Raw genomic sequence first — 121,896 nt, forward strand, 5'->3', positions numbered from 1 at the left:
CCCTGGGAGATGTAGCATAAATTCTAATTGGTCTTAATTAATCAAAACCCAAAGTCAGATATAGGGGTTAAAGTTGAAGATCAGAGAATCAGAGCAGTAAGCCACTAGAGAGAACTTTTACCTCTCCCAGTGCTCAGATGGAAGGGGTGATCCCCAGACTGCCTAGACTGCCTAGACTGCCTAGACTGCAGTGTGTCTCCACCAGACCTCAGACTCCACTGAGTTCCTGTCTCTTCTCCTTTTTATTCCTTTTTTAACCCAGCCATATTGCTCCTGTCTCCACCTTCCTAATGCTGAGATTAAAGGTGTGTGACTCCCAAACACTGGGATTAAAGGTGTGAGCCACCACAGTATGGATTTATTTCTGGATCAATCTTGTGTAGCCCAGGGTAGCCTTGAACTCACAGAGATCCATCTGCCTCTGTCTCCCAAATTCTGGGATTAAAGGTGTGTGTCACCACTATCTGGGCTCTCCTGGCTTAGTTTTGCACTCTACTCTTCAGGCAAGCTTTATTTTATTAAAGTACAAATAAACTATCACTACAGGGAGACATTAAATATTCAAACTAGGGACCAGAGAGATGGCTCAGCAGATCAAAACGCATGCCACCTAAGCCTGACAACCTGAGCTTGGTCACCAGAGCCTGTGACAAAAAGAATGCTGTCTCTGATTTCCACATATGCACTATGAAACATGAGTGCCCACATTCACACATACACAGCACACATGTGTACACACAGACAATAATAACAAAATTTTTAAAAAGCGCAACTTGAGCTGGAAATCTAGCTCAGTTGCTTATCTAGCATACGTGAAGCCCTGGATTCTATCCCTATCACCTAAAACTGGGTTTAGTGGCACTGGTCCATGGTGTGGGACAGTTCTATAGTCTGTCAATTATATTTTATATAATTCCTGATTGGCCAGTAGCCAGACAGGAAGTAGAGATGGGGCAATGAGAACAGGAGTATTCTGGGAAGGACACTCTTTCCGCAGTCCTGCCCAGATCACGGAAGAAGCAGGATGTGACCTGCCCTGCTGAAAAAGGTACTGAGCCATGTGGCTAACATAGATAAGAATAATGGGTTAATATAAGCTACAAGAGCTAATAAGAAGCCTGAGCTAATGGGCCAATCAGTTTATAATTAATGCAGACTCTCTGTGTGATTTTCTTTGGGGTTTTCTGGCTATGGGAACTAGGCAGGATGAAAACCCCAACGAACAGGCCCTAATGCTACAGAATGGCACCAACCTATGAATATTTTCCTTTGTTTTTTTTAAAAAAAAAAAGAGGGGGAAGTGGTTGGGAGAACTGTCTGTATTCTGTCAATCATGTTTTAAATAAGCGCTGATTGGCCAGGCAGGAAGTATAGGTGGGTCAACCAGACAGGAGCGGAGGCAGGGTGATGAGAACAGGAGTATTCTGGGAAGAAGAAAGCTCTTTTCTTCAGTCCTGTCTCAACCACCTAAGAAGCAAGATGTGACCTACCCCGATGAAAAAGGTACCAAGCCATGTGGCTAACATATTATAGAATAATGGGCTGGTATACGTTATAAGAGCTAATACAAAACCTGAGCTAATGGGCCAATCCATTTATGATTAATGTAGAATTATATGTGGTTTCTTTGGGGGCTTACCGGCTGTGGGAAGTAGGCAGGACAGAAACCCCTAACCAGCAAGCCCTCATGCTACTGGCCCATTATCCCAGAACTTAGAGGTACAGGCAAGAAGATAAGAAGGTCAGGGTCATTCTTGGGCATGATGCAAGCTTGAAGCTGGCCTGGGCTACGGGAGAACCTGACTCAAAACAAAACAAACAAAAATAAATAAACAAAACCAAGTAAACAAACAAACAAAAAATCCCTCTCATTTTACTAGGCAAGTCTGTTTAGTAACTGACGCCTTGAGACCCAACGCTGACCAGCTCATAGGAATCAGAGCTGAGATTCTGGTCCAAGTCTGCTTCCAAAAACAACAGTGGCCAGGAAATAGTGGACAGATAAAGCAAGACTGCTGGGCTGGGATAGTGGGCAAATTCCTGGGGGAAGGGAGTCTGTGATGCAGCTCTCTGTTCTGTGATTCACATGAGAGAATCAACCAAAAAGGGAAAGATTTTTGTTTATTTGCAGACAAGGTCTCATTATGTACCCCAGAGGGCTTAACACTTGCTGTGTAGACCAGACTGGCCCCAAGCTCATAGAGATCTGCCTGCTTCTGCTTCTGGGTGTTGGGGATTAAATAAAAGGTTTATTTTCGTTGGAACTTAGTTATATCATGACAGAGGTGTAATGAACATGGAAACAGATCCCTCTGAATAAGAAAAAAAGGGGAATCTGTAGTGTAGGCAAAGTAGGAAATCTATAAGGATAAGTATAATATAGAAAGTAGGAAATTAAGTAAGAAAACTGTGTGAAGTAGAAAATTATTAAGGAGAAATATTAAGAGAACATTTTGCCCACTTGGAGGCTGCCACACCCATCTGGCCCTGCCAGAGGGGAAGGTTGCACCCAGTAACCTTGGTAACAAAAGTAATCTTGTCACACGAGAAGGACCCCACCCTTCTGTGTCCAGTTGAAACTGATAGACTAGGACATCTGGCTATCAGAAGGATCAAATAGGAGACAGTTTCGAACCGTGATAAAAAGAGAGGCAGAACACAAGGCCATGTGCTCAACTATGTTCATAGCAGCTTTGTTTGTCATAGCCAGAACCTGGAAACAACCTAACCTCGATCAAAGAATGGATAAGAAAAAATGTGGTACATTTACACAATGGAGTATTACACAGCAGAAAAAATAATGATATCTTGAATTTTGCAGGAAAATGGATAGAACTAGAATACATTATTCTGAGTGAGGTAACCCAGACACAGAAAGACAATTATCATATGTACTCACTCATAGGTGGTTTTTAAACATAAAGCAAAGAAAGCCAGTCTACAAACCACAATTCCAGAAAATTTAGACAACAATGCAGACACTAAGAGAGACTCACTTAGGTCTAATCTACATGGGAAGTAGAAAGTATAAAAAGACAAGATCTCCTGAGTAAATTGGGAGCATGGAGACCTTGGGGGAGGGTTGAAGTGGGGAGAGGAGAGGCAGGGAGGGGAGCAGAGAAAAATGTATAGCTCAATAAATATCAATAAAAATATTAATTAAAACAAAAAGAGAGAGAGAGGTAGAAACAAGGCAGTTATCTCACCATCACGATGGCCCTAACATGCTGTTGAGCCTCGCAGTGATATCCTCCAAATGCCTTGCCTCCTGAGAGCAGACTGACCCCTTATCTCCCGAGAGCAGAACATCGCCAGACCACACAGACTATGTGGTCAAGAGTTGAGCTTTGCAATCAAGCACCCAGTGCGGTCGGGCATCCAGCCTGAAGAAACCCAAAAGTCCTTTTTAGGACTGAAGAACCCTTACAGAGGTTATCAGGTCATACGATACTATTTAATATGTATAAAATGTTCAGAGAAGAGCATAGATGTATTAACGTGTGTGTTTAGTGTGTGAAATGTTAAGAGATATTTTATGGATAATTGGTAAAGATTAGGAAATGTTAATTGATAAGCTGTATTAAGGTTAAGAAGTGTTTTATGGATAGTTGATAAGCCAAATGGAGGTTAGGAATTGGTTTTATGTATTAGGATTAGTAGGATTAATAATTGTGATATTGAATTGTTTGTGTATTGTCTATCACGGTCCTCAGATGCGTACTAAGAGTGTGAACCCCCTTAATGGATTAGATATAGAAGCTACTAGTAAAGAATCGTTATAAAGACAATTCTCTTGCTTGGTCTGGTTACTCATCGCTCTCTGGGGAGAAGGGCACTGAGGCCTCACGGCACTGCTCGCCAAAGAACCTTGAGCTGAGAAAGGTCAGAGTGATTGAAGTGGCTAAGCCCAGCAGCTCGCGACACAGAGGCTTGCAGTGAACAAGCTGATTATAGTGGCCAAGCAACGAACAACAGAAAATAAGGGGAATTGTACAGATGGGTTTTATGTCAACTTGATCCAAGCTAGAGTCATCTGAGAGGAGGGAACCTCAATTGAGAAAATTCCTCTATAAAATCAGGCTATAGGTAAGCCTATAGGGTATTTTCTTAATTAATTATTGATGGGGAGGGGTCCAATCCTCAATGAGGGTATTTTCTTCCCTGGGCTGATGGTCCTGGGTTCTATAAGCAAGCAGGCTGAGCAAAACATGAGGAGCAAGCTAGTAAGTAGCACCCATCTGAGTCAGCTCCTGCCTCTAAGTTCCTGCCCTGTTTATGTTCCTGTCCTCACTGCTTTTGATGATGAACTGTTATACTGAACTATGAGTGAAGAAAACCTTCCTTCCTAAAGTTGTTTTTGGTCATGGTGTTTCATTACAGCAATAGGAACCCTAAGTCAGGGCTAGAGTCTCAATGCGCCCCCCTCAATAACATATCCTCACCACCCTTCTTCCCCAAAGTCCTCCCTTCCTAAAGAATTTTACCGCCTCCAAACTGTGACATGGGCTAAGGACTAAGCCTGTAATACACGGCCGTTTGAGAGATGCTCACCCCAAACCCAGCAGAGCTCTTATCTGGGAAGAAAACATGGACAGGAACGGTGGTGGAATGGAGTGGACGCTGGAGGAAGAGACAGGGACGCAGTGTGTACCAGGGTAAAGACAAGGTGAAGCTTTGACTGGTGGTGGCAGAATTCATATTTTTATTTTTTTGTTTTTTTTTGGTATTTTGAGACAGGGTTTCTCTGTAGCTTTGGAGCCTGTCCTGGAACTAACGCTTGTAGACCAGGCTGGCCTCGAACTCACAGAGATCCACTTGTATCTGCCTCCCGAGTGCTGGGATTAAAGGCGTGTGCCACCACTGCCCGGCTGAATTCATATTTTTATACCAGGCAGGGGAGAGTATCTGATGAAGAATGATGCTGGCAAGCACCAGCCACCAAAAGCAAGAGTCCCTCTTTTAAAGCCCTGAAAATCAACTTGAGAAGCAGTGCGAGTGTATATGCTACATTCTGCAAAGTGTTGAAGCAGCTCAACTCAAAAGACATTTAAGGGCTTTGGGTAACATTTGGGGATTCTTGGGAGATTATGATGCTTCCGTAACTGGTTCTCAAACATAATAAGCCACTGGAAGCGCACAGACACGTGTGCACACACCACTCTGCATGACAATGCCAAGTGCAGACTGGCTGTAGCACCCACTTCACCAACTCTTCATATTTCTTCAACACTTGGCTTTTCAGAAACATTTTCCCCCTGGGAGATGTTTTGTTTTTTTTTTACACTTCCTTGTTTTTACAGATCAAGATGTTAATAGAAATAAACAACTTGAAAAAATTGGATGTGTGTTGTCATATTTAGAAATATGAGGATTTCTTTTTTTTCTCTCTCTTTCTTTCTTTTTGGTTTGTCAAGACAGGGATTCCCAGTAGTTATGAAGCCAGTCCTGGAACTCGCTCTGTAGACCAGGCTGGCCTTGAACTCACAGAGATCCATCGTCCTCTGCCTCCTGAGTGTTTGGATTAAAGGCATGCACCACCACAGCCCAACTGAAATATGAGGATTTCTAAGAAGGAAAATTTCACGTTTTGCCCTTTGTGATATAATGGTGTTTCTGTGGAAGTCTGTGCATGGTAGTACGCTAACAGGGTCTAGAACATAACCAGCTGTCGGTAAAAATGTATTTTAATGGATTAAGTGTGAAATGAGGGCTGGATACATGGCTCAGTGGTGAAGAACATGCACCACTCTTGCAAGAGGACTCAGGTTCAGTTGCTAGCACCCACATCAATCAGTCCTCAACCACCTGTATCTCCAGTACCATCAGAGGGCGTCTGATGCCCTCTTCTGGCTTCCATGGGTATCTACACACATGTGATGTATATGAACTCACAAAGGCACACATACACATACTTCAATAAAAATAATAAACCTTTTCAAAAACATGAAAGGAGACATTGTAACTAAAAACATGCATCTTAGAGTTAGGCACATGATGCTGCCATCATAGTACCATGTTCTGGAATACGGGGGTTACACACTAACTTTCTATGGTTACTGTGAGGCTTAAATGAGAGCATGTGACATAAAGCTCTTGGAATATGATGCTCAGTGTCTTTTGGCTGCCTTGTTCTAGCACAAAGCAGAATGACTCTAATAATAAGTTCCTTACAGACCCAAGAGCTGTCCTGTCTTTGTATTGCTGAGTCTCAAACCCTAGCGCTAATTTCTGTGCAAGCAGGTAGCAGCTCACTCTGTGGAGACTGACGTAATGGTCCTGAATGGTTCTAAACCAGCTTTCAAAAGGTGGGACCACCAACTGCAGAAGATCTTAAAGAGCCTTTCCAGAGGTACTTAGAACTAGTTCCATGATCATTGTAATGACAGTAATTCTTATTTTACACGTATAATAATTTATTTATAATGATTTATTATAAAAATAAGTTATTTATAATAATTATAAAGTTAACTTTATAATGTTAACTCTCTAATACTGGGCTGTGTTTTAATTTTTGGTGCTTGTACTGATGATGTAAAAACAATAGTTGGCAATACTACTGATACTGTAGTATGAATGTTAAGGCTCTGGAAGTTGCCAGGTTGTGATGGTGAAAGCTTTTAATCCTGGCACTCAAGAAGCAGACACAGGCAGGTCTCTGTGAGTTCCAGGCTAGCCTGGTCTATAGATCTAGTTCCAGGACAGCCAGAGCTACCCTGTCTGGGATTAAAGGTGTGGTGTGGATTAAAGGTGTGCCACTACCACCTGGCTCCACCTCTTTTTTTTTTTCTAAAGATTTTTTTATTATGTATATAACATTCAGGCCAGAAGAGGGCACCAGATCTCATTATAGTTGACTGAAAGCCACCAACTAGTTGCTGGGAATTGAACTCAGGACCTCTGGAAGAGCAGCCAGTGCTCTTAACCTCTGAGCCATCTCTCCAGGCCCTAGGTTCCACCTCTTAAAGGGCCCACCACCAACCAACAGTAGAATGCTGGGGACCAAGTCTTTAGCATATGGACTTTTGGGGGACACTGAGATGTAAATGATAGCAGGAATCGGGGTAGGCATTCTTTTTATTCTTCCCTTTCATGTTTTCATGTAAAGAAAAAAGCCCTAATTTCACCCAAGAATGGTGCTGGCGAAGTAATACTTTTATTAAACGTAGAGTTCCTAAGTACTTATATCCTTTGGAACTAGAAAAAAACACATCCTGAGTGAGGTAACCCAGACTCAGAAAGACAAACACAGTATGTATGCACTTATAAGTGGATGTTAGACATGGAGCAAGGATAACCAGCCTACAGCCCACAACCCCAGAGAAGTCAGGAAACAAGGAAGACCCAAGAGAGACATACATGGATCCCCCTGGGAAGGGGAAATATGCAAGATCTCCTGAGTAAAGTGGGAGCTTGAGAGGGGGGTAGAAGGTAAAAGGAGAATGGGGAGGGGAGAAAAGGAAGGGGAGAACATCATCCATCATTAAAAATAGTTTATGTACATGAGGGATTGGGAAGGTCCAGTTGGGGGAAGGACAAAGAGGGACGGCAAACAAAGAGATATCTTGATAGAGGGAGCCATTATGGGGTTAGTGAGAAACCAGGTACTAGGGAACCTCCCAGGAATCCACAAGGATGACCCCAGCTAAGAATCTACTGTAAGCAGATTGATGACTACCTTAATTGTCATCATAGAACCTTCATCCAGCAACTGATAGAGGCAGATGCAGAGATCCACAGGTAAGTACTGGGCCGAGTTCCTGGAGGAACTCCAGGAAGGGAGGAGCCATAATATGAGTGGGGCCAAGACCATGCTGGGGACACCCACAGAAACAGCTGATCCGAGCTAGAGGGAGCTCACTGACTCTGGACTGACTTCATAGGACTGAACTAGGCCCTCTGAATGTGAGTGACAGTTGTGTGACTTGGGCAGTCTGTGGGGCCACCTGTCGTGAAACTAGCCAGTATTTATCCCTAGTGCGTGAACTGGCTTTTTGGAGCCCATTCCCTATGGAGGGATACCTTGCTCAGCCTAGACACAGGGAGGAAGGCCTTGGTCCTGCCTCAAGTGATGTGACAGACTTTGTTGACTCCCCACGGGAGGCCTCACCCTCTCTGAGGAGTAGATGGGGAGTGGGGTGGGGATAGTGGGAGGAGGGGAGGGAGAGGGAACTGAGATTGGTATGTAAAATTAAAAAATTGTTTAATAAAAGTGCTTATCCTTTAGATATTTTGAGTAATGAAATAAGAACTGTACACAAAACATTTCTACTGCATACTAGGGCATGACGGTTGTCTTAAGATCAGACATTTACATCAGTAGAGTCATGAGTTAAGATAGCCATGCTTGTTTTTCAGGAAATACCATTTTTACTTGAACTGAGTGAATGATACATGACAGTATTTAGATTTTGTCAAGAATTAATAAAGTAAGACATCACGTCAAGTAAAACCAGTTGACAATCTCTATTATCAATTATAAAATTTGTAATTTTTCTAGCAGACTTTTGGAAAGTTCATATCCATCTCAGTGAGCTAGAAGTGTCCCAATACTTAAAGACTTTAATAGTGAGTATTGACAGGACCTCACACTGTAGCCCAGGGTGGTGCTGAACTGACTATGTAGCTCAGGCTGGCCTCAAAATTGCAGCATCTTCGTGCTTTAGCCTTCTGAATTGCTGGAGCCACTGTGTGAAATATTATTCTTTTGATTCTGCATCAAATGGCATGTGACAATATTTGAAAGATTTGCATAACTCAATGAACTAACTTTCCACATGACCAAAGTATATGATTACAGAATAAGTCATACATTGCCTAAAGATCCATTCAACAGGATCAATATCAGAACAGAAGAACCAAAAAAATATTCAAAAAGGTTATTAAAATATTCCTCTTTTTTCCCAGGATATACCTTAATGAGAACAGATTTATGGGGGTGTCCTTTTCTTTCTTTCTTTCTTTTTTTTTAAGACAGGGTTTCTCTGTAGCTTTGGAGCCTGTCCTGAAACTAGCTCTTGTAGACCAGGCTGTCCTTGAACTCACAGAAATCCACCTGCCTCTGCCTCTTGAATGCTGAGACTAAAGGCATGCACCACCACCACCCTGCTGAGAACAGATTTTAATTCATACATTTTAATCAAAATAAAACATCACCAGTTGGAGAGATGGCTCAAGGTTTAGGAGCTGGTATTGCTTCCCCAAAGGAGCTTAGTTCAGTTCTCAGCACTCACACTGGGTGGCTTTCAGCTGCCTGTAACTTCAGCTTTCAGGGGTTCCCACACCTTTTTCTGGCCTCCTTGGGCAACTGCACTCACGTGCACATGCCTACAGAGACACAACTTTTCAAAAATCTTAAACTATCACAGTAAGTATCACAAAATGTAGGTACACAGGTCGTTTCCCATTTTTCCCGAGGCGCTATGTAGGGCCGTTCTGTTTTCTGGTTCCACTGCACCAGCTTGAGGGTGTGCATAGAGAGAACTCGCCCTCTCCTGTTATGATAATTTCACCTACAGCCCAAGGGTGTAGCTTAGAGAAAACTCTCCCTCTACTGTTATGGTAATTCCACCTGCAAGCAAGGTTCTCGCCGCAGACAAGGTTCCCGGGTCAGAGAAAGAAAGGTCCCTCTTTTCTCTGTTCAGCTGCTCTCCGACCTTGGGTGCGGCCCCCTGATTTCTCTCTTTCCTTGTTCCTGATGGGGGGCTGGTGTCTTTCTGCCCCACAGTATATATACCCGACTTATGCTTAATAAAACTGCCATTTGCCACTTGCTCCTTGGTAAATGAGCCCGGTCTCTTGTGTGTGTCTGTCTGTTTTAACCCTTTAGGATATTAATCCGTTCTCATGGGCTTGAGTCAGGAAAGCGTGCGCCTGTTTCGAGGTTCGGGTGTTCACAGAAAAGTGCGGAGGCAACAGATGGCGTCCCTGGGTGGGCTTTAAAGAAGGACTGAAGAACCACGTTCTGCCATCTGTGAACCCACCACGAGAACCCCAAAGAGGTGAGGGTCCCCCCATGATCAGGGAACTGGCCAGTTTTGTAGTGTACAATTGTGCACATGTGATAAGGGGGTGAATAGCTTGATGTGTGAAGTATGGGTGCCGAAAGGTCTGATCCAAAGCTAAAGGCCAGTGGGCAAATCAGCCGCTAAATTTCACAAAGAGACTAGGCACCAGGATTAAATGACACTGCACTAGAGACCGCTTATATTTTAAAACTCAGTCCCTGGCTCTCACATGCAGGGAACTTTAATTTTTACCAAAGAGCACAGGCTGGGCGCAGTTAGCTCCCGGCGGGAATCCGTTCCCAAGGCAACAGGGCCAATGTAACTGATGACTAGCTAGTAAATAGCTGAGGGCCCATATAGGTGTGGGCCTCGGGCTGAGAGAGGATTAAAGATATATTTGTAAGTTCTATTAAGAGTTTTTGAGTAACAAAAGAACAGCTTCACAGAGCTTGTCTTTCAGGGAGACTAAAAAGCTCCCATGCATGTTTGAATGCGGGTCACAGGACCATACTGGGCCATTCACTGTGGCTGAGGCTCTGCAAGGTGCACTTAGAAACAGAGAAACAGGCTGCTGGATGGTACAGAGAGGAGTGCAGGCGGCCGCTGGGCCCTGCCTGTGAGTGACGGGGCCATTACAGACAGGCCAAGGAGGGTAAAACGCAGCGGTGTGCCAGTACACTCAGCCGCGGATACAAACTCGTCCGGGAGGCATGGCCACACTGACCAGACGCAAAAAGGCAGTCGCAAAAGGCGACACAAAAGACAGTCGCACGGCTCCCTAGCCCAAGGCGGCCGATGAGCGGCGGGCCACAAAAACCTGGGGCAGGACACAATGCTGGTTATGGCGGTGCCCGAGCAGACAGATAAAGAAAGAGAGTGCTAGGCGGCCGGAAAAAGTGGCGATGCCTGACTGGGGGTGACCATGGCAGCGACTGACTGCAACACAGACGTGGCGGGCGCGCTAGGCGCCTGGCGGACTCCGGTGCCTCCCGGGCGGGGGCTACAGGAGGAAGGCGCAGGGCAACACAGGGCGCGGTGCCCGCCTTTCCGCGGGGTCCGCAGCTTATTGGCGGGCTGTTCCGGCACCTGAGCTGGCTTGGAGGACTTGCCTGGACAACAGAGGCAGCCCACAAAAGGCGGCAATAGCCAGGCCTTGGTGGTACAAAGGATAGTTAAAAATTCACCTGCCAAAACTCAGGTGACAGTTTGCAGCCAGAGCGGAGTGGGTCTGTGTCCCGTCCCCCGCTGTGCAGCGCAGCCTCAGCAGTTTTAAGTTAAAAACTGTAATAGATTCAAAGGTTTTACAGACCCAAAAGAGGTTAGCTAAATCTTGGGATGGTTTGTTGCCTAATTTTCTAAAAATCCAAACTATGCCAGTTTGCATTTCCACCAGTGGTGGAGGAGTTTCTCTTAAGTATAAGTTATGAGCAGTATTTGATCTTAATCATGTTTAAGGGATAAGATAGAGTCAAGAGTTATTTTGATTCACACTTCTCCTATGATTAAAGATGTTATAATTGAGGATTTTTTAAATGTCTTTCAGTCATTTTTAAGTTTGTCTATTGAGAGTTTTCAATTTAGGTTTATTGCATATATTTTAATTTGATTAATTGCTCTTTGGAGGACTATTTATAGAGTCCTTATGTTTTTTTTATGGATTGATGACTGACAAAAGATTTCCAAATCTGTAGCCAGATATGTCGATCCTATTAATTATTTCTCTAATGTTGGCGGGAGGCAATGTGCCCCCATAAAGGTAGCAATTTTTATAATTCTATCCAGTTATGTAAATGCTCATGTACTGGATCAGATAATTATTTCCTGCCCCTGAAAAAGTTCCAGGGGGAACTAATTCTAAAAGATGTTTTGGGGCTGACCATTCAGCCCAGTTCAAGACCTGCTATGATGGTGCAGGCCAATAAAAAATGATGTTTTGAGGCTGGCTAATTCAGCCCAATATTTAGGCCGGTTGCAGTGGCACAGGCCAATAGAATTTGTTCCTTGGAGACAGAGACCTACAGATCTCTATATGTCCAAGGCTTGCTTGGTTGTAGTTTAGATCCTAAACAGCTAAGCACATCGCTCCCAGAGACCGACGAGGGGAGCCAGTTTCAATGGCACACGCAGGCAGGATTTGCCTCAGCTAGCGTCTGACATGGTCCAGGTCATGTACTAATGTACATGGTCCGGGCCGGGTTTTGATTTGGGGAAGAGAAGCGGTTTGTGTGTTTCCACAGGATGCAAAGCACCCCGTCCCTGAGCGATTGGTGCGGACCGTGGATTCCTCTACTCAGAGACCTGAGGACGAGGCGAGATCAAGAGATCCCATGAACACGGCGGCGGAGGCGGCGGCGGAGTTGACAGATTCCTAAAAGATGATTCAGCGCCTGCCTTTGCCCCTTTCCCAGCTTCCTATCTTTGCTCTGCCTTGATCTGCCTGTTTTGCCAAGGCTGCTCTACCCCTGAGGGAACCTGCCGGTCAGACAAAAATACCATGGACATTCAAATTAATTTAAATTCTTGATTGGATGCTGTTGTTGATCTTTACAAACTGGGTGTGGGTTTTGACCTCTGCTGGTCGCTGGATAAGATTTTGCTGCTTTTCTTGGACCCCGAAATACAAATTTGCTAATTGGCTTTAATTTAGTTTGATTAGTCATTCCAGGGGTCCCATTTGCGGTGCTGTAGTCTTACTCAAGGGGCTCTATTCAGAGCAAAACGTTTCAGGCACTGTGCAAGCACAGTCTCTTCCAGGATTGCTCATATGTATGCTAAAACATCTTCACTTGGCCTATGGCTTCAGGTCCGCCACGGCCTGGCCCTAGTAGGCATTCGCCTCGGAATATCTTTCAACATAAATATGGATGGATTCAATGTATGACTAGTAAAGCAATGACGGGTTTATTGCACGGGGCGGGGGGCGGTCTCACCTAAGACAAGGGGTGCATTTGGACCTAAGCACATTCCCGTAGACGGGTTTAAGAGATCTGACCCAACGACCGACATGCCTAAGACAGCTACTAGTCATCATATTTTATATATATTTAAAGGGAGACTTGTAGGTACACAGGTCGTTCCCCATTTTTCCCGAGGCGCTATGCAGGGTCGTTCTGCTTCTTGGTTCCACTGCACCAGCTTGAGGGTGTGCATAGAGAGAACTAGCCCTCTCCTGTTATGATAATTTCACCTACAGCCCAAGGGTGTAGCTTAGAGAAAACTCTCCCTCTACTGTTATGGTAATTCCACCTGCAAGCAAGGTTCCAGGGTCAGAGAAAGAAAGGTTCCTCTTTTCTCTGTTCAGCTGCTTTCTGACCTTGGGTGCGGCCCCCTGATTTTTCTCTTTCCTTGTTCCTGATGGGGGGCTGGTGTCTTTCTGCCCCACAGTATATATACCTGACTTATGCTTAATAAAGCTGCCATTTGCCACTTGCTCCTTGGTAGATGAGCTCGGTCTCTTGTGTGTGTGTGTGTCTGTTTTAACCCTTTAGGATATTAATCCGTTCTCGTGGGCTTGAGTCAGGAAAGCGCGCGCCTGTTTCAAGGTTCGGGTGTTCACAGAAAAGTGCGGAGGCAACAACAAAAGTTATTTTTTGTTAAAGTAGACCTTATAGATATTTGCAAAATGAAAAATGCCGCTTTTCTCATTAGCTTTTGTTTGTTTGTTTGTTTGAAACAGAGTTGCTCTGTGTAACTGCTCTGGCTGTCCTGGAACTCACTTTGTAGATCAGGCTAGCCTTGAATGCAGAGATCCACCTGCCTCTGCCCCCAAGGCCTAGTACCACCATGCCCAGCTTCATTAATTTTTTTAAATTTGGGGATATATTATAATTGTTCATAATATATATTTCTAATGTGTTTATTAGAAGTATTTTAAAGAAATATATTAAAAACTATTCTATATTTCAGTGTCTGATATGGCAAATATAAATATCTAAACCTATGTTAAATAATGTTAACTTTTTATTGCTTTTATTGAGCTATACATTTTTTCCCACTTCCTCCTTCCACCTTCCTCCCTGCCCCCCACACTCCCAAATTACTCAAATTTTGTCTTTTTCTCCTTCCTAGGCGGATCCATGTATGTCTCTCTTAGGGTTCTCTTTGTTGTCTAGGTTCTCTGGAGTTATGTTTTCTCTGTAGGATGGTTTTCCTCTGCTTATGAGTAAGTACATATTATATTTGTCTTTCTGGGTCTGGGTACTTCACTCAGTATGGTTTTTTCCAGTTCTAAATATTTGTTTTTAATTTCTTCAATAGCTTTTAAGAGTGTATAGTGATTCTGAGACCAAACAGTTTAAGAAGCATATTCTGGCTGAGGGGTGATGGCTCACACCTTTAATCCCAGCACTTGGGAGGCAGAGGCAGGCAGATCTCTGCGAGTTCAAGGCCAGCCTGGTCTACAAAGAGTTCCAGGATAGCCAGAATTTGAGGCCAGCCTGGTCTACAAAGCGAGTTCCAGGATAGCCAGAGCAGTTACATAGAGCAACCCTGTCTCAAAAAACAAACACCCAAACAAACAAACAAACAAAAGCATTATTCTGAATAGTTCTCTATACTTAGCCTGACCTTTTTTGGACATTTATAGAAACATACTACTTATGACCAAACTTTTAGTAAGAAATTATTACTTCCATCTTGATGCACACTTGCAAACCTAGCACTCCTGAGATGGAAGCAGAAAGATTCCAACTGCAAAGTCATCCTCAGCTACTTGGTAAGTTTATAGCCAGCAGGGGCTACATGAGACCTTGTTTCAATAAATTAAAAAAGCAGAAGCTAGAAACTAAAATCAATCGTGCAGTAATTCATTTCCATAGCAACAACTAAATGGTGGCCAGCAAGCCACTCTTTTCCAGGTGTGTCTATCTGCATTAAAGAAAAGTGAAAAGGTCAAGATCTCTTCGCTTAGGAAATCCTGTTGTTCTCCATTTGTGCCTCCACACAGATTAGGGAAGAGATTTATCCTTTTGTGCTTCAAATGTGGCAAAGGGGAGTTTCATCAGCGAGAACCTACAAATTTTGCACAAGGTGTGTGTGACAGTACATAATAAAGTCTACTGGAACAGTCCACTGCTCCATGGAACTGCGGCTAAGTGACTATTTTATCTCGAAAAATTTCTGTGTCTCGCCGTGGTGGTGCATGCCTTTAATCCCAGCACTTGGGAGGCAGAGGCAGGTGAATTTCTGTGCGTATGAGGTCAGCCTGGACCGCAGAGTTGAGTTCCAGGATAGGCTCCAAAGCTACACAGAGAAACCCTGTCTCGAAAAACAAACAAAAAACAACAACCAACAAATTTGTTATGTCTTTTCCCCAAAGTCAGACCCTAGGCTCCAAACCTTTTGGATTGATTCTTGCCTTTGGTCTGAAAGTGGATTGGCATACATGGTAATTGGTTAGGCTCTGTATTAAATAAGGTACAAAACCCACGAGAAACGTCTCAACTTCTGGGTGTCCTAAAATTTCCATTTCACCAGAATGTAAAGTGCCAAAGTATGACCTCACTAAAAACTAGGTTGTCATTGAAAAGGAAAAGGAAACAATAAAGACCAGTTCTGGCTTCCGACGGAATTAAAAATAAGAGGCACACTGCCTAACCGGTATGGTCAAAGACCTGACTGGCAGTCACCCTGTGGAGTCATCCTGCATCTATCTCTCCAGGAAGCATGTACTGAATCAACCCACTTTGGCTTTTCTTTTTTTTTTTTTTTTTAGACTAAATCTCCACTTATCTTCCTTAAGACAGGTCATATGTTAAGAAAGAATAATGATTTACTGGGAATCCTGGAGTCTCCCTGGCAGGACCCAAATCTCAGGGCTGAATTTTTCCCATGCAAACTGGAAGGACGACAGCACTTTGTAAAATCCTTGTGAGATTAAAATAATTTACATAGAACAATCAAAACGCTGGACACGGCACAGGGTCGTTATTTACTGAGGAAAGTCTTTGTTTCGTATTCTCCATCTGTGAGCAGTTTTTTTCCGTTATTTCTCCACAAAACCTTTTCTCTCTCGGCTGCTGGTGGAAGCATTTGCTCATATCCCTGAGTCATCAGCGTCAAGATGCTGGGTTTCCCCAAGTCATTCCTCGGCCTCCTGTTTCTCTAGGGCTCCCTCTCCCGACTGCTTAGCTCTAGTAGGGCTCCAGGTCGAAATTCCCGGACTGCATATGGCTCGCTGCTTGGCTACCTGACAGACCTGTCCGCAGCCTCATTGGAGACACAAGACCCAGTCATTTCAGGGACCGGGACTGAGACTCACGCCAGCCCCCGGTGGAAGCAGAGGCGCCGGAAGGATGTGCGCGCCGCAGAGCTCCCTCCGAGGTGAGAGCGTGGGAGTCAGGAGGAGGCCACACCCAGAGGTGAGCGCGCGGGGGGCGTGGCCACACCCGGGCGAGAACGAGGCTGGGGGCGTGGCCGAGTGCCCACCGCGAGGGTGGGAGTCGCGGGGGCGGAGAGCCACACCCGTAGGTGAGCGCGCAGGGACGTGGCCACGGAGCGGGCCCGAGGCCGGGGGTGTGGCTGTGCCGGAGGAACGGCTGCGGCTCTCTCGGGATGCGCCGGGCGTCCCCACGGGCGGCGCGCGCAGCCGCTAGGCGACGCGTGAGGCTACGTCGGGGTTAAGCCGGCGCCACCTGGGCGCGGCTGAGGAGAACCGAGCGGCGGCGAATCCCGCGCGGGCGCGGCGAACAGGTGCCCGCGCGTCAGGCGCCGGCCCAGGGGCGGGGAGAGGGGCGCGGCCGGAAGCGCGGGGCGGGTGCCTCGGCCCGGTGAGCCGAGGGGCCGGGAAGGCAGGAAGGAACGCTCCGGGGCTGCGCGGCGCAAGATGTCGAGCCGCCGCCTCGGCCCCTGCAGCGGCAGCAGCAGCCGCCGCCGCCGCCGCTGCTGCCGCCAAGCCTGGGGACATGGAGCGCGGCTGCAGGGAGCGGCCGACGGCAGCAGCAGCAGCAACCACGAGCGTCGCAGCGACAGCAGAGCGCAGCCCGCCCCGTGAGGCGCTGGCCGGCCGGCGGCGGCGGCGGCGGCAGCAGCAACAGCAACAGCAGCAACAGGGCGGCTGAAAACCGGGCCTCGCGGCGACCCTCTCCGCGACCTCCCCTCCCGCTTCGCGGCCCCGCACTCTCCCCTTCCTCTGCAGCTCTCGCCGACCCCCTCGCCCCCCGTCCTCGTCCCGGGTGCGCGCCGCAGCTGAGCCCCGGGGGCGGGGGCGCGTGCCGCCGGCGCGGGGGAGGGGCGGGTCGCCCGCGCGCGCCGCGCCCAGGGCTCGCGGGGACCCGGGGGGCGCGTGCCGCGGCGCGAGGCGAGGCGAAGCGCGGGGCGGCGCGGCGGGGCCCCTCCCCCCTGCAGCCTGGCGCGCGCCGGCCGGGCCGCACCGCTGCGGGCTCGGCGCGCGCGGGCCATGTCCGCCTTCTGCCTGGGCTTGGCTGGCCGAGCTTCAGCACCCGCCGAGCCGGACAGCGCCTGCTGCATGGAGCTGCCCGCTGGGGCCGGGGACGCAGTCGGGAGTCCCGCAGCCGCGGCCGCCGCCGCCCTCGTCTCTTTCCCCGGGGGGGCCGGGGAACTGGAACTGGCCTTAGAGGAGGAGCTGGTGTTGCTGGCGGCCGGGGAGCGGCCGTCCGATCCCGGGGAGCATCTTCAGGCGGAGCCGGGATCTCCGGCTGAGGGGCACGGGCCGCCGCCGCCGTCTACCCAGGATCCCGAGCTGCTGTCGGTGATCCGACAGAAGGAGAAGGATCTGGTGCTGGCGGCCCGGCTAGGCAAGGCACTGCTTGAGAGGAACCAGGACATGAGCCGACAGTACGAGCAGATGCACAAGGAGCTCACCGACAAGCTGGAGGTGAGGACCTTCCGGCGGCATGGGTGGGAAGCCGGGTACCTTCCTATTCCTGGGCAGTTTGTGAAATCACATGCCCTCCCTCCTTCCATGCTTATCCTAGCTCAAAGAAAATCATCGAGAACAGGAGGCAGGATAGATAGTTTTAATTACCATCAGAGCATTCATGGAACCCACCTGACTTTCGCACCCAGCTCGGATGTAGGTCCATGCACGTTTCCCACTGCTGTGGGCCGTTCTATATATGTACTGTACACAGCGTCTAAAATAGAGCTTACAGTATGACTAATTTATACAGCACTGAGGCGATATCCGCACACAGAAATGAGAACATCGAGAAGCATTTAAAATATGCTTCAGGTGCTCAGAGAGGCAGTTAATCTCTAATCAGAGTCTTAGCCTAAAGCTTTCCAGTTTGGGCATTAAGGCCTCTGCATGCCCTTGTCTTAACTTCCTGGCAGAGAGTTGTGGGAAGCAAGTGCCCCTAAAGGAGCTTTATATAGCTTTCAAATACTTGGGGATTAGGGAATATGGTTCCATTGCAGAAATCAGAGAGGCAGGGCTCGGCATGTGATCACTGGCAGTGAGTGGATTTAGCTTGGGCTTCAGTAGTTATCTGTATTTTATTAGTTTTCTGTGTCCTGACTCTCAGCACCTATGAGCCATGTTACTTTTAACTACTTTTAAATAGACACCTTTTTTCGGGGGGCGGTGAGGGGGGTGTATGGTAAGGGCATTTGCTTCGGTTGCATCCCCAGAACTCACATGGGGAAAAGAACTGACACTAGCAGAAGAACTGACACTAGCAGTTTCTCCTCTGACCAACACACACCCCGACCAATTTTTAGAGTAGTTTTAAAGTGTCAGCAATATTTTTGTTAATGCCATACAACAAAACCTTCTAGAACTATGCTTGCTGAGTTTTTTTTTTTTAGTTTTTATTTTTTGCTCTTAAGCAAAATAGGGTCTTGAATGCAGTTCTGAAGAATGATTTCAGTTCTAAAACAGTAGATTTTCAAAATAAAACAGTGGGGAATCATGTTTGGCAGTGGAAACAAACACCTTTTCTGCCCCTGCATTTACTATGGCTACCCATTTTGTCTTCAGGTAGTTCTTTTCATTCTGTCTGAACATAGCACAGATGTGACTAGGCCACAAATGAACGCTTGTCAGGTTCCATCTCACTGCTCCTGTTTGAGCAGTCAGAATGGGAACTGGGAAACACTCCTGTAATAGGACTGTGTGTGTCTGCGGTCCTGTGACCTATCAGAAGTTAAATCAAAAGAGAAAAGGAAACCAGTGAGTGTCCAGTGTTTCAGCCGGCCTGTGAACTAGGCCTGCCAGTTGATGGGCTCTTGAGATAGGTCTGGGAGGTTGTCTGTGAAAGCTGGGCCTAGACTGCCAGAATGCAACAGAATGCTAACTTAGCGGGCTGAACTGTTTCATGTCTGCTTGAAGGAGAGGTCTGGAAATAAAAGGGTGTCCTTTCTTCCTAGAGCGATTTGGTTATGTGACACTGCAAAGGAGTGCTACCCCAGAGATTTGTACCTGTGATCTGAGTGCCTTCAGTCAGGGCCTTAATTGAAGAAACAGGGAGCTTGAAAAGAGCCTCCTATCAGTTTGATTAGTGATAGATTTCATGGTGTGGAGTTGCACAAACCCTGCTTTCCACGTGGAGCTTTGAGTAAAGGAAAAGGATTTCTAAATTCCACAGCAACAAAAGATTCTGCTGTAAAGGGATAAATAAGTGACCTTCGATATTTTGTAATTGACTCCATGGGCAAGAATAAAATAAAATAGCTTAAATAGCCTAAACTATCATTTAAGGTCTTGTCTCTTCTGCAGTTCTGCTGGTAAATACTAGTGTTAAACTTTTGAAATTCTGGGAGTTGGTTGCACAGTATTTTCATTATACGCCACACTGCTGACTTGTCCATGGTGGAAGTGGGTGAGATAGTAAGTTATATGTCATGTGTACTCTACCACAACTTAAACATAGATAGAAAATTTAAATTTATTTATACTTCTATATATATTTGAAAATTATCTTTTTTTTCTTTAGATAGGGTTACTCATGTTAGTTTTGAAGTCTTGAATTTAAGAGATTCTCCTGCCTCAGTTCCCAACTAATTGGACTGTAGGCGTACACTGTATCTGACTCTTAAGATTTTTTTTTTTTGTGTGTGTGTGTGTGTGTGTGCTCTTGAAAATATATTCAGTAGGGCTGGAGAGATGACTCAGACGTTAAGACTGCTGACTGCTCTTCCAGAGGTCCTGAGTTCAATTCCCAGCAACCACATGGTGGCTCACACTGTTTATAAAGAGACCTGGCATTCTCTTCTGGCATGCATGCAGGCAGAACACTGTATACACAATAAGTATGTATGTATGTATATACATATATATATATATATATATACTCACTAGTTGCTCGTTAACTAATGAATGTGTTTATTTGATGATACTGATGATTGCACCACCTCTGAGCTTATACTTTCTGCCCTTGTTAATTCTTCTAGTGTTACAATTGAGAGTGACTAATTTCATTTATTTGGATCTGTTTCATTTGATACCCGAAAGTGAATTTTCTCTATAGTGTATTCTTTTTAGATTTATTTCTTTTATTTTTATGTGTATGAGTGTTTGCTGGCATGTTTGTATGTGCACCACTTGCAGACCTGGTGCCTGCAAAGGTCGGTTCTCCTGGCATAGGAGTTACACATGGTAGTTGGGAACCAAACCCAGGTCCTTTGCAAGAACAGTAAGTGCTCTTAACCTCAGAGCCATCTCTCCAGCACCCCTCCTCCATTAGTCTATTTTTTGAACAGTTTAGAGTTAATGATGTCTGTTTAGACAAAATACTTCATAAAGTTTATCATAGCAGCTATATTTTTAATTAAACACTTGGGAGTAATAATAATAATCCTTTAAGAAGGGTTTAATATTTTCCAAGAACTGTCAGATATTGACATCAAACACATGCTAACAAATCGGTTTGGAGTTTCGGCACGTGAGGGGAGGATATGGTGGCATGTGTTCTGATTCCAGGTACTATGAAGGATATTGACGTCTGAGTTCACCATGGGCAACGCAGTGGGATCCTTTATCCAAAAATGAAATTATAGTAGTAAGTAGCAGTGTGGTGTCCTCAGAATTGTCACTTTTCTGATTTCTGAGCAGGCAAACCATAGTCAAGATCTTCCCTGCCTACCATTCAGGAGTATATTTCTAGTTTTATATGACGCGTGTAGGATCTTATCTGGTTATTACAAACAGAAAAGCATTTGGTTATGTACAACTGTCTTTTTTTAAGGTGTATTAATGTTCTTTAATGGTTTAAAGATGAATGTAGACATTTTATAGCTTGACTAGAATATATTTTTCACATGCTTAAAAATCTAATTGAAAGGCCTTTTTATTATTTCTTCTGTACCTGTAATTAGCTCTTTTAATTTAAAAACACACATCTAACCAGGTCCTTATTTTTTCTCTTAATATGAATTAAAGTACTAACTTGCGTTTATATACTTTGCTCGCTGAAGACCATTGTACAGATTCTTTTTTTCCCCCATATGGCAGAGAGTAGATTATCCATTTCTACAGAAGTAGTCTCTTCTCTCTGGTATTTTCTCTCCCTATCCAAGCCTGATTCTCTTAGTTTGATATTCTTTTTTAATGAGGGATGGAGGGAAATAGAAGTGAGTTTCTGAGAGTCACTACTAGACTTGGAGAAGGGCTGGGAAATTCTGATGTACGTTCAGTGCTTGCTGCTCAAGAGAACAGAGCTTTTCCCTGGTATTTTTCATAAGCAATGGCAGGGCTTAGGAGGATGGTGTCACTTTATTAAGTATCTATTTTATTTAGACTAGTAACACTAGTTTTTGCATTATAGAAGTTGATTGATTTGTTCTTTTTTCTCTTAACAATTGGTTTTATATTTAGAGAAAAATTGGGACAGTAATACAGTATCCATATACCCCACATCCAGGCTCATCTTGTTACCAACATCTTACACTGATATATGCCATAGTTAATAAAGTACCCTAAGTCTGTATCAGTGTCTTTTTTCTGTTGCAGGATTCCTTATTACATTAGTTTTTCTGTCTCGTAGGCTCCTCTTAGACTTTTCTTGTTTTGGTGGCCTTGATAATTTTGTTAATTTTCAAAGTACCATATAACCCTGGAAAACAAAAAGAAGCACAGGCAGACACAGACCTCTATATTTATTATTATTCTCCGTAGACTTCACTGGTTAATTTTTTATTTTTGTTTTATGTGCTTTGTTGGTTTTTTGTTGACATGTATTTCTGTGAGGGTGTCAGATCCCCTAGAGTTGGAGTTATGGACAGTTGTAAGCTGCCACTGTCGGTGCTGGGAATTGAACTGAAGTCCTCTGGAAGAATAGTCAATGCGCTTAACCTCTGAACCATCTCTCCAGCCCATTTACTGGTTAACTTAATGCTTAAATGAAAATACAATTCTAGGAGAAATTTCCTAAAGTAAACCAAAGACTAAATTCTGTACAAAATTCATCAAGAGTTGGAACACCTGAAATGGGGAGTTTGTTTCCCGTTAAAGAAATATAAGGACAGATTAGATCGATCAACACCACCTGTCTCAGCTCCACCCGACGAGTTAATTGGATTGTTTCGGTTGCTTGGTTGGGCTGTTCACTAGCAGCTGTTGGCTGAATATTTTTAAGTCTCTCTGTTCTTTTAAAACACAAGCCTAATTTATCTGGCCTCTCAGTAACACTGTGGTTACTGAGTTCTTGGTATTGCCTTCTACTCAGCCATTTTCATGTTAGACAAAACTAACAATTATGGTTCTAGGAATGAAGTTAGCTTTTATTTCTGCATTCTATCTTTGTGGAATTTCCAGAGTGACTGAAAAAAAATGCTCAGTTTGGAAAGTTTCATGTTATCAGGATAGAAAAGAGCAAATAGTTTACATGCTGGTCAGAGGTAGAAATTTCTCCCTTGTTACTCCTTTTCCACATTCTCCAAACTGAAAGTATGTATTTTGTAAATATAAAGCTATGTGACTTTTTAGTCTGTATACTTGAGTGACTGTAACCAATTGAATGGTCCCCTTAATGTGGTCAATTTGAAAGTTTTCGTGAACACTGCCTTCGCTAGTGTACTCAATTTTAATTTTGGATTGCTGTTTTTATCTTTGTCAAGTTCTCTTTACTGTTCTCAAACATGATAAATTTTCATTGGGGGGGGAGTAAATTTGGCTTGTAGAAACATTTATAAGTCACTTAGTAAAGAATAAGGTGACAAGATGAAATGGGATAATCTTGTAATTTAGGCCCACTTCAAATTTGACATAATGGGACTGGTTTTCTAACATGGCAGTAAGCTGGCACTTGACGTTTCCAAAAGCAGCATTCCAAAAAAAAAAAAAAATGTTGAAAGGTAAGAACTTCAATTAAGAGTGTCTTTTCCAAGGAAGAATGACCTAGCATTCTGAAGGGAGAGAGTCAAAAATTCATTTTAGGGTGTTGAAAACCTCATTCCAGTCCTGATTGAATCACAAGCTTAGGAAATGGATCAGAGTCATTATTTTTTGTTTCTGAGATAGGATCTCACACTGTAGCTTGGGCTGGGATTACAGGCACGACCTACTACGCACAGTTTAAGTCAGTGTACTTTGAATAGTTATACCAGAACTTTGCTAAGCTCACCAAAGGTTAAGTACTGGTACTTTAGTTAGACTGAAGTAAAGGTTTGGCTAATGGACTTACTACTTTTTAAATAGGAAAACATATTTGCCTCCATATCGCTGTTTATCTCATACAGTGAAAAGGTACACTTTTTTTCTTTCAAGCCAATGGACTCCTTTTTGATCAAATTGTTACTTCACACCATCTTTACTTTTCCTGTATACCATTTGTTACACACAATTTATTTTTATTACTGTCCTCCACTAGCATGAAAACCCATAAAGACAAAGACTGTCTGTTTTGTCTATCACCAATGTCTCTAGGTAAGTTTCTGTGCCTCAACAACCACTCAAGAATGAATGGATGAGCCAAAAATAAACATTAATAATAATGTTACTAATAATGCATGATTTAAAATAGGTCTGGCAGGGCTGCAGAGATGGTTCAGTGGTTAAGAGTCCTGTCTTCTCTTCCTGAGGACCTGGACTTAGTTCCCAGCACCCATATGACAGCTTATAACCGTTTGTAGGTCCAGTTCCAGGGAGCTCGTCACCCTCCTTTCACCTCCAGCACCAGACACACACACATAAAGTAAAACCTGAAACTGAACTTGCCTTAGTACTTTTGAAATATAGTAGTATATTATATATACAGTAGCAAATATCTACTAACTTTGACTTGAAACACTAAGTACATCAAATAACTTAAACACAAATCAGCTCTCCCATTTTCTGTTACTGACCCTGAACTAATCACTTGGCTGCTTTTGACCTAATGTTAAGCATAAAAGATGACTCTAAACTGGACAGCGGTAATTCACACTTTTAATCCCAGCACTCAGGAGACAGAGACAGGCAGATCTCTGAGTTTGAGGCCAGCTTAGTCTACAGAGCCAGTTCCAGGACAGGCCCCAAAGCTACAGAGAAACCCTGTCTCAAGAAAAAGGGAAAAAAAATGGCTCCAAGAGAGACCTCCTTTAAAAAATAACAAGTGTTTTGGTTGTTGGGCTCATTTTTAGTTGTTGAAGTTTAATCAAAAGATGACTTGTTAAATTCCAGATATGAATTTCCCAGTCTAGAGACTCATGCTCAGGGAGAATAAACAAAACATTAAGTGTTCCAGTAGGAATGTCTTCTTTGTGAGACCAACAACCTTGTTCTAGAAGAGAATACTTCTGTAGCTGTGACTTGGACAACATGCCCTGTGTGCTTATTGTCTGGAGAAAAGTATGTAAAGGGAAAAGAAAAAGACTGGAATTTTCACACACCCCCTTTTTTTGGCCCAGCACTTAGAACAAGAGAAACATGAACTGAGAAGACGGTTTGAGAATCGGGAAGGGGAGTGGGAAGGACGAGTGTCAGAGCTGGAGACCGATGTGAAGCAGCTGCAGGACGAGCTGGAACGGCAGCAGGTCCATCTTCGGGAAGCAGACCGAGAAAAAACACGAGCCGTCCAGGAACTGTCAGAACAGAACCAAAGGTTATTGGATCAACTCAGCAGGGTGAGTCACAAGAATTTAATTGTAAAATATTCAAAGTGGGAACCAATTTCCTGTACTGGTAGGATATATATGAAGAAACCATTCTGACCTCCCCTCCACCACCCATGGAACTTGTTGGAGTTGATTTTTTTCTTTCTGCAAGATAGATTTGGGAACTGAACTCTGGCTTTTGAGTATGGAGCCCAGGTGTTGTCAAGTATAACAAAGGAGTCAGGAACCAAGAGCAAGGTCCATGATTAAACCATCTATGAGACTTAGTATCCTGGGCATCTTCTCACCTCTAAAATAAAGGTGCTGCATATGTCTGGTGTTTTTTTTAGCGCTCTAAAGAGCTGTGATCCTTTACCCAGGGAAAGTCCATCACCATTTGTAAAATTGTTAATTCATTAGTTCAATACCTAGAGGTGCTGTCTTTAACTGAATAGCTTGGGAAAATGAACGTCCATTATGAAAGGAGTGTCTAAATTTAAGTTTTGTTTTATCTTTACGTCAAGTAGAAGTTCTTACACATTTATAGATAGGATAGTGTCAATTAAGATCAAGACTAATTGCAAAGAAGATGATTGAGACTTAAATGAGTGGAAATCTAATTTAAACACAGTACATTCCTTTTAAATTTACAGAGTGGTCTATAAGACCTGGGTTTACTATTAACATTCAATTCTTCTTATATGTTAAAAGCAAAACCAGCAGTTTTTTAGAAAAAATGTGGCCTCTTGTCCCATCCCTAATCACTGTTGCTCTTGAGGTCCCTGTGCCTTCTGTGTGGTCGTGGAGAAAGGCTAGAGGCAGCTGTGGTGAGTTCCCAAGGTTTGCACTGAGGTGATAGTTGACAGTATGGATGGTGTTTGGTGATTACATCACAGTTGCTGGCTTTTCTCTGGGATGGTGAAACTTCCCACCTTCTAAAGAAGTGTGAACTAAATGCTATTAGTGGGGGAAGAGGAAAAAGAAAAAGAGATAATAAATGGTGACTTGGAAAGCAGCAGCCCACAGAGAGATTTCAGCACATCTGTGGAAAATGAGGACATGGTTGTGGGCAGAGCCCAGCAGCTTCCCTGATTTCATGGAGAGAATCTCTAACCATTGGATTGGCTGGGAAGCCAGAGTGGCATAGTCCAGAAGTCGCTTCACAGGGCTGCTCCACACCAGCATTCCCGAATCAGTTCTGAAACCCTTTTTAGTAACTGGAAAGGGATCTCTATCCTTGTAAAAATTTTATAGGTTTTTGGGTCTTTCATTCATTATTCATGAAAGATTAACCAGAGAAGTCTGGCCAGATTGCTTTATTCAAAAACATTTAATATTATTCTGAGCAAGTGTTTCGAGTGAAACTTACAGAATGAATGCCACAAAACAAAGCAGTCAAAGGGAAGTTAAATTTCTTGGGCCAAGTTCATGTGCAAGGGCAAATGCAGAACATGATCTGGTGAAAGACAGGCGAGCATGAGGGGGAAGTTAGAAAACAGATGCTGACAAGGGATTGATTTGCTTATTAACTGGGTGGGCGTGTTCATGCCTCAGTTTCCTTAACTTTAAAATGAAGTTAAAAATTGGTGCTGCAGACAAGTACTGTTGAAAGGAAAATGGAAAAATGTGGGTTGTGGCTATAGCTCAGTGGTAGAGTGCTTGCCAAGCTCGCCGGAGAGGCTGTATGTTTGCTTTACTTTATAGCACCGCGATTTTCAGCCCGCAGTTTAGTTCGCAACCTCTTTGGGGCCGAATGGCCCTTTACAGGCGTCACCTGACATCATCAGAAAACTCAGATATTTGCAGTACAGTTCATAACAGTAGCAAAATTACAGTTATAAAATAGCAACAAAAATAATGTTATGTCAGGGGTCTCTACAACATGAGGAACTGTGTATTATAGGGTCTAAGCGTTAGGAAGGCTGAGAACCTCTGCTATAAGGGGAAGGGGAGAAATGCAATGTGTTTGTGTTGACCAGCGTATGGAGGTGCAGATTGTTTCTAAAGTGGCGTCTTTAGAGCTGGCCTGTTGTCTGACTCCACTGTAGAAAACCCTGATGAAGTGCTTCCAGATATTTCTGGGTAGCTCTAGATTCTTGTTATCTTCTCTGGCCTTGAACATAGGCCCTGGTGGTTTTGTGGCTTCCTTGCCCTCTTTCTCCTTGTAAGCAGGACAAGTCCCTGAGGTTTCCATCAGCAGCAAGTTTAGATTGCATTTTATTATTGTTTTATTAACTGGGTACTCGGGAGCCAGAGGAACTAAGTACTTTGAAGGGGATCAGAATTCTCATAGGAAAAACTAGCAGCCAGCAGCAGTAGTAGAAGGCCATGCTTTTTTTTTTTTTTTTGCAATGTATGTAATGAGGTTCATTTGTTTGTTTTCATGAGGCAGGGTTTCTTTGTGTAGCCCTAGCTGTCCTGGAATTCTCTCTATAGATCAGGTTTGCCTGGAACTCAAAGGTCTATCTGCCTGCCTCTGCCTCCCAGTGCTGGGACTAAAGACATGCACCACCATGTCTCTTTATAACAATGTAATATATACTGTCAAAAATAGTCCAATACTTCTATAATACATTTTTTCAAAGTATTTTTACATGTATTCACTTTGACTGGCATGGTCTCCAAAGTTGTTCCTAACAATAAACCAAACAGCTATATTGAGATGTACTTCATGCCCCATAAATGGCATCCTTTAAAGGTGCAATTAGGTAGTTGTTACTGCATTTACTGAGTTATGCAACCATCACTGCTGTCTATTTGGAGAATATTTTACCTTCCCAAAAGAAGTGTTACAGCCATTAGCAGTAACTTTCACTATAAGTTAAAACCCCCATGTCTCAACCCCTGGCAACTTTTGATCTACCTTGATCCCCGTGCTTTTCCTTGTTTTAGACTTTTCGTGGCAGTGAAATCCTACCATACAAAAGTAGCCTTTTGTGTGTGGCTTTTTTTACTCAGTGTTTACAGGTTCATCCATGACTTCACCCCATGTTGTGACTGGGAAATATCCCATTGTTATATGCAGCAGTTTATCTGTTCACTAGCTGATGGGCTTTCCTGTTTCTATTCTTTGGTTGATGTGCATAACCAAACATGAACATTCATAGACACGTTTTGTGTTCCACAGATCTTTTTAGCTGAAATGGAATGCTGTGAGTATATATATCCCATGAGCTTCTGGATCTCATTATGATGAGGAAAGGAAATGGGATTGCTCTCATTTTACACCTCGGAAAGCTTCAGGGAAGAAAGATACGTGACTGGATTAAGTTTCTTTCAATTTAGGACTAACTGGGTTTTCTGTTCCCTCCATTCCAGACTTCTAAGGCAGCAATAAAGATCATAGATTTTGAAGCCAGACAACCATGGGGCCAAACACCAACTCTGGTATTTACTACCTGGTTGAATGTAGGAAAGTGGTTTTTGTTGTTGTTGTTGTTGTTGTATTTTGATTTTTCGAGGCAGAGTTTCTCTGTAGCTCTGGAGCTTCCCTGGAAATAGCTCTTGTAGACCAGACTGGCCTCAAACTCACAGAGATCCGCCTGCTTCTGCCTCCTAAGTGCTGGGATTAAAGGTGTGTGCCACCACCGCCTGGCTGTAGGAAAGTTGTTTTACCTTTAGTGACTTCCTTTATATACTAGAAACAACTATATTATTAACCAGGTCATGTTATAATGAATAAGTAATAAATTCATGTAAGGTTCAAACCGCAGCAAGTATCTGGTGTATAAGCTTGATAAGTGGCAACCATCATGATTGTCATGTTCTCATTATGTAGATTAAATTTCTGCATCTGGTCAGATTTTATGTCTTAATAGTGGAAGAATTAAAAACAGTAAAAAAAAAGATAGACAAGTGAAAAAAATAGTGGAAGAAAATGAAGTCTAAAAGTTAAAGTCATATATTATAAGTTTATAATAATTTTTCATTTTAGTCCATAACTGATCTGGTGAGGGTTGTTTTTCTTGAAACGCAAGGATTTCCGTCTATAACTCAGGCTAGTTTTGATCTTGAGATCTTCCCTCTTCAACCTCTCAAGAGCTGGGATTCTAAGCATGCTCCATCATGATCTGTTTTTTGTTTTTGTTTTTTAAATTAAAAGTGGGGTTGGAACTGGTTGTATTTTATTCAGTGATACCCTGTTTGTACTGGGTATCATTTCATATGCTGAATTTATCTTCTCCAATTTCTAGTCATTTGGATAAAGTGTTCCTCTAAGTTCTCTCCTAGCTCCCAAGAGTCTATCCTTATCTTTAAAAAAAAAATTCAGGATGACATATTTGAGAAAAGTGTGGATTCACCACAACATGAAGAACTGTATTAAACGTTGAGAACTACTGTTTAATAGAACCTGGTAGGTACTCTCATCCTAACTGTCAGCAGCAGAAGGAAGACAGTGGGGATTGTTGGGAATCCTGACACATAATGTCCAGTTTCTAGAGCTTCTTTTCCAGATAGCAACAGCAAAGGCATGGCTTCTGCCCTTTTGATGAGTCCTAACTTACCTTATCTGGACACTGCTGAAGCACCATGGTATGTGCACAAAGCCCACTTACCAGCTGAAAGCCAAAGCAAACAGCCTTATTCCTAATGACAGTGATAACAGTCATAGCAGGCTCCCGTTAAGCCATTTCAGTCTTCAAAAGCAGTTGGAGTAAGATACTGTTTTCAAAACAAATCTCAGTTGTGTTAGTTAGAAACTTCAGTCAGAGGTAAAATAAGGCATTTTTCACATTTTATATCAATAAAACACGGCTCACTCTTTGAAACTCGAGGAACAGACTTGAGCACCTATTGACCAAACAATGGAGAAACCAATTGATTCCTTCTGGAGATGAGATTTAAATTTGCTTAAGGGATTCCGAGCTTTTCCTTCCTCAAAATGCACAGCTCTAGAGTTTGGAGAAACTGATTAGGTCATCATTTGTACATTTGCCTATAATTTTATACATGACACATTAATTACATCATTCCCTTTCTTTTTTCATGTTTACTATTAATCTTATGCTTGGTTCAAGACCCATTTTACTTATGGGCTTACCCAGTACTTCATTCTCTATAGGACTGAATTATATGATGTTCGTGACTCTTTGGATGGAATTATGATGTAGATTTTTCTTTGTCTATTTAAAAACTTAACAAAATATTACAAGGATACAGAAAACTGGAGAGAAAAATATAAATCCAGCATTTATTTTTTTTGTTTTTTTTGTTTTTTTTAATATTTATTCATTTATTATGCATTCAATATCTGCCTACATGTGTGCCTGCAGGCCAGAGAGGGAACCAGATCTCATTACAGATGGTTGTGAGCCACCATATAGTTGCTGGGAATTGAACTCAAGACCTTTGGAAGAGCAGGCAATGCTCTTAACCACTGAGCCATCTCTCCAGCCCTAAATCCAGCATTTAAAAAATTATAACATTTTGAAGTCAATGTGGCACGTTCCTATGATACTTGGAAGAATAAAAGCTTGGAAGGCTGAGGCCAGTCTTGGGTTATATAGCAAAACCTTCTTTCTCACCATCAACCTGCCCAAATCTTAATACTCTGTTCTATTTAGTTGAGATTTACTTATGGATATGTGTTTATATGTTTATTTTGCAGTGCTGGGGATAGAACTCAGGGCCCCTTACATACTGTGCTTATTTTAAATACAAAGAAAACATTTTTATTTGTGTATAAAATTAGTTTTTTTTAAAGTTAAGATTATTTTTACATTTGTAGCTCTCACTACAAATGTAATTTGCTGTCTACATTTTTAGAATTGGCTTTCTCATTCATACTTTTTGTACTTTAACGTACATAGATGTTTATAAATTCATGTTATGTGTACATGTCATTTCATGTCTATATATGCATCCATTAACTGTATAATTTTCTATATTTTAGATATTTGACAAATGGAAATATAATGTAAAACGATTTGCAACTCCTTGTCTGGGTTCAATACTATGTTTTTGGATTTTACACAGGTTAATAAATATAGCCTTAGTTTATCTATATTAACTGTTACTTAGCATTCCCCTATGCAGTGACAGTAAAATATTATGTATTTTATTCGTGAACATTAAACTTCTAGTTTTTCCACTTTTACAAATTTTCTGTGATGAATATTTCTGTGCCTTTTCTTCTTATGCACATATATATTTTAATTTCTTTGTGGAATTAAATTCCTGTAACAAGAATTACTGCATCTGAGTGTATACCCTTCTTCTGCTTTATGTAATATTGCCAAATTCTTGAAAGCTTTGTAACAGATTTGCAATCTTAATCAGCAGTGTGTAAGAGTCAGTGTATATGGGTCTCATCTTTCTTTACCTGACTCTTCATTATTATTAGATTTTAAATATTCTTACTAATCCTTTGTATGTAAAAGGAAATTTTATTGTTTTAATTTCCATTTCATGAATTACTTGTGAGACTGAACATCTTTTATCTGTATGTTTATTTTGAATTATTTGTTTGCTTTCCTCACATACTTTATTGGGAATATAAGAGAGTTTTTATTTGTTTGTTTTAACTCTTTTTGTTTTGTTTTGTTTTTCAGGACAGGGTTTCTCTGTAGTTTGGAGCCTGTCCTGGAACTAGCTCTTGTAAACCAGGCTGGCCTCGAGCTCACAGAGATCCACCTGCCTCTGCTTCCCAAGTGCTGGGATTAAAGGTGTGCGCCACCACTGCCTGGCTGTTTTAACCCTTGATGCTCTTATAGTTTCATTTTATTTACTCAAGGGGTCTTGTGTACCAAAAAAGTTTGTAGGCTTTTTAAAAAGCTTCCTTTATTGTAATTTTGTGTGTGTGGGTGTGTGCATGGGAGTACCGTGCCTGTGGAGAGAGAGGTGATGAATCCCTCTGAAGCTGAAGTGACAGGTTGTGTTAGCTGCCAAGAGTGTGTAGTGGGAATTGAACTCTTGTCCTCTGGAACAGGAGGATATGCCTTTAATTGCTGCCATCTATTCATCCCTAAGTATTTAAAGAAGTCAAATATGTTTGTCATTTCCTAAATAGTTTTTTGTGTTTTGGTTAAGCCTCTAGATTCCCTCACTGTATTCTAATTAGAAAAACATAAATGCTTTTTAATGTTTGAATATTTAATCTACCTGGATTTTTTGTATGGTATGAGATAGAAACTACACATATATTTGTTTGCTTGTTTGTTTTTGAGACAGGCTTTCTCTGTATAACAGTCCCAGCTGTCCTGGAACTTGCTTTGTAGACCAGGCTGGCTTCGAACTCACAGAGATCCACCTGCCTCTGCCTCCCAAGTGCTGGAATTAAAGGCATACGCCACCACCACCCAGTTCCTCATATACTTTTTATATGGGTTATATCATCACTAGTTCCTCCCTGAGTTGTAGTCATATGTAGATTTTCTGATTAAAAAAAAACAAACTATATTGGGCTGGAGAGGTGGCTCAGAGGTTAAGAGCACTGACTGCTCTTCTGGAGGTCCTGAGTTCAATTCCCAGCAATCATATGAAGGCTCACAACCATCTTGAATGAGATCTGATACCCTCTACTGGCCTATAGGATATATGTAGGCAGAATACTGTATACATAATAAATAAATAAATCTTAAAAAAACTATTATTTACTTTTAATCGAAGGGTCAAAATAACTTAAATTTTTCATTTTTTTGCCAATTTAAAACTAAAAACATAAAATGGGGGAGGGTTTTTGAAATTGAGGCAGGATCTTTCTATGTAGATTAGGCTTGTCTTGAACTCACAGACATCCACCTGTTTGTGCCTCCAAATGAGTGTTGATATTAAAGGTGTGTGCCACCACACCCAACTTTTTAAAATTTTAGAAGTTTATAGAAAACTTATTTGTTTGGTAAGGCTGCCATAACGATGTATCATAGACTGACTCACTGGTTCCCAGTTCTGGAGGCTGGAAGTCCACAGTCAAAGTCAGTTCCTTCTCATCAGAGCATCTGTTTCAGTCCTGTCTCCTTGACTGAGAATCCTGAGAATCTGCCTGCCTGCGCCTCCGTGCATTTTGTCTTCTCACTGTTTCTGTTTTCTTTTGTTGCTGTTTTGTTTTTGAGACAGGGTCTCACGGTGTAATTCTAGCTGTCCTGGAACTCACAGAGATCCTCTTCATGCACTAGGTTAAAGGCATTTATCACTATGCCCAGTTTGTCTCTATTTTGAGATCTACTCTCCTTATAAAGACTACCTGTTATATTGGCTTAGGATCCTCCCTAAGGATCTCATTTTAATTTGTTTACATTTATAAAGGGAGCTGGAGAGGTGGCTCAGGGTTAAGAGTTAAGAGCACTTGCTGCTCTTGCACAGGACCCAGGTTTGATTCTTTTTTTTTTTTTTTTTTTTGATTTTCGAGACAGGGTTTCTCTGTAGTTTTCGGTGCCTGTCCTGGAACTAGCTCTTGTAGACCAGGCTGGCCTCGAACTCACAGGGATCCGCCTGCCTCTGCCTCCCGAGTGCTGGGATTAAAGGCGTGCACCACCACTGCCCGGCTTCCAGGTTTGATTCTTAACACCCAGATGGCACCTCACAACTATCTGCAACTCCATTCAAACAAGATATCCATACACATAAAGTAAAATTTAATTTGTTTATATTTGTAAAGACTTACTCTCTAAATAAGTTCACATTCTGAGGAAATGGCATTTGGACTTTAAAAGAGAGCTCAATCCAGCCCATAATAAAAAACATTTTGGTGTACTTTTATTTTGCACAAAACAGCACACTACTGGAATCCTTGCTGGTGTTGTCTGAGGGAGATATTCATGGTAATGCCACTTTGCTGGAAGGTTCCATACTCTTCATAACACATTTGTACACTAAATATTCATACCTCTAAAACTAGACAACTAAGGAACACTGTGGCCAATGGAGAGATACCTGGAATGCTTAATTTTATTCCTTGGGAAAGTTCCAAGTCCACCAGTCTCATTTTTTTCCTCTAAGGATTTACCTACATTCTATTTTTCTGAGTAAAAAGTGGAAGGGTTTTATGTATGTGTATGAGTGGGTCTTCTTTAATTCAGTGTCCAACAGATATTTCTTTGTATTGTTTTCTTTTTTGTTTCTTAGAGGCAATGTTTCTCTGTAATCCTGGTTGTACTGGAACTCGCTGTATAGACCAGGCTGGCCTCGAACTCACAGGGATCCGCCTGCCTCTGCCTCCCAAATGCTGGGATTTAAGGCATGTGCCACTACCGCCTGGTCCAACAGGTATTTCTTGAGCAAGGCTCTAGGAATACAGTGGAAAAACAAACCCTGTGTTCAGTGAAGCCAACAGGAAGAGATACAGATAACTAAAGCAATCAACGGGAAGGGTGAATGGGGGACTGACCAGGGAGGTGCAGCCGCTTTACAGTGAGTGGGCAGTGAAAACTGTTGGCGATCACATGTGAGCCGGCAGCTGTGGAAGAGCTATGGGAATAGTGTTCTGGGTGGTACTGTTAGGTTGTAACTCCTTTGAAAGCTGGGACAGCTCTGTTTTCTTTGCTGTTGTAAGCAAGTATCTGTCAGGATGGGAAGTCAATAAAAGGTTGTTGGTTACTTTTTAATATTTTGAAATAGACGGGGTGGTGGCACCTTCCTTTTAATCCCAGCACTTGGAAGGCAGAGGTAGGTGGATCTCTGAGTTTGAGATCAACCTGATCTCTACAGACTGAGTTACAGGACAGCCAGGACTCACAGATAAACCCTGTCTTGAAAAAAAATTATATAAATAACATGTTTAGAACATATACCTTTCTGAAGACTAACCCCAGTGCATAGACTGTAATATGAACCATTTCATACTCGCACTTAGTATATATGGTTTGAAAACTAGTTACCGAAGGAACCATGGAGCCAATGCTTGGGGACAGGTAAGCTGTAAAAGGTTATGGTGACATGGTTGCTTAAAAAGATAGTTTAGTCTTCATAGGTACTTTAGAAATTGTGGAAAAATTGAACCTGCCATGATGACATGAGTGAGCCTCTGCTGATTTGCAGCCTGTAGGTGCTCTGTTGAACAGCACTGTGCCTCCCTGGTCTGCAGGTCAGTTGTTCAGTTGTTCACCGGGTGAGTGGCTTGCAGCCTTCTCATCTTGCCTGGGGATATGGGAAATGAGAATTCTAGCTTTTCACCAAAGTTGTTCTTGTCCTGTGGGAGACTTGGCCTTTGTTTTGATTTGGATATTGTACTGTATCTTCCTCCTCTCTGGATCATACCCTCTGGACAGAAGAACACCCAGCTGTGTGCTGTCTTCACTGTACAGACCACAGTGGTCTGTGGTTTGGAGAAGGAGGCAGCAGAAATGTCCAGGGGAAGGCTGGCTCGTGACAGCATCTGAGCACAATCTTACTGAGGTTGTGTAGATCCTTCCTGTGCAGCCCTGATGGCTTCTTCCTAAAGTAAAACTCTTGAGAACTCAACTTAAAATAACATTTTATCTTCTCATTTGTTCTGCATTTGTGTTATAATCTTTTTGCTCATTTTTACAGGGCACACCTGTTGTTTTCTTCTCACTGTGTCTTATGGTTTCTATTGCTGTGAGACCATGGCAACTCTTATAAAGGAAAACGTTTAATTGGGGTGACTTACAGTTTCAGAGGGTTAGTCCGTCATCGTCATAGTGGAACTTGTCAGCATGCAGGTAGGCTTGCTCCTGGAGAAGGAGCTGAGAGTTCTATGTCTTGATCCACAGGCAACAGAAAGTGAACTGAGTCCCACACTGGATGTTGCTTGAGCTAGGAGACCTAAATCCCACTCCCACAGTGACACACTCACTTCCTGCAACAAAGCTACAACTTGTAATAGTTCCTTTCTTCTGGGGGCCATTTTCTTTCAAACCACCACACACTGTAACTGTTCAAGTACCTCCAGTTTCTCACACCCAGGACTGGTCATGCACCTGGTTACTCTGGCTGTGAGTGTATCTAACTGTGACAAAGCTTAAAGCTGTATTTGGGGCAGTATACAAAAGGTGCTATCCAAAGGCTACCTGAAGCCAGAAAGAGCTATCACCATTGAATCACTGAGATAGGTGGTTCAAAGCCTTCAGCGGGAAGTTAGGCTTTGCTCCAAAACTAGGAGAAATCAAAGCCTTCATTTTAGACTAGAGGGACTCTGATAGAAAAGATGTGCCAGAGGGATTGTTTAAAGATGGCGATGGAGAGATTAAAATGAAGATCCATTGTAGGCTGTTCAGGTGAAGCCAGTCTGAAATCTGTGTCTGTGAAGTCTCAGCTCCTCGAAGAGTGCTCTTTCAGTAAACTTTGGTGTGTTTAGCTAGGGTGGGGCGGCTTCTTAAGTGAGTATCCTTTTATAGATTGTTGGAAGTTCTAGTTTTACCTCTATCCCTAGTTTCTCAAGTTTTACAATTTTTATTTTAATGTATTTGTTGGGATTAAATCCAAGGTAAATTTTTAGGTTAAAAAAAAAAGGTCCGTGGAAGCAGCTCAGTGGTAAAGCCCTTGTCCTTGCACAAGGGTCTGTGCTCAGTTCACAGCACCACCACCACCACCCTCCCAAAGAAGAAAAATAATTAGATATATCTTAATTGGTTTTTTGAGTGACAGAAATATCTGGTATTTGCTGTTAAAAAAAAAAAGAATAGTAGAGAACATTTGGTGTCTGAAACAGTGAAAAGCTTCCATGATACTAAGAAAAATAAATGACAATGTGATACTAGCTTTTTCCATGTATAGCACTTGCATAATTCTGTTTTTTCCATTACTAGCTTTTTGACTTCTTTCATGTTTTTAATGGTTGTATATAGTAGTCCTTATACTATACATGGAAAGTTAATGTAACCATTTGCTACTGAGTGACATGTATTACAAACACTGCTAAAGTGAATATCTTTGCACTTTCTGAAGCTTGTTTAAGGGTCTCACTGAATAGCTCAGGTAGTCCACAAACTTACGATCCTCCTGTCTCAGTCTACTGACTACCAGGATTATATGCATGTTCTACCATGCCTTGCTTATTATTTTGCTCTTTCTTGATATCTTCTTTTGATGTATGTGTGCATACACACACACATATATGTATGTGTAATTCATGCACACTTGTGTACAGATGTGAGAGCCACTTGTGTGGAGATGTGGATGTTGTCAGGTGCCTTCCCATGTTACTTTCTACCATGTTTTTTGAGACAGAGTCTTTGAACTGGACTTCCTGATTTCAGCTAGACTGTCTAGCCAGTGATTCCCAAGAATACTCCTGGTTTTTCCTCCCCAGTGCTGGGATTTTAGGTGCATGGCACTCCTCCCAGCTTTTTTGTGGATATAGTTTACGTCCTCATGCTTACATGCCAGGTGCTTCTCTGACTGAGCATCTCCTTAGCACTGGGTTTTGCCTAGATGTGGGATGTCTTGGTCAAAGGGCATGGACAGTGAAATTTTTAATAGCTATTACACAGCCCTCCAAGAATGTACGGCTAAACTCCCAAGACCCAAGACCTACCATTCTGCCTGTATAAATTATATAACTAACTGTTTAACACAAAAGAGTAGTTGTCATCACAGAAGTCTGCAAAATAGCTACCTGGAGAGAATGTGTGTGTTTAGGTAAAAGTGATTGTTCAAAAATTCCAGTTTTGCTTTTTGGAGATAAAGTTCTGGAAAGCTAGGAGTATTCTACTTCTTGACCTTGGTAGTACTTACCTGAGTGTTCATATTATAGTTGTTAGACAATAAATGCATGCTTTATAAAATTGTGTTATATTTCACAGTGTAAAGAAATCAGTCATTGAACAAATATAATATATACATTCTGTTTATGAAGCATTAGGAGACATAGGTACTGCAGAGAACAAAGTAAATTATTCATTCTAAAGTAATACAGAATGATGCATACTGTGATATAAGCATTTGGGACACAGAGACCAGCCTGGGCTTTATAGCAAGGCCTATGTCAGACAACAACAAAAGAGTATAGAAAAATATGTAAACAACACAGTCAGGCAGTGATAGCTGTTGTGAATAAAAGCCAAGTAAAAAGAGAAAGTGGTAGCTGTGGGTTGCCAAGAAGAAAATTTGGGAATATGGTTTAGGGCAGGAACAAAGGTAGTAAGAAGAGTCCCATGCAGAGAACAGTGTAAAACCCCAAGAGTGAGTGGGAAGGCAGCAGGTGTGGCTGAACTGAAGACGGCAGGAGATTAAAAGAGGGTTTGTTAGTGCCTGGAATGTGTAGAGCACTGCCAGCATACTCTAGAGTTAGGATTTTATTTTGGGTGCCAGGAAGGCAGTCATGTGACTTAGTGAGGGGAACATGGGATCTAATCTAAGGATTGCTGTAGCTATTGTGGGAGGATCCTAGGACCAGAGGTAAAAGCATGGAGGTCCTTGGAGAAGCAAGCAGCTTTGCAAGTGGAAGGAAGCTTATCAGAGGAGGTGAGAGGGATTATCATAGAGGAGGTGAGAAGGATTAAATGGCATATTTTGCCGATGACATAATAACAGTTATGGAAATTGGGGGGGGGGTGGTTAAAGAATAATCAAAACTGTCACTTCTGTTTTTCCTCAAAGTAGGGAGGAGTGATAGCATCATTAACTTGAGGGGTAGATTTTTGGATTTTATGTTCTGCTGTACTGCCCTTTAACAACATCCTTGTTAGTTTCATGTAAACCAAATGATACATTTACTTGATATAAAATATTAAGTCAATTTCCATAGCTTCTGAACTCTCAGAAACTGGGACTCCTTCCCATTAGTGTGGTGGGTAGTTTTTGTTACCTTGACACAAGCTAGAGTTATCTCCAAATAAGCCTCAATTAAGAAACTGCCTCCATAAGACTAGCCTGTAGGCTGTGGGTGGTGCTGTCCCCAGGCAGGTGCTCCTGAATTGTATAAAACAAATTGAACAAGTCACGGGGAACAAGCCAGGAAGCAGTGTTCCTCCATGGTCTCAGCTTCAGTGCCTGGCTTGAGTTACTGCCCTGACTGCTTCATGATGGATTACAACAGTAAGCTGGAATAAAAACTTCCCTCCCCGAGTTGCTTTTGGTAGTAATGTTTTATCACAGCAGTGGAAAGCAAACTAAGACAGGTAGTGTACACCTACAGTTTCCTCAGAGTACTTAAGCTGTACTCAGAGGGGTCACTGCTTTGCCTACTCTTCCTTTATTGTCCTAACCCCACCCACCCCACCTCTCCCTATTCCTATGAAGCCTAATTACTCGTGTGGGTTGCTGTCTGTGAGATGGGAGGTGTCTAGGAGGAAGTTGATGCAAGCAGGTGCTTTGTCTGTTTCCTGGCAATGGGAGCAGCACTCTTTGGTCGGCCTCTGCTGTCTCACTCCCACAGAGTAAATGCAGTTGGCGCACTAGTCAAAGCGAATCTTTCCTGAAAAGACTTAATTTTTCTCTGAAAAGTAAGTTGATTTGAGGTTAGCAGCTTTGTGTCTGGTACATTCCTGAAACAACTTTTTACCAGGTCCTGTTTCAGGGTTGCAGTCTTTAACATAGTAGCTTTGTAAGAGTCATTCTGTGTTGGGCGATGCATAACTGGCCTTGTTCTTGGAACATTTTACAGTTAACAACAGCTGCTCATCAAAAGTATTGTTGATGGCTGAATGACTTCAGTTCTTCTTGAGGTGGGGCTGAATTATTATTATTTGCTTCTTCTTAGAAGTCTGCTTGAGCCAGGTATGGTGACACACACCTTTAATACCAGCACTTAGAAGACAGATGGGATCTCTGAGTTCAAGGCTAGCCTGTTCTACATAGGGAGTTCCAAGCCAGCAGTCAGGGCTACATAATGAGACCCTGGTGATTGAGTCTTTGTGTGTGTGTGTGTGTGTGTAGGAAAAAGATGTAACAGTATTCAACAAGCTTTCGGTCATCCTCTCTTGTAAGAAGTTAGGAAGACAAATTAGTAGGGCTGGGGTGTAGCAAAGAGATAGAGTGCTTGGCATGCTTGGAGCCCTAGGTTCTAATCTTATGCAACACATACGTTAAATAAATAAATTAACCCACTCAGATAACAGTAACTTAAATTTCTAACGGGACATTCCCATGCAGGGTTGTCTCTGCTCTCGTTACCACCTGTGATGGGAGGCATACACATCATTTCCCATGAGAGCCTGAGGACCACAAGGTTTGACCCTTACTCAAGGCTCCACATTGCTTCCTGGTTAAGAACAGGCTCCCAGTCAAGACAACACTTACTAACAGAAACACCCATATGCTGAAAGAATATGTAATTACCACCCCATGTTTAACTTACTAATTAGAAATAGCACCTGTTTGAAAATTGGCTTTTGTGAATCTTCAAGGATGGGTAGTCAATAAGAAAGGAAACACCTCTTCATGTGTAAATCTACCTCATTGATTTTATTGACATTTTAGGTGATACTTGTTGGTGGATACTGTTTCATATTGCCTTAGCTTCAGAGACACTGGGTTCAGTAAACCCAACAGTCTCAGGTTTGGTTTTAATAATTTCTTTTAAATCAAAGATGTTCTAGAAAAATTAAAAACTGTTGAGAAGGTCACTTCAGCTAAGTAAGAACAGGTTTGTATAGAGCAGCACTTATCTCTGAAGTCAGCGCCAGCATTTCTAGACAGGTGCTATTGCTAATTAGTAAGTTAAACATGGGGTGGTAATTACATATTCTTTCAGCATATGGGTGTTTCTGTTAGTAAGCGTTGTCTTGACTGGGAGCCTGTTCTTAATTATTTACATTGGGAAAGTCATGCCTGATCTGAGTATCCAAGTTGACTTTATTGGATATAGCTGTATATAGCTAACTTTGTTTTTTTTTAAAAAGAGAGTCTAGGTTCTAGCATATGAAACTTAATATTTGGCGGTTGTTTGGCTCAAAAGTCGGATGATTTTTGCAGGAATAGAGTACAGGGTTGCTAGATTTTACCCAATAAACTAGCATTTTATGTCTTTGAAATTGAAATTTGGTTTCCCTCGGTTCCTGTAGAAAATGTAGTGTAGTACATTGGAAAGATGGAAATGGTTAAATGGCCGCCTGGGCTTGGTGTGAGGTGGAGCCTACAACTTTTGGACCTGGCAGTTGGGTTGTAGATGGCAGAAAGGTTTACAGGCAAAGAAAATGGGTGATGTTATCAGCAAACTCTACTATTTTGTTATCTGTGCCACCAGGCCTCTGGTTCCAGTCATAATATATTTGCCACATTGAAAAATAAAATATTTTGGTGAATAAATATAGTCATTAGAAAACCAGGTTTTTCTTTTTTCTTTTTCTTTTTTTGCATTCTGATCCCATCTTTGCCATTTCTCTTCATTAGCATTTGGGGCAACATCATCAATCCAGAGCTCTATTACACAGTTTAGAGCTAAGAGATCATCTAATCTATCTGGACCAGTGGCTTTTCACATAAAGATTTCTAAATCTTTGCAATACGTAACAAAGATATTATGTCCCCTGAAACGAATACCGCACACCCATTTACCATGTGAGACCATGAAGAGCTCAGCTGTGCTGCAGCTGACTGCTCTGCAGAGACACTGACCTGCAGTCTGTCTCACCATCTTTGCTGTGGAGAGTATTTTGCAGGTGGGCTGTGGGAAAACCTGTTGCATCTATAATACTTCATTTTTTAAATTGCATTAAGTATTCAAAATTAAGATTAAATCCACAAGTATTACTACAAAGACTGCCACTATTCTTACTGTTTGATTTCAAACTATTGTGAAAAGCTCTTACTGTTTTATTGCAGTTATAAATTTAAATGTGTTCCAGCTTTCAATTATTTTCTATTAATGCAATATTGCTTTACCTGTTCTGTTTGTTGAAGCATCTTATCAGATTTCCTATATTTTCCCACACAGTGTAGAAAACCATTGCTTAAAATTAGTGGTTCTTGGGATCCACTGATCTCCAGGAATGCTCAGGAAGGGTTGTGAGGAACACCTGAAGGTGCTCTGACTCTGTTCTCCCCATTTCAGTTTCACCCTGAGCATTTTTGTGTTTTATATACTAAGTTCTGTGTAATAGCTTATTTGGGAGAAAAAGATAGTATTTCAGCTGATTATTATAGAAAAAAACATGGTTTGTGGATCGGTAACCGATCACTAGTCAAGGAAACTGAGCCTCAGGGAAGTTAATGACTTGCAGAAGTTGGTGGTTCCAGCCGTTTGCTCTTCCAGTAGGACTCCTATTGACTCTACAATTAAAACAAGCCACCTCTGGGTATAAATAAGACTGATTAAGAAAAAAGACAAGGACTGTATTCATTCTTTGTAGAAGAGTAACTCTAGCTATGCCCTTTCCAATTAATGCCACTGTTGCTGCAACATAAAAATCCTGAGTTTTAGGAGCTTAATTAATCAGGCATTCCTGGTGGGCACTTAATAGGCCATTCAGGTAACAATTCAGTGGTCTAGCCATCTCCTTCCATATCTTGTGAACATGTTTTCCATAGGTGGTTCTCAAATACGTAGCAGAGGGGGAAAGTGTCGAATATTCCTCTGGACCCTACATGGAAATTAGGCACCTTGCTTCTATTGCTTCATTGTTCAGAGCTCAGGAACAGGGGCACGTGCAGTTCCTGTGGAAGCTGAGATGCACAGGCCAGCTTTGTGCCTGGGAGAAGAGGTGGAGAGGCAGACAGCCATCGGTGTCAGCAGAGAGGGTCCTGGACTTTGCTTTTTCTGGGTTTGAGTGACTGACTACTGTATTTCTTAAATCAGTGGTTGTAACAGGATTTTGGAATTTGTTGTTGCTTTGTTGCATTTCTTTTTTTAATACACCATTTTATTCCAAAGAGGGAAACTGTTTTTTACTCCAGTTATATCTCTAATAATGAGAATTAGGTAAGTTCTTTTGAAATTGGTCCATATCCCCCAAAGAATATTTTCCAGATTGCTTTATAAGGTAAGTACATTCATGGTTGGTATCTTAAGTACGGTGACTGTTAGATAAAAACACTGACTTCAGTGGCTTTTCATAATGGAAATTTATTTCTCATTTTGATAAAGTGTTCTGCTTAAGGGGAAAATAACATTGTATTTTAAAGATTTTAGCTTGGGAAAAAAACTGAGTTTCTAGCCTGTATGCCTTGTTCTGATTCTGAGTGAATCCTTACCCTGTGTCTCAGAAAGAGTTATTAATAAAACAAAGTTGAGCTGAATGGCTCCTTTACTTGTGAATCTCTTGTCTATGTGTGTGATCTCTGAGAAAGAAACTTCTTGGAGAGAACTCTCACAGGATGTGGTACATTGTGAATCTGGGGGCTTTGTAATGTTTCCTTCTTTGCATGTAGAAAATATTCCTTCTCTGGAACATGACTTTTTTACTCACCCAAATTTATTGCCTCTGTGTGTTGAGAAATAGAGCTTGAAATGATTGTTAGGTAGCCTGAACAAAATTTATTTTCCATTCTGATCACAACACATAGGTACTTTCCATGCATACCGTTAATAGTGCCAGGAGTGAGATGTTTACGTGCTTTTCCTATTTAAAATTAGACATCATAGAACAAGGGTTATATGAGGTTGAAATTCTCTGGCTTTCTACAAATAAGTCAGATTTTCCACATTGCCCTTGTATGATTAGTTACATTCTTGGCTGCATTTTCAGAACTGGAAAAAGAATTCCCCCTACACACCTCTAGTCATCAGTTGCTAGGTTACAGCTTTTCACATTGTCCCAGTCTGCTGATGTTGCTATGGATACCAGTTATTCCTCTTTCTATGACACTGTTCTGATAAGGCTTACAGTGCAACATGTGTAATTGTGATGTCAGAGATGTTGTAGCATAAGTCCTTCCTTTTATATTAACATTGGGTTCTGTGTTGTAATATTATATGAATTTAAGATATGAGATATTGGCTGAACATTTGACATGATCCATCATTTAAGACCTAAATTACATTGTACAGAAACAAAACTAGCATCATAATATGAATGAGACCTCCAACTCCTGATCCACACAAACCAGCTTCCCACTTCCTGTTCTAGGGCTGAACACAAGTGATAACCATTATTCATGGCATTACCTGAGAGACGAGGGCATTTGGAGTACTTTCTGTAGACTTATTTGGTATGTTTTTTACATGTATATGTGTTTGCCTGTGTGAGTTTGTGTACCATGTATGTGCATATGTGCATAACCCAGAGACCAAAAGAGTATGTCAGAATACCTAGAACTGGAGTTGTAGGCAGTTGTGAACTGTCTTAGTGGTGTCAGGAACTGAACCCGGGCCCTCTACAAGAGTAGCAATCGCTCTTAACCTCTGAGCCGTCTTTCTAGCCCCTTCATTCAGATTCTTTGTTTTTGAGGGGTTGTTGTTTTGTTTTGTTTTGTTGTTTGTTTTTTTTTTTTTGAGACAGGGTTTCTTTGTAGCTTTGGAACCTGTCCTGGAACATGCTCTGTATACTAGGCTGACCTTGAACTCACAGAGATGCACCTGCCTCTGCCTCCCAAGTGCTGGGATTAAAGACGTGTGCCACTAACACCCAGCTTCATTCAGATTTTTTTATTGAAACAGTCAAGCCTGTCTTCAGAATCTTACTTTTCATTCAGTAACATGTGGTTATGTTTGTTTTCAAGCAAGGTTTTGGGCACTTCAAGGTAGAGACTATGTCTTTAACTGAAGGGTTGTTAGGTGATTTGGGGATTTTTGTTTGAGCTTATGGTTAAGAGAAGGGATCTAATTGTGTAGCCCTGGCTGGCCTGAAACTCATTGTGTAGACTAGGCTGGGCTCAAACTCAGAGATCCACCTGCCTGTGCCTCCAAGAGCTAGTTTTATAGGTGTTGAGCTATCAATTCTTTGAGCAATTTTTATTCCTAGTGGTGTTTACTGCCACACATAAACCTAGCAGGCATAAATTAAGCAAAAAGCATACAATTTACTCTGAAGACTGAAAGAATTGCTATTTTGACTTTAAGATTTCAAGGTGGTGGGACTGACAAGATGGCTCAGCAGGTAAAGGTGCATGCCACCAAACCTTTTGACCCAAGTTCTGATCTCAGGAATCTCGTGGTAAAACAGAGAGAACTTTTGCTGATTATCTTCTAACTTCACACTTGTGTTATAGCATAGCACCCCTCCCCCGGTGTTTTTTAAAAGTTGAGAGGAAAGCTTTATATCAAGATAGAATCCTTAGGAGTTAGAGTCAATAAAGGACAAGGTTAATACATGCTATCTAGTGTGACCCTTTTTGATCTCACAGTTAAAGAAACAACTAAGGTGTCAAAGAATATGACTCATCTAAGGTCAGAGCCTGTGCAGCTGTGGCTATTGCAAGTATTATTTAAAGAAAAAAAACCAACTTGTGGAAAGCCATGACTAACCATCATTGCAGTGAAGATGATTCTGGTTGATAAGCCAGTGGTGGTTTATTTTGCAGTCTGTTTACATAAAGACTGACAGGCAGGCTTATGTCATTGAAGAGAAACTGCACTGTTGAACAGGAGGAGTCCTTTGGAAAACATTAAGACTTGTCACCTCAGCATTTACCATCTATTTATGTATTTGACTTATTCCTCAAGACCAAACTGAAATTGAGCATAGCATAAAATGGGAGCCAGCTAACATCCTGTCCCCAAAGTAGTAAGATTTTAGTTGAGAATATATTCTTTTCATGGGATGTTACTTTCTTAAAGAGTGAGGAATTTATTTACCAAATAGAATCTTTTTTGTTTGAAACACACAGACACACACACATACACACACACTTTCAACTGTAAATGGGAGAGAAAAAAAATCCCTCAAAGTCAGGGAAAAGGAGGAAGCAGAAGCCCTGGAGAAGAAAGACAAGAATGCTGATTCCAGGTGAACCTCCCATCTGTCAGAACCAGAGAATTTAAGGGTCTGCCCTTTTCCCTTCTCTCCATCCTAAAGCTTTGCCCCTTTGCCTTGACCTACTATGGAAAGCCTTTTCTTTGGCCCTCTCAGCAGATCATAGTGCCTGGAGGATGGTCTCCTTTGCATAACCAGGAAAGTCCTGTGCCATCCGGACTTTGCATTCATTTCTAACTCTTTTACAATGTGTTTGTGCCTGTATTTTAACCAAATTAGCCTATTTCCTGTGAAAGCCCCGTGCTTTCCCATTTGGCAATGTCACCTCCCATTGCCACTTGTAATTTCCCCAGGTTCTTAAGACCAACCACAGTTGCCACTATCATGAAGCCTTTGGGTTTTTGTTTGTTTTATTTTTGAGACAGGGTTTTTGATAATCTTGCCTGACTTAGAACTCACTATGTAGACCAGGTTGGCCTTGAACTCAAGAGTCTTCCTGCTTCAGCCCTCCATGTCCTAGGATTACATGGATGCTGTATTTCTTACTCCACTTAATTTTTACTTCTAGTGGCCACTAAGGGTACTCTAGTACCTTTCTTTTGTTTATACATTCTATCTAGTATGGTTAATTCACTCCTTGATGTGATGTGGTCAGGATGTGGTCTCAGGGCACTTCCTATAGAGGGATGAACATCTTTTCTGAAAGTTTAGTGTGTATAAAACTACAGTTGAAGCTAAGCATGTATTCTGTAGTTCAGTGTTTCAAGTATGTTGCACATGTGATTATTTACTAGAAGGTTTACATACCATAGAATTAAGATTTTGCTTCCTTTTATATATATTAATTACTGCTAAATTCCTTTCCCAGTGACTAGATCATTGGTTCATAGTACACTGTGAGTACTCATAGTGATGTGGGATTCCCCTCTGTATGCTGTGAATACCACTGGTTAATAAAGAAACTGGCTTGGCCTGATAGGGTAGAACTTAGGTAGGCAGGGAAAACTAAGCTGAATGCTGGGAGAAAGGCCGCAGAGTAGGAGAAGCCATGTAGCCCCGCCAGACGGAACTTTATCTGGTAAGCCACAGCCACGTGGCGATACACAGATTAACAGAAATGGGTTAAATTAATATGTAAGAGTTAGCCAATAAGAAGCTAGAGCTAATGGGCCAAGCAGTGATTTAAATAATATAGTTTCTGTATAATTATTTAGGGAGTCTGGGCAGCCGGGAAACAAGCAAGTGGACCTCTGTACAACTCATAGCAATTTGGTATCCCAAAGGATACATGGTTTATAAATTGAACACAACTGGAAATACATACCAGTTATCTGGAGTTAGTGGAATGTGACTGTGATTCCAGACTTGAGGGGCAGAAGGGTCACTACAAGTTCCTGGCCAGCCAGGACTGAATAATGACCGTCTGTTTCAACATAAAACCAGAGACCCAAAGTAGTAAGGCCGTGAGCTTGGAAATGGAGCCCAGGCCTTGTGTATGCAAGCATTGTGTCGCTGAGTAAATCTTCACCCCATTTTGTCTGCTTATGTGCTGTTTATAAGACAGAGACCCACTTCATAAAATCTTGTGAAGATTAAATGAGACTATGTCAAATGTAGGTCATGTGATAGCTACTCAGCAGCAGCTGCTGTAAGTAGCAGTGTAATAAGAAGCACATGGGCTGAGTAGCCAGAGGCATGTGTTCCAACTCACCTGAGTCTATGAAGACTATAGATCGTTGCAGTCATCTGTGTCAATGCTTAATTCTTACAGACCAGATTGTTGTTTGTATCTCCTATTGCTTTATTTTTGGAGGTAAGGGCAAGATAGGAAGCTTGTCCTTCCAGCCCCTGTCTTATCAAAGACATTTGGTTACTGTGACCTGTGTGCTGAAGTTGATTCTCTCATCCCTGGTTGCTCAGCAGCATCTCCTGAGTAGCTGTTTGAGACAAATGGTGATGCCTGGGTCTCACCGGGAGAGGCAAGAGGTCTTAGAGAAGACCCAAGCACCAGGATTTTTTAAATCAGTTGATTAATAAGTGTATCCATGGATGAGTGTTACTATTCTAATGTGAACCCAGAATTGAAAACAGCTGTTCTTGCCTAATTTAGTATCAGCAGCTGATACTAAAGTATCTTTGCTCCTTCATCAGTTTCTGGTTAACTGCTACCACATCTCTAGACCCTCTCAGACAAACCTCTGTAGCTCAGTCATTGTCTGGGAAGGAGGGCATGTGGAAAGAAAGGAAAACCCTTGAACCTTGTTGAAGTTAGGGCACATTCCATCCATCACTCTTTAGGAAGCATTCCATTCTGGCATCGGGAAATGGTGCAGCGCACTAGACGAATCCTGGTTTATCTTGGCCCTTTTGATTACTATCTTAGGTTTGGAGAGTTTGAATTGCCTGCTTTCCTCATCTGAGGAAACTGGAATCATAAAACAAAAGCCAGGTACTTGTACGCCTGTCAGAGGTTTAGAACTGCACACTGTAACTGCAGACCTTGTAACTGCAGACGGTGAATGTAGCTCTGCTTCTCTAACATGCTGTGGGAGAGCTTCAGGACTGGAGTTAAGCACTGTATTGTAGACTCCTTTGTGCCTGCAGTGCCAGTAATAGTGCCATGGACTCAGGTTGTAAAATGTAATGATTTATGGAAAAGCAAAAAACCCAGGATAGCCAAAATAATCCTGTACAATAAAAGAACTTCTGGAGGCATCACAATCCCTAACTTCAAACTCTACTATGGAGCCACAGTACTGAAAACAGCCTGGTACTGGCATTAAGAACAGACAGGAGGACCAATGGAACCGAATAGAAGACCTGGATATCAATCCACACATTTTTAACACCTGATTTTTGACAAAGAAGCAAAAAATATCAAATGGGGAAAAAAGCATATTTAACAAGTGCTGGCATAACTGGATATCAACATGTAGAAAAATGAAAATAGACCCATATTTATCACCATGCGCAAAACTCAAGTCCAGATGGATCAAAGACCTCAACATAAAGCCAACCACACTGAACCTTATAGAAGAGAAAGTGGGAAATATACTTGAACGCATTGGCGCAGGAGACTACTTCCTAAATATAACCCTAGTAGCACAGACACTGAAATAATAAATGGGACCTCCAGAAACTGAAAAGCTTCTGTAAAGCAAAGGAAATGGTCAACAAGATAAACCGACAGCCTACAGAATGGGAAAAGATCTTCACTAACCCCACATCAGACAGATCTTCAAAATATACAAAGAACTCAAGAAATTGGTCACCAAAAGAACACATAATCCAATAAAAAAAATTTTTTAGTACAGTAAAAAAAAAATATAGTACAGACCTAAACAGAGAACTCTCAACAGAGGAATCTAAAATGGCTGAAAGACACTTTTAAGGAAATGTTCAACATCCTTAGTCATCAGAGAAATGCAAATCAAAACAACTCTGAGATTCCATCTCACACTTGTAAGGATGACCAAGATCAAATACACTGATGACAACTTATGCTGGAGAGGATGTGAGGTAAAGGGAACACTCCTCCATTGCTGGTGGGAGTGCAAACTGGTACAGCCACTTTGGATATCAGTATGGCGATTTCTCAGAAAATTAGGAAACAACCTACCTCAAGACCCAGCAATACCACTTTTGGGTAAATGCCCAACGGATGCTCAATTGTGCCACAAGGACATGTGCTCAACTATGTTCATAGCAGCATTATTTGTCATAGCCAGAACCTGGAAACAACCTAAATGCCCCTTGATCGAAGAATGGATAAGGAAAACGTGGTAATTTACACAATGGAGTACTACACAGCAGAAAAAAATTACAACAGCTTGAATTTTGCAGAAAAATGGATGGAGCTAGAAAACATTATTTTGAGTGAGATGTAACCCAGACACAGAAAGACAATTATCACATATATTCACTCATAGGTGGTTTTTAAACATAAAGCAAAGAAAACCAGCCTACAAACCACAATCCCAGAGAACTTAGACAACAATGAGGACATGTCTATACTAATCAGCAACTAGGATACTACCAGCAGCTGTCCAGGTTGCAGCAAGCTGCAGCCTGAGGAAATTCTGTTCCCTCAGGCACTGACTCTTTCAAAACTACAAAGGGAACGTATCTAAATCTCTGTCCCTCTAAAGAACTCAAGATAAAAAGGCTGAGGTAGAATCCTGCTCCCCAGAGAGGCTGCTCACATCTTCATGTCTCCCAAGAAGTTCTTGTGCAGCTCTTTGCTCCTCCGTAAAAGCCCTTTCCACCCAGCTCCTCCATAGCTTCAAGTTGCTGTCAGCTAGTTGCTGACACAGCCTCCTGACTGCAGGTGAATTTTATTTAATCAAACACATCTTTGCATCATTAAACAAATGTTCCAGAGCATAAATAAAAGTAATACATCTTAAAATATTCTGCAACAGGTATGTCCCTTGTATCCACAGTCTCTCCAGGACTTTTATCATGAAGAGGTGTTGGATTTTGTCAAAGGCCCTTTCTGCATCTAATGAGATATTATGTATGTTTTCTTTTCTTTCAGTGTGTTCATATGGTGGATTACATTGATTTTTTTTCAAGACAGGGTTTCTCTGTAGCTTTGGATCCTGTCCTGGAATTAACTCTCATGGCCTCGAACTCACAGAGATCCACCTGCCTCTGCCTCCCGAGTGCTGGGATTAAAGGTGTGCGCCGGCACTGCCCAGCATCAGATCACTTTTAAATAACGTTGAATTTAACCATGTTTACCTTGAGGCAGTAGCATTTTGCCTTGACAATACTTAGTAAGAATTATAACTGAGTTATTTTATATTAATATTTTATACCTTATAACCAGAACTTTTTTTATATTATATTTCTTTGGAGACATTTTATCGAAGACCAAGGCTAACATTTCTTACCACCACCGTCCCTAATCAGTAGGCCTGTTTACTTTGCAATTACAATGTCAGACAGAAGATCCAGATACAGAAAGAACTAGATATGTTCTCAATGGGTATTTTTTAGATAAAAGTTTTTAGTGAGGTGTAGTAGTAGCTATTAATCTCATTCTCCTTACCATGCTGTAATGTCTCAGGATTCATCAGAAAGTGGTCTGTTTTGGAGGCTAGCTGAATAGTGGCTTAACTTTTCTCATAAAACCTAATCCTTGGGGCTGGAGAGATGGCTCAGTGGTAAAGAGCACTGACTGCTCTTCCAGAGGTCCTGAGTTCAATTCCCAGCAACCACATGGTGACTCACAACCATCTGTAATGAGATCTGGCGCCCTCCTCTGGAGTGCGGGCATACATGGAGGCAGAATGTTGTATACATAATAAATAAATAAATCTTTAAAAAAAAACAACCTAATCCTTGAGGTCATGACTGCTAGTTTTAGTCAAGGATTCAAATTGGACTGTGACATATTTTTTTGGGACTACAGACTTCATTAGAAATACCACAATGGGGCTAAAGAGATGGCTCAGCAGTTAAGAACACTGACTATTTTTCCAGAGGACCTGGGTTTGATTCCCAGTATACATATGCCAGCTCACAGCTTTCTGTTACTTTAGTTCCAGAGAACTTTAGCTCCTTCTTCTGGCCTTCTTGGGTACCAGATACACAGACATACACACAGGCAAGACATCCATATACATGTAAAGTAAAAAAGAAATGAAAAAAGGAAAGAAAAGGAGTACCATCTTGATCCAATCACTCCAGATTTCATTTTCACTAATAAGAAAATATCTTCAGTACTATATTTTATTCACTCCTTTTATTTCTCTGTTTTGTTGGTATTTGCAAATGGTCTAGGTATAGTGGCTGGTGTTGGCCTATAATCTCAGAATTTGGGAGGCGAAGAAAGACAGAAGGTTGAAAGCTTGAGACCAAGCTAGACTACAAAGCAAGGGCCTGCTTCAGAAAACCAAACCCTACTCTACCTCAACAAATAAAGCCACCCAAAGGCTAAACCACTTATCCAAGAATTGGTCTGCTAGTCTTCCAAACAAAACAAGAGGAATACTGAATATTAACAAGAAAACATTATTTTCTGAAATAGGCAGCAGTGGCTCAGGACTGACAATAGCTACTTAAGAAGTTTGTAGTTCTGTAATTACAGATATGCAGGGACCTGAGTTGAAGGGTAGATTGGGGGAAAAGGATGACTGAGCCTGTTGAGATTAAGTTCATGAAGAAGTCTGTCTTATGGTTTCTGTTGCTGTGAAGAGACACTGTGACCACAAAAAACTCGTATAAAGGAAAACATTTAATTAGGTGGTTTACAGTTTCAGAGACTCAGTTCATTATAATCATGGTGTGACATGGTGGTGTACAGTCAGACATGGTGCTGGGGAAGGAGCTGAGGCCTACATCTTGATCCTCAGGCAATAAGAAGTAACTGACACTGGGTGTAGCTTGAGCACAAGAGACCTCAAATCCCACCCACACAGTGACACACATTCTTCAACAAGGCCGCAGGTGCAAGGCTTCCTTTAAGGGCCATTTCCTTTCAAACCACCGCAAAGCTCTACTAAGGAGGAAGGCATGGTGAGCAGAGGTAGGTTCTGAGCTGAGCATGTGGGACCGTGGCTTAAGAACCAAAGCTCTGCCTGGTGGTGGTGGTACACACCTTTAATCCTAGCACTAGGGAGGCAGAAGCAGGCAGATCTCTGAGTTTGAAGCCAGCCTCATTTACAGAGTTCAGGACAGCCAAGGCTACACCAAAAAAAAAAAAAAAAAAAAAAAAAAAACTGTTTTGAAAAACCAAAAAAATCCAGGCACTGGTGGCACATGCTTTTAATCCCAGCACTTGAAAGGTAGAGGCAGGCAGATCTCTGTGAGTTCAAAGCCAGCCTGATCTACAAAGCAAGTTCCAGGACAGCCAGTGCTGTTCCACAGAGAAAGTCTGTCTTGGAGGGAGGAAAAAAAAAAAAAGAACTGAAGTGCTCTGTTTTGTTTTGAGATAGGATTTCTCTATGTAGTTCTTGCTCTCCTGAGACTTGCTTTGTAGACCAGGGTGAGCTTGAACTCACAGAGTTCTACTTTCCTCTATCTCCAAAGCACTGGTATCAAAGGCATGCACCATCATATCTGGCAGAACCAAAATTCTTAATGCTGTGGTTTTGGGACTTGCATCCTTCTCTGAAGTGTACAAGGACACTTGTGTTGAGATCCCCACCACAAGTTGTTTGTGCCTATAATCCCTGAGCTTAGGTGTTGGAGCCAGGAAAATGGGTTCAAGGGTGTGGTGTTTTGAATGAGAATGACCCCCATAGGCTCAGTATTTGAGCACTTGGTCTACAGTTGGTAGAACTGCTTGGGAAGGGTTGGAAAGTGTGGCCTTGGTAAAGGAGGTGTGTCACTGAGGTAGGCTGTGACTTTTCAAAAGACTTACTCCTTTCAGTATGCTTCTCTCTGTCTCATGGTTGTGGATCAAGAGGTGAGCCTTCAGTTGTCTCTTCCCTCCACCATCATGAGCTCTGACCTTCTGAAACCAAAAGCCAAATTAAATGCTTTCTTTAATAAGTTGCCTTGATTGTGGTATTCTATCACAGCAATAAAAAAGTTACTAAGACAGACGTCATCCATGGCTAAGTAACAAGTTGGAGAATAGCTTAGGCCACATGAGACCCTGTCTCAAAACAAAACAAAAATGTAAAAAGATCACCATGGGTACACACAGAATTTTCCCCAGGACATTTTTCTCTTGTGTGGTTTGAATTACATAGCTGTAAGTTTGCCTAAGGGTTAATCCATATTTTAACTTCAGTAAGTTAGACAAAGCTCCTTTGGTTTTATTCTGTAGAACACAGACTGTGATTCTGATGATTAAAACTAAGTGTTCTTTTTCATTTTTAACTTGGTTTCCATCAGTGGGTTATACATTAAAAGATCTTTGTAGAATGTCTGAGTGTTTATTGCATCACTTTTTCAAAGAGTTCTCTTTATTAACATCAGTCCAAAGAAAATGTCTTAAAATAAAAGAGGTTCTGTGGTTGAATGAATGGAGGAAACGTTTAATGTTCTGCCTCTTTCTTGGAGATTTTCAGTACATATTATTAGTTTACAAAGAGCTTTTATAAGCCAGTGTTTTCTTTATTATCCAAGAGTTTTTTTCTGTTGCCAATACCCACTAATCTGAACTAGTATTTTTTTCTAAGCTGTATGGAAAAAATAATTGAAAACCGAAAATTAAGTTAGTATGTATACATTATAAAATGATTACCACCTCAAATTAAATAACTTATTTATCACCACATTAAGCTACCATTTGTGTTGTGAGTATGAGGGAAGAACATTTAAAATCTACCCTTAGAAAATTTCAAATAAACAATACTGTATTATTAGCTGTATTTCTTAAACAGCAGCAACAGAACACACTCCTGGAATACTAGCTAAATCCCAAGTGGGCTGAACTAAAGGCAAGTAGGGGGAGTATAGGCTGATTAATGTTAGTACATGAGAGGAAAGTTAAAACCCTTCATAAAGGAATGAGATAAACCCTAGAAAGGGGCTGATGATGGTCTGCTGTTTGCTGAAGGGACAGGTGGATTTTGGAATGTGGAACAGGCTTCCATCACTCATTGCCAACAGGAGGAGAATTGCTCACAGGAGTCTTGTGCTCAAAGATTTACAAAGCCTTTGTTTCTATGAACAGGACTCAGGTAGAAAAGTAAATATTGCTCTCTTTTTCCAAAAGAGGAACCTCTTGCCCCAAATCTCATGGCATGACTCATATGTTGTAAAGCCAGTGTATCTGGGACTTGGGCTTCAGCCTCCAAGGCCAGGATTCATGCCCACATTACATTTATATTGAGGGCTTATTTTTTTAGAAGTAGATACTTCTCTTACTTTCTTCTTAAGAAGTGCATTTCACTTCTCCTAATTTTTTTTATCTTTACTGTGTCCCAGAGTAAGTAAACATTTAGCATTGTCTAAGTGTAACATTGTCTAGACTCCTTTTGGTCTGAGAATTTCACAGTCTTTGGACTTGAGTATATTTGAAATCTGCCCCCCCCCATTTTTAAAGACTGGGTTTCTCTGTAGCTTTGGAGCCTAGCTCTTGTAAACTGGGCTGACCTTGAACTCTCAGAGATCAACCTACCTCTTCAAATTTCTCTTTTAAAACACATTTCCAGGCCTGAATTTAGAACCTCTGTGCTTAACCTTTTTTGGCTTTGGTTTTCACAGATTCAACAAATATTTGTTAAGGACAGGCTTCCAACTACAGGTAAGATGACAGAAAGAACCAACCAGACAAATCCAGAAACTGAAACTGTCTGCAGGAAAACTGACCCAGGTGTTGTCAACATGTCATTGGCACAAAAAGGGACTGAACTCAATCAATACCTAAAAAAAAAAATGGACATACCACAGGATGAGGGGTAGGAAGCTGATACATAAACCCAGCTAGAAAGGATTTATCATATTTTGTCCTAACATTTTATTTTCTAAATGTTTAAATAAATCTGCTGTGGTGTTAAATAATCCCAGTACTTAGAAGGCTAAGGCCAGAGAATCAGTAGTTTGAGATCTGGGCTAGAGACTGTCTCAACAAGAAAAAAAGAAAATAAATAAATAAATAAAAAATAACAGAATTCTTCAGTGAACACCATATAGACACTTCTTGTATTTTAAAGCTAGCCTGTCATTTATACTATACATATAGCCATTCAAATAGTCATCCTCAATGCCATCATATTTTTTATACACTTATGTAAATTGATGACTTCACTAGTAAATACTTAAAGGTAGGCTTTTTATTAGGATCAAGTGTATTTCATTGGAGTTCAGCATTTGTTTATAGTTTCCTTTTGTTTGTATATGTCACTTGGTGTTCCAGCCACATAATAGATGCTCATTAAATGCCCACTGGATATGAGGGAAGAGACAAGGACATATGCATTTATGAAAGTGGTAAAAGTCAGTGTTGTTTGAAATTATTTGATACTTGCTGTCTTGGCAGTCTCAAAATAAAATTCCTGTCATAGCTTCCCTTCCGGTAGAATATTGCATTATCAGAGGGGAAGCATTCCATTCTGAGAAGCCAGGAAGACAGTCTTAGGAAAAGAGGCCAGCGTCAGCCTGTCTGACTGTTGTTCCCAGTGGTGATGGATTGAATTATTCTGTGACGACAGAAAAAGGAGCATCTGGCTGAGACTAAAAGGGAGATGTGTTTTTGTGTCGTCCAGGCTGGCCTTGATCTTCCTGCTTCAGCCTCCTGAGTATGTGATTACAGATGTGATATAGCAGGCTCAGGTAAATGAGGAGAAATTTACCTGAGGCTCAGGGCTTGAGGAGGAATTAAAGTAAATTTTGGGGGTTTTGGCTCAGGTATGTCATGCTGTTGTCATCACAGCCCTGTCACTTTCAGACTGATGGATGAGATGATGAATCAGCAGTTCTGCCTGACCGGACCTGCTCATTTCCCAAGGTCACCTCAGTTCTGCTCCTACAGGAAGGCTTCCCTGGCCGGTCTAGCACACAATGTGATTGTTTCGTGTTCTGAGCTCATTATCTACTTAGCTCCAATGATACAATGTCTTGAGACATTTTGCTTTCTTCCTTTTTTAGCTAACCTTTTATTATTTTATTATAAAAAGCTATAAAAGAAATGCAACTCAGGTAATTTAAAAGTAAGTAATATCATGTTTCTGACTTCTAGATGAAGACAATCACCAAAAAAGAAGTAGTGCCATATAAATATATCTTTACTTTTTTTTTTTAAGCCCAAAACCATATACAATATTAGAGTCTTTGAAGAAGAAACTTGCCGTGTATTCCGGGCTAGCCTGGAACTCAGACTCAAGATTTCCCTATTTCAGACTTTTGCGTGCTGGGGTTGTATCACCAAGCCTGGCCTTAAAATTACATAAACTGTAATAATGTATTTTAAAAGCAGGTATTTACACCTTTCCAGTTTAGTAATTTTTTATATAGAAATTCAAAACTCATTCATCTTTTTTCCACATGACCTCAAAAGATGCCTTTTCTAATTTGCTTACAAATCAGCTTCCTGTCCTTAACTCTGCATTGTGTCTGGTCCCTCCGGTTTTAATCAAGTTCATTCTTTCTCTGTTCTAAAATTAAGTTGAAAAAACTGGGCCAGTTTTCCTGTAGACAGCTCCAACTTTTGCATTTGCCTGGCTGTTTCCTCATAGTGAGCTCAAGCTCATTCTTCTATTTCCTGGTTCTTCCTGTTAACTAGAGATTGTATATAAAATTTTAATGGATTTGGGCTAAATATTTCTGGCTAAAAGATGTGTACTTCTAATGCACAAAGTATCAGATGACAAGTAGCTGGCTTTCCACCTCAGACTTAGATTAGCCCCTGCACTATGATGCCATGACACCGTCCATTATGTTTGTTTTTCCTGTTGGACAAAATTGGTAATTGATAAAGTGTTCAGGCATCAGTTTTTGGAAGGTTCTCCTAAAAATAGAATATCACCAACCACATTTTTACATGTTAACTGTTTCACGTGGTTTCAGTCTATAGATCGTGTGCTGCAGTGTTAGAAAATGAAGCCCATAATTGTTGTAGGCTAGTGGGAATTATGCTTTATCTGTAAGGATGAAACTGGGAAAATCACAACATCGTAGGTGAGATCTGCCGTCAGGAGAAAGGACAAACTAAAAATTATCTTTTAATGAAGAACAGATCTATGAGCCTGCATGTACAATCAAGGTTATTTGAGAGTAACTCAGGAAGGCAAGACTGGACATATTTTTAACTCAAATTATGATACTAAAATTAACTGAACACAAAGGGGTTTTTGAGTCTGTCTGGTACTGGCTCTCCTTTCACAAGTGGAACACTGGCTTGAACAGAGACACCTGGCTAGCTGATTTCTGACAAGGGCAAGACACGCTACTTCCTGACCCTGTTTGGGAGGTAAGATTTTCCAGACACTCCCTTATTAGAATTTGGCTTCACTCACCAATTCCTCTCAAAGGGATGTAGGCTCAGCAAACTTTTTATTATTTATTATTTTTTAGCTCCCCTTTACAAAAGGTCAGGGATTAGCCTGTGCTTTTAACTAAACCCTCTGCTTGAGGTTTCACAACAGAAAAGTCAAGGCTCTCATCTAGAGCTCGAGGCCTTCAGAGCTCTTAGCCAGTTCTTTCCCTACCTCTGCAGAGCTCACACCCTTGCCTCCAGAGGCTGCTCCTGAGGCACAGGCAGTTCACAACACAGCTGTTGGTTTCCTCGGCCAGCAAGAGCAGGGTTCTGTGCCATTTCCAGCACCTCAATTTCATCTAGCAGTGTTTGTTTAGATTACTGTCTTGTCTTCCCAACTGTGTCGGCACTGTGTGAGTCCCAGAGTTCTTACCATAACTGTGCTATGCACAGGATATGTGCTCTCAGCTGGGTTGTCTCTGTTGTTACTGCTGCCTGATTATAGAGTAACAGCAGAAAAAGTGTTGCATGCCTCCCATGTACCCTGTACTATTCTTTATGCTACCTCTTTTGATCCCCATGTCAGCCCTGTGTGATAGGAAGTCACCTCCTATTTCTTTATAGTGAAATGTATGAGTCTCACAGATTCTAAATGTATTGGGGTGGGGTTAACCTGAAGGTCAGAAAAGCAAAGCAGCCAGCCACTCACTGGTTCTTACATCTCCCTCAGTCAGAAATGGTAATTCAGTCTGAGATGCCTCTAGGTATCTCAGACTGAGACTGTTTATTATGTTCATCTTTCTGGATCTGGATTTTACCTCATTCAGGATGGTTTTTTCTAGTTCCATCTATTTGTGTGCAAATTTCAAGATATCATTGTTTTTTTACCATTGAGTAATATTCCATTGTGTAAATATACTACATTTTCTTTATCCATTCTTCGATTGAGGGACATCTAGGTTTTTTCCAGGTTCTGGCTATTACAAATAAAGCTGTCATGAACATAGCTGAACAAATGTCCTTGTGGTATGATTGAGCATCCTTTGGGTATATTCCCAAAAAGTGGTATTGCTGGGTCTTGAGGTAGGTTAATTCTCAATTTTCTGAGAAACTGCCATACTGATTTCTATAGTGGCTGTACAAGTTTGCACTCCCACCAGCAATGGGGAATGTTCCCCTTACCCCATATCCTCTCCAGCATAAGCTGTTATCGGTGTTTTTGGTCTGGGCCATTCTGACAGGTGTAAAACGGAAACTCAAGAGTTGTTTTGATTTCATTTCCCTGATAGCTAAGGATGTTGAACATTTCCTTAAGTTTCTTTCAACCATATAAGATGCTTTCATTGAAAATTCTATGTTTAGATCTGTACCCCACTTTTAAATTGGATTATTTGGTATTTTGATGTCCAGTTTCTTGAATTCTGTATATATTTTGGAGATCAGTCCTCTGTCTGATATGGGGTTGGTGAAGATCTTTTCCTATTCAGCAGGTTGCCCTTTTGTCTTATTGACTATGTCCTTTGCTTTACAGGGGCTTCTCAGTTTTAAAACACTTATTTATTGTTGTTTTTAGTGTCTGTGTTAATAGTGTTATATTTAGGAAGTAGTCAACTGTTCCCATGCATTCAAGGCTTCTTGCCACTTTCTCTTCTATGAAATTCAGTGTGGCTAGATTTGTGTTGAGTGAGGTCTTTGATCCATTTGGACTTGAGTTTTGTGCATGGGAATAGATATGTTTCCATTTATATTCTTCTACATGCAGATATCCAGTTATTGCCAGCATCATTTGTTGAAGATGCTTTCTTTTTTCCATTGTGTAATTTTAACTTCTTTGTCAAATATCAGGTGTTCATAGGTGTGTGGATTAATATCTGAGTCTTCGATTCAATTCCATTGGTCAGTGTCTCTGTTTTTATTCCAATACAAAGCTGTTTTCATTACTGTAGCTTTATAATAGAGCCTGATTCAGGGATGGTGATGCCTCTGGAAGTTCCTTTATTATACAGAATTGTTTTGGCTATCCTGGGGTTTTTGTTTTTCCATATGAATTTGAGTTCTTTCGTGGTCTGTGAAGATTGAGATTTTGATGGGGATTGCATTGAATCTAGATTGCTTTTGGTAAGATTGCCATTTTTACTATGTTGATTCTACCTATCCAAGAGCATGGGAGATCTATTTTCTCGTATCTTCCTCAATTTCTTTCTTCAAAGACTTAAAGTTCTTGTCATAAGGGTCTTTCACTTCTGCTAAATGTATATTATTCAAGGTCACCATACAGTCTCTGAGCTGAACTTTCACATCAAAGATGGCTAACCCTGAAACCCTCCCCTTCATCTTGACTAGATAACTTACTGTAAACAAAACTCTGAGGAATATCTTTGCACTAAAATCTTTTTAATGAAACCTTGTTAAAACTGTGTAATCTGAGCTGTCTGGAGAGACAGCTCAGTGGTTAAGAGCACTAAGTGCTCTTCCAGAGGATCCAAGTTCAATTCCCAATGCCTACATGGCATTTCACAACTGTCTGTAACTCCAGTTCTTGGGGATCCGACATCCTCATTCAGACAGACATGCAGGAAAAAAAACAACAATGTACATGAAATAAAAAGAAAAGTTAAAAAAACTGTAATATAGAGATAGACATAAAACATGGACAAACATTGTAACAAAATCACACAGTACAAATTATTTTGTGGTTTCTTTCTCTTAACTTCTTGTTTTTAATAATTTACCTTAATTTACTTCACATTAATACATAAAATGTATTTGCTTTGGTTTTATTACATTCCAGTGTGTGCACTTTGACATTTTCTTGAATATACTGGTTGCAGTGGTATGATCTGGCTATTAGATAACATGCTATAGTGTAAACAAGTCTTCCCGTGCATTGCACACATTTCTGTAGGGTGGACCTTAGGGGTTTGCTAAGTATATAAGTCATTGGCTAGGTATATAAACTATTCTCTGATTATTTCCTGAGGATCAATTCCTAGCAGTAAAATTAATGGATCAGATAAATGTAACTATGTAAGGTAACTTTGAACTTCTTTAACAAGAGAGTCTTTACTCAACTTTAAAACAAGGTCTCTGTAACCCAGTCTAGCTTGGAACTCACCTTGTAGCCAAAGCTGATTTTAAATTTTGTTCTTCCTGCTTAACCTCCTGAGTGCTGGGGTCATAGGTATGTTCCATCACACTTGGTTTCTATTAAATTAGAAACAGTGTAAAGCAGTTGGCAGAAGCAAGCTGTAGATTAGTATGTTGTTTCTTTGCATTGGGAAACCTTGGCTTTATATTTTTCTGTAAATGTATTTCGTGTTGCTTAAAACCTATTCTTTTAGGTATATATAATAATGATGGCTAACTGCCTAGGCAGAATGTTTGGAGAATCTCATTACCTCTATCATATAAAATGCACTGTTATATTCATTGCTTGAGGAGTTGATTTCCTCAATTTGAACAATGTTTCCATTGAATGCTCTAACTTATGTGTCACTGTTTTCTGTATCAGGTATGATCCGCAGTGTCTGAATTATGTGTTTCTCATTGTGCTCTGAATGAGGGCTGCATCTTACTCAGGCCCTGGCACACCATTGTCTTGCTGTTCAGTACTCTATGTTGGGTACTGTTGGTGCTGCATTTGTTCTTGAATGGTTGCCTTTGCTTGTGTGTTTACACTCTACTCTAGTATGTTAGACTTATTGCTTAATGCTTGCTTTGATTTGTAGGATGTGTTTTAACATAGGAGATGGCAGTTTATTTGGAAGTGATTCTTGAGGGTGTATAGTATTTACTCTGGCATTTAAATGAACCCTGATCTGGAGCCTCCAAATTTTAATTTCTGTCTTTTTAAGATTTCTTGAGAATATTCGGGCTTATAAACTATGGTTCATTAATATTCTCTGTCATGGCATCTGAGGAAGACAGAGAAATTGACTGGCAGAAAGAAAGCAGAGATAAGATTTAATAGAAGTGTTTTTAGCAGCGAGACAGCACTTAATACCTGAAAGCATTTGAAGACATTAACTGACTGACTTGCCTGCCAACATCTTCGTATTAAATGGGTTTTCATTTTGTATTTTAATAACTGAGAAAATGGGGGCTGGAGAGGTGACTCAGAGGTTAAGAGCATTGACTGCTCTTCCAGAGGTCCTGAGTTCAATTCCCAGCAACCACATGGTGGCTCACCTGGTGTGGAGGCAGAACACTGTATGTGTAATAAATAAATTAATCTTTAAAAAGCTGAAAAAATGAAATGTGCATTTACTCTCTTAATTATTCCTGAGAAGTTGAAGTTCATGTGGAAACAACTTAATTTAAAATCATGAAGAATTCTTTGTAGCCTATTTTACACAATATATTTCTACTTTGAAAAAAAAGTTTCTGCATCTTAACTGTGTGGTTTATTTGTTTGTTTTTTCATTCTTTTTTATTTATTTATTTATTTATTTTTTTAGAGTTTCTCTGTGTAACTGCTCTTACTGCCCTGGAACTTTTTCTGTAGACCAGGCTGGTCTCAAACTCACAGAGATGTGCCTGCCTTGGCCTCCCAAGTGCCTAGACAAAGGTGTGAGCCACCACACCTGGAAACTGTGCTTTAATAGACTCATCCTTAGGCCTTTCACTTTCCTCAGAAAACAGTTGAATGAACATCAAAGCTATTGGTTTTATTTCCACAAAACAAATCCATGAGGACGTGTCCAGAAGGGTGGTCTGCAGTGGGCAGTTCATTTGGCCCTAGTTTTGAAGACTTGAGATAACAGTGGCTGATTGCTTTGTGTTGTTGTGCTTCGTGTGTGTTGCTCTTGTTTGCCCACAGAACCAGCAACAGAGTTAGGAGTAGATTCTGGTGACAGGAGATCCCTGTCTGTGCTTATATCCCGTCAACACATGCTCACTGTGTTCTGGTGCTGAGAGACCACGTGAGCCATGACTACTCCTTTCTCCCCAGCTAGAGAAAGCAGTAGTGGCCATTTTGATGTTACCTTCACCACTATTTTTATAGATAAGTGTTATTTTATTACCTTATCAATAATAATAAATGACTTGGAAAATATCTCAGAGTTGACCATGACTAGCATTTTTTATTTCAACAATCTGCTTTTTCTGCCTGCTTAACAATGTTTGTTTTTTATTATTGGCTTTCTTTAAATCATTTTTTGGCAACTGACTCGTGAGCCTTCTGAATACTGGAGGTTCATAGAATAATTGGAGATCCTTTTTTTCTTTTGCAAAGTTTATAAATTAATGCTGTTTGAAGGGGGATGCCCCTTTACCATTACCATGGGAAAATTACTTAAACCCCTTTCAAGATCATCTAAATAGAAAGACAATTAATTTAACAAGTATTTCAGAAACATTATGGTACCCGGTGTACTTAATAAGTAATAATTCAACTTGGATCTAGAGAGCCATGTAAAAAGCTATCAGTAGGTACTTAATTATATTCAGACCTGGGGGTGGAACAGTGCTCATACACATCTGTGCAGGTGGGAGCTAGATTCAGTTACCAGCACCCTGTTTTGTGGTTTTTGAGACAGGACTTCCCACTGACCTGGAATTTGCCGAGTTGCCGAGCTGTCAAGCCTCCAGGTGTACACCCATCTCCCCCTCTCCAGTACTGGAGTTACAGAGATGTGTTAAGCACATATTTTAGGTTTATTTTATATGTGTGAGTGTTTAGTGTGTGTGACTGTACATCATGTGTGTACAGTGCCCTTTAAAGGTTGACGAAGGTGTGTGAGTCCCCTGAAACCGGAGTTGAAAACAGCCACGAGCCATTGTATGGGTGCTGGGAATCAAACCTGATTCCTTTGGAAGAGCAAAAAGTGCTCTTAACCACTGAGCATCTCTACACATACGCACACCTTTTTAATGTGGGTTCTGAGATTCTAACTCAAGTCTACCTACTTGCAAGGCAAGCTCTTTACTGATTGTGCTATCTCCCCAGCCCTGAAGAACATTTTTTAAAATGTGAATTGAGCGGTGGAACCAAGAATTTCTCCTAAGGCTTTCTGAAAGATATTTTGGTGGGTGTGGTGGTACACCTGCCTTATCTTTTAGCTCTCAGGAGGCAGAGGCTTGTGGATCTCTGTATTGAAGGGCAGCCAACATGGTAAGTTTCAGGACAGCAAGGCCTACATACAGAGACTTCTCATGAAAGAAGAAGCAGCAGCAGCTTGCATTTAAGTTGCCAAACAGTAGGTAGCACACAGGTGGCTAGAATCTGATTGAGAGTGAGGAGTCTTTCTGCTCTACACCCTCCACTGGGTGTTGAGACAAGCTCAGCAGATTTTTTATTTCTGCATACTGTCTGTGTTGTCTCCCAGTGACTTCCCAGTAAATAGTTCTGTAGCCAGTGTTAAAAGCCTACCGGCTAATCCTTGCTACATTACTACTGTTGCCATGACAACTGTCAGATAATCCATAGTCTGTGTAAGGCAAGATGTGAGAAGTAGTTTCATTGATGAATACCCGGTATTACTGGTAGAATGCTACACTGGGGATTTTAGCAGGTTGCTTGGCTGCTGTATCCAAAATTTAAACTTTTTCCACATTGCATGTTTGAAAATTTTAGGAGAAAAGACTTCTTAAAATAAAAAAAAGTCTCTCCATGGGTTTTCCCATGTAAGAAAATAACACTGTTTGAATTCTGATTATTTTATATAAAATGGATATAACAAATATGACAAAAGCTTCAGATCTAATTTGTAAAGAGTTTTGTGATGGTTTATAACTAGGAGCGTAAGTTAAAGGGGGGATTTTACTTAAGTAATGGGAAGGATTTGATGATAAAATATTTAATATTTAAAAACATTTATGCAGCATGGAGATTTTATTCTTTGTTTTTCCCTGTTGTAGACAATTTTAAGTTGAAAGTAAGTTCATACACAGTTGTTTTCTCTGTGTACAATAAATGTGCTTTCTCTGGGCCTGTCACAGTTCTGAGGCCTGGGATTGTGGCATGCAAAGCAAAGGCCCTGACTTTTGGGACTTGGTCAAGGGCAGACAGAGACATCAATTCAATTAAAAATTGTATGTAAGGTGTGGTAAGTAATAGCATGAATTTAGTACATTCTGTTACAAAATATCTTAGGCCAATTAATAAGGGACAGAAGTTTACTTGGATCATAGTCCTGGAACTGGGAAGTCCAAGAACACAGTGTCAGCATCTGCTCAGCATCTACAAGGGTCTTGGCAATCTTGTAACATGGAGGTTATCACAGGGCAGTTGTGTGAGCTCTGGTCTCTCTCTTTCTCTCATAATGACTGGACAAGACACCAATCTATGAGTACAACAGAATATCGTTAGGAATCATTTCTGTGTGTGTGTGTGTGTGTGTGTGTGTGTGTGTGTGTATTCTCTCTTTTAGTTGGTCATGTTTGATTCTAACCCTAGGTCTCTAAACTATCCAGTCTCTGGTCCTGGCTTCCAAGCAGTGTCAGACATTTAACTCTCTTGGGCCTCGAGTTAAAGCAGACATTGGTTGGCCATTCCAAGTTCTGCACCACCATTGACTCATTACATCTTGCAGGCAAGGCAGGTTGTAGGTCAAAGGTTTTGAGGCTGGATTGATGTCCAGGTTCCTCTTTCAGTAGCGTACAGAGTACCTTCCTACAAGAAATGACCAGTTCTGACTCCATAGCCTTCATTACTAGGAGTCCTCACTAGGGTCATCTTTATCCATTCCAGGAAGTTTCTGCATCACCCCCAAATGGCCCCCAATTCCAGTTATCTCTCCCTGTACTCTTTCCCTCCATCCCTGTCCTCCTGATTGCTCTTGCTCCCATCCCAGCCCGCCCTCAGTCCACCTGCAAATTCTAGTTCCCCTTCCCAAGGAGATCCATGTGTCCCCACTAGAGCCCTCCTCTTGACCTAACTTCTCAGAATCTATAAATTGTATCTTGATGATCATTTACTTAACAGCTAATACCTCCTTAGAAATGCATACATACCATGTTTGTCTTTCTGGGCCTGGGTTACCTCACTCAGGATACTATTTTTCTAGTTGCATCCATTTGCCTACAACTTTAATGATGTCATTGTTTTTAACAACCGAGTAATACTTCATTGTATAAATGCACCAAATTTTCTTTATCCTTTTTTTGTTTGAGGGACGTCTAGGTTGTTGCCAGTTTCTGGCTATTATAAGTAAAGCCACGATGAATATAGTTGAGCAAGTATCATAAGATGGAGCATCCTTTGGGTATGTGTCCAAGAGTGGTATAGCTGGGTCTTGAGGTAGATCAATTCCCAATTTTCTGAGAAACTGCCATATTTATTTCCATAGTGACTGTACCAGTTTGCACTCCCACCAGCAGTGGAGGAGTGTTCCCCTTGCTCCACATCCTTTCCAGTGCAAGATGTCACTTGTGTTTAGTCGTTTTGATTCCCTGATGGCTAAGAATGTTGAACATCTCTCTAAGTGTTTCTCAGCCATTTGAAATTCCTCTGTTGAGAATTCTGTTTTAGGTCTGTAACACATTTTTAATTGGATTATTTGGTGTTTTGATACCTAGTTTCTTGAGTTCTTTATCTATTTTGGATATTAGCCTTCTGTCAGATGTGGAGTTGGTGAAAATCTTTTCCCTTTCTGTAGGCTTCTGTTTTGTCCTATTGACCGTGTCCTCTACCTTACAGAAGCTTTTTAGTTTTATGAGGTCCCATTTATTAATTTCGTTCTTAGTGCCCGCACTATTGGTGTTCTGTTCAGAAAGTCATCTCCTGTGCCAGTGTGTTCTTGGTTGCTGCTCACTTTCTCTTCTCTCAGTTCAGTGTGGTTGGTTTTATGTTGAGGTCTTTGAACCACTTGGACTTGAGCTTTGCTCAGGGTGATAAATATGGATCTGTTTGCATTCTGCATGCTGACATCAAGTTAGACCATCACCTTTTGTTCAAAGAAGAGATAAGGCCAGTACTCCTCAAATTATTCTACAAAATAGAAACAGAAGGAACTTTGCCCAATTCATTTTATGAGGCCACAGTTAACTCTGACAGCCAAACCACATAAAGACTCAACAAAGGAAGAATTATAGACCAGCTGGATGGTGGTGGCACATGTCTTTAATCGCAATGCTTGGAAGGCAGAGGCAGGCAGATTCCTGTGAGTTCGAGGCCAGCGTGCTCTACAGAGTGAGTTCCAGGGAGCTAGAGCTGCTACCCAGAGAAACCCTGTCTCAAAAAATAAACAAAAAATTACAGGTCAGTCTCTCTCATGAACATGATGTAAAAATGCTCAATAAAATACTTGTTAGCCAAATTCAAGAACATATCAGAAATATCACCCACCATGATCAAGTAGGCTTCATTTCAGAAATGCAGAGATGGTTCAACATACAAAAATCAATGTACACATATTGAACACACTGAAAGAAAAGAAAACACACATGATTATCTCATTAGATGCAGAAGGGGCCTTTGACAAAATCCAACATCTCCTCATGATAAAAGTCCTGGAGAGACTGTGGATACAAGGGACATACCTAAACATAATAAAGGCAGTTTATAGCTTATATGTAGCCAACATCAATTTAAATGGAGAGAAATGCAAAGACGTTATTAAAATCAATAACAAAACAAAGTTGTCATCTCTCTCCATATCTATTCAATATAGTACTTGAAGTTTTTACTAGAGCAATAAGACATCTGAAGAAGATCAAAGGGATGCAGATTGGAAAGGAAGAAGTCAAAACTATCGCTATTTGCAAGTGACATGAAAATAAACATAAGTGATCCTAAAAAGTCCACCAGGGAACGACTACAGCTGATAAACACTTTAAGTGAAAGTAACTGGATACAAGATTAACAACAACAAAAATCAGTAGCCCTCCTATATACAAATGAGAAATGGACTGAGAAAGAAATCAGGGAAACAACACCTTTCACAGTAGCCTCAAATTATATAAAATATCTTGGGGTAACTCTAACCAAACAAGTGAAAGCCTTGTATGATAAAAACTTCCAAGTCTTGGAGAAAAACTGAAGATAGCAGAAGATGGAAAGATCTTCCATGCTCATGGATTGGTAGGATTAATAGTAAATATGGTCATTCTTCCTAAAGCAAGCTACAGATTCAGTGCAACCGCCATCAAAATTCCAACACAGTTCTTTGCAGACCTTCAGAGGACAATGCTCAATTTCATATGGCAAAATAGAAAGGCCAGGGTGTTAGCCTGAGCAACACAAGAACTGCTGGAGGTATCACCATCCCTGATTTCAAATTGTAGTTCGGGGCTATAGTAATGAAAACCTCATTGTATTGGCTTAAAAACAGACACATTGATCAATAGAATTGAATTGAAGACCCAGACATAAATCCTTACACCTGTGGACACCTGATTTTTTTTTTTACAAAGAAACCAAAAATACAAAAAAAAAAAAAAAAAGAAACCAAAAATACCCTCTAGAAAAAAGGTCTCTTTCTCTTATATTTTGGTTGTGAGCCTAACCTTTAATGGCTGAGCCATCTCTCCAGCCCTCTCTTTCTCATTATAGAGCCACTAATCCCATTTTAGGGCCTCCACTCTCATTTTCTCATCTAATCCTATTTACTTTTCAAAGGCCATTTGGTGATTTATTTTTCAACATATAAATTGGGAGAGGGAACACATTTAAACCATGATAGCAAACCAAGGAAGCCTTTCTGGTAAGATGGCATTTCAGGAGAGTCCTAAGTGAGGAATGGGCCTTGTTGGTATTAGAGGAAGAGTATTCCGGGCAGGATGGTGGCAGATGTAGGGTTCTTGGTAGAAAGGCCACAGAGCTGAGGACAGCAACAGATAGAATGTATCATACAAAAATAGATCAAAGGAAAGTGGAGTGGGGAGGCATTGAGATAGCTCAGCAGATAAAGATGGTTGCTGCTGAGCCTGATGACCTGAGCTTATCCCCAGGACCCACGTGGTAGAAGGAGAAATTTGACTCCCTACACACTGTTCTCTGACCTCCACATACGCACAGAGGCGTGTGTGTGCGTGCATAAATACACATGTACAGAGAGATAAGTAAAGTGTAATCATTATTTTAGAAAATGAGTTTGGAGTAGGAAAGTAGTCGTATAATATAAGGACCTGAAAAGAGGGCTCACAGGTTAAGAGTATTTATTGCTCTTCTAGAAGGCCAGAGTTTGGGTCCCAGAACCCACGTCATCCAGCTCACAACTACCTGTAATTACAGCTCCCAGGATCCAGTGCTGCCGTCTAGGTCCTGAGGGCACACACATAAATAGAAATGAAATATTTTAAGGAATATGTTGTATCTGTTCTGAAATCAAAGCTTCTAGACATCTTGAAACGATGACATGGCCTGACTTGAACATTGAAAGGTGCTCTATGACCAAGGAGAATATGAAGTGAGGGTGACTTCAGGGAGACCAGTCAGGTGGCTGGAGCCAGGGTGTGAGAGTGGGGCAGGAGGGTCATAGGATGCTAGATAGTTATCCTACTCAGTAAATCCAGTCTTTACATGCCGGGCGCTGTTTTAACAACATTATAAATACCAGCTTGTCCCCCTTTTTTTTTTCTTTGAGACAGGGTTTCTCTGTGTTGCAGAACTCTGACTATCCCGGAACTCACTCTATAGACCAGGCTGGTCTCAAACTCAGAGATCCACCTGTCTTCCCCTCCCCCCAGTGCTGAGATTAAAGGCATGCGCCACCGCTGGTCCCTGCCTGTCATTCTTTAACATCAACATGCATCTGAGATAAATGTCAGAGGTTAAATTCATAGGATTGATAAATGGTTTGGATATAAGAAGAGGGAACCAAGACTAATTCTGTGTGGGATCAGTTTAAACCTTGAAAGAATGAAGTGACCTTATGCCAGGAAGGAAGCTGGAAGAGCAGCAGACCTGGGGGCAGGCTCCAGAGTCAGGAGCTGCTGTGCTACGTAGGCAGTCTGGATAGAGGAACCTGGCTCAAGGGACAGGCAAGGCTGAGATAAGTTGCAAAAGCTGTCTCAAAGCATTCAGCAAGAAATACCAATCTGATGTTTTTTCTTATCATGTGACCAGAGGTCAGTATGAGGACAGTCTTTCCCCTAGATCAGGGTCCTGTGTAGCATTAGCTTCGCCCTTAGCCTCAGTTTCTTTATAAAACAGGATAAACTCTGCTTCTTCCATGGCATCCATGGATAAAATGAAAGAACAAATTTTAAATAGAGCAGTACTTAGGCATGGAAAATACCTCACAGAGTTTTGTTTACACAGGTTCAGTTTGTTGCATTCAACTGAGACTGACAGAACATGATCTATACTCCTAGTGTGAACAAATTCTGAATTTACAGCCTACTTGCACACTCTTGTGCTTGCCTAATAACAAGTTCCAAAAAAAAGATTTTAGTCTGTACACGGTGGCTGGTGCATGTTGTCTCAGCTACTCAGGAGGCTGAAGCAGGAGTACAACTGAGCTACAGGATTTTGAGGCAAGCTTGGACAATATAGCAAGATCCTGATGCAAAATGGGGAGGAGTCTTGGGAGTGTTTTCAGTGGTGCAGCATGCTCGAGACCCTAGGTTCTATTCCCAGCATGGTGGTCTTCCCCCTCCCCTGAGTTCAACTTCCGTCGTCTATGAAGTTGTAATGACTTTATAAAAGAAAGGATTTTATTTGTAGGTTTCTTTAGAGGACGCAGGGAAAGAAGTTGTGGGTTCTGAGTATTAAACATGCAGAAGCAGCATGAGGGTACTGAGAGAAACACAAGCAGAGAATCCATAGATTAGTCGTGGGTAGTTTACACCAAAACTTGAGGAAAATCTGCTCGAGTCTCGGTGCTGACCTCTAAGGAGCAATAGTACCCTGTACCATGACAGGCCTTTTGAATCAGAGGGAATTAGTTCATTAACACCCTGGAGATACTGCTAGGACCTTGTTAAAGGGGCATTTCTGGAACTTAGATTAATCCTATTTCTATTTTCTGCAGTCATAGCTGGACTAACTCATTTAAAGTATTGAAATTTTATCTCAAACAACCTGGTTTTTTAGAGAAGCAAAATGAATTACAGACATAGTCCTTGCATTTATACTGTTCATTAAAAAATACCAAGAATATTTTTATTTCTTAGCCATTTGTTTAGGTCTAGTTAGGTCCCCCTGTAGCCATGTGACCACAGGAAAAAAATTTAAACACTTGTATTTTCCTTTTTAGTATTAGGCATGACCATCATTTTCTTGGAACATCCTGATTGTGTCCCTGTGACATCATTTGTCTTCCAGTGAGGACCTCCTGTGTGTGTGCCCCAACCTGTTCCTGTCACTGCCCTATTTGAGGTTGTTCCATAGATGTCATTTGTTGTTTACCTTCTCCACCTTCCTGTTTATTTTGAAAAGTTTCACAGGCTTCATACCATTTTCTTTTGAAAGCATGAACAGGTCATGATCTAGAAAAGCCATCATATTTTCAACTTGAGAGACCAAATTGTACTCTGGGGACTGTTCCTTCCATTACCCCCCTGACATTTTGGGGCTACTCTATTCTGATTGTACCAGGACTGGTAAATGAAGAGCCAGCCTAGATTCCCTGCAGCATGTAGGACTGTAATTCTCTCCATAAATCCCTTTGCCACATTGCCTTAAACTCTTTAGGCTCTGTAAGATTTGCTTTTGTTTCATTTAATCTGTTAGATTTGTCTGCATTTTATAAAGATGAAGATTAAAAAGCAATAATAGCAATAGCAGTACCTAACATTAATTTACTTTATCTGCACAACCTTAATGAGGTACTTCTTCAGCCTCTGATCAGGCAGATTTTTATGAAGTTACACAGATTGTATCATTTATTATATAAATGCTTAGAACACTTAAAAATCTTTTCTGTTTAAAAAGATTTACTTATTTTATGTGTATGAATGTTCTGCCTGTGTGCATGTATGTTGGTGTGGGAGAATTGTCTGTATTCTGTCAATCGTATTTTAATAAAATGCTGATTGGCCAGACAGGCAGTATAGACAGGAAAGCCAGACAGGAAGTAGGGGTGGAGAAAAGAGACCGGGAGTATTCTGGGAAGCAGGAAGCTCTCTGCATTCCTGCTCAGACCACCGAAGAGGCAGCATGTGAAGCTGACAGCTGGAAAAGGTACCAAGCCATATGGCTAACATATATAAGGATAATGGGATAACATAAGTTATAAGAGCTAATAAGTAGCGTGACCTAATGGGCCAATCAGCTTTATAACTTATAGAGATCTCTGTGTGATTGATTTTCTCTGGGACTTGCCGGCTGTGGGGTACTAGGCAGGAACAGATACCCCTACAAGCCGGCCCTCATGTTACAGTATGTAGTGCCCCACATATATGCTTGGTGCTTGTGGAGGTCAGGAGAAGGCATCAGATCCCCTGGGAATGGAGATACACATGGTCGTAAGCCACTGTGTGGTGCTAGGCCCTGAACTTCCTCTGCTAGAGCCACAAGTGCTCTTAACCACTGAGCCAGTTCTCCAGCCCCTTCTCTCTAAATTCTATTTTTTAAAATAAGCTAGCAATAGAGATCTGACACCGAATGATGGTCTTCTTTCAGAAATGATAGCTTATTAACGTTAGTCCTTCCTTCTTCCTCAGTGACCGCTTGTACTGCTGCAGTTGCTGGTCTGATGCGGAGAGGTCGTGTTAGTGGTGGAGACTCAAACACAGTCACAGCAGAGCCACTGCTGTGCTCAAATCAGACAAAATTAGAGCAGTCTTCTCTCTTTCTAAATGTCAGAGTGGCTTTTTACACATGCTGCTCTGACAGGACCACAGTCTGCGTCAGGCCTTCTCTGTGAATTCACAGGCTAGTGGCAGTGGGCTTTATTCTAGAGCATGCATTCTTAGCAGTCCTGAAAATCATCTAGGATATGGCTGGGTTTTTTGTTTTTGTTTTTGTTTTGTCAAAACGAAGAAGAAAAGAAAAGAAAAAGAACCAGGAGTGAGAGCCAAGAGTTTACTGGCCTGCCCCTCATACACTCAGATTATATCCTGATAGGTTCATCTTTTGTCACCATGCCTCAGAGCCACACCTGCAAATTAGTGGCTTAGACCAGATCCTCTCCAAGGTTTCAACTTTTTCAAATTATATGTGTTCCTTATAAAAAATACCAGTATTTCAGATTTTTACATAATAGCTGTCATAGACTACATACTTAATCTGTGTCAGACATCTTGTAGTTTTTGTATATTTTCTTTTATGTGTGTATAATTTATGGGCATTGGTGTTCTGCCTGCATATATGCCTTTGTGAAGGTGCCTCTATTGATAACGTGGTTTTTGGCTTGAAGTACTTTTTGTTATTACTACATTTTTCTAATGTATGTTCACCAAGAATATTGGTCTGTAACTCTTTTTTTTCCATTGCATCTTTACCTCACTTTTCAATTCTGACTTCGTAGAAAGAGTTTGGGGGTGCTCCTTCTGTTTCTGTTTATTTGCATACTGTGAAGATTGGCTATAGATCTCTGAAAGTCTGATAGAAATCTGCTGTCGGTCCATCTGGACCTGGGCTTGTTTGACTCTCCTATCGTGGGTCTATATAGATTGCTGCTCTCCTCTTGGTTTAACTTTAGTGGTTTGGATGAACTTAGTAATTGCTCTATTTCTTTTAGATTTTCCAATTTAATGGAGTATATGATTTGTTTTTGTTTTTGAGAGAGTCTCATTGTGTATCCCTGACTGGTCTGGAAGTCTGGAGACCAAGCTGGTCTCAGACTCAGAGATCTGCCTGCTGAGTTCTGGGATTAAAGGAGTGTACCACCATGCCCAACTGGGTTATACCTCTTATAGCTTCATTCTTCAACACAGGCAAATGATCAATCTTTGGCTGTGAGGTAACTGTGGTGTTGTGGCCCAAGAAGTTAGGCAGTGCTACTTGCCTGGTCTACAGAATGAGGCCAGTGATTCCTGCCTCTATAGTCTCTTTGAGATTCAGATGAGAAATACAGGTTAAAAGTTTTTGAAAGTCTTACATCTGAATCATATATTTGAAAAAAACATTAGTATATCTAAATGGCTAAAGAGCTCAGACTCCTGAGTCAAGCTTTTCTGGTAAGATGAGACATTTTTTTTCTAGGAAGATGACTTGGAGGGGGTTAGTCTCCAGGAGCAGTTCTCAGACCAGCTGGGCTGGGTTTGTGCATCGCTTTGGCTTTGTTTTGTGAGTTGTGTCAAGGAGGTAATGTCAGGAATCATCTAAGTTACCCAGGGCTTTATAAATCTAAATGTATGAGAGAAGAAGAGAGGGGAAAAAAGGGAAGACATGTCCTCTCTCTCATGCAGAACCTGAATTTAAATGTGTGTAGACATGGCACGAAAGGAGAGGGGAACTGCTTGGGGAAGGGAGGCCAGGGGAGTGGGAGAGCACAAGGGAAGGAAATGGGGTGTGAATATGATCAAAGTACAGTGATAAACACATGAAAATGTGAGAAAGAGCCAGTATTTTATATTCTTAATAACAGTTGTTTTTAAATCTGAATGTTTTAAATGCCAGGTTTAATGAATTTACAAGCAGTCAAACTGTAGTATGTGAGAGAGTTTTAATGATGGGCCTTTATTCCATTGTAAGAAGTTTCAGGAGTGCTAAATGAAACCTCTTAGCATTAAAAACATGACTTGCTCATGTGGGTAGTGGAGATAGGAAAAGCTATTTCAGAGTGTAGGAGAGCAGGATCATAGTCCTGATCTGAGGATGAGCCCAAAATTCATTTCCTGATGCTGCCACTTACTGCGTTCTGGGACAGGCTCCTTTGCCTTCTTCCATGTATTCTTCTTTAGGAAACTGGAAGCACTCACTGACATAGTACATTGGAAGTATTGTCACAGCTCTCGTGTAGAGAAGGATGGCAGATGTTACTGTTGTGATTTCTAGGCTAGAGTGACGGCTACATGTTTTATGGTGATTGAGAAATCTAAAACAAGCTAGGGTGACTAAAATTAAATTATAAAGGAAAAGATGTTTGCTTTGGCTTTATACCTTTTTGTGTTTGCGATTTATTATTAATAGGTAAAAATACAGAGCCAGGCAATATGACACACCTGTAATCCCAGCATTCAAGAAGCTGAGGCAGGATTATAAAATAGAGGTTAGCCTGGGCTATATAACCTGATCCTGTCCCCAAAACAATAATAATAATTTTACAAAGAAAAATATATTAAGATTTCTTGAAGTTTGCCAGGGGGTGGTGGTACATGACTTTAATCCCAGCACTCAGGAGGCAAAGGCAGAGGCAGGTGGATCTTTGTGAGTTCAAGACCAGCCTGATCAAAGATTTCTTGAAGTTTTAGCTAGATCAATAAGACAAAGGAGATGTAGGGGATATAAATAGGAAAGGAAGAAGTTAAAATATCACTATTTGCAGATGGTATGATAGTGTACACAAGCAACCCAAAAAATTCTACCAGAGAACTCCTATGGCTGGTAAACACCTTCAGCAAAGTGGCTGGACACGAGATCAATTCAAAAAATCAGTAACCCTCCAATACAAACAATAAATGGGCAGAGAAATAACACTCTTCACAATAACCTCAAATAATATAAAATATCTTGGGTAACTCTAACCAAGCAAGTGATATTTCATGTATTTGAATAAAGAAATTGGAGAAGGTATCAGTAAATAGAAAAAAAAAGAGATTCAGTAGATTTAACATAGTAAAAATGGAAATCTTACCAAAAACAATCTACAGATATATAGATTACAGATATGTAATCCATATCAAAATTCCAACACAACTCTTTACAGACCTTGAAAGAACAGTACTCAACTTCATGTGGAAAAACAAAAAACCCAAGAGGGCTCAAAAATCCTGAACAATGAAAGAACTTCAGGAGGTGTTACCATCTCTGCCTTGAAGCTCGACTCGGGGCTACAGTAATGAAAACAACATAGTATTGGCACAAAAACAGGTGAATCGTGGAATTGAATCAAAGACCTGAATATTAATCCACACACCTATGGACACCCAATTTTTGACAAAGAAGCCAAAGTTACACAATGGAAAAAAGAAAACATCTTTAAGTGATGCTGGTCTAACTTAGATGAATGCAAATAGATCCATATCTATTGCCCTGCACAAAACTCAAGTTCAGGTGGATCAAAGACTTCAAAGTAAAACCAAATACACTGAACCCAACAGAAGAAAAAGTGGGAAATAGCCTTGAAAACATTGGCATAGAAGACAATTCCTTGAATAGAACACCAGCAGCACAGGCACTAAGACAGACAATAAATGAAATCTCACTGGGCAGTGGTGGTACACACCTTTAATCTCAACACTTGGGAGGCAGAGGCAGCTGGATTTCTGTGAGTTTGAGGCCAGCCTGGTCTACAGAGTGAGTTCCAAGAGAGACTCCAAAGCTACACAGAGAAACCCTGTCTCAACCACCCCTCCCTTCAAAAAAATCAAATAAATAAATAAGATGGGGTCTCATGAAATTGAAAAGCTACAGTAAGGCAAAGAATACCATCAGTAGGGAAAAACCAGCAGCTTACAGAATGGGACAATATCTTGACACATCAGACACATCAGACAGAGAGCTAATTTCCAAAATATAAGAACTCAAGAAACTAGTATCAAAAAAAAACCTATTAAAAAATGAAGTGCAGGGGGCTGGAGAGATGGCTCAGTGGTTAAGAGCACTGACTGCTCTTCCAGAGGTCATGAGTTCAATTCCCAGCAACCACATGGTGGCTCACAGCCATCTGTAATGAGATCTGGTGCCCTCTTCTGGCGTGTGGGCATACCTGGAGGCAGAATGTTGTATACATAATAAATAAATAAATAAATAAATAAATAAATAAATAAATAAATAATCTTTATATATATATAAAAAAAATGAAGTGCAGACCTAAACAGAGAATTCTCAACAAAGAAATCACAAATGGCCAAGAAACATTTAAAGAAATGTTTATCATCCTTAGCTATCAGAGAAGTGCAAATCAAAACGACTCTGAGATTCTGAAATCTTACACCTGTCAGAACGGCTAAGATCAAAAACACAAATCACAGTTCATGCTGGTGAGGATGTGGAGGAAGGGGAAAACTCTTCCATTGCTTGTGGGAGTGCAAACTTGTACAGCCATTATGGAAATCAATTTGTCAGTTTCTCAGAAAATTGGGAATTGATCTATCTCACGACCCAGCTATACCACTTTTGGGCACATACCCAAAGGATGCTCTATCCTACCACAAGGACACTTGCTCAACTATGTGTATAGCAGCTTTATTGGTAATAGCCAGAAACTGGAAACAACCTAGCTGTCCCTCAATCAAATAATGGATAAATTGTACATTTACACAGTAGGATATTACTCAGCTATAAAAATAAAATGACATCATGAAATTTGTAGGCAGGTCCCAAGTTCAATTCCCAGCAACCACATGGTGGCTCACAACCATCTATGATGAGGTCTGGTGCCCTCTTCTGGCCTGCAGGCATACACACAGACAGAATAGTCTATACATGATAGATGGATGGGTGAGTGGGTGGGTGGACGGACGGACGGACGGACGGACGGACAGCCAGCCAGATAGATAGATAGATACTAAAAAAAAAATAAAGTGACTGGGTGTGATAACCCATAGCTATAATCTTAGCACTTGGGAGCTGAGTGAGTTCAGCCCAGCCTGGGCTATAAAAAGTGAGACCTGGCTCAAAACAAAACCCTAAGACAGACGAATTATAACTATTTTATTGTAAAGTATTTGCTGGTCTTCTATGTGCACAATGATACAGATGTTAACTAGCATTTGAGGGCTTACTGTTTCCTGGACCTGTTTCCTATGGGTAAAGTAGCCTCAGACCTAGGTAGTTGTTTGTGGTGAGAGTGGAAACCAACAGTCACACAGAAGTCCTGTGAAACAGATGTGCAAAATAAGACACTTGAGAATCCCAACACACTTCCTTTGCGCACTCCCTTTGATTCACTCTGAAAACATCTCTCTTGCAGGCATCTGAAGTTGAGAGACAGCTCTCCATGCAGGTCCACGCACTCAGAGAAGATTTTCGGGAGAAAAATTCATCCACCAACCAGCACATTATCCGCCTGGAGAGCCTTCAGGCCGAGGTGAGGCTTTGGTGTGGCCACACTTGAAGTTGTGCACTGGATCTTTGGATAAAGAGTCTCTGAGCTAGGAAACAAACCCCCTACTCTCTATAAAAAGTACTGAAGCATCTAAGAAACATTTCTGTGAGAACTTGAGAACACTTGATCCTTGCTCTTGTGGGTAGCCTGTTGTCTGGAAAAATAAAGATGTTGAGAGTTATATCTGAGGGAGTTGAAACCATGAATGATCTACTTTTTATTGAATAATCTTGACAAGAAATACCCTCGCTAACTACACACACAAACTGGGGAAGGACATTGCTCCCTTTTTCATTCCTCTTATTCTAGCTCAGCACGCCACCATGTTAAAGGTATCATACAAAGTACTCCGATAACTAACTCACCAAAACGCCCCACAATGTAGAACAGAAGCTTGTGTTTTATAGTAGAGGATAGCAGCAGACGCTTCTAAGGAGTTAATAATGAGAGCGTTTTGTATGATTCCTGAAACGTGGTGGTGTAACATGCGAGGCCAGAACATGGCAGCAAGGGTCCATGCCCCTGGCTCGAGCAGGGGAGGAAGTGTAGCTTTAGCGCTTGGGGACATGGGTGCCGCAGACAAAGCGAGAGTCATACCAGCAGAGAGGGGCTCTCCATCTAGTTCACTCTCAGGACCTTCATCCCCCTTGACTAACCAGACTCCGAGAAACAGTGTGGAGCCTGACAGAAGGAGTCCCTCTTCTGTGGTCAGGGGATCGAACACTGGACTCAGTCCAGAGAACCCTTCCTGCATCGTAAGTGACCTGAGGATGTTTTCCTAAAGTCTGTCAATATCTTCTCTTTTCTGCTTCCAATCCCCTTCTTTCCTCCTTTCCCTTGGGATTCCTACCGATACTGAGCAGCAGGTTCTTGAAGTAAGTAGAGATTGCTCCAGTGGGGTCTTGGCATGCCTGTCTGTGACCATTTGTGTGCATGACTTGCCATTCAACTGCCCCTGCCAGGCTCCCACTCCTTCAAGTTGCCTGCCTTCCTGTTTGTTCCACCTGTTCACTTTCTCTAGCCCCTCAGGAACAAGTTTCCCAGGAATGTTTATTGCCAGAGTTTGTCACCAGTTTTAGGGTATGTAGGGGTTGAGTGAAGAAGTTGACAATCCAATTCCAAACCCTGGCTTCATCTAGTGGCACTGCTGTTTGAAAGGCTAAGCTGTGAAATCTTTCATTTTAACTAAATAACTTCATGAAACCTTGAAAATTAAGTGTTTCTTAAGGGCCAGTTATTTATCAGAATCTTATTACCTCATTACTTTATTGGAAACCTGGGAAACAAAGATGATCCATCTGAAGGAGAATTGAAAGGTCAGAGGGCACATAAATAAAAATGAACCAGAGTGAAAATTCCCTTTGCATGGGTAAGTCTGCTTCAGAGAGAGGAATAGTGAGCCATTCACCAAAGACTTGCCCCTTTTGGTCTCTAACCCAGGTGCACACTTGAGAGACAATATTTCTTTGTTTGGACAGACACCCGATCTCTCTGGACAAAGGCCATATACCTCACTTCCCCAGGACAGCATCCTATCTGATTGATTGATGGCCAGGGAGGATTTGTGCTCTGAGCAAAACTCTAATGCAGAGTGGGGGCAGCCAAGTGGCAGAGGGAAAGGTAGGGCCCAGGGACCTAGAACAGTCAAACACTTACTTAATTCTTCCTCTAGAAAAGTACTAAGTTCAGTCTCCAGAACTTACACAAGGAAGAGCCATAAGGCATTCTCCAGACTAGAGCACAGGGGATGGAGACATCTTGACAATGGCAGGAAAGTATGTACAAGCATGCAACTGGATGAGAAATAAATATGATGGGGAATTAATAGATGGCAGGAGCAGGGTCAGGAGGATCTTAGGACTTCCGAGTCCTTCCCTTACCCCAAAGCTAGGACTACTTGGGAAGGCTTTCTGGAGCCCCTGGACATGGTGGTGCCCTGGTAAGGTATTTCTGGCCTTGAGGAGTAATGATTGAGCTGCTGCTCTGCAAACATGGAAACCAAAGAAGACTAGGCATCTCTTTCCTCAGCTTTCTACCAGACACCAAAGAGAGCGAACAGGCCTTACAAAGAAATGCATGTGTCTTGACACTGACTTCAATGTGCAAAAAACCAGCCTTTTCAATAGGGAGATCTTTGCTTCTTTTCACAGATTATTTGTTCAAATTACCCATGAAGCCACTGTCTCATTCCTTTCCTGGGCATGGGCTGATGTAGACACTCTACCATCTGTAACCTGCTAGCTTCTTGTTAGCCAGGTCCCTGGGTCTGAGCTGGGATGCTGGCACCAGGGGAATCAGCAGTAAGGGAGAGAAGGCAGTGAGCCTGCTTGCAAAAGCACAACACCTCTTAGGGAACTTCCTGGTGCTTAATGACGTGAAGAATAGGCAGATCAGATCCTACTCTGCCAAAGTAAGGCCGAGGGCAGACAGGGTGGGGCCTTCTCTGACTTATCTCTGGAATTTACAGAGCACTATCCTTCCTCTGCCTGGCAGCCCACTTGCTGGCTTCCCCTGGGCTAACTCCTACCCCTTCCCAGGCAAATTTCTAAAGGGGAGGGCCTTTCCCTTCAGCCCAGGATTACACAGCTCTGTTCTCCTCCGAGACAAGCACCACGCCTCTGGGCACAGAACGCAGAGATACATACCTTCATATTTTTGGGCTAGTCCCTCCTATACTCAACCAGATAGAACTCCACACCACCCAGTGGTTCTCTATCTTTTCAGATCAAGATGCTGTCTGATCGAAAACGGGAGTTGGAGCATCGGCTCAGCGCCACCTTAGAGGAGAACGACCTGCTCCAAGGGACTGTGGAGGAGCTACAGGACCGAGTGCTGATCCTAGAAAGGCAGAGCCATGACAAAGACCTGCAGGTACTGTACAGAGATACTATCCCATAGAGCTAGGGCTAGACAGTGGGAGTGCTTAACCAAACAGGCAAGGCCATGACGCCAACACCACTGCTGCTGTCCAAGTGGGTGACTCTGAGATCTCCACATGGGTCTTGTAATTCCCCAGGGGATTCTACCATGCCTATAGCTGGGTAAGTATATTGTCCTTAGATCATCCCTTCTATGTGTTCTGAGCCACTGGTCCTTGGAACAGTGTCTCACAGTTCTTTCTAGGCTGTTAGAGGCTGGAGCACTCAGATTCTCCTTCCAACCTAGCATTTGTGAAATCTGCCAGCAGCCTGTGGATCTCTGTACTCAGCTCCCAGTGCTCTCTCTGCCGCCGCTGCTGCCGCCCAGCAGAGGGGTTTAGTTGCCTGACACAGAGCAGAAACCAAGAGCCTTCCCACAGAACCCAGCAAGACATACTCAGCTTCTGCTGACGGCTAGAAAAGGCACAGGCTACCACTTTGTGAACCTAATTGGTCATTTTTAATCTCCCTAAGGGAAACTGCTTCTTAATCATATTTGCCCTTGTTTGGGAACCAGGCCTCAAATGGAAATCCAAGATCAGACTTGACAAGTAATAACCTCAAAACAGAAAAATAATCTCCCAGTCTCCCCAGCAATAGAGGGGAGCATCTGTTCCCAGGTGTTTTGCTAAGCTGGGCCTACAGAGTAGGAGAGCAATATTTCCCTCTGGGCATGGTGAGAGGGTACAGTGGGTTGTTTTGGTATCATTTGTGGGGAAGTGGTTGGGCAGGTAATACTTAAATGCCAGGTAAGTCCCTACCCAAAGACCAGGCCACAGAGGCCCCACTGGGTTCAGAGGGTTTAGAAGTTCTGATGTGGGATGACTTTAAACTGAAGCCGAACATGGTGGTACATGCCTATAATCTTAGCAGTTGGGAGGCTGAGTCGGAAGGAATGAGAGTTCAGAGTTTATCTGGACTGTGTAACAAGTTCCAGGCCAGGCTGTACAGAAACTGTCTCAGACAACAAAAGTGAACACCTTGTCTGGTGTCTAATAACAACACTTGTTACTGCCCCTCTTAGCTCAGCTGTACCTAAGCAGTTTGCCTCTTTGAGGGACATTTATTAGATCCCCCAGCCCCCTGTGATTTTTGTTCAACTAATAACTTTCCATGGAGTAGGGCCTCAACAAATGCTGAAAAGAAAATGGGGCTGGGGTGTGGCTCTGTAGTAGGGGCTTGAACAGCAAACAGACCTGGTTTCAATCCCCAGCAACACAGAATGGAAGAGGGGAGAGAAGGGAGAACGTGGAGCTGGTTCTAAAGCCTCACAGCAGGTTTTTAAATGGAGAGGAATGTGCTCATTTTTGAATAATAAACAAGAGCAAGTGTTATAGGTTGCTTTCTAGTGAATGGAAAACTTTCATATACCTCTCTAAAGCGTACAGAAGACAAATCACTTATCCGAAGTCACGGACCAAGTCTTTGATAGCCTTGAAGACCAACCCCAGTAGAACTGGTTTGCCTGCTGTGCATTCGCCCTTGCAGTCTGTGTTAGACCAGCTCTTGGGGCCACATGGAGCCCTCTGCTGTTAACAGACAGAACACAGAGAGGAAAAAGAAAAGAAGTACAAAACTCAGAAATAGCCAAAAAGAAATGTGCATGCCCACTGCCTAACAGGGAACCTGGAAATGGAGGGAAAGAACCAGGATGGGCTTCCAAGTGCTACCTGGTGTAAGTGGACTGTGTGTCCTATAGCATCAGGAACCTGAGGTCATGCCTGCGAATGGACATTCAAAAGAAAGAAAGAGGTCATATAAGACCCCCTAGCAAATCAGAACATTTCCACCCTTTTTGGAGGATCATATTTATTCTTCTCCTTTCCTACTTATATAACTATTTCTTTTTTTATTATTTTATTGTGTATACAGTGTTCTGTCTGCATTTATCCCTGAAGTCAGAAGAGGGCACCATATCTTATTACAGATGGTTATGAACCACCATGTGGTTGCTGGGAATTGAACTCAGGACCTCTGGAAGAACAGCCAGTGCTCTTAACCTTTGAGCCATCTCTCCAGCCCCTGTGTAACTATTTCTGTCTGTGCCTTCTGTTTATGTAAAATCTTAAGTTGCCACGAGTTACTAGTTTCCTCCAGAAAGCCCTGTCACCAAAATGGCTTCAAGTAACAGAAAAAAAAATCCAGTTGACCCAGGTAGCACTTGAACAGTCCTAACCCAGATTTGTAAAATACTGAGTCAGTGGCCTTGGAATGTGTTTAATCCCTGATTTTAAATCCTCAGATAAGGTCGGGTAGGAGGCTGACCAGTAAAGACAAAGCCTCCATCAGGGGCACCCCTTTGATCTGTTCAGCTGTGTGACTGGAGTCCTTGTGTGTGTGTGTGTGTGTGTGTGTGTGTGTGTGTGTACATGTGTACATGATATGGTACACATATACAGGGTTGTGTGAGCCTGTTGTATACTCTGTGTGTATATGAGTTGTATAGGCACACATGTCACAGTGTTCATGTGGAGGGGTGTGTTTGTGTGTGTGTGTGTGAGTGTGTATGTGTAGATGCACATGCCACAGTATGTATGTGGAGTTCAGAGAAGAATTTTTCTGAATCACTTCTCACCTTCCAACACATGGATCTTGAGGATCAAACACAGGTCATCGGGCTGGGTGGTGAGCCTTTGTCCACAGAGTGGTTTCTCCCAACAAAAACAGATTTTTAAGCCACAGATCAAATTCAGCTATGGTTTTTTGGTTTTGTTTTAAGACTTTAGAATAGGGATTAAAACTCACACTTCATAATAAGAATTTTGTTAAACTCGTTTGTTCTGGTTTTGAGGCAGGCTCTAGCTTTAGTCCTGGCTGACTCAGAACTTGGTAGGTACACTAGGGCTGGCCTTGGATTTGCATCCGTTCTCCTGTCTCTCCCTCTTAGGTGCTGGAATTACAGGTACGTGTGGCCAATCTGGTTTTACTAAACTGAGAAAAAGATTTTGCTTTAATACTCAGTAAAGATGTCAGTTGTCCTTCTAAGGGGCTCTTAGCCCCTTACAGAAATGCACAGGGCATGACCCTGGCAAGTGGGTAGGTTCCATCAGCAGAGTGCGGGCCCCATCACTGTGGGACAACCCATGAAGCAATGCCTTGGAGTCTAGACTTTGCTCTGACTCTGATCATGTGTAAAAGAGCAAATCATGTGCCATCACAACGTCTTAGCCCCTTTTGCTCACTTTAGTATGTGAACTGTACTAATAAAAGCATATCATGTCACCCTTTTCATACATAGAAATACACTGTCACCTTTCTTATATAAACATGTTATTTCTTTTTTTTTATGCTTTTGTGAGCCAGAGTTTCTCTGTGTAGCCCTGGCTGTCCTGGGATTTGCTCTGTAGACCTTGAATTCAAAGATCCACTTACCTCTGCCTCCTGAGTGCTGTGATTAAAGGCATGTGCAACCATGCTCATCCAGATACTATTTCTTACTTTACAGGATTCCTGTGGTTACCAGGTTCTCCCATGATTTGATTTGGTTTTTCTGTACATCTGTCCAGGTGGCGAATCAGTCACTGACCAGAGAATGAGGCACCTCCTGCCCTTTTGTTCTCTTCCGTTACAGTTAATTAAACACTTTTGAGTATGTGTGGGTAATTGAACTAATTGTATTCAGTGCATGAGAACTTATACTTAACTGTGGAAGCTTCTCCTGCTGAGATGTATGTGGAGCTGCCTAGAGAGCAATTGTAAAGCATTTTGTCACTTAACATGCTGCTTGTAATTTCCTGCATGGTTCCTAGGAATGTCTCTTTATTCCCTATAACCCTGGTTTGTGTTATTTTTTTTTTCTTTCCTCCCAAGTTTTCCTAATACTTGGGCTAGAGGAGTTCCCACTGTACCTACCAGCAGGCATTGTTAATCCAGGGACTAGGTAGTACATCTTGTCATCCTGTCAGCAGCTGGACCCTCGCCCTTCCTAGTTAGGGCTCAACCAGGCCACTCGCCAGCCACCTCCTGGCAGTGATGGGTTGAAGGTCCCTTAATGAGAGCCAGAGCTCTTAGTTGCTGCCTCCTATCCCGCAGCCTCTGCATCTGCAGGAGACACAGTGGCTTAGTGGAAAGTCTGAGGAAAGCAGCACAGACCACTCCACAGTGGCCTTGGGCATTCAGGCCAGCACTCCAGCACTGAGCTCCAAATCCCCCGCCCAACCTGTGTTCAACCAATGGCAGTCTGAATGCAGGAAATACATCTGTACACTGCCACACCCAGCTGTTTCCTCTTTTTAAAGAAACAGAGATGGTTCCAGAAAGACCACTTTATAAAAGAGTAAATTTAAATTCCAGGAAGCTCTTCACCCACACTAACCTAGGGTTGGGGGGGTATCTGTGTGTGTATGTATGTGTGTGTGTGTGTGTGTGTACACACTTAAGTGTACAGGCACATATATATGCATGTGTGTACATGTGGATGCCTGAGTATTGGGAGTCCTCCTTAGTCACTCTCCACCTTATTTATTATTATAAGTGTGCGTGTGAGAGCCCATGTGCCATGGAACGCAGAGTTCCATGAGGATTTCCAGGAGTTGTCCTCTCCTCTCATTGTGGTTCTGGGAATCAAATCCAAGTCCCTCAGACTTGTATGCCATGAACTTTCATCTGCTGACCCAGACCCTGCATGTGTGTCCGTGTACCACATGCATGCAGCGCCCTCGGGCCAGAAGGGGTCTTCAGATCCCCCTGGATCAGGAGTTACAAACAGTTGTAAGCTACCATGTGAGTGTTGGAACTCAATCACAGGACCCCTGAAAGAGCAGCTAGTGCCTTTAACCGCTGGGTCATCTCTCCAGCCCCTCTACTTTGTTGTTTGAGACATGCCTCTCACTGAATCTCTCATCTCATTGGGAGTATACACTTTAGAATGGAGTTGCTGGATCATTGGACAGTTACATTTAACTTCATTTTTTAAAACTGCTAAGGAGGGCTGGCAAGATGACTCAGTTAAAAACACTGACCTCCACATGTATGTCATGGTAAGTGCATATCCATATTCTTGCACACATACCATATAACACATGCACTCACACAATAATAATAATTGTTTTTGTTTTTCAAGACAGGGTTTCTCTGTGTAGCCTTAGCTATCCTGGAACTTGGTTTGTAGACCAGGCTGGCCTCAAACTCAGAGAGAGCCCCCTGCCTCTGCCTCCCAAGTGCTAGGATTAAAGGCGCACACCACTGCACCCTATGTAATTTTTTTTTTAAACCAAGATACAAACCAAAATAGTTTGCACTTGGTTGCTTTGTTTATATCTTGAGATTTTTGTTTGGTTTTGTTGTTGCTACTATTGAGACATTTGTTTCTAACCAAGCTGGCCCCAAATTCAAGATCCTCCTGCTTTCACTCCCAAGTGCTTAAACTGCACATATGTGCCACCATACCAGCCCCCTGAGTCTTTGTCTGCCTGTTTTGGGTTTTCTTTCTTTTTTTTTTTAAAAAAAAGATTTATTTATTTATTTATGATGTATACGGTGTTCTGTCTGTCTGTATGCTTGCAGGCCAGAAGAGGGCATCAGATCTCATTAAAGCCACCATGTGGTTGCTGGGAATTGAACTCAGGACCTCTGGAAGAGCAGTCAGTGCCCTTAACTTCTGAGCCATCTCTCCAGCCCTGTTTTGGGTTTTCAAGACGGTTTCTCTGTATAGTTTTGGCTGTCCTGGAACTTACTTTGTAGACCAGGCTGGCCTTGAACTCAGAGAGAGCCACCTGCCTCTGCCTTCCCAGTGTTATAATTAAAGGTGTGCACCACCACTGCCCACCTCTTCTGAATCACTAGGTTATTCTAGTAACTTTTTCGCTGAGATTATTGAAGGAATGGAATTGTTTGTTCTGTAGAATTTCCCTGAGCTGAGTCTTGCTGACCTTGTCCCACACACAACTTCATACATTCCTCCCAACTCTGTTTTCCTGTGAGTTGGGCACTGCTTGCTGTGATTTGGATAAGCTGCCTAGCATTTCTTCCCCACAGCTGCACCAAAGCCAGCTGGAGCTGCAGGAGGTGCGGCTGTCCTACAGGCAGCTGCAGGTGAAAGTGGAAGAGCTCACGGAGGAGAGGAGCCTGCAGAGCTCGGCTGCTACCAGCACGTCCCTGCTGTCAGAGATCGAGCAAAGCATGGAAGCTGAGGAGCTGGAGCAGGAGAGAGAGCAGGTGCTGATGTCACTTTTCTGGCAGGAGAAGGGGACCCAGGGCTCCTCAACACTGTACTGCTGCTTGGCAACAGGCCACAGTGCCTGCGTGAGCTCCTATGGCCATAGCTGGAGCAGTGGGCCACTCACTGAATGGCCCCTGAAACCTTGAGCAGAACAGCTAGAGCCCAGTGTCCTCTGCTCAGGCTCTCCCTGGGCCCCGGAGGTGATACAGAGTCCTCCAGCATTTGCAGTCCATCCCTTCAATGCCTTTTGTCTCTTTGTGCCTTCCATAATCACTCCTTCCCAGCTAGGCCCTGATTCCAATCAGTGAAGCTAATTATGTAACAGAAATACTTTGTATGACAGATGACTTGATTAAAGGGAAAATAAGAATTGGTAGTAGCTGGTTATGGGCATTAGGAAGACTGAGGCAGAGCAGCTACAGGAAGTTCCAGTCCAGCCAGGGCTACTCGGTAATCTCAAAAAAAAAAAAAAAAAAAAAAGTGAAAGTCTAAGAAGATGGACTAGGTCCAAAATATTTAAGGTAGACTATTTCAAAAAACAACAACAACAACAACAAAATCCCTTGGTCCTAAAAACAGGATTTCAGGTCTTTGTGTTTTGGCTTTAAATAGTAAATAACCCAGTCCTGTCCAGAGTCTGTAACAGAGTAACTTTGTGACGCAGCTGAGACTGCAGCTCTGGGAAGCCTACTGCCAGGTCCGCTATCTCTGCTCACACCTTCGAGGAAACGACAGTGCCGATTCAGCCGTGTCCACAGATTCCTCCATGGACGAGTCCTCAGAAACCTCCTCCGCCAAGGACGTGCCTGCTGGCAGCCTGCGCACTGCCCTCAGTGACCTCAAGAGGCTGATACAGAGCACTGTAGATGGCATGGAGCCCACGGTAAGGGTCAGCTACAGCATCTAGCCAGTGTGCGGTGGAGCTCACTGCAGACGGTGCGGTCAGCTACTAAGTACCAGTAACCAGGAAGTAGGACTCCAGGGTCCCCTTCCTGCAAATGCCATGGTAACGCTTCTCAACCTTCCTAATGCTGCAACCGTTTAATACAATTCTTCATGTTGTGCTGACTCCCAACCATAAAATTAGTTTCTTTGATACTTTATAACTGCAATTTTGCTGCTGTTATGAATCCTAATGTAAATATTTTTGGAGATAGATGTTTACCATAGGGTCAAGACCCACAGGTTGAGAACAACTGTACCATGGCATCGTCCTTTTCTCCACATAGTTATATACAAGGCACTAGTGGCCTAGAGTTGAAGGGTTTTTGCTTAGAGACATTGAATAGAGAAATTTGTATCTGAGTAAAGCTCCCAAGTTGCTCTTCTGTAATTTATCCTGATAGAAAGGTGATCATGAGTGGGCAGAGGCTGGCAGATCTCTATCTCTTTGAGTTCAAGGCTAGCTTGGTCTATGTAGTAAGTTCTAAGGCAGCCAGAACTACATAGTAAGACTCTGTCTTAAAAAAAAAAAAAAACAGAAAGAGAGAGAGAGAGAGAGAAAGTCTCAGCACAGGAGGTTGAGGAACTGAGTAGGGTCTTTGGGAACCCCAGAGGAGACCTCGTGTTTAAGAGGACTTTCCTCTGGCATCCAGTGTGACCGGCATCTCTACAGCTTCATGGTGGGATTCTCCCTGACTTCTCTCCTGTTTCACCCTCCCAGAGTAGTTAATGTCTTCTGTCCTATTAGAGGCAATACGTTGAAGAACAGATGTTTCAGTCTAAACAGCCTGGGTTGCTTTGTAGACTAGATAGTAGCAGGAGGCCAAGTCATTGTGGGATAAGGAAGTTGTCGGTGGTATGTGCCATTCATAGCATGTACAGCTGCCTCTCCCAAAACTTGAAATAAAAATGAGCTTTTCTAGGGTAAAATTAAAGACAGAAAAATCTCTCCGTAGCCCCCCAGGTCTCCCCCGTTTCATCCTCTAACCTCCCTTCATTCCTCATCATTTTTCTGATCTGCACCTGTCTCCATTACTCTCCCCACTCTTCCCTACCTACCTACTACTGGCTTCCCTCTTTCTGTCAGGGTACCCGGAGAATGGACGATGACTCATTGGAAGAACAGATAAGGCAGACCAGTGAGGACTCAAGAGCCCTGAGGGAGCTCATGGAGGGAGAGAGGGGTAAACTGAGGCAGAGCCTAGAAGAGCTGCAGCAACTCCACAGTCAGGTGAGCACCCCCATTTCACAGTGGAGAGAATGTACGTGGGTCCCTTATCCACTCCCGCTTTTGTGAGATGCAGCTCTCTTCCATGATGTTCTCATGGGGCTGTGACCCAGTTGAGGAACCCGGTGTCTTCAGGAGAGAAAAATCAGTCCTCATTCTGCCCACGTGAGATTGGCAGGGACAGAAATAGCTGTCCACACAGCTCCCAGGCCACTTTCTGATGTTTTTCCCAGCAGCTCCTGGGCCAGGAGTTGTCAAGTCAAGGAACAGTTGATCTTTACAGGGATCAGCTTCATCACCTTTGAGACCTTTTTTTTTTTTCAGCTCTTGGGAACTTACTGTTGCCCCTGCTGTTTCTTTCTTGCTTGATCATGATTCCATCTCTCTTGTGAACACTAAAGGACATCAGTACTCTGATCTGAAAAATATTAAAGGACTTAGGAGATGCTTCACCCAGAAAGGGGTTTTTGAGATCTGTGCTAGGACACACTTACTCTGGACCAGACATATGCAGGAGTGACAACTTGGGAAGCACCTGTACACAGCCACACTTACCTGCCTTTCCTGGCCTGGGTAAAGTTTCTTACACTTAAGATACCTTCATTATCAACTCCTGTCTCTTTTACTATCATCTTAGAAAAATACATCTACAGCCTTCACTAATCTTCATTGAGAGGACAGAGGGCAAGGGTAAAGGTGTAAAGGGTAAAGGTAAAGGTGGCTTGCTCCTAGTCAGGTACGGGAGTGGGCTGGGCAACCCAAGACATGTTCCTGCCGAAATGCTGAGATCCTCAGAAAGTGGTTCAGACTTCAAGACAGAACTTCTCAACTAAAGGAATAAAATACAAATTCTCTGAAAGGTTATAGCTTAGTGGTAGAGTGCTTGACCAGAAGTGCAAGGCCCTAGGTTCAGTCTCCAGCACTCCAAAAGGAAAAAAAAAATTAAGTTCTTTGGAGGTGGTGGCACACAGTGTGGTGGCACTTGCATGTAATTATAGTGCATGGAAGTGAAGGCAGAGGACTTAGGAATTCAAGGCCATCATCAAATACATAGTGAGTTCATGGCCAGCCTTGACACCCTATCTCAATTAAACGAAGAGGGCAAATGTTTTTTAGGCTAACACTGTATTGGTTGGTTCGTCGGTTGGTCTGGAGATGTGGTCTTGCTGTGCTACATGTATTAGTCTTGAACTCTTGGGCTCAACAGATCCTCTTGCCTCAGCCTCCCAAGCATATGTCTGTGCTCCTGACTTATTTTAATTAAGTGCTTGCTTATTAGTGCTTTGATAAATTTTTAAAAATTTTTGCTTATCAGAGTTAAAAACTAAAAATTTCCTGGAGGACATTATTATTTCATCCAGAAGTACAGCTTAAATACAGGTTGCCCAGAGTTTGGTATGAATCTTTAAGAAGTCATGTCTACTAAGTTTTCTTAGAAGTTCAGTTGACAGCCAGGTGTGGTGGCACACATCTTTAATCCCAGCACTCGGGAGGTAGAAGCAGGTGGACCTCTGTGAGTTCTAGGCCAGCATGGTCTACGGAGTGAGTTCCAGGACACCCAGGATTGTTATACAGAGAAACCCTGTCTCGAAAAACAAAACAAAACAAAAGTTCATTTGATAACTGGTTGAGGCCAGTACCTTTGAGCTCCCTTACAGAGAGTTCCCTAGACTCCACTCATGCCCCATGTGGACTGTAGAATTTCCTCAAAGAAGAAACCCCTTAACTACACCTGCATCTACTAATGTGGACACTCATGGGAGTCACTAACACCCAAGGTAGGGCTTTGGGATTCTGACTTAGTCCTAAAAATAGCAGCCAAGGGCTGGAGAGATGGCTCAGAGGTTAAGAGCGTTGCCTGCTCTTCCAAAGGTCCTGAGTTCAATTCCCAGCAACCACATGGTGACTCACAACCATCTGTAATGAGGTCTGGTGCCCTCTTCTGGTCTGAAGGCATACACGCAGGCAGAATATTGTATAGATAGATAGATAGATAGATAGATAGATAGATAGATAGATAGATAGATAGATATTTTTTAAAAAAAGTAACTGCCAATACTGAAGGCTTGATATTCCTCATGGGGGTTGGTTTACAATCTGCCCAATGACCACTATATGTCTGGCACTGAGGCTAGACCCTGAGCACATGGGATACTTGTGTGGAACACTTGCTTTCTAGGGTCTCTAACAGTGTTGGGAGGGCAGCTGGAACTATCTCTGTGCTCCTTGAGGGTGCAGACAAGGTTAGATGGGTCTGAGATTTTAGGAACAGCTAGGCCAAAGTTAAGCCTCATCCAGTCAATGATCCAGTCTCTAAGTCCATTGCTTTCCTTCTTGAGAGTGTTCTTATTCCCCTGGAACCTGGGCAGAAGTCAGTGTGGGTGTGCTGCATGCTGCCACCTCAGAAACTAATCAGACTTTTAATTAAAAGAGTGCAGTAACTGCTGATATCTGTTTGAGGTAAAATCCATAGCCAGTATAAAGACTTGCTTAGCACCCACCACCTCTCTGTCCTCTGTCCCCAGCATCCTCCTTGGCATCGGTGAATACAAAGCAGCCACCAGCAGATGGAGTGGGTCTTCAGGATTAATTGTAGACTATAAAAGACAAGCATCCAGGAGCTGGAGAGATGGCTCAGCAGTTAAGAGCACTTGTTGCTTTTACAGAGGACTCAGGTTCAATTTCCAACATACATGGTAGTTCACAGTCATCCATAACTCCAGTTCCAGGGGACCCAGTACTGTCTCACCATCCACAGGCACCTGGCACACACGTGGTATATATAAATACATGTAGACAAAACACTCACATAAACTATATAAATCTAAAAAAAAATTAAAAGCAGATATCCATGAGGTCCCCCTGCCCCTGATCACTTTTGTAACCTATGCATTAGGAATCTTTTTATGAAAGGTTTTCAAGGGAGCATGAGATTAGGCAAGTGCTCAGGGCTACTATAAATACTTGGTCTTCTAGTTGGTCTTCTATTGTTGTGATAGAATGTTCATTTGGCTTATAGATTCACCCACAGTCTGCCATTGAGGGAAGCCAAGGCAGGAGCTAAAGCAGAGGTCATGGAGGGATGCTGCTTACTGGTTTCCTCCCCTTGGCTTACTCAGCTTTATTTCTTACACAACCCAGGACTATTTGCACAAATAGTACCATTCGTAATGGACTGGACCCTTGATTAATAGTCATTAATAAAGAAAAATGTCCCATAGACATGCCTACAGTCCTATCTGATTAATGCATTTTCTCCACTGAGGCTCCCATTTCCCAGATAATTGACAGAAACTAACCAGTACACCACTTGGTATACTCTGTCTTCAACCTGGCCACTGCCATTTCAGTCCTGCCTTCTTTCACGGCTAACTTTGCATATTACTTGCCCATTTGCGTATGCTTCTGAGCCCAGCCACCTTCACAGGGCGGCAGTTTGCCTGTAGTGTGATTTGAAAGCAGAGTACCTCCTGTGAGCCTTGAACAGTTTCCATATCAGGATAGACATCAATAAGTCCCTGGCCACCATGTGCCTCTGCACTCCACCACCTCCTTCATCTTAACTCTTTCTCACCTCGGCCCTAGTAGAAGTGAGCAATAATAGAGCAGCTGTGCACCCTCCCCAGTGCTGTCCTCTCCTGCTTGCCCTCTCTGGAACATCTTCCCTCCTGCCTGCTCAGGCCTCCACCCTGCTCATTTAGAGCAGGTTTCACTTCCTCCTTGAACTCTTATCTTTCCGGAAGACCCACTGGCTCCATCTTATTGTGGTAACTACATCCCTATCTTGTTTTCCAATCAAGCAGATCACAGACCCCATAATGATCTGTGCAAGTTACCACTCAGCTTTTTCTCCTGGAGTCCTAGCACAGGCCACTAGACTGAGTCTCTCGCACAGAACCATAAATGATTGTTGAAGGAAGGAGCAGGTTTCATGGCTTCGGATTAGGCTTTTTTTTAATGCTATTTAATTGTGAGGCCCTCTGTCTTATTAGGAGAAGGTGGGTGGTGGGTGTAGCCTAAATACATGGATAGACAAGCCAGGTCCACTTTAAAGATGGGCATCAGATCTAACCTTAGTGAAGACTGGGACGAGTGGAGCCCACCTTCATCACATTTGAGCCTGACATCAACTAGTTGGGGTAGGGAGGGAGGTTTTGTTTGTCTTTTTTCCTGATTTCTGTATCCCTTCCTAAGAAGCTAACAGCTGGGTTCTACCTCCTTCAGGTTTTCTAGACCACAGTGGAAAGCTTTTCTGGAGTTTTATTTGGTTCGTATTGGGTGTTGGTTGGTCTGACCCAGTATCATGCTCAGCATAGGATTTTAATTTTCTGTCCCCCTTATTCAGCTGTCCTGAAGCCACACCACTCTTCTTTTGATCTGAAGAAGTCTGTCTTTGCCACATTCTTTCTAGATCTTGGATCAGGCTATCAGGCTGCCAGACCTGCTGGTACCTAGGGTAAGGCTAAACCTCTCCCCAGTCACCTCTGCCTTGGAGCGAGTGCATGTGCAAACCAGAGCCTTTGCGGAAATTCCAAACTGCGCTTTCCCAAGGCTTAGAATCCTTCTGTACCACGCTGATAGCACCAGTGCAGAGCGCCAGTCCCAGGCCCTTACATTCCTTGTCAGGCTCTGAAGAGTGCCAAATTTGAGGCCAGGAGAGATGGCTCAGCAGTTAAGAATGCTGGCTGCTCTTCCAAAGGACCAGAGTTTGATTCCCAGCATCCACATGGCAGCTTGTAACTGTCTGTAACTGCAGTTCCAGGGGTCCAGCAGTCTCTTCTGGCCTCAGAGGGCACCAGGTATGTCCCAGGTTAACACATGTATGAGCAGGCAAAAACACATAGACCACATACATAAAAATCTTTTTTTTCCTGACATATTTTAAAATACGGAGCATATTTCCTGTCCTCTCATCATTGGGTGTCTTCTACATTCATGCAAAGTAGCTGCTGGCTCTGTCTGAGAGCTTCATCTTCAGTCTAGTCCTGGAGTCAGGGTGGCAGATGTCACTTGGTGGGAAGGAGCAGATCTGTGTGGATAAATCCTCCCTAGGAAAAATGTCAGTGGGTGTGTAATACTTACCAAGAGAATGAGGTTTGGCATCCCTCTTTATGCCTGATCCTATCTATCTTCATTGCAATCTCTACCAGACTAGTTACACACAACAGACATTTGCTTTGTGTAACTTAAGTAGAAAATGAATGCATTGCAATTAAATCTGATAGCTTATAGGATCAACTTCAAGAACAATTGGATCACTCAGGTCCCAAACAGGAAGGAGCAGTCATGGGAAGCAGAGAGCAGAACCCGCCTGCTGTCTGGTAAATAGTCCCTACTCGCATGCAGCTTTGCCTTCCTTCTCCTCCCAGATTTACAGGGCTGGGGGTGGGGCAACTCTAGGTCACATGTCCAGACTGCAAAGGAAAGTAGATGCTTTCTTCATATCTGGTTTTCCTACTGGGAGGACATCTCTGTCTCCCAGCAAGGCATACAACCGGGAATGTCCCCCAAATAGTAAAGGTTTGGATTAATGACTATCTCAAATGTCAGCTGTTGAGTGCACAAGTGTTTTAGGATTAAGTACTATTTCCAGCCAAGCCCTGGGTCTACAGATGGATAGGACATGTTTCCAGTGACGGGGTGGATTTGAGTGAGGTCACTGCTGCGGGGTAGGATGGAATGTGTTGCTGAAGCGGACACTAGAGGAACCCTTCATTGCCAAATGGTAACTCCCAGGTTGGTCACGAGGACTGAGCAGGTGCTGTTCACTCAGGAATGGACCACAGAAAAGGTAGTAGGATCAAAGGTGTTGAAATTCCATGTGGCTTTGATCTGTGGAACTGAATGAGAACATCAAGCTGTGCCAGAATTTGAGGCCCTGCCTCCAAAAATGTGTTCCAGAGCTCTGGTGCATGTGTGATCTTTGACTACCCAGGAGTGCCTCTCAGTCAAAGCAGTGCTGTGGAATGCTGAGGACACAGGGACTCCATGGCTGCATGTCAGCTTCAGCCTCCACAGTTGTTTTTAAAAAAGTATTTTCAAGCATTTATTTTATTCTTAACTATGTGTGTATCAGAAGAAGATGTCTGAAATCTGAAGTTACAGCCCGCTGTGAACAGAGGGTACCGGTGGGACTGGACACATGCGTCTTCTGAAAGAGCACAAAGAGTTCTTAACTGCTGAGGCATTCTCCAGCCCCTCACAGTTGTGGTAGAGGTCAGAGGACAATTTGTAGGGTCAGTTTTCTCCTTCCATTTTTATTTGGGTTTTCGGACTCAAATTCAGGTTGTCAGGCTTACACAGCAAGCGTCTTTACCTGCTGAGCTGCCTTGCTGACCTCTGGAGAAAGCCCCCAGGATGGCAGCAGCAGTATTACCACATTCCTTTTCCTCTGATCTGTTGCTAGGTGACACTGCTGAGTGTGGAGATGACCGCACTGAAGGAAGAGAGGGACCGACTCAGAGTAACGTCTGAGGACAAGGAACCAAAGGAGCAGCTTCAGAAGGCCATCAGGGACCGGGATGAGGCTATTGCAAAGTGAGTGGAGATGGGTTGCTTACTCTTACTTTACTGTGTTTTGTTTGGTTTTTTGGTGTGTTCTGTGTAGTATATGTATATGTATGAAAGCATAACTGTGCAGCCCTGTTGCCATCCCCTGTAGCACTGAAGATGCAGGCACAGATGGCTACATCCAGCTCTTTCCATGAGTGCTGGGATCCAGACTTACGGCATTATGCTTGTGCGGCAGGTGCTGTTCCTCTGAATCATCTCTCCAGCCTCTACTTTGATTTCTTTTATTTATTTATTTATTTATTTATTTATTTATTATGCATACAATATTTCTTCCATGTATGCCTGCAGACCAGAAGAGGGCACTAGATCTCATAGATGGTTGTGAGCCACTATGTGGTTGCTGGGAATTGAACTCAGGACCTCTGGAAGAACAGTCAGTGCTCTTAACCGCTGAGCCATCTCTCCAACCCCTACTTTGATTTCTTAATAAAACTGAGGTATGTGGCCTGGCGGTGGTGGCGCACACCTTTAATCCCAGGATTCCGGAGGCAGAGGCAGGCAGAGCTCTGAGTTCAAGGCCAGCCTGGTCTACAGAGAGAGCTGTCTGTAAGACAGGAAACCCTATCTAAATAAATAAATTAATAATAGATGGAAATTCTATTATAAGCCCACCATAGTGTCATGTATTTGTGTTCCAGAACTCAGGAGGTATAAACAGAAGGATCTCCAGTATAAGCCACCCTGTACTACAGAGTGAGTTCAAGACCAGCCTAGGTTACATAATAAAACCTTGTCTCAAACACACAAACCTACACAGACAGACAGACAGATACACACACACTACAACACTCTTAATACAGGAGAGTACAAAGATAGGGTTAGTTGCCCTGATACCCCCTTTACTTGGTCCCCAGGTAGACTCTGCTAGTGAAAGTTGGTTATGTGACTTGACTTTTCCTATATTACAAGTATTGGCATACTTGTAATATATTGGTTGTGTAATTAGTTTTCTCTTTTAAGCATCGGATGCCACAGTGCGTGGCTTAGCACATTTCCCACTTACAGCTTAGTTTTCCAGTGCCATTATGTGCATATACCACCTTTTGATTATTTTTAGTTTTTTTTAAATTTATTATGAACATTTTTCTTTTTGAGACAGGGTTTCTCAGTAGGTATGGAGCCATTCCTGGAACTCACTCTGTAGACCAGGCTGGCCTCGAACTCACAGAGATCTGCCTACCTCTGCCTCCTGAGTGCTGGGATTAAAGGTGTGCACCACTGCCCGGTTATTATGAGCATTCTTAAGTATTCACAAAAGAAAGAAACATAATAAGAACCCTCATCTACCCATCTATCAGGTTTAGTCATGGAGCTGAGTTTTTTGACCTGTAACCTCAGTTCAAATCCAGTGGGGGAGGGGACGACTGGTTTTTGTCCCCTCCTCCGTGGATACTTCAGTTTGCTTCCCTAACCAGCACAGTATTATAGTTGGCTGGTTGGCTGGGTGACGTTTTTTGTTTTCGTGGTATTTTTTCATGATAAGGAGTAAACTCGTAGATAGTAGGCCTCACCAGTGCTAGGCAAGTGCTCTGCTAATAAACTATACTCCTCTATGAGAACAATTTCTTAACATTAACTATCTAGTCAGTGTCCTTAAGCCTCTTCCCCACAGTGCACACAAGTTATCCCATAAATGTAATTTCAGTTGTTTAGAATCTGGCTCCATCTCTGTGGGTTCGAAGCCAGCCTGGTCTACAAAGCTAGTTCCAGGACAGCCAGGGCTACAGAGAAAAACCCTGTCTCAAAAAAACAAAACAAACAAACAAAAATCTGGTTCCAAAAGTCATGTATTCACTTGACTGACCTGTTCTGAAAGCCTAGAACATTCCCTTTTCCTTGTCCCTCTTAACCACGTTTGGTGAAGAACCAGAATCTTTGTCTTTCACTTTTTGCAGTTGGGTTTGATTTTACAGCATTTTACAGTTTCTACTGTTCCATTTATTTCTAATAAACCAGGTCATTTTTTCAAATACTGTTTTCAAAAAAAAAGAAGTGTATAAATGCATTTCTTTGCATTCAACAATTTGGAAATACAGAGAGGCTAAAGGGCATTTTTACATGGTCCACATTTTCTTAGAAGTTGGTTGGTTGGTTATGTGACTCAGGGTAGCCTCTAACTTGAAATTATTCACTGGTCTCAACCTCAAGTACTGGGATTTGCAGGTTTGCACCATGACCCCCAGCTGATGCCCTTAGTCATCTCCCCCTTCGCTAGGAGATAAAAACTGGGGGGAAAAGTGTGTTTGCTCTCTGATGCCTGTCTCACTCTCTTCAGAGGAAGTAAAGGGTTTTATTTTTGTTTTGTTTGAGTTTTATTTTGTTTGGTTTTGTTTTTTTGTTTGAGTTGGTTGGTTGGTTGATTTTTTTTGTTTGTTTGTTTTGTTTTATTTTTGTTTTCTGAGTCAGGGTTTTTTTTGTGTAACCTGGCTGTCCTGGAACTCGCTTTGTGTTTTAGGCTGGCTTCAAACCTAGATCTGCCTACCTCTCTCTCCCCAGATTAAAGGCCTGCACCACCTCCTGCACCAGGAGGAAAGTAAGCTTTTCTACTGTGCTCCCTTAGCTCCACCTTCGGCCTGTTGATCCTCTGTCCTTGCTGCTTGTCCTGACAGCTGGAGAGCTGGGCTCCACCATAACTAGCTGTGCCTGTACACAAGAGCAGTGAGGCCCGAGTCAGTTTCTCACGGTCTGCCTTTTGGTCTTTCATCATTTTCATCTCATTTTACCCTTCTGATCAGATCTCACACGGGGTTGTCTATCACTTCTGGTTCATGTTCAGAACTGAATGTGAGATATCCCAGTAAGGCTCTTACACCTGTCCCTGTGTGCCCACGGGATGGATTCCCATTACACCTCTGGTTCTCGGTGCCCGCAGGCATTATAATCACCCAGGGCCTCTCCAAAACAGTTCAGTCTGAATGTCTGGGATGGGACTACTTCCTTACCTGGTTATTTAATATGTATTCAAGGAAGAGAGACTGGTCTCACTAAACTGGGCTGCAGGAACCTTAAGGGGTTCCTTATCTCTCTCACACAATAGGTGAGGCCCAGGAAAACCACTATGAGTTTTAACACCTTACAGTTGAAAAGCACTCACAGAAGTTAACCTGACAGGTGAGAAACTGTACCACTGAATCACCAATGTGGATAGCAGAAGCTAATCTCAAACTAGCAATCTGCCTTACAAAAAGGCCCAGTGACTTCATGTATATGAGGAATTATTCTGGGCACTGGAAATACTTTTTCAAGAATATGATTGATGTATTGATTAGCGACTTGGGGGCCCGAGCCTTCTGGGTCTGGGTTTCTTTTGAAAACTCGCCTTCCCCTCTTGCACTGCAGCACTGCAGCACTGCAGCTCTGCCCAGGCCCTCGGCCCTGGCATTAGTCAGCACATTCCCCATCCGGGCTGCTCGTGGCGCCATCTGCTGGCAAACACATGGTACCTCCTGAGGCTAGAGCTGCTAGGGGGCGCCTGTGGTTTGGGAACTGTCAGGCAAATCGCGTCCATGGCAACTGCTGCCCTGAGGATTTGGTCTGTTCTCTAACAGCCAATGGCGGCGATCATGACGGAAGCAACCTGCGGCTTCTGAACCATTGCCCATTGGACAGGCTTGGTCCTATCCCTGCTGCCCGCAGCCGCCAGCGGGCGGGGCCGGGATGAGCCCAGTTATCTAGAGCTGCCTATAGGGCAAAGTGGCGGGTGGACACAGCACTTTGGGTCAGGGTGGGGTGTGGAGCAGGTGACTAATTGCAGGGTAGAGGGCAAAGCAGGGAGGAAATATGGTCTGAGCTCTTTACAAATGAGACTCACCTACTCCTTCCAGCTTTGCTTGGTTAGTGTGTTGTTCTGAAGCCAGATTGGTGGCCTTTGGGTCCTGCAGCTCCCCATGGGTCTGACTTTCAAGGCTGCAGCGGGTGCTGCCTTTGCAGAGGCAACGCAACGCAGTTAACTACTCCTCCTTTCGTACCCACCCCAACGGGTTTGTTTTCTTTTGTTGGTGGTTGTGGTGGTAGTAGGTTTAGTTTGTTTGTTTGTTTTGCATTGAGCAACTATAATGTTGGAAAGGTGAGCAAAACAGTATCCAAAACATGCACATTTAAACATCCTGAAGCATGTGGGCAAAGTTAGCATCAGTGACATCACCAGACATAATCCACTGTATTTTTGTGTGTCTTGTATGTTGACACACTGGCAGTTTTGCTTCAAAAACCCTACCTCTTCCTCCCTAGTTCCATTGTGGTAAATTGTCAGTAAATACCCACGTCTGTGATTTACTGCTGCTCATGTCGTATTGTCTCTTTTATTTTGAAACAGTTTCCCAATTATTAGATACTGGAGCTATTAAGCTGTGGTCACCATTATGTGGCTTCCTTTGAACATCTTCATCTTGGGGGTAGTTCCACTGGGGGACCTCCCACAGCAGGAGAAGGTTCTCACCCTACAGTGTGCACAACCTGTGGGAAGAGACAGCAAACAGCTCCTTTGTGAGAGGCCCTTGATCACCTCTGGGCTCTTGTTCTCATGGAAATGCTGTTCTCTTGTTAGAGATGAGAGATCATCACTTGCCACAGGTTGGTTACGAAGCATGTTACAGCCCTTCAAGGAGCAGAGTTAGAGTGACCCAATGGTGTAGGGTCAGCCCCTTACCTTACCCTTAGACGCCAGGTCTCCCAGTGAAGAACCAGAAGCCCTGGCACAAGGTGCCCATCCTCATTGCGATTCATCTGTTGGCAGGAAGAACGCCGTGGAGCTAGAACTCGCCAAGTGCAAAATGGACATGATGTCTCTGAACAGCCAGCTGTTGGATGCCATCCAGCAGAAGCTGAATCTCTCACAGCAGCTTGAGGCTTGGCAGGTAAGCAGGAGCTGGGGCCTAGTGGCGAGTGCATGAAACATCTCTGAACCAGAATCTGTAAGGGGAGTTTTGGCAAGAGGTCCCAGGAGCTTCCATTTTCACCCCAGGGAAGAATGCCTTATAGTGGCCTCGAGACAGAAAGCTCAGACAGCCTCTGTTGGGAACATGCTACCACCAGACACAGAGTGGGCCTCCCTCAACTGCTCATCCTGGTTTCTTTTAAACTAAGGTTGGGGCCAGGAAGCCCCATGTGACTGAATGAAAATTCAGAGCTGGGCGCAGCTCAGCAGTCCTCAGGCAGTTGCTGCAGCTTCCCTTTCCCATGGGCACTGTCAGACACAGGTCCAGGAGAAAGTGAGTCAGTGTGGCTAGCTCTGGGACCACCGTTTTCAGGGTCTCCTGGCTCCCTGCTGCCCGGGGCTCTGACTCTTGGATGAGGCTGTGTAGGCTGATGTCAGAATGTGGGTCTACTGGTCAGTGTCTCTCTTGAGATGGAAACTCACCTGTCACTGAGCCCCACAGGCAGGCAGAATAGTGGTGATCATCACACGGTGGCTCTGTGGGATTGGCAACCAGTCTTGACGACACCATCAGGTCACTGGCTCCCTGGCTCCTACCAGCAGCCAGCTAGCCAGAACCCTGGCTTACCACAGCTGTTCTCTCTTCTCTCCCAACTGCAGTTTGCTTCCTCAGGGCTTTTTACTATCTGGCTCCTTTGGTTTCTGATCTAGTGGCCTTTCTCAGTTCCTGTACCAACAGCTTTAGTTGTACACCCCTCCTGCCTTTGAGGTGAGATTGAACCTTGTGTCCATTCATCCGTTCCCCTCTGCCATCTCTGTTCTGTATCTGCCACCTCCCCATGGCTCACTGTGTTCTGTGTTCCAGAACTTGGCCTCATCTCTGTGCAGTGTGACGTGCCATTGAGCCCCAGCCTCCTTTCCCCCATCAGTGCTATGAGTTTGGCAGTTCTGGCAGGCTGATGCCAGCTTATCATAGATGGATTTTTACCATAAGAATAGCAGCAGTCATGGGATTATGACCAGCTCGTGCACATGTGTGGGTGCATGTGTAAAGTTCTAAGGAGATGTGTTCCATAGAATTCGCTTGATGAATTTGGTTACTTAAAGTATAAAAATGCAGTTTGCAGTGACTGTGCCAGAGAAAAACATGACAGCATTGGAAGGACTTCTTTTTAAAGGTCTCCTGACTTTTCTCTCTGGTCGTGAACAATATATTTTATTGAATTTGTCCTGAGAAGTAGGAGCCATATGCTTTGTGCTGGCAAAAATGACACAGGGTTTAATCTGAAAGGCAAATGGAAAATCAGGCTGGCAGGGAAAGGATGAAGAGGAGGAGAGCCGGGGAGGACACTGAGTGTGATGGAGGGCGAGAATGGGATGCCAGAGGCCAGTAAGGTCCTTTGCTTTTATTCTGAAACCTGAAGACATTCAGGTTGTACCCACAGATCAGAACTTGAATGAAACAGAGGTGACAGACAAGCTGGTGCAAGTGGGGCCAGGCTTTCCAGATTTGTGCTCTCATCTCCTAAGTGGCTGCTCAGAGCCAGCCTTTCCCTGCTGCATGGAGCCCACCCACCCCAACCTGGTTTCACCTGTCACGTACTTAGATTCACGCCAGTGAGTCCCTAAGAGTTTGTCTTGGGGTCTTTTTGTCAGAACTTCACAGAGCTTACAGCTAAAAGCTGAAGGAGGCAGGAGGTGTGGTGTGTTTGCTTTCTGGTGGTGGGTTAGTAGCAGAGCCCATTGTCAGGTAGCGTCTTCCCACAGTAGTCAAAATCTAGTGACTAGAAGGGGCTGCTCAAAGTTGCTCTTGTGTGAAACAGGACAGGGTTACTTGTTCTGAGTAACCAGCTAATTAGAGGGGTAAGGTCCTTACCCCCATGAAGAAGCTAATAGAAGTAGGACTGAATTGGAACAAGACAGAGTCTCAACATTGCACACAGGTTTAGCTGTGTGAGTATGGCCAGAGAGGTGAAGGCAGTCTGAAACACAGCCACTACGTCTTATGTGTGGGTATTAGTGACTTAGCCTGAAAGTGATTTGAAGGGGGAAATTTGGACACAGGTAGCCTTTTGGGCCAGGTCATTGGACTAGTGACCTGACAAGCTAAGGTTGGTCTGAGCTGACTTAGGATGGGGTAGCAGGCCAGATCACAGGCATCTAGACAGCCCCATGAGCTAGTATGAGGGCTGTTCTGTTATTTAGGCCTGAAGACATTGGCTGAGATAGCGCTATATGGCACCTCTGTGTCCTGGCATGGTACCAACATTCACCACTTTCTTGGTCCACCAGCCCCAATTGCAGTGCTTGTTCATCTCATCCCTCATCTTCACCTGCCCTAACATCTGTCACTTCCCTGTCCAACCCCAGGGCCAGGTAAGACAGCTACTTACCCACATTCCCTCTCCCTCTCTGCAGGATGACATGCACAGGGTCATTGACAGGCAGCTGATGGACACGCACCTGAAGGAACAGAGCCGGCCTGCTGCTGCCTTCTCTAGAGGCCACGGCGTAGGACGGGGGCAGGAACCCAGCACCATGGATGGCAAACGGCTCTTCTCCTTCTTCAGGAAAATTTAAGTGGGGAGAAGTCAGGCTGTTGAGGATGGGGGCTAGAGGCAGCTGAAAGGGTCTCCCGTCAACTGCAGCTGAGCAGCTGTACTGCCGGCCCGGCTGCCCTGGGACAAGTGGGTCTTGAGAACCCACTCCCTTTTGTCAGTGCAATGGAGACTGAGAAGTAGGGGACCTGCCTTGTCCTCTGAAAGCTGCTCCCTACCAAGGGACAGGAATGAACCCTGTCCCCACTGCCCAAGCCAAGCCTCAGCCTGGGCTTCCCCAGGATCCTGTAAGTGAGTAGGGCTCAAGTCACTTCCCATGCAGTCCATTGATGGGCTCTGCCACTCAGACCCAGCTGATCACAGCCCACACTAAAGGCTTTGCTGCCTCCTTGGATTTTGAACATGGGGACAGAGATTGAGGCCCTCCTGTGCATGCCTCAGGAGGCCTGAGCCTCCACTCCTGCCCCAGCTACTTGCCTGGAGTAAGGGGAGGCATAACCCCTCACCCATGTGCATGCCCTCTGCTGGAGTCCCTGTACAGCAGGAGCCCCAGCCTATGGCTGTGAGGCCTAAGAACTGGGTTACCCAAGCTCTGTTGAGGCCACTCTGTATCCCAGGGAAGGTCCTGTCTTCTGGCCGCCAGCACACCTCAGCTTCCTCCAGTGCAGGCAGCCCTTAACCCTAGTGAGGTCTGGGCCAGGCAGCATTCCCGCTGGCCCTCTATAGGCTCTAGCCTTCCAGACTTCCCCTCATGGGGTAGGGCTGGGAGAGCACTTGTCTTCCACAGCTCCCTCCCACCTCAAATACAATGGCCCAAGCCAACAAGTTGAGGTCACAAAATGGCCTCTAAGGGGACTAGTTTAACCTTACCCGCACACTGAAGGCAGCGTGGGTGCCACAGGGTGGATGGGGTAAGGCTGCTGGGAGCTTCCAGATACTGCCCACCAGGCCTACAAGGGACATGGCCTGCAGCCTGCTGCTTCTGCTCCTTCTGCAGCGACTACCCCATCTCTGCTGAGGCCCCAGCTCAGAGGCTCTGTGGGCCCAGCCTGCAGCTGCTTACCACTCCCTAAGCCTCCTGTCCTCAATGGGGAAAAGCACAGCAGGGCTGAGCAGAAAGAATGTACTTATAGATATGTACATACCACAGTGCTGTAATTTTGTATGTAGCAATTGTGTAAATACACGTATGGATTTTATAATACACATATATAAATCTATAAAGGCATATTTTTAGAAAAACAGCGCACCACTGCTTCTTTTGAAAATAGTCTGAATAAGAATAAAATGAATTTCTACAGAACTCCTGCCTCAGTTCCTGGGTATTTGGAAGGTTACATTGTTACAAACATGACTTGTGTGTCAAAAGCCACCACGGGCTGCTGCTGCTGCTATAGAGGGATTACTTGTGAAGGTGGCGGCATCTTGCCCCATACCCTCTTGTTTAGCATAGCAGAAACTTCTAGCTGAAAACGCTCACTCAAAGCAAAAGCTTCCGCTGCATCCTTCGGCATGTGAAGAATAAACATGGAGCTTCCCCTGTCACGCTCCCACATGTGTTCTGGGCCCCATCCGTGGAGAACACAGACTTGCCCCGACAGTTTCCCGGGGCCCTCAATGGGCACCTATGCAGCACCAGAGATTAACAAAAAAGCAAAAGCTGGACCTAATAATGGAAGCAGCCAGGTACCCAGAGCACAGGTGGAGGACAGCAAGTAGACCCTGGAGAGAAACTTGGCAGCTTGAACCTTTATTTTTAGTATTTTTTTTTAAAAAGCATAATTAGAAACTTTCAATACAGAAATAATCCTAGCAAACCTTTAAAAGTTTGTTGTTTGACAGGAGTTTCACATCAGGTCCACCAGGATACCAGTTTAGCCCTGAGCCCCCTACCCCCACCCTTACCCCTACCCCACCCCACTCATGCATATAACACTCTGTGGGACAGGCACACTGTTGTCACCAAAATCACCCATCACCTGGGCCTTAACAGGCCAGAAGCCACAGAGACACCATACTTAGGCCTGATGCTCCAAGATCACCCTCTTATTGCTTGAATTGGCAAAACACTTTCACACTGGTTCCCACATGCTTAGAAGCGTGTGACACCTTCTGCCCACCCCACCCCCCTCCGTCAGCCAAGGCAGTCCTAAAAACAATCTGCCTCAACTCCCAGCTCACCTGGATCAGATGGAGCCACGTACTGCTTGGCCCTGAAGTGTCCTCCACAGCACCTACCTTCCTAGGCCCACAGCCCCAACACAGTCTGAAGCTCAGAAACACAGGCCTGTCGCACAGAACCCCAGCTTTGACGGTTTGGACAAGTGGAGAGACAGGTGAGAAGAAAGCCCCAGTTTTATTGATTAAAAACCCATCCACAGTGTTACCATGGAAAATCTGCAGTAATCTGTGATGATTGTCCAGTCAGGACTGTGCCTGGAAATTGCCTTGGAAAGAAAATCTAATAAAACGCATTACGGTGTCCAATCAGTTCTTCCCAATTACATGATCCTTTAGGGGAAAGGGAACCAAACGTCTGAGGAAGTGGGGGGGAGGTAATCAAATGTAGATTACCCTGGTTTTTACTCCAGGGGACTGGGGTAGGTGGGTCAATACTAGCTGCCCCACCCCACTGCCACTTCTTCCCAGTGGCTAAGAAATCTTCCTACCATCTTCATACTAAAACAGGTCTGTCAGTAATGCAAAGCTGCCTATCCTAGCCTGGAGGTGTCGTCTCATGGTCCAGCAATTCCTGCAAGTGCCAGAGGTGCCTGGTGTTACCTGAGAAACTAGCTCCAGTGAGAGGCCCTTGCATACACAGAACAAGGGTGCAAAGCCCACCTTTTCCCATGAAAGGGAAAGAGCCTAGCCCACAATGAACAGAAGCCATACACCTTTTCTAAAAATACTAAACCAAAGTGGGACAATTCACAACTTTTGCTATTGAGCCAATCAAGTCTCAAGGAAATAACTGGGGAAATTAATTCATTTGATTTGGCTTCATTTGGCTTTATATTAATGATCCCCTTGCAAGCTCGATCTCTGAACAAAGGTACCCAGGCTACCTTTCTGCTGGTACTGAAACACGTTGGGTAAGTGAGAAGCCACGGCTCCCCTAGGTTTGTAGCAGAGGCATCTGGAAGGCAGAATGAGAAACCTGTTGGCTAAAAGGGCAGAACTGACTTTCTCTGTGGCCTAGGGCCAGCCAAGGGCAGGGCCTGTGTGGACGCCAGGTTCCCCAGCTCCCAGAGCAGCTGTGGGGCAAGACCCATGTAGAGTGCACTCCATGGGCCCAGGCTGGCCAAAGACTCAGCTAGGACATGAGACTGGCTCCTCAGGAAGCTGCCGTCGAGATGGGATAGGAGGGCTCGGGGGGGTCTGTTGCAGCAGGTTGGCAGGAAGGAGGCAAAAGCCAGAGCAGGCTGAGGGTGTGCAGCTGGTTAATGCAATATACACTATGTACAAACTGGTTAATCAGTCCACTCAGCTGGCAGCGTCCTCACCAGGTCCAGGCGCCTCAGCAGGGAGATCGGCACCAGTGGGGAAGGGCAGGCTCGTCCAACACCTTCTTGGCACTCAAGGGGAAAGGGGCAGGAAGTGCCGGTGGCGCCTCCCAGTACAAAAACGTGGAGAGAATTCTTTAAATAACGGCACTAAACTGAGACTGTCCCCCGAGGAGCCTCCAGAGCCTCGGGCTGGGAGGGATGCAGTTGCAGTCTCTGCAGTGGGCTGGGGCATTAGCAGCAGCGTTTCTTTCGTTTACTGTTTTTCGTGAGCTTCACCACATCGTTCTGTTGCTGCTGCTGCTGTTTCGCCAAGTTGTCTTTCTTTGCTCGTAGAACCAGCTCTGTGATACAGTTGAACATCTGGAGATGACAGGGCAAGGCTGAGCTGAGACCTATGCAGAGCCCCTGCTGGCCAGCACAGGCCACTTTCCGTTCCTCTAGGAACTGTATGTATGTTCTTAAAACGTGCGTGCGCTCACTATGACGACAGCCCAACCTGGCCTAAACCCGCAATTCTCTTCCCTCTGCCTCCCCAGTGCCAGGGTTCCAGATGTGTACTGTGTGCCCTCAGAACACACTCCAGGACAGTGTTCTCAGCTTTCCTAATGCTGCAGTCCTTTAGTACAGTTAGTTCCTCATATTGTGCTGACCCCAACCATAAAATTATTTTTATTGCTACTTCAGAACTGTAATTTTGCTACTGTTATAAGTCATATTGTAAATATCTGATATACAGGATATATGATATGTGACCCCTGTGAAAGGGTCATTCGACCCCCAAAGAGGTCATGACCCACAGGTTGAGAATTGCTACTTTAGGAGGAGGTGGTGGAAAAGACCACAGCTGTCTTGGGGAAGTCAATCCCTGGGGTGTTTCCAGTCTCTTCTCCTGAATGTGGGTATGTGCAGGTGAGCGCAGACCCATGGAAGCCAGAATCCACTCCCACGGAGGTTGGGTTACAGGCAGTTACGAGCTGCCTGGCATAGGTGCTGGGAACTGAGCTCAGGCCCTCTGGGAGAGCACAAAATCTTAATCACCAGGTCATCTTTTCAGTCCTTTTAGTACAGAGGAAGAATCAACCAGAACCTCTGAAGAGACAAGAGTATGCTGCTCTGCATACAGATGCAAGGACGCACAGGCTGTCCATCTCACTGCACCTGGAGCCAGACAACCCTGACTACCAATGTCGTGCCGCCAGGACCAAGGGTGCTAAGGCAGCTACCAAGCCACAGGGATAAAAAAGCTGAACTAGGGGCTCAGACATCCTGAAACCAGCGGTGAGATGACTCGGTGCTTAAGAGCACGGACTGTGCCATCACGCAGACCAGGGGTTGGTCACAGCACCCCCATTACAAGCTGGGCCCGACAAGCACCTCTCTAGCTCCATGGCATCTGATGCCCTCCTCTGGAACCTGCACAGGCAAACGGCATACACTTGCACACAAATATTTTTATAAAAGAGCTGAGCTCAACATCTCCATCTACTGAGCAAGCACAGCTCGACTCGCTCGATCATCACAGCCTGGAGAACAACGCTCACTCCCCGTGCACAGATGAACAAGTGAATTACCAGGAGGGAAGTCCCACATGAGTCTGGCTCTGAGGCTCTGTGTTCCCAATGCAGTGGGAACCCAACTTCCCTGGCACCTCTAGACTCCTCTGAGGCCAGTAAATAGGCCAAGTGGGGCTTGTGCCAAAAGTTCTAGCTTTTCTCCCTCAGAATCACAACTGCTCTTCAAGGTGCCGCTGCAAGTGAAGAAGAGGCCTCCGGGGTGGATGTTCTACCCAGGAACCCCAGGAACAGGCGCCCACTTGTGCTCAGAGGTCAGGAAAGCAACCAAGAGACAGGGAAGAGGTGGTCGTGATGGGCTCAAGGGAGGGCCACCAGGAAGCAGCTGGAATAGGAACTGCATGGCTTTGAGGTAGGAAGGATCTGGACTTGACGTCACCTCTCACTAGTTGATTCTTAAGGTTATTCAGTAAGAGGAACTTCAGTTTTCTTCCGTGAAATACAGGATCCTACCTCAGAGGACAGCTGAGCAAAGAGCTAAGACTTTTAAAGGGCCTGCACAGCAGCAGCCAATAGTGGGCATTAAATAACGTGGTCACTCAGATGCATGAGCAGGCCTGGCGTGGGGAGTCTTGGTAGAGAAGTGAGCTCAGCAGAAAGCTCATGGTCCTCACCTGCCCCTAGCCCAGGGATCAGCATAGCTTACCTCTTCCACATTGCAATTCTCCTTGGCACTGGTCTCAAAGAGCTGGATCCCCATCTGCCCAGCAAATTTGTAGGCATCTTCCGTCTCTACCACCTTCCGCTCAGGGTCGTCATTCTTATTGCCCACTTTAAGACAAAGCACAGTTAACCGCCTGCAAGAGCACCAGGTGTTGCTCTCCCACCATCCCTACCCTCGGGGTCCAGCCTCACCTAATATTCGGCACACATCGTCACAGTTCTGGTTGATTTCATGAAGCCACCGCTTGACATTGACAAAGGACTCAGCACTAGTGACGTCGTAAACCACAATGACCCCATGGGTCCCCCGATAATACCTGTAGGGCCAAGATGTGCATCAGGGTTTTGGCCAAGGACAGAGAAGCTGCTTCCCTGGGACCCGCTTGCTATAGGACAGTGGCCGGGGAAGGTGAGGGTGCCCAGGGTTAGGGCAGCCCTGCACCCAGTCTCGTCCACCAGCCAGAGCCAAGCTTGATCAGCAGGGCAGCACTGGCTTCACTGGCCTGCCCCTGGCAGCATTGGTGGAGGCTGGTAACAGTCTGAGGTGTACCAGGCCCGAACAGTCACCCAGGTGACTAGGTGTACCACCAGCTGGAAGCTTCTTTGAAGTTCAGGCAGTTTTCGTGTTTGACATCATGTTATCATGTTATCGCCATCCTAGTGATAATTCAGTTTCAAATCTTGGTAGAAAAATGGCATTCCTAGAGGCTGCACATTACAAGAAACCATGGCAAAATGTGTCCCTTTTCCCTGGCGAACAGGTGACACTTCTTTTCCTACTCTTGGCTCACTGTACCAGGGAAGTAGAACGCAGAGGCTGCACAGGCCTCCAGCAGCTGTAGGAAGAACTCAACCAAGTCTGTAGACCCCAGACCAGCCCAAAGGTCTGAAAGGAAGGATGGTGCCATCATTCCGCTCTGAACATCTGCTGCACAGAAAGCCAGACAGCACCAACCCTGAAGCAGGCCAGAGGCCATGCCACACCCTTGGCCCCACTCTACATAACCGCCCGGGCTGTTTCTCCGAACCTTCTGCTTTTGATCACTAAGGTCTTAGAACACCTAGACTACAAACCCCGAGGGCAGGTTGCCTCCCATTCTTCCCCAGCCTGGGTCCCACGATGGCTACACCAGGATCCACAGGATCCAGACTGGTAGGAGGCACCCAGCCGTCTAGTCACCTCTCTGAGGTCAGACCTATCTCTCTGAAAGCTGTGAACTGTAGAACGGTTACTTGGTTGTGAGGAAGAGGAGCTAACAGACGCCACCCCGAGGCTGGAGCACTGAGACAGCTCCGGTGCTCTTTATCATCAGGACTAGTGCTCCTTCATAGCAATCTGGAGTCCCAGATGAAGGTGGCAGAACCAAGAGTGGGTGGGCAGGGCAGAGCACCAGGGCCCTGCTATACTGCTGCCCAAGCATCTGTCCACCCCTCAGATGGAGTGGAGCCTGCCCAGGACTCGTCCCAAGGCTGTGAGCCTTCTTGGTTTTGAGGGAGCCTGACAGCTCCACTATCGCAGCTCAGGACCCTGAACCTGGCCTTGGTCTCCTAGTGAACTGCTGCCCTGAGCCCTGGCTCAGGACTCAGGACAGCTGGGTGGATGTGTCTGGGGCAGGTGTGGGAACCGTGTGTACAGAAGACCGTCCTGCAGCGGAATGCCTCTGGAGCCTTTCCTTTGCTGCAGACACCAGGAAACAGCCCACCACTGCCCTAGCTCCTGCTGTCCAGGGGTGGCCCAGATCTCTGGCTAGTGAGATGACACAAGGGCTCCCAGTCTTCCCACCCAAGTGTCTCACATCCACTTGTCCCAACTAGGCAGCAGGGCAGCGTGACAGCCACTTAGTCCAGTGGCCAGCTGCAGCCTCAGCACCCAGGCCTGCTTCCTAGGCCAGTGCAAGGCCTCATCCTTCTTGCTCTTCCCTCTCTTCTCCCACAGCCACCCGAGGATTAGAAATCTCCTCAGGAAGGGTTAAGACTGGGGCATAGTAAAAGGGCTCCTTTAGCAGATACACAGGTTACAATCATTCCCACTCCTACACAGACTGCCACACCTCCAAAACATTCAACCATCTCACGACCCTCCCTTCACCAGCTGCTGTCACAGGGTGATTAGTCTCCTCACGGCCCCCTTGGCAGGCCCCAAAGTACCTTCTGCCTCAGAATGGACCCAGCCTAAAACCCTGAGGTTAGCAAGGCTAACCCTGGTTTTTCCAAACATACAGGCAGACAGAACACAACCCTGTGCCTCGGGAGTTCTGAGCTATGGCACTCAAATCCACCACAGAAGAGACAGTACAAACACACACATCGTCCTAACCCTCAGGTGAGTAGCCCTGTGCTTCCTCGGCCACACTCACAGCCTCAGAGGAAACCTAGGACTCAGAATGGCCACCTATGCTTTCACAATAGAACTGGAAACATACCACTAAATCCAGAACTGTTATGTAAGAAGGCCTGGGACGTGTCCACAGAGACCACCCTGCATGCACTACAACATGGAACCCACTTCTCAGAAGCACCTTTAGCTGGGAGAGATGGTACATGCCTTTTCCAGCAGAAACAGGTCTATATCTGGGAGCTTGAGAGCAGCCACGGCTACACAGTGAAACCTGTCTCAGAAACATACACAGACACACCTTTATCTGTAAAATGGGCTAACAGCAGCATAGCACACAGAAAGTCAGAAGCGGCCCATGAAAATGCCAGGGCAGGAGTCCTGGACTCAAGCCTTAGCACTCAGGGAAATCCTACATAAGAATCTCTGGGACACAGGCACAGACATTAGGCAGCTCGCCCAAGGACACACATAGCAGAAATTTAAATTCCACAGTTTCACAAACACCTAAGAACTATGTCTCTACAAGACTCAACACTGGAGGAGTTTCCTCCTTGGGCAGCTGAGTTCCACAAAGGCGCTACAAATGAAGGTGACATGCTAGACAATGGATTTCCCAGCTAACAGATTGGGGGTGCAGAAGAAGGGCCCACATACCCATGGTCTTCCAGGCCTCCAAAGAGAGAGAGCCACCTCTGAGCAGTCACACAGAACTGACACCCTCCAAGAATTGTCAGTGGTTCGCTGGGCACCACTGTCACTACTACCCAGTGTGGCAAACACTGACACTATCGCCACCTGAAGAGAAAGGAGCTGCCAGCAAGTAGAACTAAGCACCCACGAGGACAGCACAGTCTAGATCATGCCAGATGCTCAAACACCGCAGATCCCTAGCCCTGTGGCTACCGCAGCACGTCATAGCCTTCTCTGTATCTTCAGGGAAGGAAGGCACAGCTACTACCACCCACGGAGGCCAGAAACCACCCAGCCCCACTTCCTCACATGCAGTGACATTTCTAACACACATTTCTATTCAACACTGACACTCAGCTTCGTGCAAACATCAAGGCACATGGTCCGAGGAACTCACGTAGAGGTGATGGTGCGGAAGCGCTCCTGCCCCGCTGTGTCCCAGATCTGCAGCTTCACCTTCTCCCCGTTGATCTCCACAGTCCGAATCTTGAAATCCACTCCAATTGTGGTGATGTAGCTGCCTGTACGAATGTAGCCCATTACTCAGGGTAGGGAACCCAAAACCCCATCCCACTCCACTGTATGTTCCCCACAGTCAAGGCCCTAAGGACAGAGACCTCAACAAACGGGGCACACCTGCTCTAATAGGCCCAGTGCAGGTGACACAGGACACAGTGACACAAGTAAAAAGACCCCTTCAGAAGTACATGTTACCAGTGAGATTAAAAAGGGAAGTGACTGGGGAAAGAGGTGGGCTTTATTGGAAAGGCGGCGTAGGGACATGTTGGCTGTGACCGGAGGACAGGGCAGACCTATTCATCCTGGTTTCTCTTCTCTATTGTCGTGTGTGTGTGTATGTATGTTGGAGGAGGGGAGTGAGGACCCAACACTGCACCTTCCCAGGGAGATGGTGAGTTTGGGGTGGGAGGAGTCAGGGCCAGTCCTCCAGTCCTTCGTGCTATTACTGAGAATTTGTACTGTTGCGTGTGGTGACAGCTGGGCAGTGAGTTTTCACCAGGGCACAAGATGCTTTGGAAATTGCTCTTAAGATATCCGTGTGGAAGATGCATTAAGAGCAGCTGCCGACTTCTTCAGTACATATGGTGCAGGTTTACAAACGCCTGCCTCAAAGCATCATTTTAGCCCGGAACATACCAAGAACTCTTTCAAAAGATAGACACAGACGACCGTGTGAAGTGTGGCAAGGGCATGGGAAAGGGCAAAGTTCAAGGTGAGACAGAAATGGAAGCAGGACGTTAGCAAGAAAGCTTAGCAAAGGTGGTGAGGAGGAGTGACAGCCCACAGCGGGGCGAGCACCCGAATCCAGGTCAGCGTCTGGTACCTCCAGGGCCAACGGCTCCTCACACGTGAGCAAGCAAAGCAAAACAGAGTCAACACACATCACAAGAAGAAAGCTAGAGACAGGTTCTGAAGACCAGTGCTTCTCAACCAGGGTGGCTTTGTTTCGAGGCCATGGAGACAGTGTAGGCTGTCATAGTACAACTGACATTAGTGGGTAGATCTGGTCCACACCCCAACAGAAGGCCTGGGTTCAACTCTCAGCACCCACACGGAAACTCGCAAGCATAGACATACATGCAGATAAACCCCAGAAACAGCCAAAGAGAAAAAGAACCAAGGAGCGAAGATGGCCATTGCTTCCTTGAAAAGCAATGTGAGCACTGGTGAAGCGGCTCAGATGGAAAGGTCTTGCTGCGAAGCAAGATGACCTGAGTTCAATCTCACATGACGGAAGGAGAAAATCAACTCCCCACTGTCCTCTGACCTATACATACCATGGTGGTATCTGAGTAAGAATGGTCCCCACAGGCTCACATATTTGAATGTTTAGTCACCAGGGAGTGGAACTGTTTGAAAAGATTTCAAGGATGAGGAGGTGTGGCCTTGCTGGAAGAAATGTATCACTGGGAGTTTCAAAAGCCCCTGCCAGGCATGGGCTCACTGGCGCTGTTAGCCTGGGGATCAGGATATAGCCTTCAGCCACTCATCAGCACGGTGCAGGCCACCAAGTTCCCTGCCACGATGATAAACTAAACCTGAAACTGGAAACTAAGCCCCCAATTAAATACTTTCTTTTCATAAAAGTTGCGATGATCATGGTGTCTCTTCACAGCAGCAGAACAGTAATTAAGACACATGGCATGTCCCCTTTCCCTCAGTTTCAGTTCAATACGGGTTTTGTTTCTCTGTGTATCAACCCTGGCTGTCCTGGAACTCACACTGTAGACCAGGCTCACCTCTAACTCAAGATCCACCTGTGGCTGCCTCCCATGTGCTAAGATTAAAGACATGTACCACTACCTCCTAGCATAAATAGAAGGGTTTTTTTTTCTTTTTTTAAAATTTATTTATTATGTATATAGTGTTCTGGGCACCAGATCTCATTACAGATGGCTGTGAGCCACCATGTGGTTGCTGGGAATTGAACTCAGGACCTCCGGAATAGCAGTCAGTTCTCTCAACCTCTGAGCCATCTCTCCAGCCCAATAGAAGTTTTTTGTTGTTGATGTTGGTTTGTTTTTTGTTTGGTTTTTTTTTTTGGGGGGGGGTGCTGTCCTGGAACTAGCTCTTCTAGACCATGCTGGCCTTGAACTCACAGAGATCCGCCTACTTCTGCCTCCGGAGTGCTGGGATTAAAGGTGTACGCCACCTCCAGTACCAAGGAAAGTGTAAACACCCTTAGACCCTGTGACCCAGTGACCTCATCTCGGTTCGTACAAGAAGAAACAATGTATCCCAGAAATGCAGCATTGATTAAAACAGAAGCAACCAGAAGCCACATGTCCTGAGCGGTTAGTGAAGGTCAGAGCATCCCCACAGAAGCAACCTTCCCAGCCATTACAGAACAAAAGGAAGTCTGGGCACCGCAGCATATATGCCTTCAATCCCACTACTTGGTAAGTGGATCTTTGTGAGTTCAAGACCAACCTGGTCTACATAGCAAGTTCTAGGCCAAGCCAGAGATTCATAGGAGACAACATCGTCTAAGAACAATCAGAAACAGGGTGGAGGTCTGTGCACAGTGAGGCCGGATCAGGGAAAGACACCCACACCCCGAACAGACGCTCCAGGGCAGCAGAGGACAGTGCGGGACAACTGTCATTCTTAACATTACAGACATTTTCCTTAAACTCCTAAATGTGGGGCACAAATAGACCCTCAGTAGGAAAGTGAGGACCAGCAGGAGCTTCTCACTTAAGCCTCCGACCCCACTTTCTCTCATCCAACAACCTGAATGGTAAAGTCTCCTGCATCAGACAGAAGCAGGTAGGCTCTGGAAAGGGTAGGAGATTTCAAAATCAAAGCACCCAATAGCACCCAGGAGGACTCACCTGAGAAGGTGTTGTCTGCAAATCGTAACAGCAAGCTGCTCTTGCCCACACCTGCAGGAGAGAAGGCATGGGGATGAGGAGGGAGGGGCCTCCCTTCAGCCCACCCTTCCTAAGGAGCCCAGAGGGGCTAAAGTCTTCAAGGCCGACCCATTTCCCCACACACCAACAACATTTCTTCCAGTAAATCGCTGACCTTTTCCTTGGTCCTCATGTAAGACAAGCAGCTCTCAAATCCTCTGGGGGAGATGACAGAGGGACTCATGCCCAGGCCCTGTTCTGAGGGCTGCCCCAGACAACAGAGACAAGCAAGAGGAAGGTCAACCAAATGAGACCAGTCCACCTGCATCCTCAGCAAGGTCCTCAGAAAACCTCACGTTCCCTCAGTTGGAAAAGAAATGGAAAGCTGGGAAAGAGCCCTTGGCTTGCATGTGAAGAAACTCAGGCCACATGACCAGAACCAACTGTCAGTCATCTACCCCGCCAAGTCAGTATGGCTGAATGAGTGAAGCAGGGGTGTTGTGGGATATTGGTACAGTGTGAAGATGCACTGCTGTGATTGGTTTAATAAAAAGAGCTGAACAGCCAATAGCTAGGCAGGAGGTATAGGCAGGATCTGGGCAGAGAGAAAGGAAGTAGGAAGCGGAATCTAGGCACAAGGGAGAGTGGCCGGTCAGTACTAGAAGCAGCAGAATGGGCAGCACAGAGATGAGGTAGTGAGCTACACAATGGAACATAGATTTAAAAGTATAGGTTAACTTAAGTTATAAGAACTAGTAAAGAACAAACCCTAAGCTAAGGTCAACCTTTCATAATTATTAAATAGTAAGTCTCCACGTCGTTATCTGTGAGCTGGTGGCCCAAAGAAAAATGCATCATACAGGGAGTCCGCTGGACACCTACTTGGCTACCACCCATGGGTGCTTGGACCACTGCATTTGCCACAGCAGCTCCTGGCTGTGCCTTAAGAACCTAGCTTTCCCTTGACACATGTGGCTTTGATTGGCCGATGAACCTACCTGCCTCCTGTCCTCCTGTCCCCATTATCCAGAAGTGGCTATATCAATGAATGAATGATTAACACACACTCAGGTCTGCATGGCTGTTCATGATGCTCCCAGAATTCAAACTGTGTCTCCTCAGATAAGGAAACCAGGGCTTGGAGAATGACCTAATATGCCTCCAAAGAAGACCAGACACAGATTTAAATCCAGGCCTGTCAAGCACCTCTGGACACCTCTCTCTGCTAGTGTCCTGACAGGCTTGTTTGCTTGCTCCTTCCCTCCTCCTCCTATTTTCTGGGAGGAGTGGGTGGGTATCATGTAGACAGGGTATCATGTAGCCCAGGCCAGACTTGAACTCACAACGTAGCACAGGATGGCCTTGAATCTCATTCTTTTGCCTCCACCTCCCAAATGCTGGGGTTATAGGTGGGCTAGGGATTGAACCCAGGGCTACGTGCATGCGAAGCAAAAACTCTACCACCTGAGCTATAGTCCCAGCCCTTGATGTGGGCACTTTCAGACCGCTTAGTAGGAATGCAAATGACTTCAGTTTCTTTGAAAAGCAATCTGACAATACCAAGAAAAATGTAAAAGCCCCAGCCCCTGAGATCTAGTCGCCTCACTTCTCCAGAACTGGGCACAAGAACAAACACAATGTATCCAGTAATGAGGAGACTTTAAACTGAAGCAGCCAGAAGCCATCCTTTCTGCTCTACTCTAATGGAAATGCCTTCAAAGGTGCCAGATCCGAACCCAGGACCCCATAATGTCTCAATTATGACTGAATGACTGAAGGCAAGCTGTAAGGAGATGTGCCTATCATGAGAAACCCACGGTTTGACTCCAATTCTCAAAGATAACATTGCTCCAACCCCAACCAAGACTGCACACCACTGCCGTGGACTGAGACACACAGCTGCTCTCTAACCCACCCAGCCATCCTCTCCAGGCCATCCCGGGGAGAAGGCTGCCAGGGACACCCAGAAGAGCTTGCTTCTCTCAGTCCACCTGGGTTCTACCTTCCCAAGAGGGGAAGGGCCTGCTCCTGAGCGCACAGCTGAAGCATGAGGGCGCCAGCCGCTCAGCCTCCAGCTTACGGGGCTCTTGCTCAGCACCACTTCCTCATTGTTCCGCCATGAGGCTTCCTGCTAAACCCAAGGAGAGCCCAAGTTCTGGGCTGGTCCTCATGGTGTTCTGCCTGATACTAACACCCCATTGGCCCTGAGGCCTCCTCTGCTTCCTCCCGAAGCCTTCTAGATCCAGCTTACTCAGCTAAAAGCTCCTGTCTGGTCACTAAGCAGTAAGTTCCTTAAGCACTAAGGAACCTCACCTCCTTCATCCGTTCAGTGCTATGAGCTGAGTCCAGCACTTAACAGCTACCAACTGAACAGCCTCCACAAACTGAGGGCTCAACACTATCAGTCTCAGTGAGAGTCACGGAACACCATGCTACCACAGCAGCATCACCAGGTCCCATGAAGCAGCTTTCAAACTCTAGGGGCAGGAGTCAGCAGAATCCTTCTTTTTTCCCTTAGAGTCTGACTGACCTGGAACTATCCAATGTAGATAGATACTCCAGTCACCTGCCTGTGCCTACCAAGTGCTGGGATGAAAGATGTGCAATACTACACCTGGCCTTTATTATTATTACTATTACTATTATTGTTATTATTGTTATTATTATTATTATTATTATCATCCAAATCTCAGATCTCTAATAGACAAGGGAGCAGTATCATCCGCAGTGACAGCTGGACCTGAAATCCTGAGCTGTCACAACAGGGTCTGCCGCCACAGACCTGATACCAACCTCCAGCACTGCTCTTCCTGAGGAACAGAAAACGAGACATGCTACCTCTGGACTATCCCAGCCGCTATCTACCCTGCAGATGCGCCCACCTTACGGGACATCTTTCACCATGGCAATGCTTTCTTCTAGCCAGTCTGCTACCTTCCAAGGGTAGCACATCTGTTGCCTGTTGGCAGGCAAGAGATGCCACCCTTGGCCGTTACCCCCTCCTCTGTACGCTACTTTGGGCCTCATCCCAGCTTTGCCCCACCGCTCCCCTCTTAGGCCACAGGCCCCTCGATTTTCTTTGCTTCGGCACCAGTCTGCTGTGAACTCAAGTAAAGCGACATCAACTTGACTGCTTCCTCACCGACCACCTTCTGGTGAACCTCAGACAAGCCACGCCTGCCTCCCAGCTCCAGTCTGCCCATCTGCTAGGGGTTTCAACTAAGTCTCTGCTGGCATATTAGCTCCAGGTCCTACAAATGAGGGTGGCTGGCATCAGTGGGCACCATTATAAACCAAAGCCAAAGTCAGAATAGCTGAGAAGAAAAGTATAGAACCTCAGGTACAGAGACAAGAAAGCCACGCCCAGTGAGTACAGCCCAGACGTGACTACAGCGTGGCCTGGCCGAGCGGGACGGAGGGCTCCGGTTTCTAAGCCCAGCACCACCTGCCCTCACAACACTGGCTCTAGCTTTGCTTCTGAAAACTGTGTGATTTGGGGCGAGTCAGACAGCTCCTCTAAGCCTGAGTTTCCTTATTTGACAAACCACAGAGGCCATGGGTGAGAATCAGATGAGAAAGTGCGTGTGAACCATTTGACACACCTTAAGAAGCACACACTCGAGGGGCCCAGGGCAGGCAGGTGAAGGCAGGCCCCTGCTCCGCTGAAGAGTATCTCCCAGTTTCCAAAGTGTTCAACTTTGGGGGGCAGCCAAATGCCAGGAGAAATCAAAGAGCCAAGTGCCTCCCTCCTCTCCATGACCCAGGCCTACACACTGCTACTGAGCTGGGAGCCAGACCCCAGACCCTGACCAATGAGTCTTCTCCCACGACAGGCTTCTGAGCAAAAAAAAAAAAAAAATCAATACACCATGTAAAACACACTGTAAGACAGCAAGCCAAAACCATCTCTTGGGTTTCACAGAAAAGCCAACAAGCTACATCTTCTTACTGAGTTTAACCCTTTCAGGTTTTGGTTTGGAATATTTTTTTCATTTCAGGTTTGGAATATTAACATGGGCACAAGACGTCTTTAGGAAGGGTAAGACCTCTGACCACAGCAGGGTGACTTTAACTCTGAAAGGAAAGAGCCACTCGGAACCAAGGCCAGAGAAGAAAGCAAATCCTCAGGGTCCAGAGCAATGCCACAGGCTGTGATTCAAACTACAGCCAATCAGTCTTCTCCCTTTCTAACTCCACTCCTAGCCACAGTTACTCTTCCACCCAGTCAGGTCCTAACTTTTCCTGACTTCGTCCCTCCACCAGCAGCAACCACCGAAACCTCAGTCCTCTCCCACCGGATCCAAACCACCAGCCACATCCCAACCGGGCCTCACTGGTGACTTCCATGACCCATGGATGACACTGCCACCCAACAAGCCTACATCCTGAGTCTCAGGGGACTGGGTGCTACATTTCCTTAATGATCCACAGGCTCTACCATCAACCTGGCTGTCTCAAGTCACATGACCCTCTATCCCACACTCAACTGAAGTCTATAGACTTGGTTGCTCCTCAGCCTCCTTCCAAAACATCATATAGTCATAGCACCTCAGCTACACTCCCATAAACATCCTGGGACCTGCCTCCCTGAACTCAACATCACCCTGTACACCTGGTCACCTACCACACTCCAAACATCTCTAAAATGCCTCTCCCTTGGCCAGAAACCAGTGTGACTTTCCTAAGGCTGCTTGGTGTTCATTCACTGAACAAAATGCATTTTAACACTGGGTACCAGAAGTTGCTCGGTGAATCGGAGATGGAGCAGTACCGAAAGGGGTGTGTGTACACGGACAAAGCAAGGTTACAGCAAGCACTGTCCACACACTGTGCGCCAGGCACTGTTCCCATCACCGTGAGTGCTAACAGCAGCCCCGTCAGTACTACTACTCTGAACCAAGTGAAGACTTGGTAACAATTCTGCAGGAATGTGCTTATGGCTTTACCTGCCGCACCTCATCCAAAAGCACGGCAACCCGGAGACGTAGGTCCTGGAAACACCCCCAATTCACAGAGGCCTCAGTCTTCACGGGGGGGACTCGTGCAGACAACACTAACAGTTACTTACGGGTTACTTTACGTTGGGTCAAGCGCTAAGCACTCTCCTTACTTTAGCTCACCGATTACTCACAACGCTCAGTTTAACAAGTCCCCACTTCTCGGATGCAGGAACTGAGGCTCAGAAAGGTGAAGCAACTTGCCCAAGGTCACAGAGTGAAAAAGCTTGTCTTCCCGGGAGTCGAACCCGGGTCTCTCCAACTCCAGCGCTCGCGCGACTTGACCAAGGTCACACGTGAGGCAGGAGCCAGCGCCCGGGTCGTGCATCCCGCGCGCTGGGCACCCCGACCCGCCGAGGAGCAGCCCGGAGCACCCGGCTGCTCCCCCGGGGCCTGCGGCCGCCGAGCTCCGCGCCTCCCGCCCGGCGCGAGCCGCGCCTCCCCGCCCGCCCGCCCGTCCGTCCGCCCGCCCGCCCCGAGGCCCCCGCGGGCCGCGCCCGGCAGGGCCCGCGCCGCCTCCGGCCCCTGCGGCCCTCACCGCTGTCGCCGATGATGAGCAGCTTGAAGAGGTGGTCGTAGTCCCGGGCCATGGCGGGCGGGGGCGGCGCGCGCGGGTGAGCGGGCGGGCGGGGTCGACACTGGCCTCGCAATCCGCAGCTCCCTCCCGGCTGCTCCGGCAGCGGCGGATCCACTTCCCGAACAAACAGCCGGAACTGACAGAAACACCTCCCTCCGCTCCCCCCACCCTCCTCCTCCTCTTCAGCAGCCGCCGCCGGTGCCACCGCCTCCCTCCTTCCCGCCCCGCCCCGCCACTGCGCAGGCGCGGCGTCTGGCCCCGCCTCTGCGCAGCCGCAGCCCTGGCCGGCCGCGCCCTCTTCACGCGTGCGCACGACGCACGCTCCCCGACGGAGTCCCGTGCGAACGCGGCTGTCGGGGCCCGGAGGAGACCCGAGCCGCCCGGCCGGCCCGACGGAAAGGAGGCGGTGCCGGCTGCAGCTGGTCCTGGAGGTCAGCGCTGGGCGGAAGTCGCCTCCGAGCCCCGCGACCGCGGGAACCTGACGCTTCTGGCAGAACGAGAAGCGGTTCCGGACTCGGAATCGTAGGGCGCACCCTGGTCGCCTGCGCGGCCGCTCTTTCGGCCTCAGTTTCCCGTGGCCTAAGGAGCCTGGGGCGCCGGAACTCAGCCGTACGCAATTTAGAACCAACGTCAGGTTTTTCCAGTTTGGGTGGATGCCCACCTGCCCTTCCCGGTGCGCGGCCACCGCCATCCTCACCGCGACTTGAGGGATTGCTCCATCCCTGTTTCTTTGACTTGTCCTAGCAGGTTCTCAAGTAGCCCAGGATGGCCCCAGGCTCGCCGAGTAGCCGAGGATAGCCTTGAATTTCTGACCCTCCTACCTGTACCTCCCTAGTCCAGTTTTATGTGGTGCTGAGATTCGAACCCAGGACTTCGCACCATGCTACGCTAGCACTCTGCGAGCGGAACTCCACACGCAGCCCGCTCGTCATGTTTCGTACAACCTTCCAGTCCTTTCCAGCCAAGCTCCTGTTGGGATACTGCTGTGTGCTGTGTTCTCTCAATCTCCTGTTCTTTCCTCCATAAAAAAAAAAAAAAAAAAAAAAAAAGTGGTGATTTTTAAAAAAAAAAAAAAGTATAGATTCTTATTGAATTTAGGGTTCAAATTAGTTTTTCCGTCTGAACCACTCCACATAGTAACACATTCAAGTTTCATGAACAGCGTGAGATACTTAATAGTTGGATGGATACATGCTTCCCCACAAATTTCTATGTGTATTTAAGTACATATGTATTGTCTTACAAACGCACAATATACTTCTAAGCAATCGTATAACTGCCTCACAGTGTGGTACTCCATCAGATGCTTGTACTATCCCTTTAATCACTCTGCTGCTTGTAGATTCA

At 44.0% G+C, this 121,896-nt stretch overlaps 2 protein-coding genes across 6 annotated transcripts; one reads left to right on the forward strand and one right to left on the reverse strand.

The window, feature by feature from the left end:
- Positions 1 to 17,337: 17,337 nt before the first annotated feature.
- Positions 17,338 to 104,139, forward strand: Bicdl1 (BICD family like cargo adaptor 1). 4 transcript variants are annotated; one of them, XM_085681498.2, is made up of 11 exons: positions 17,338 to 17,838; positions 24,789 to 25,004; positions 77,447 to 77,563; positions 80,306 to 80,452; positions 86,476 to 86,655; positions 87,324 to 87,542; positions 88,689 to 88,832; positions 95,236 to 95,366; positions 100,138 to 100,258; positions 100,990 to 101,047; positions 102,697 to 102,834. In XM_085681498.2, exons 1-10 carry the CDS (start codon positions 17,401 to 17,403, stop codon positions 101,044 to 101,046), a joined length of 1,770 nt encoding a protein of 589 aa, XP_085537624.1. In that variant the 5' UTR covers positions 17,338 to 17,400; the 3' UTR covers position 101,047; positions 102,697 to 102,834. The 4 variants fall into 4 exon arrangements, 3 of the variants coding, with proteins under 3 accessions (XP_085537624.1, XP_085537614.1, XP_085537633.1); XR_014998926.2 differs by having other exon boundaries at positions 17,339 to 17,838; positions 100,939 to 101,047; positions 102,697 to 102,714; XM_085681488.2 differs by lacking the exon at positions 100,990 to 101,047 and having other exon boundaries at positions 17,344 to 17,838; positions 102,697 to 104,139.
- Positions 104,140 to 104,570: 431 nt separating this feature from the next.
- Positions 104,571 to 120,704, reverse strand: Rab35 (RAB35, member RAS oncogene family). 2 transcript variants are annotated; one of them, XM_085681518.2, is made up of 6 exons: positions 120,511 to 120,686; positions 114,958 to 115,008; positions 112,002 to 112,125; positions 108,769 to 108,893; positions 108,560 to 108,684; positions 104,571 to 106,702 (listed from the first exon to the last, which is right to left on the reverse strand). In XM_085681518.2, exons 1-6 carry the CDS (start codon positions 120,560 to 120,562, stop codon positions 106,574 to 106,576), a joined length of 606 nt encoding a protein of 201 aa, XP_085537644.1. In that variant the 5' UTR covers positions 120,563 to 120,686; the 3' UTR covers positions 104,571 to 106,573. The 2 variants fall into 2 exon arrangements, with proteins under 2 accessions (XP_085537644.1, XP_085537650.1); XM_085681524.2 differs by lacking the exon at positions 108,560 to 108,684 and having other exon boundaries at positions 120,511 to 120,704.
- Positions 120,705 to 121,896: the final 1,192 nt, after the last annotated feature.

Source organism: Myodes glareolus, chromosome 2 (genome assembly GCF_982192425.1).
Source record: "Myodes glareolus chromosome 2, mMyoGla1.1, whole genome shotgun sequence".
In the NCBI taxonomy this organism is placed as follows: Eukaryota; Metazoa; Chordata; class Mammalia; order Rodentia; family Cricetidae; genus Myodes; species Myodes glareolus.

What these genes read in the sequence shown, in the direction of transcription:
- Bicdl1 (XM_085681488.2), top strand. Translation starts at nt 17,401, where the DNA reads ATGTCCGCCTTCTGCCTGGGCTTGGCTGGCCGAGCTTCAGCACCCGCC. An exon ending in GCCATGACAAAGACCTGCAG is followed by an intron (nt 80,453 to 86,475) that starts GTACTGTACAGA and finishes TCTTCCCCACAG; the next exon opens with CTGCACCAAAGCCAGCTGGA. An exon ending in TGGAGCAGGAGAGAGAGCAG is followed by an intron (nt 86,656 to 87,323) that starts GTGCTGATGTCA and finishes TTTGTGACGCAG; the next exon opens with CTGAGACTGCAGCTCTGGGA.
- Rab35 (XM_085681518.2), bottom strand. Translation starts at nt 120,562, where the DNA reads ATGGCCCGGGACTACGACCACCTCTTCAAGCTGCTCATCATCGGCGAC. An exon ending in GCTCATCATCGGCGACAGCG is followed by an intron (nt 115,009 to 120,510) that starts GTGAGGGCCGCA and finishes TCTCTCCTGCAG; the next exon opens with GTGTGGGCAAGAGCAGCTTG. An exon ending in TTCCGCACCATCACCTCTAC is followed by an intron (nt 108,894 to 112,001) that starts GTGAGTTCCTCG and finishes TTGGCCCTACAG; the next exon opens with GTATTATCGGGGGACCCATG.